This window comes from Haemorhous mexicanus, chromosome Z (assembly GCF_027477595.1).
Source record: "Haemorhous mexicanus isolate bHaeMex1 chromosome Z, bHaeMex1.pri, whole genome shotgun sequence".
NCBI classification, from domain to species: Eukaryota; Metazoa; Chordata; class Aves; order Passeriformes; family Fringillidae; genus Haemorhous; species Haemorhous mexicanus.
The window spans coordinates 44,419,813-44,536,491 of record NC_082381.1 but is presented as its reverse complement, the minus strand read 5'-3'; the positions used below and the strand labels follow the sequence as shown (position 1 = coordinate 44,536,491).

At 41.7% G+C, this 116,679-nt stretch overlaps 5 protein-coding genes across 7 annotated transcripts; 2 read left to right on the top strand and 3 right to left on the bottom strand.

Moving 5' to 3' along the window:
- The first annotated feature begins 8,861 nt into the window (after positions 1-8,861).
- On the top strand, positions 8,862-22,140 carry CHRNB3 (cholinergic receptor nicotinic beta 3 subunit). The gene is made up of 6 exons (XM_059836563.1): positions 8,862-9,259; positions 12,346-12,497; positions 13,548-13,592; positions 18,016-18,125; positions 18,350-19,232; positions 20,527-22,140. The coding sequence occupies exons 1-6, from the start codon at positions 9,217-9,219 to the stop codon at positions 20,659-20,661; spliced, it is 1,368 nt and encodes a 455-aa protein (XP_059692546.1). The 5' UTR covers positions 8,862-9,216; the 3' UTR covers positions 20,662-22,140.
- A 1,995-nt stretch (positions 22,141-24,135) lies between these two features.
- CHRNA6 (cholinergic receptor nicotinic alpha 6 subunit) lies at positions 24,136-34,702 on the bottom strand. Its single transcript, XM_059836644.1, has 6 exons — positions 34,425-34,702; positions 31,980-32,119; positions 30,810-30,854; positions 29,653-29,762; positions 28,524-29,508; positions 24,136-25,611 (listed from the first exon to the last, which is right to left on the bottom strand). The coding sequence occupies exons 1-6, from the start codon at positions 34,501-34,503 to the stop codon at positions 25,489-25,491; spliced, it is 1,482 nt and encodes a 493-aa protein (XP_059692627.1). The 5' UTR covers positions 34,504-34,702; the 3' UTR covers positions 24,136-25,488.
- A 22,585-nt stretch (positions 34,703-57,287) lies between these two features.
- On the top strand, positions 57,288-103,409 carry IDUA (alpha-L-iduronidase). Of its 3 annotated transcripts, none has more exons than XM_059836588.1 (14): positions 57,288-57,454; positions 60,635-60,757; positions 89,733-89,815; positions 90,401-90,508; positions 91,159-91,254; positions 91,809-92,011; positions 92,441-92,620; positions 94,292-94,508; positions 95,106-95,321; positions 95,923-96,044; positions 97,291-97,416; positions 98,014-98,090; positions 98,858-98,958; positions 100,474-103,409. In XM_059836588.1, the coding sequence occupies exons 1-14, from the start codon at positions 57,330-57,332 to the stop codon at positions 100,572-100,574; spliced, it is 1,878 nt and encodes a 625-aa protein (XP_059692571.1). In that variant the 5' UTR covers positions 57,288-57,329; the 3' UTR covers positions 100,575-103,409. The 3 variants fall into 3 exon arrangements, with proteins under 3 accessions (XP_059692571.1, XP_059692570.1, XP_059692572.1); XM_059836587.1 differs by having other exon boundaries at positions 60,617-60,757; XM_059836589.1 differs by lacking the exon at positions 60,635-60,757.
- On the bottom strand, positions 66,247-69,868 carry SLC26A1 (solute carrier family 26 member 1). The gene is made up of 2 exons (XM_059836592.1): positions 69,220-69,868; positions 66,247-67,887 (listed from the first exon to the last, which is right to left on the bottom strand). The coding sequence occupies exons 1-2, from the start codon at positions 69,838-69,840 to the stop codon at positions 66,367-66,369; spliced, it is 2,142 nt and encodes a 713-aa protein (XP_059692575.1). The 5' UTR covers positions 69,841-69,868; the 3' UTR covers positions 66,247-66,366.
- Positions 103,410-105,900: 2,491 nt separating the features above from the next.
- Positions 105,901-112,733, bottom strand: LOC132322239 (purpurin). The gene is made up of 6 exons (XM_059836590.1): positions 112,668-112,733; positions 111,626-111,743; positions 110,061-110,197; positions 108,587-108,699; positions 107,326-107,538; positions 105,901-106,153 (listed from the first exon to the last, which is right to left on the bottom strand). The coding sequence occupies exons 2-6, from the start codon at positions 111,740-111,742 to the stop codon at positions 106,143-106,145; spliced, it is 591 nt and encodes a 196-aa protein (XP_059692573.1). The 5' UTR covers position 111,743; positions 112,668-112,733; the 3' UTR covers positions 105,901-106,142.
- Between the last annotated feature and the right edge of the window lie 3,946 nt (positions 112,734-116,679).

The following is a 116,679-nucleotide window of genomic DNA, read 5'->3' as shown; positions in this document are numbered from 1 at the left end:
AAATATCTATTCACCCAAGTGAATGCTTATGTAGCTGTTTCAGCTTAAAGAACTCAGCTTATTTGGAAATTACCTATGTCAAATATAGGGATCCATAAACCACAAGTTATAGGATCAGTGGAGTTACCTTTCTTTGATACTGTCATCAGCTGATGAACTCAAGAATTCCTCATGGTAAATCTTCATACAACTGAAAAAAATTGTAAATACATATGTAATAAATTTTACACTCAAATGTCCAAGCAAGCTTAACCTAATAGTATCACTTTGGTGATAACCATCTTTCCATCAATATTGATATTTACCTCTTGACCTGTCTACTGAGGTTGCTAGAACTTGGACTTTTTGATTCATATAATAGCCATCAGGTAATTGACATGTATATGACTTCAGTGATAAGATGTAATGAAATTAAATAAATATCTGCAAATGATGCTTTCTTGTGTTGTTTACAGTGCTGCCTGGATTCCTACAGGAAATAAAAGCCCAGCATCCTTCAACACCTTTTACTCCTTCACTCAGAAGAAATCAAAAGTTTATATATACAGGAGATGGCGTTGTCCTTGCTTGTTTCTCACAGTAGGATTGCCAAAAAATCTTGCTGCCTGGTAAATCCATCATCTCTGTGATGAGATATGAGTGTAGAAGTAAGACTATTCTCCCTGCTAGAAATCTTTTAGAAAGAGTAGAAATATCGAATAGTATATAATTTTCTCTGACTGTTCCTTGTGTGTCTCACCTTGCTCATCTACAGCATCACTCTTCTCTCTCAACAAAAATTCATCTATTTTTTTCTACTATTACTATCAGAATTTAAACATCTGTGTTTTTCCAACACATTTTCTGATCTTTTGTGCATGATGAGACACTGACCTACTCAGTTAAAGTTACTTGTCAGCAATTGAAGAGGGAATTGAATTCAGAAGGTGAGGCAGTAACCTTTTCTTATGGACTGGCAACTTTTTGCTGATTCATACTATAAAATTACCACAGAGATGAAAATGGAAAAGGCTGTTGGAAACAGCATTGGAATGAAAAGCATGTCTCTGAAGACTGCTTTGGGTTAATGGATGAGTTTGGCCTGAGGAAAGAGGATGCTTGCTTAATATTTCAATGGATTTCACTCTGTGCTTTCATGCTGAGTTTTGCTTTTATTCTGCTTGCCTCTTGATTCCTATACATAAGAGATATAAAGTGAGCTTAGCAAATCCCAAGGTATGGGAGGGCTTTCTGAGCAATGTCCTCACCACTGATGTAGCTGTCCCCTCCAGCCCTCAAAAAAAATCAACTGTAAAAGATCTGCTAGTGCTGAAATGTTAAAAGCCTAACAGAACATTTTGGGCAAAGCTTTGCTGAATCCCATGAAACCATAATTTCTTCTTTGAATTTCTGAAAATGGTACTGTATCATTAGGAAGTCCACCATGGACTTTTCTCAGCTTTGTGTAGAAGAGAGATTCTGTGACAGCCTCATTGTCTCAGACAAGACTAAGCAGCATTGTTCTTTAAGTCATGAAGTCATATGTTGCTTCAGCTGCCAAGTGCTTGCTCATGATGTCACAACAGGAGATGAGCTCACAGCAGTGTGGCAGTCTCCTGTGCTGCTGTCAGATCATGGTAAGGTAAAATCCAGCTGCAATGTTAAATGGTTATTTACCTGACTGAGTAAGGTGCCTGACAGCATTCCTATGCAAACAGTCATCCTCATTACCCATAGAGGAATTAAACTCTGAATTAAACTCTGTAATCTTTTTATTGCTCCTTTTGATTTCACTGATTATCACGTTGTTTGCACCTGTTGTTAATGCATCAAGCTCTCTGGGCTTCCTGAAAGCCTCAAAACATTACAAACCATATGAAACCAGGTCTGTTGGCTGACTTGCATTCAAAGTGAATGTGAAGAGTTTCCCCAGTGCAGAGATACAAGGATGATAATGTGAAGAAGGAGGACAGCAGCCCAGTTTGGTCTGAGGCAGTTAAAAGGTGGTTTTGAGCCTTTGTGAAACTTAGTGGACATGGCACTTGTTCTGTAAGCTCTAACAGGACCATGCCAAGTTGTCTCCTGGCACTCTGCCCCATCATCTTGCCAGGGACTGGCCCTACACTTACCAGCCTTCTGTTGGAGAACTGGACATCTTCCCAGCCCATTTTTTCTACACCATGGGAGTAGTCTGCAGAGCATTTTGGCTGTTATCCCCTATTTTCCTCTTCCTCCTAATATATACAAATTGTCAGACTCTGCTCCCAGTTCAGGGAGTTATTCCAACCCAGCATCAGTTTACTAATAGGTGAAGTTTCCTAAATACCTTTAGGTTAATTCTTCTGACACAGGCAGGCCATTAAAAGTTAGAGGAAATAGGATATTCTGACATGATATAAAAGAAAAAACTAGATTTTTCATGTTTTATAGGTAATATAAATTATGCATTCTAGTGAGATGAAGATTTAAATGTTTGGTTTTGTATTCAGCTTCTCTGGCTTATAAGAAGCAGGACAAATGACAGATACCAAAGATGTCATCCAGTAGAGACAGCTGTTTAGGTATCAAAACCTTCCAGTTTGTTGTTTCATAACTTTAAACTATTTGATGAACTTACACTGTTTCAAGAAATATGCATGGGTTATACCAAAAAATTACAAAAATACATCAAATAATTACAAAACCATTATTAGCAAATAATTACAGGACATTCTACTATCTAACATTACTTCCACATCACTTTTATTATGATTATCTATTGCCCAAAGGTTAATTTTTGCAAATTATATGAAAAGCATAGTCTGACTTCATTCAGAAACTGTGAAAGCATTTGGTACGCTATGCTATGTTTACAGTCTTGTTTAACATCAATTGTTACCATAGTTCCAGGCTAGTGATGTTACTCAGAACTGTTCTATTGGGGATATAGGCTATCATGCATGCATGCCAAATGCCTTTATTTCTTCTACACTCAGTACTCTCAGGCATGAAGTCTGACAGGGTTTTGTTTGTACATATTCATGAGCATGACATAGCAAGCAAATACCTAGAGGTAGACAACATGGAATTTTAAGCATATAGGTATAGACATTCAAGAAGAATATAATGCTTCATATTAGTCATTCTAGATAGAATATTCTGGAAGTTATGTGAATGCTGGTTTCTAGGTCTACCTTTAAATGTACTATTTTGGTTTATGAATCAGGGAAAATAGAAGCCCAAAATGTCACTGATGATCAAAATTATGGTGCTGCATATACTATCTTTGGTTCCTACCTGTAAACATGTCTATCTAATCTTAAGAAACCTCTAGAATGAATAAATATTTTTCTTTATGAAGTATTTGGCAATAATCCCAACAATATAAGACTCAGCATGGCAAGCAGGCATCTCTGGATAGAAGGCTCACATCCCAATTCAAACTCGCAGGCAGGAGTCTTCAGAACAGCAGAGGGCTGACTTGAGCCCTGCTGCGACAGAGAGAAGGACATGTAGGAGTTGGCAGGTGGTGTTACATGAATAACCCCTTGCAAAATCTCTCACCACTGTTTTCCTATGGAGAAGGTGGTTTTTTGATACTTTGACAAGAGGTGAGGTCTGGTCTGTTGACTGGTCTGCTGCCAGAGCAGTTTCTACTTTTTAGCTAGGGATGATCTGAAGTAAAATGCATGCACATCATAGGACTCTGAGTTTTGTGAGGCTGAATATGGCTGAGACAATTAGTACGGCTGCATTTTCTGTAAAAATAGTAGCTTCCAACAGCACCACAACAGCTTACAGTAATATAATGAAGAAAGACACAAGGAAGTATTAGCTTCCAAACATTTCTAATGAAACCTGATAATTGCTTTAATCTTTTAGACAGTCCAGAATTATTGCCTCCGTCAAGATATGTTTCTAGAGCTAAAAAAATCCCCCTTATTTGGATTGCATGGACTCTGTGGACCCACAGGACAACCATCTCAGTTGACTCAGAAAATGATCATAAAGAGCAAATGCCCTCAAATGCAGGCAGGAACAGAGCTTGTAAAGTTCATCCAATTTCTGACAAAGCATTTAATTTTGCTATATCTTCAAGGGAGCCCCTCATCCTCCCATACCAGATGGAGCAGCTCCAAAAAGAAAATTTGTCAGCTACCACCATTCTGGCTGTGTGTTGGAGCTGTCACATCCAAAGAGAAGTGTATGAAATGGACAAAGCTGTGCAAGGAGTCATGCAGCTTACTGAGGCCATGGGACGTGGCAGGAATTGCCCTTTAAATTTTGTGATTGCCTTGGGGATAAAAAGCCTGTACTCCATCAGAATGCAAAAGCAGAACCTCTTGTCATAGAGCATTGCGTGTTTTGGGAAAAAGGCTTCTAGACAGCAGGTGTAACCACTGAAAATGAGGGGCTGAGAGGCATGCAGTTAGGCATGAACCAAGTTCCTCTGTCATTCCTGAAGCAGTTGTCATTAAAGCAGATTTTTCTCTGACATCTTGCAAAGTCTTGATCCTTGCTAGTTGTTTGCTTACCCCTGAAATCTTCCAAGCCTTGATATCTGAACTGCAAGTCCATGATGCTGCAGATAAAATTTGAGCTGAGGTGAAAGCAGAGGTGAGCTTGATGAAATGGAAAGAAAAACTGAGAAAATGGCAGAGCTGAGCCACGCCTTTACTTACAATCATTAACTCAGAACAAATGGGCTTGAAAATTATCATATTCAAAGCTAGGTAGTGTCACCAAAATGCAGGAAGTGATCGCAGCGTTGCAAGACACTCCTAAGTGAGACCTCACTGTAAAGTTAGAACTGAAAAAGGAAAACAACGATTCTAATGCAGAAGGCGATGCACCACCTATTAGAAAGATTAATGTGCATCCAGTGATGAAGAGCCTCTGCACCTCCCAGAGACCCGTGTCCCACTCCGGGTGAAGCTCTGGGAGGTTTCTAGAGAGCAATGTGCATGCAGGCAGTTGCGCGGACTCTGCACTGTCAGAGGGCACAGGGACTCCGATTTGAACTTCGCCTCAAGCCTGCATTCACACGGATGTGGTAGAAACGGGAAGGAGCGCAGGGAGGGTTTTCCTCATGGTAGGAAGGTGCCATGGAAACCAAGGACTGAAACGACTCGTGTTCTGCAAAACCTGGTTCCTGTACGTGCAGAGCCTGAGCACCGCCGAAACAACCGCGTGGGTGCAGCTTTTCCGAGTTCAGCTCAGACGGCCGCCTCAAGGGCTCCCTCAGCCCTTTCTGAGCCTGCTGTGCGGACTAGTGCTGCTCCTTGGCTGACATAAAGACAGACGCATACGTTTTCATCCGTCAGTTCCCAGCACTTCACGTTACCCTGGTCTCCCAAACAGAGCTCCCGCAGCGTGTAATAGCGGCATTCCTTCGGAAGGGCTGGAGTCCTGGGAGCAGCCGGGCGCTGCGGTGCGGCCTGCGCTGCCTGCGGCCTGCCACGGCGGGGAGCTGGGACAGCGGCCACGGCGCTGCCGAAAGGCTCGGAGCGGGCCAGGGCGCCTTCGCTCGGCGTGAGCCAGGGGGGAAAAGGCGGAGGGGGAGGTGGAGGAGGAAAGTGGCGACTGTGCTGAGGAACTGCGGTAGAGATGAGGGCGGTGGGATGTGGTGCGGCTCCTGTCGGAAAAGGGTGTCTGGAGGAGGAGGGATGGATTAGAGGGGAAAAGGGCAGCAGGGAGAGACTAAGTGGGGTTTGCTTGGTGGGGCCGGTGAGCAAGCCAAGAGAAAGAAGGAGGGTGTTTGAGGGACAGGAAGCTGGAGGAGAGTGGACAGGATGTATGGACAGGTGGACTGTTGGCTCCGAACTGTTCCATCTGGTGCATGGAAATGTTTGTGCTGCAAAAATAAAACCAGCTCTGTTCTTGCCCAGTGAAAACATACATTTTGAGAAGCTGCTAGGTGAGGAGAAATGTCTGCTGCTGGCCAGAGCTGAGATCAGAAAAAACCTGAGAAGTGTCAGGGCAAAGATGAGATTCTTCGAGTTCTACCCTTTCCCACCCCGTTTTTGCTCCAGAAACTGTCCCCCACCTCGTACGGGCAGGTGTTCATGACAAATGGTACAAGATGGATTCAATCCTTCAGCTCCTTGGGAGCTCCAGGGAGCCTGGCTCCATCGCAAGTCCTGGCATTCCAGGTGTGCCTTCCTTGGCTTCTGCCATGTCACCTTACAGGGACCATGGAAGCTGAGATGGGTTTGGGAGGGAGAAGACACGTCTACCTAAAAAGTGTCTCTTGTTCCATAGTGCTGCCTTCTCTCTTTTCTCCTGCCTGGAGCTGACAAACCTAGGGGTGCAGCAGACTCAACTTTGGCTCTTTTTGAAACAAAGCCTCACAGTTCTGGTTCAGAGTATCTCCCATCTATGTCCTTCCTCTTCACCATCCTTCTCACTTAAGTCCAGTTTTCCCACCCTCTGATTGCTAGCCAGCACTGCCACCTTCCCATGGAATCTGTGTTTTCCATGCTTGACTGCGTGGTGCCTTCAGGTAACATGGCTTAGGACTGTCCATCATAACCTTGAGTTTTCAGTTGCTGCTAGTATTAACCATGTGTGCTCAAACAGATGGATGTGTGCCTCTGAGTAGATTTCTCTTTTCCTTTTTCTTGGCATTTTTGCTGCCTAGAATGTGAGGCCCAGCTCCAGTATTGCTTGTGTCTAGGCAGTATCTGGCTCTTTGCAGCCTGGGATTGCAGCCTCCTATTAGCTACAAATCCCATGAAAACTGTGGAAAAGCAAAGAAATTTTCTCAATAAAGAATAGCTACTCAGGTATTTCCACAAGCAGAGTTTTGCCCAAGAGTTAATTTGGTGTCTCAGGGTGATGCCCCTCATGCTTCATGGCCCATCTGGCAAAATGGAGTATTCATGCATAACTTCCTTTCCAAAATGTTGGAGTGCCCAGCTGCATAAAGACTTGTGAAGAGAAAACAACAGGCAAACATAATTTCTGTCTCTAATACTCTCCTCTGGCTGTCTGGTAACTCTGGAAGCCAATGACCAGGCAAACCTGGTCCTTACCTCTTGTCACAGTCTAGGCAGTGGCGGGGGGGCAATGGTAATGCAATCATACTTCATATTTCCCTCCAAGCCACTGTCATGTAGTAGCAAAAAGCCTTCTCCTGTAGGTAGGTAATAAATTAACTCCATTGCCACAAGGCAGCATGTTAAAGCCCTGTGAGAAACTAGTGTCTCTCATGTTGCCTAACAGAGCAATGCCTGAATGCAATCTCAGGCAGTAACTACAATCAGAGGTGTCAATAGGCAAAGGCTAGGGCTTGCAGTCATGAAGCTAAAGGATGGATGATCTGAGGGTGCTGAGTCCTGTACAGAATCACAAACATGATGGAAAGTATGGGGTAATCTGCAGAGAGCATTTTAAAGTGGTAACCTTGTTGCAGAAAAATTTGTATCAGGCAGAATGATTGTGTTTAGTCCAGACTCAACTTTGTGGTAGTCTGTGGTGCTGTCTGTCCCCACCACTCTAGCCAAATGACTGCTGTTCTCTTGAAGACAGCATAAAAAAAGGAGCTTTCCTCTGTACTCAAGAAGTTGTGTGCTTGTGCCTGATGTCGATCTAACAGGAAAACTGAGAAGTTACAGCAGCTGGTGTTGAAAGTACGCTTCATTGAAGATGGTCTTTTGATAGCACTCCTGTTTTTGCATAGCTTTCTGCGTCAGAGATGAGGAAAGGTGCAGAAGAAGCCAGCTGCTCCTCTAGTCAGGCTGGGTGACCAGGGGCAGAACTGAGGAGCTAGGAAGGGCTCTTGCAGATTTCTTGTGTGTAGTACAGTAGTGGAGAAAGCAAACTCACTGAGTTCCTGCCGGTGGCCTGCCTGAGAGCTGGGGATGTGGTGGGCTGCAAGGCCACAGAAGCATGAATAAGTTGATAGGACACTACAAGAGTGTTACTTGCAGCAGCAATATGACTTTGAACCACACTTACATGGCAATTTTTTCATTACAGCAAGATGAACCGTCTGGTAAGATTACAGCTGCCAGTTATCAGTCCTCTGTGAGGACCTTAGATAAGGCAAATCTGAATCACAAAACCTGTGACTGTACCAAAATCTGGGCCACTGCAAGAAGTGAACCCCTGTTGCTGAAAAAACCCCAGGCTTCCCATATAAAAGGCAGCAAGCGATTTAATAGCCAGTAATAAATAATCAAAGCACAAGGAGTTTTGGGTTTGGGGAGAAGAATTTTGCATGCCTCTTCCTTAAACTCGAAAAGTCCTCTTTCGAGAGATAGGCCAAAGTAACTCTCATTTGAGAATAAAACAGAGAAGACCCTGATAATCCTTCAGCAGAGGAGTGTCAGGGGGATGGGAAAAGAGGAACCTGCATCTCTTTTGATTATCAGCAATTTCTGGTGATTACTACCAATTTTTGGTGGTTTCTGAAAGGAGCCTTATGTGAGGTGTCTCTGGGGGGGACTGACAGAGGTCTGACTACAGAGAAACTGGCTAAATAATCCTCACTTCCATTGCTAAGCACAAGACCCCAGGGCAACATTCTCTGTTAAGCTGTGTAAGTGGATAGTACAGTGCAAGGACTTCCGTGCTGCTGCCTGTGATGTTTTGTGTATGAGATATAAATTTAGAAATCAGCATTGTTTTTCCCACTTACTTCTTACCGGATGTTTTTGGCCCCCAAATCCATTTTATAGCTCCAGAACAGCAAGTGTAGCATGGAATAAGCTAAATTAGGTCTGTAGGGAGTCTGCCTCCACAACCATTACAGCTGGAACAAACAGATAATCTTTAAGGCATCTGAGTTATCTTTGGGTCTGAACTGCAGTCTGTTTTTTTTTTTTTGTGTGTGTGTGGTTTTTTTGTTTGTTTTGTTTTTTGTTTGTTTTGTTTTTTGTTTTTTTTTTCCCCAGCTGTAATCAGCAGTAGCATAAAAGATATTTTTCCTCCTTAAAAGATTTTCCTTTTGCATACTCCTAGACCGCAGTGCTTATGGCCATGTAAATACTGCCACAAAGAGATCAGTCAGAGTTTAGGACCCAGAGCCCTGTTTAAGGCTTACGGGATGTGACAGCTGACTGAAAATCAATGAAGTGTGATTTGCCAAGCGTCATAATGAGGGCAAGATAAGGCTAGAAAGGTCCTGCCTTGCCTTGCCGACTCAACTGTCTGCTTTGACTTTTAGCTAGATTGTTTAAGTCCCCTGCAAAGATGAGACCGATTTGCTAATGAAAACAGAAGATCAGATTTAAAGGAAAAGCCACGGTGGTGCCCATGCTTTGCCTAGTGCTCATTGCGCTGTGTCTGAGTCGCTCAGGTAGGTGTGATTTCTTTTTCTTCTTCCAAGCTGAGCTGCAGGTGTTTTAGGGATTTTTTTTCTGTCGGCTGGTTAGCTGCTGCTTTCTGGGATACGGTGAGTGCTGGCTTCCTTTGGTCATCCTTTAAACACCGTGTGAATAGCAGAAGAGGGTGGTATCAGTTGTTGCCTTTGTGTTGCAACCATGGTCAGTTTGACAACTAGGTTTTAATAACTGGTGGTGGGGCAGTTGCTGGCTAGAAATTAACAAAAAAGTCCTAAGCTCGGCTTCTGGCTGCTAAAGGGAATTAAGGGAGAATTTCTGTCACCAAGAGAAAAACTGAAACAATTTACTTCAGGCAAACTGATAAAAGTCTAAGTGTCTTGTCTGTACTTATTGGGGTGTTTTGCACATTTGTTTAGCAGACTTTCTGCCCCAGAACTCCTGTCCTGCATCCATGGGGAGCTGCTACTTGGACAGATCACAGAGAGAGACAGGAAACTGGGGGAGGGGGGAGATGGCAGACAGTGCTTGAGTACTTGAACGCATGTTAACCTGCCGGGGAGCTCCCCAGTTTTTGCCTCTCAGTGCATCATATGGTAGATTCAGGGACGTATCTGCTTCTCTTTTTTTTTTTTTTTTTTTTTTTTTCCAAAGGCAGTGCTACTTTGTTCAATATTTTCTCCATGGGTTTATCTTGCTTAACCATAAAGTGGAGCTTGGCCAAAGGAACTCTTAGGCTATTTTTCCACATGGTATTTCTTATTTTTCATTAATAACTTCTGCTTTTAAGCTGCCTTTGTGCAAGTACTGAGGCTGTCTTACAGAGGCAGCAATCTTCTTCCTTCTGACTTTCTTCCTTGTGAGACTCCTCATGTATTTTTCACTTTTTATGGCTTCCTCAGCAGATGAGATTTAACATATCCAGCCCCAAACCCAGCTTTACCACCTGTCTTCTATACCCACTTGGAGCATTAGGTATATGAACTTTATGTGAGATGTGGGCTGTGAAATGGCACCCTTTTCTTTTGAGGGGGGGTCATACACACTTACGAACATAGAAGGTGTGTGGGTGCGTATGTGTGTGCAGGATGTCATACTCAAATGAAAACAGAGCAATGTATTCTGGCAGTAAGACAGAGTTGTGGATTTTTTGGAGTTGTGGATTTTTCTATTTAAGGGTTTTTCTGTTAAATTTCTTGTTTTTAACAGGCATAGACCCCTATGAATCTGCTAAAGGGAAAGAGCGTAATGTCTAGGAGATGGAGTCTCTGCAAAGACCCTTATAGTCAAGGGGTTGGACTTCTGAGGTGGTGGGTAGTGAGGAGGGAGAAATGTGTTCTTTCTCTTCCTTTGGTTGCAGATGCAATACCTGTCTGCCATGTTCGGATGACCAATCTAGTTTCTAGGACAGACTGCAGGCTCTGTCCTTTGTTTGCAGTGGAGGAGCTAGGGTCAGCGCTGGCATGAGAATAAACCCTGGAACAATCAGAGGGAGCATTTCTGGAAATAGCAGACCTCAAGGACTTGGGACAAAGTGACAAGACAGAGTGTGGCCCTATAGAGGACTGCTATAAACTGTGCTGACAGCTTCATGAGCCATGCCTGGCTCTGGGATGGAGCAGGTAGAAATGGGTGTGAAAGGTCCCTTTGATCAGCCAGCCTCTGCCTGCCCAGGGCATGGTAACCCCACCACACCTGTGTTGCAGATACAGAGGAGAAACACAGCTTGTGCTAGAGCATCTGACAGTAGTTGTTATTCTGTGAGTACAAGCACTAGGTTTCAGAGCTTATAGCTCCTCAGAGAGGAATGGTATCTTGCTGTGTGTGGACGTGGGGATGACGGTGTTGCTTGGACCTTGTGCTATCCTAAGAGGATCCAGAGAGCATTGAAGAATGATTTTGTCCCATGGAAAACTCTGTTGTGAGATCAGGTTTTTGCTTTGGGCAGTTCTTCAGCTGTGTTGCTTGCTGTGAGGTGTAGCCCTGTCTGCAGCTTCAGACAGACCCTGACCGAGGTGGAGAAGGCTGCCTGTTGTGCTCAGGAGATGGGCAGCAGCTGCTGGGGAAGGAGACATGGGCAGAGATAGTGGTCCATGGTCACATCCTTGCTTCCGTGTAGAGGCAGAGCAAGACCCTCTGCCTCCAGTTTTCTCTCTGGAAGAGCTCCTGTGTTTGAATGCCCTTTCTTTCCATGTGGCACAGGGACCCTGCTAGGGGCTGCCTTAACTTTGATGGTTGATGCACTCGGTGTGTGAGCATATTGACTGTGCCCTCCAGGGCTCTCCCACTGTCAGTTCCTGGCACTGCAGATCCATGGGCCTGCAGACCCCTCCTGCGCCTAATGTTTGGCAATCCAGTCACAGATGTTCTGCCCATCCTGGGGCTGGCAAGGCACAAGCTGGGCCCTGGACAGTGTCCTGTGAGGTCCCTTTTGACTGCTGATACAGCAATATTGGCTGTGGTCCCTGTTGTGTGGCGCCAGTCTTTTTTCCTCCGTGGTGGCTTTGAAGAGAGATAAAATCCTTCTCACCCTTGGTTGCTGTATGTGTGCGCAAGGGAAGAGATGGAGGTCATGTCAGAACCTCAACACCACAGGGAGTGGGCTGAAGTCTGGGAAAGGATGGAGGGTCTGCCCTTCCCCCTTCATGGTGGCAATGGGAAGGGGGAGCATGTGTCAGTGATTGTGGGAGTCACAAGTCATGCATGTACAGGCCACGATGTCTCTATGCTTGCCTGGTAGACCTAGCACGGACTGCATCATCCAGCTCCTACTGCTGCCTGATGGGCTCTTTTTGCTTTGGCAAAAAGTCCATAGAAAACATAAGCCTGGTACAAAGTCATCACTGCTCTGGTCTGATGATTTATTTTTTTTTAACGTGAGTTGGGCTTGGGCTATCTTGCCTTTCCATTCATTTGCCCTTGCCTTTCCATTCACCTGCTGAGAGTCTGTGCATCCGAATTCCTGCAGAATTTGCTGTACAAGACAAGACCTGCTCAGAGGTGAATTTTCCTCATGTCATTGCTCTGTTTCACTTTTTCAGGTCTTGGCATTCTCCATGTCTACTTTCTGGCAATGCCTCCACTCTGTGTTGCTCTCTTCCAGATGTGAATGCCTTCAGTTCAGTTGCTGAAAATGAGGATGCGCTCCTGAAGCATTTATTTGAAGGCTATCAGAAATGGGTCCGCCCTGTGGAAAACTCCAACGACACCATCAAAGTCCTTTTTGGGTTAAAGATATCACAGCTTGTGGATGTGGTAAGTGTTGTGTTAGTAAAACAGCACTTGTATAGATAGTAATGCCTCCACCTGGGAGGACTGGTGATGTAATTAGCTCTTGCCTCCTGACACATGATATGTGCAGCAATGGTTGGGCAGCAAAACACTGAGCGTGAAATGCTGCTGGTGATACAACCTTCTTCCCCACCCTGCTCCATCCACCCACAGCATGGACTGTAGGACTCATTTGTTTTGAAGGAAACCTGAAGGTCCTTTTTTCCCTACTGTTCTTAGGGAATATGGCCTAATTTCCATAAGGTTTTGATCAAACTACCCATGCCAGACAGTCCTTGACATCTATGTTGCAATTTAATGACAAGACAGCTATAGGAGAGGACTGAGGAAGAGTAAGAGCTGGTTGGATATTATTCACTCCAAGCAAGCTTGCATTGATGCCAAAGATAGTTCAAGTCTTAACCCATCTGTTCACTAAGATAAAACTCTAGAGGCAGCATAGCTAATCCTGTGTTTCTGCCCTTCTGGAAATTTTCCCTTCTCTTTCTGCTGCAATGCATGGTGGAATTTGCACAATGCCCAGAGGTACCCACACAACAATGTGCTCCTTACAGCCCCCATCCCCTGGTAATGTCCCCTTGTGCTGTGGAAGGCACACTCTAATTTTGTGCTTTATTTACATATTTAGGGCAATGTTTCAGCTTGTATCTTCCCAAACTCCCTCCGAGCTGAGCAGTGTGGGGAGGTGAGCCGTCCTATGAGGCTACAAGCATGTGTGACCTGATACCACTTGCTGGCTGAGCCCTGGCTGCATCCTGGGTTGTTGGCATATAATTCCTTTGAGCTCCTGTGAAATGCCGGACCTCAGTTTTCCAGCCTCAGAGGCTTCCACGGATTGCAGGGATAGCACTTAGAAAGTCAGTTTCCCTCAGCGGTGACTGACAGGCCCAAGCCCAGGGAAACAGGATCACAAGGATCTCCTCATCTTGGCACAGGGTTGGACTCAGCAGGCACAGGGTCTGTTCCTAATGGCTGCTTTGGTATTACAATCCTCTCTCCCTTGTGTCACTCTAGGATGAGAAGAATCAGCTGATGACAACCAACGTATGGCTGAAACAGGTAAATTAGACCACATTAGACCTCCCTTTTCCCCATGGGAACTGCTGAGCTGAGTAGCCATCTCAGTTTCCTACCCACTGTGCCAACCATCCCATTTCATGATGCTGAGTGGCCAGCACCAAGATATCTAACGTGAAGTTTTTCTTCACTCTTCTATGCCTATGTATAGAGACAGAAAGGCAGGCAAGTAGGCCTTTAGGACAAAGGGTACCCTCTTCTCCTGACCTGCACCCCAGCTGTGTGCTCAAGCCGGTATTTATTTCAGGGAAGCAACACAGCTGGTACTGCAGTGGCTATCTCTGGGATGTTGTATGTGCCCTGAGGGACTATCCTGTCTCATACTTAGAGGTCACACAAGTACTGTCTCCCTTGCCTGAGACAAAAGTGGTGCCTCGGATAGATTTCTTCATTCCTCAGCATGTGTAAAGAGGAAGAAGAGGCCAGTATGTTACACACACATACATACACACCCACCCCACAGACCTTTTCCCATTAAAAGCTGTAGCAAATTAATCAGATCTCTCTATCATAATTGCCTGTGGAACTGACAGTGATTTATACAAATGAGGGAAAGGTGCAAGTTGAATTGTTAGGTCTCCTTTCTTCTTCACTCCTGAAGAACACTGTTTTTGGTTTGGGTTACATTGCACCAGTTTGTTGACCTTGTGACAATTATTTTAAGTCTCTCAGCCTTGTGAGTATCTGTAAAGATGTCAGCTGATCCTGGGCAGAGGACATAGAAAACAAACCGTACTTGAAATCATGCCATGAGGAAAAGTTCTTGGGGGTTGCTGGGTTGGTGGACGAGAAAAGTGACTCAATTTTTGTCTCAGTCTGGGTACTGTACTGCTGCAGTGAGTGTGAGATTCTGGCTGGAGCAAGACCCCTAAAACCAATATGGCTATTGCATGTAAAGATGATCTCTCCCTTGAAGAGGGAGAAGCTCAGCCTTCCCCTTACTGTGGGGAAGACAGGATTTTCCCCTTTCGCTGGAGAAATTTCTCTCTGGTCCAACAGCAGTATTACATTTTCCCCACCTTTAGCTGCAATTGTAGAGCCTCTTTTGTGCACAAGGCCACATCTTGGCTCCCTTACTTTGAGTATCCATTTGGGCAGATGGCAGGACCCTTCTGTAAAGGGCCTTCATCTGCCCTCATCTGTCCTCTCCCCTTTCCAACCCACTCTCCTTGCAGGCTATAGCACCTACCTTCATCTGCAGGTCCAAGCCCTGTGCGCTGTAGACAGACTGATTTCTCTGGAAGCCTTTGGAATCCTCAGATTTTAGTCAGGAGAGCTCAGGGAAACTCAGGACTGCGATTTCCCAGACTGGGCTCTCTGGAGTTGCTACCATTTCTAATACCACTTCTCCATCTAATGAGCTGAGAACATCAAAACCCAAGGTAATGCAAAGGGAGTGGAAAATAAGCCACAGGCTGTGGTTTTCACACATATAAGTGCTCTCAGGAGCTCAGGCTGAGCACTAAATACCTGTGCCTGACCCAGGTGTCATGCTGTGGAAATTGTGTGTTCATTTAGGCCCAGCTCCCTCCGTTTTTCCTTGTAAGAGAGATGATCCAGTACTCTCATAATCTTTGTTACCCTCTGCTGGACTTGCTTGGTCCATGTTTTTTCTGTCCTGAGGAGCCCAGAACTGAACACAGAACTCCAGATGTGCCTCACCAGATGTACAGAGTAGAACTCCAGATGTGCCTCCAGATGTGCTGAGCAGAGGGACAGGATCACTTCTCTCAACCTGCTGGCAATGCTCTTCCTAATGCACTCCAGGATCCCATTGGCCTTCTTGGCCCCCAGAACACACTGCTGGCTCATGGATAGCTTGTTGTCCACCAGGATCTCCAGGTCCTTCTCCACAGAGCTGCTTCCCAGCAGGTCACCCCCAGCCTGGGTACTGCCTGGGGTTGTTCCTCCCCAGGTGCAGGACCCTGCATTTGCTGTGTTGAATTTCGCATGTTTCTTCTCTTCCCATCACTCCAGCTTGTCAAGGTCTTTCTGAAGGGCTGCACATCCCTCTGGGTATTGGCCACTCCTCTGAACTTTGTGTCATGCTGAGAAGGCATCTGGCCCTTCATCCAAGTCCTTGGTGAGAAAATGAAACAACACTGGGCCCAGTATGGAACCTTGGGGGATAGGCGTCCAACCAGACCCTGTGGCACTGGTTACAAGCTCTTTGGGATCTGCCATTCTGCCAGGTCTCAACTCACCTCACTGTTCACTTATCTCGTCCAAATATCCTGAGTTTGCCTACAAGGATGTTCAGAGAGACAGTGTTGAAAGCCTTCCTGTAATCAAGGTAGACAATATTCAGTGCTCTCTCCTTGTCCATCCAGGGAGTTTCTTCATCATAGAAGACAATGAGGTTGGTCAAGCATGATTTACTTTTAGTGAATCCATGCTGATTGCTCCTGATCACCGTCTTAATTTCTCAGCAAGAGTCATTTCTTGGATAAGCAAACCTAAAACACAAGTATTTTCTTTTCCTTTTTTTGTTAACCTCAAACATCCTGGAGCTCAAGATGGTGGGACTTGATACACAAGCAGGCTGACACACAAGGTTCAAAGGAGCCTTTAGTGGTTGCTGAGAAAGTGTCTGGGTTCAGGCAAGCTATGGATGGGGTCTGCTAGCAAGGGTCAAGAATCTGAGTCTAGTGTTTTTTTTTTCCACTAGTGGTGGGTTAAATTCTTCAATGATAGCACAGAAATAGAAATTTGGTAGAACTGGAGGAAGGAGAGAGTGACTGTAATGTCTGGAGCAGCTTGGAAAAAATGGAGAAGAGAGAAAAGAGCCTTATGCATCTGCTGCTATGATTTGTGTCAGCATAGCCCACAGGGAGATTCCGTTTTAAACTGCTCATCTTCCAAGTCTGCACACAACCTATTTTCTGCTCTAGTAAGAAGAAACAACCATTTGCCTTGCAGACGAAAGACCACTTTAGCTAGGAGAGAAATCAATGCAGGGCAGGGAGTAAGTGAGGAGTATTGCAGATGGAGCAAATCGCCCAAGCCAAGAGGCTGCTCCAGTTCAACTCCAGAGGGATGATTCTATCTCCAGGTGGCTCACAGGGTATTTGCTGCTCTTGTGTTAGGAGGCTGCAAGATGACTGTCTGGTTGCTGCTTGGCCCTGACTGTCCTCCTGCATGATGTATGTTTCCAGTGTAAGCCCTGCTGTACCTATTACAGGAAGTGTCCAGGACATAGGTGAGACTGTAACCATTTAACAGCCTAGGCTTCTGGAGACATCTGTTAGATAACCATCCTCAGAGAAAAGATAATGCTAAAAGTGGTGTACTCTCTCTCTGATTCTGAGGCTATGAGTAGCAGTGACCCCTACTCTCTTTCCACACCTGAACAATAACAAATCTCTCTAGTATAGCTGTGAAAAGCATGTGGAATCAAAAAAATAAGAAGGGAACCATATGGAGAATTAATAGCCAATATTGCTTTTTTGGTTTATCCTTAAGTCATGGAGGAAATTACCCAGTGAAGGCTGAGACCTCTACATCCCTGGAGATCTCTTAGTGCTGCAGCTTAATGGAAACTGGTTCATCTTCCACTTCTTGGTATTGACCGCAGTCTACATCTCTTTCATGACATTGCTGCTATTTCTGTGGGTAAATGAATATGCTCATCAATAATGAACAAGGATCGGAGAGCTGATTTTCCATTGCCTTCCTCTGGAAATCTCCAGGTTGTTGGATCCACTTTTGTTATGACCTCCTTGTCTGAAAATCAAAAAAAGGAGAGCAAAATTATTCTAGAGTTCAACATGATGAAAATGGAGAAACTCTCCCTGCTTTTGTAACCAAATACTTTACAACTTCATATTATTTTTCCTACAATAGTATGCAGGTCTTTCTGATGAAAGACTTTTTTTTTTTTTTTCCCTCAAGGACAGTGTACAGATATTAGTTGTTGTATTCCATTCACCTAAAAAGCCAGGTCTCCACTCAAAAGTGAATTAAGGCCACCTCTACTCTTTTGAGTGCTAGTACCCACACCACCTAGGGTCCATGGGGTCTGTGCCAGCCAAAACCAGCTTGGGCTGTTCTCAGAGGGAAGGAAAGCTGCTGCACTAAAAGGAAGTGGCTCCTTCATTCTAGACTACTCTCAGGTGGGCTGTGCAGGGTGGTGAGTGAAGTGACAGTCAAGTGCTCTCCAGGAGTGCTGGCTTTGAGGTCACTAGCCTAGGGATGGGTTCATGGGTCTCACCTGTGTCTGGAGGAGCAGTGCTTGCGGGGATCAACACCTCCCAGCCATGCCTGTGTCGCACTCTCTCTGCAGCTGAGCAGCCTTATAGCAGGTTCTGCCTGCTGTGCTGTTCATGCAGTCGTTGGGGCACATGTGGGGGTGAGGAAAGAGGCTGCTGCATATGAGTGGGCAGAGAACTCTGCTGTTTTGTTATAGGAATGGATCGACCACAAGCTCTCCTGGAATCCAGATGAATATGGTGGGATCACTGCTATCCGGGTCCCCTCTGAGTCTCTGTGGCTTCCTGACATTGTTTTGTTTGAAAAGTGAGTAGCGTGGCTCCTTGCTCTGGGCTTGGGCCAGAGCTTGGGCAAGGCATGTCAGCTACTGTGAGGCTTGTGTGTGCTGTCAGAAGACTGCTTCATTAGGCAGTGTGAATGTTGTGCACCTTGTGTTCCAGGTGAGGGATAGAAAGCAGAGCTCAAATGGGGTATGACTGGGGCAAACACAGTCCTGAACTTGGTACTGTTTCTTCCTGTCCAACTCCCAGTGCTGATGGACGTTTTGAGGGATCCCTGATGACCAAAGCCATAGTGAAGTACAATGGAGTGGTGACCTGGACACCACCGGCCAGTTATAAGAGCTCCTGCACAATGGATGTGACCTTCTTCCCCTTCGACAGGCAGAACTGCTCCATGAAGTTTGGGTCGTGGACATATGATGGCAATATGGTGGACTTGATTTTAGTGGATGAAAATGTAGACAGGAAAGACTTCTTTGATAATGGGGAGTGGGAGATCTTAAACGCCAAAGGTATGAAAGGCAACAGGAAGGATGGGCTGTACTCTTACCCGTTTGTCACTTACTCCTTTGTATTGAGGCGCCTTCCATTGTTTTACACTCTTTTCTTAATAATCCCTTGTCTGGGATTGTCTTTTCTAACTGTCCTGGTGTTTTACCTACCTTCAGATGAAGGTGAAAAGCTTTCATTGTCAACGTCTGTTCTAGTCTCCCTCACTGTTTTCCTTTTAGTGATTGAGGAAATAATCCCTTCTTCTTCCAAAGTCATCCCTCTGATCGGTGAGTATCTGCTCTTCATCATGATTTTTGTGACCCTCTCTATCATCGTGACTGTGTTTGTTATCAATGTCCACCACCGATCCTCAGCAACTTACCATCCCATGGCACCCTGGGTTAAAAGGCTCTTTCTCCAGAAGTTGCCTCGTCTGCTCTGCATGAGGGCCCATGTAGATCGCTACTTGTTCTCAGAGACTGAAGAAAAGGGAACCACCTCAAAATCAAAGTTTCTGGGGAAGCAGAAATACAAGCAAGCAAAAGATGGAGAAAAAATTGTTATTGCCTTTCTGGAAAAGGCAGCTGACTCCATTCGATACATTTCCAGGCACGTTAAAAAGGAGCATTTCATCAGACAGGTAGGTGGAGGGAGGGCAAGGAGGGAATCACACTTTCCTTGGCATAAATGGCTTCCAAACTCTTTCCTTTTCTGCATGCTTTTCCCTTTGCCTTTTCCTCCTTCTCTTCTCTGAGACATATTCTTCTTCAGACCTTGATAAATATGTTTTTTGAGACAACATATAGCTTCAAGGAGAAGTATATTGTTCTCTGAGAGTCCCTGCTGTTTGCAGATGCAAGAGATTCTAGGAGCCTCTCCTGGAGGAATTCCTGGTTTGGGGTTATTTGAATAACCTTGTCCTGTGTAAGTTTGGGGTACACACAAATCTAGAAACCTCTAAACTCAAATGCTCAAAAATGTAACTTTTATGCTTACAGGCAAGCTCTATGGCATTTGCTAGGTGTCAACCCTGGCCTCCCAGCATATACTATGCACTGCATAGTTGCTCTTTTTTGAGTGAAGATCTTCTAGATTTTCACTAACACCTATTTAGATTAGCTCCCAACTTCTATTTTTCACATCTCAATAAGCCTCTTGGCTTTTAAAATAGCAATTTTCATTCTTGCAAACAATGAATCTCATGCAAGGGTAGGAGCAATGCAGCTGGCAGCATTTGAAAAAACTTCTGTTAGCTTCCTCCTAGCAAGAGCTAGGGCTTTGTTTGAACTGTGCTGAGAGGACTACAGCAGAAAGAAGAGCAGTAAATCAAACATGTAGTATGTGAACACATACTGTCCATGAATAATACCTGTTTGAAGCTAAAATAATTTTAATAAAAAGGTTCCTTGAATCACCTTAATAAATAGAACTTTTCTGTATGCATAGTTGTGCCAGCACTCACTATTCAAAATTCCCCTCCTGAGTGTACCCAATCTGAGTCAACAAATCACTTGAGCAAGCACAAATAAATTGAACTGCTTGTACTGGAATCAATGCCTGTGTCCAAGTGCTGTGCCAGAGCCTCATCCTGGCATTTACTGGGAGATGCAGGTCTGTAAAAAGAAATCCACTTCACTGGAAGGCCATCCTGAAGGCTAAGTCTGTAAATTTTCATATATGCATTTAACTAAAAGCTTTTGTGCAGGCTGAGGAAGTCTCATCACCATGTGCATAGAACCATGGAATTGCTTTTGGGGGTTTATGTGATTTGCAGCTATGGGTGCTGAAAAGGTGATCTCTGTTAGTTTTAGCTACCACATACTACAAACGTCTAATTTTAAAACCAGATTTGGGGAGCTGAAATGTATGTAGCAGTATCAAGACAGTACCAGGTTTGTTCCTATTTATGTTTATCCTCCTTCTGTCCTTCCCAGGTTGTACAAGACTGGAAGTTTGTAGCTCAAGTCCTGGATCGGATTTTCCTGTGGTTGTTTCTGGTGGTGTCAGTGACAGGTTCAGTTCTCATCTTTACCCCTGCATTACGGATGTGGTTGAACAACTCTTTGTAGAAAACACTCCCTCAGTAACATACAACAAGTATGATGCCAAGGGACGGTGGTGCCTTGGAGCTTGGTCTCTGCTGTACAAGTGGGGAAGCAGCAGCAAGAATGAAGGAAAGTGATGGTAACAGTGGGCATTTATTAGTGCTTTCAATCTTAATTATAACTCTACCAGTTACAGATTTTGCTGAAATCAGAGAAGAGCTTGGTGCACAGCCAAGGCCTAAAATTAAGTGGGGTGGCACAACTGGGTTATCATTATTTTATTGTTAGCTTGGTTGTATTACTATAAAAGCCAAGATGATTAGTTAAAATTGGAAATAAAAGGTGTTGCACAATCATTATATTTAAAAGGCAGATCTGCAGTTAAAATGCTACGTTGTAAAAGAAGTTACAGTAGGAACACAGATCTCTACTCAGTTTATATGTGTTTCCAATTAAAAAGCCGTGTAAGTGTCTACAGATTGCTTTATGCATGTGTCAGAACTGGCAATTGCATAGCATGTTAATCAGAAAAAATATAAATTCTTCTTTGATGGGATGCTCAAAACCTTGACTGTCTAGCCTCATCTTGCTGTAGGATCAGCCCGACAGGGGCAGAACCTACCCCTGCCCACCTGCTACCAGACTTTATGGCATGCACACTTTGTCTCTCACCTCAGCCATCAGGAAGCTACAAGTTATTGCCCACTTTTCAGTATTATTTGCAATTTTGCTTGCTGCTCTGTAGCGTACCAGAAGGCTGAAAAAGTGAGGATTTTTCCTCATGCTCCACACATAAAAACTAATATTCCTTCACCTGCTTGTTCACAAGTGGAAGATCACCTAAGTGAGGGTGGCTGTGCTATCCCATAAGGTGACAGTGATATTTCTGAAATGTTCAGCTGGAGGGAAGCTGCAGACATCTCTTTTAGCAGATGAAAGTTTTGGTTGTTGCAGGAGTGGGGTTTCTCTTGAGAGCTATGGGGTGGGCTGGTCACCAGGAAGATAGATTTTTAGATGTTGGCTTGTCCATGTTTCCTACACAATTCAGAATTTCAGTCCTTTGATTAATGTATTGTGGGATCCTTTTGCATTATTAGAAGCAGCTCTTAAGAGTGCTAAATAAGTAAGATGTGACAGAAAACACCCAGGTGAAACTCTTGAACACAAGAATAAAGCTGTCACTACTTTTGCTAGGGTGGTGTTTTCTAACATGGCATGCTTTAGAAAATCCCATTCAGAACTTGCAAATATTTTCAGGGTTAGCGAGAGATTTGGAGATCCAATTTTTGACAATCTAAATATGTGTTAAAGTTTTAGCTAGCCTTGAAACTGTTTCTCTAGAGATGGAAGTTATAAACTGTTAAAAATACATAGAGGTGTTCTTGTGCTTGGATTGTGCATGCACATCAGACCTTCATGAGTTAATGTAATCCCATCATGTTGCGTCAATGAAAACTTCTGTTTAATTGTGTAATTATTATTAATAAAGATGTATTTAGTAAATGATTCTTGGGGTGTCCATACATTGGGGTTTGCCGTTGATTTGTTGTCAACAAAGCTAGACTGTAGCCCATTTAAAAAGTTTTGTCCCAAATGTATTCAGAGGGATTTTCAGGTTCCTGGAAAGTCCTTACTACTTTTTAGCTCTCTCTGTGAGTTTGAGCAAGAAGCATTCAGATGTGGTTATTATATTGATGGAATAAACTCATTTAGTTCAGCATATAGAGAGAGATAGCATATGATACTGCCATAAAACTTGACCATTAAAACTGCAAAACTCATACACATTGACCATTCTATAATTTCTCCTCTCTTCTTGCATAAAGTGCATTTGTTCCCCTAGACAGTATTGTGAAATGTCTGTAGGAAAAGAGCCGGGAAGCTCTTCTTTCCAGTGTTTCCAGATTTTGAGGTCCAGTAGTGATAGGCATTCCCTATGAGCACTGTGGCCAGGAGGCTGCCTGTTAGCCATGACAGATGACAGCCTCCTCTCCTGGGAATCTGCCTCAGGTGTCCATCTGACAGATGGTCCTGTCTCCACCATGCAGTGCTTTGGTTGCCCACCCGCAGGCAACACATGGCTCTGTCTCACACGTCTGTGTCTGATGCCAAGCTGCTTTTTCTGGCTTATGCTGGTGAAGATCAGCAGAGCTCATGTGTTGAAGATGTATGAAAATTGCACAGGTATGGCTTCTGGCCTTGAGTCTTCCTAGCATCTCATCTGCTACTGCTACATCTGTAGTGTCACTACTCATTCTCTTGTGCTGCCTGATCCTGAGCTTCTCTAAATCTCTTTGTTGCTGGCCCACAAAAGTATTCAACATGTTCCCCACAAAGGTCTGGCACTAAAAACACAACTGGGGAGACAGTCCTGCAGTGGGGCCTTCTCTCTGCTCTACCTACTCTGCCTGTGGATGACAATATTGCAAATGACAAGTCTTAACAAAAAAACAGTAACCATTCTGCCTGAATATTGTCTCAACCTGTGCTGCCTCAGTTTCTGGGAATTAGTTTGCTGAGACATTGGCACTGCTTTTGGCACTCATATATATGACCTACTCACCAAAAGATAAATATGAAAAACTCTTCTGGGCCTTTTAGTGGAGGCCAACTGGAAGAATGGTCTCCCTTGGGAAGAGAATGTAAAGAGATGTTGAGCTGTTGAATTGCTTCTGTGCTTTTAAAATTAATAGATGCCATCACTCCCAAGGGGAGGAGAATTCTTGCTGGTACACTCATCACTGAGGCATCTTAATAAGGGATGTTGCTGACATGACTTTGGAGCTGATGCAGTGAGAATAGACCTTTTCTGTGGCTGTGCAAAATGTGTGACCCAAGTCAACATTGGGATGGCACCAGCTCTAGTCATAAAATTTCTTGTTATTTCATTTGGAAGGTCTCCTAACCTTCAACAAGAATTGGGCAAGCAAAACTCTCATTTTTGTGTGGGCTCTTCCATGTCTGCTTGCAGGGCACACCTACTACAGCCTCCTTCATGTTGATACGCTTCTTTCTCCCCTGTCTCCCCTCTCAAGTACTTTCACAAAGCTGGCAGCAGTACATTAAGCTCCCAGTACAGAAGGTGTCAAACACGGCTGAGAATTGCAAAAGATAGCTCCAAAAATTACTGAGTTGGAGAAAGAAAGGGTAAATAGTACACTAAAAAGAGACAGAAGATGACTTTGTAAATCAGGGATTTTGCTTGAGTCAGATTATTCACTGTGTGGTTGTAGTTGTCCTGCTTAAGATACCAATGCAATGCACCTTCAGCCAGAATGTTTTCATGGTTTGAATGGTCATAGAATGTAACAGTGAATGCTGGTAGTCAGATGTCTTTTCTGTAGAAATGAAGTTTTTAGGTTCAGAATTCAGCTCTCCTCTTCAAATTTCCTTTCTTTTCCCTCACCTTCTTTCTGATTAAAGAGCCAGTAGTAGCATCTATAAACACATTTACAACAGGAAATCTAAGAAAAAACCTCAAACCACAAATCCTTCAAGAAGGTGTATCTCAGGAGTGACATTTAATTGACAAATAAATGTCTGACAAAATAAACCATGCTTTTTAATACATCTGTCCGTCAGTTGCTACATAATTGAACAACATTCAGGGGGATTACAGAAAATAATAGTTTTCTTCTACTTGTTCTTCTACAATCATGACTGGGTGAATTAAGACAGTTATGTTCTTGTCATTCTGCCTTTAACATATACACTAATTCATTCCTATTCTCTTTATTATGAAATATCACAAAAGACTAAAAGGCCAGTCAGTGACTTCAGAAACAGGGAGTCTTACTTTCCAAGGATTGGTGATGTTCAGAGTGGAGACTGATGCATGGCAGACGCTGAAAGCACTGCATTGACACTGTGACAGTTAAATTTAGAAGGTCTTGTAAGAGAGAAGGGGTTTTTATTCTTGGAGCCATTTGGTTTAATTGTAGTGGTGCCTTTTAAAGAAGAACCTTTCACCACAAAACTTACAGGAATATAAACAAATGAGGAACTTAAGGGTAAACCACCCACATTTTATAGAAATCACACCAGGAACATATCTACAAAGTGTTTCAGGAGGAAGCACACGAGGACTGAGACCTGGTTACAGAGCAGCAACTTCAGCCCCAAAGGACATGGCCCTAAATTTCAGGTTTGCACACACAGCACAGACCCATGAGGAGTCAGGAAACAGAACAGTGCTGCACAGCTGTTTGAAACAGGGTGCTCAGCTTTGCATAGGATCATGGTATCCATCCTTCTCCTGCTGGGATATGCCATAATTTAGGTTGGTCTTGGGTTTTAAAAACACAAAACCTCAGATCAACCCAGTGCTGTCAAACCAATTCTGTCTGACAACTAGCTAGTCAGGGACAAACCCTTCTCTATTGGGTTTATGTCTGAGCCTGAGAAAGCAACAGTTTTCAGAGCAGAACCTGTGGACTAGGATCACTGTTAACCTGGTGAGATATGTGGCTTGGAAATCCTACTGAAGCTCATCGAGGTCTTGGCACTCACTACCAGAAAGTAAAGGGGACTTTGGTCACATGGAAAAGTAAGTGGCAGATCAAACTAATTTTAATAGATTTTAGAAACACAAAGTTTTCAAATGTGTATGCCTCACATGGTAACTACATTCTAACATTAAGTCTATTTGTCCTCAAATATGATTACATGCTTAAGATTTGTCTGATTTCAAACATAAATGTAAACACATACTTTATTGTTTTGGGAACCTCTGTGGCTGGGTGCTGACGAGATGATGAGCAAAGGCGTTATGTTAGAGGAGAGAAATAGAAGGTAAATTTCTGAACTGAAAATGAAACAAAAGCAAAAGTGGATAAAAAGCAGTGGATTGAGTTATGTTTCTGCTATTAGTGGCTGGATAAAGAGCCCTACAGTCCCAAACACACACAGGATTATAAATACCCAGAGAAATACTCTGTCTATCACCATAGCTACGTATTTCCAATCATCTTCCACCTGCAAGAGAATAAAAAAAGAGAAGGATAAATTACATATAATGTTACATACAATTGTGAGTTGACATTATGCAGTAGAAATGCTGTTTGTGCTTTTGAATGTAAGGAAGAACACACATGCAAGTCAGGGATGTTGCTTGTCATGCTTATAGTTGCTGCAGTTTTCACATCTCTTCAGAGGGGGCTGATTTTCTAATGGTATTTTACCACTTTTGGCTGAGAACATAACACTGCTGAATTGTTCTAAATATTCGAGTCTGAGGGCAGCCATCCATTGTTGTGATGCTGATATTAACAAATAGGACCTGATCATGTGGTGGGTGCAGAGTTGGATGGTTTAACAGCAGGCACAGCCATCACAGCTGCACATCTCTAAACCCTGTTGAAGGATTTATCCTGACAGCCCACACAAGATGCAGTTTGCTATTCTGGTCTGATTTGAAACACTGTCTCGCCAATCAAGCCCCACTGATTTCAGGAAACAGGACACTTGGACTCAGGGACTATGGCAAAGCAAGGGTTCCAGCAAACTGCAGTGTCATGTGCCAAGCAGGACAGTGGATTTTGCATGGCTGAGAGACAGACCTTAGAACCACATACAATGAAGTTGCTGTCCTTTAAACTGTACCTTTAAACTTGTACTGCACAAGAAACGCTCCATCATAACATTCACACATATAAACTAGTGACTAGTTAAGAGCTTTCTGCTGAGGGATCTTCCATGTGTTTTCCCAATTTTATTATATTTGCCTCCAAGAAAATACTGGCTTTAGGATTTTGATCATGTTGAGGGTGAGGAATACAGCAGCAGGTATTTACTTATAAGTAAAATTTAGGTAGGATAAATTTGAAGTTGTAGACTCTGATAATGGCAATTCAGCCCAGGTGAGAAACAGATAATTAAGGTAAGACTTTTCAAGTTTGTATTTTGTTTAATCCTATCCAACCTCCCAGGGCTACTGAGAGGTTAGCTATGATAGCCATTAGTGTTGGGGTGAGTGATAGGGATGTTATGAAAAAGAGAGTGACCATGACAGTAACATGACCATGGATAGAAACAGGCTGGTAGTCAGGGAAGAACCTTGGAGGACTTCTGAAAATCAGACATGGAAGCAGTACTTTGTATGAAAGAGCACTCAGGAAGAACTCCAACAGCTATAAATGTTTCTGCAATTTTTAAAGGGCTTTTATTTATTTAGGACTAGTACATAACAACACCCATATTGCTTTGTATTTCTGGCTGAAGCAGAAACAGCCTCCAGAATAATTTTTGTCAGTGCTTGCCTGAGAACAAATCCTGATTTTTCCCTGAAAAGGGAATTTTTTTTCTAAATGAAAAATTATGCTTCCCATCTCTAGTATGTTCTGAAAGGTAAGATACCTGTTCTGAAAGCTGTTCATGGACACACTGGACTAAGAATAAAATTTCAGGTTGCAGGAGAGATTTGCAAAATGGAAATCAGCAAAACTAGCAAAGGAGAATTTCTCCTGAGCTGTATAATCAAGACTGTAATTTATTTGGATGACTGCATGGAAAACTTCTTTTTGGGAGACCATCAGAGAAAGTAGCTGAATCAGTACATGGATATGTTTTATGCAGCTGCTGTGATAATAAAAGCAGGGCTGAAATGTGTGGGTTAAGCAAAGCACTAAGGCCATAGGTACTAAGCAGGGCTCAGCTCAATCCCCATCCTCCTCTATGGTGAAAGAGGTCTTTTGCTTCAGGCTGGCATGTGCTAAATTCTCACTCTATGAATTCAGTCACCGCCTTTACTCTACTCCTTTATTCAGAAATTAATAGATTTTGCTTTCAGATGAAACTTCTGCAGGGCATAAAGGAAGTGGGGAATAAAGATGATCTTTAGGTTTCACTGAAGTTGTATGAATTTCAACAAAATATTCTGATGGAAATAATGCATAGCAACATTTCCCTTATAAAGTTAAATAAATATAAATATAGCAGTATTTAGCTTTGAAATGGATTTTACCATCATAGAGCATCTAAAAAACTTCAAAACCAAAAGCAAAAATTCCATGACAGATCAAAGATATATGTATCATTAGGTTCTAAACATTTCTATAAATATCTTGAATTGTCAGAGAAATTCTGCTCCTTATGAGTTCTTGGCATCAGAAAATCCTTTTGTAACTTCTTTTAGTTTGTGTTTACACAGGAGGATGTGGCCCCAGAATCCTTTAAATTCCAGTGTACACAATTTTCTATGATAGTAATCCCAAATAAGAAAAATTATGACCTCACACAAACAACCCATTAGATGGTCTTCTTCCCCAGCAACTTGTCCTACTGCTTCTGTACCTTTAGGATTTCCTTTTTAGACCACATCCAGCCTTTGTGGACTCCTTTGACCTTCAGGACTCACTCCAAAGGGACTCTGAAAATCAATTCCCTAAACAGGCCAAAGTCTAGCTGCTGGAGATCCAGTTCTGCTGGCACTCCTCATAACTTAACCCTAGACTGAAAACTATCATTCTGTGGTGCCCATGGCCTCCAGCTGTCACATCTACCACTAGTCCTTCTCTGTTCACAAACAATGAGTCCAGTGGGGCACCTTCCCTGGTTGGCTTGCTTCCTGTGTCAGGAAATTATCTTCCACACACTTCAGGAACCTCCTAGACTGATTCTTCTCTGCTGTGTTACACTTCCAGCAGCTTGCTGGCAAGCTGAAGTCCCTCATGAAAACAAGGTCTGATGATCATGATCCTTCTTCTAGCCTCCTGTAGAATTCGTCATCTGCCTTTTCATCCTGCCTAGGTGGTCTGTAACAGACTTCACCAGGGCATGTGCCCTGCTGACCTAGCCCCTGATCTTTACACACAGGCACTCCACCTTGTCATCACCATTGATTTCAATACAATCAAAACAAGCCCTAAAGGGATGGTTACCTCCCTTACCTCTTTGGTTTTGTTTTGAGATCTCATGTTCTCTGCGATGAACTGGACGTTGCTAATGACATCCTTCACCTCTGGAGAGTACTCCATGTGCTCTGCCATCCACCTCAGGGACTGATGGCTCAGCCGTCTTTGGGTGGTAGGGAGTTCAGTTGCCTGATCACAGTGACTGCACCGCTGCTCCTTGTGCAATTTGGTATCTTTGTGTTTGCTGTGCTTCGACTTGCCCAACTTACTGTCTGATACCTTCTTGGTTTTTCTGGAGGTGTTTTTCTTCTGCTGTTCTAGTGGCCTCTGCATCAACAGGACTTTGGGGAGCAGGCTAAGAAAGATGGTTTTTACCCATTTGGGCATTGTGTGTGTCATTGGAGTCCTGTAATGTATATTGAGGACAAACACTGTGATGACAATTGACAGAGTCACAAATATCATTGTGAACAGTAAATATTCACCAACTAGGGGAATTACTAAGGAGGTGGATGGGATTGTTTCTGTGATCACCAGTAAAAATACAGTCAAAGAAAGAAGCACTGAGATGCAAAGATTAACTTTCTCACCACAGTCAGATGGCAGGTAAAAAACTAACACAGTCAGGAATGAGATGAAAAGACAGGGAATGATCAGATTGACAGTGTAGAACATTGGCAACCGTCGAATATAAAAAGAATATGTTATGTCTGTGTAGATTTCTTCACAGCAGTTATATTTGATATCATGTTTGTAGCCAGAAGCATCAACTATTTCCCATTCACTATTTTCCCAAAAGTCATTCATATCTACTTTGGATCCAATGATCAGAAGATCAATTTTGGCTTTGTCATAGGTCCATGAGCCAAACTTGAGTGAACAGTTCTGATGATCAAATGGGAAAAAAGTAATATCCATAGGACAAGAGCTTTTAAAAATAGCTGGTGGGGTCCAGGTGATCATTCCGTCATAGCGAAGGAGGGCTTTGGTTTTGCCTTCAACTTGAAAATCTCCCACAGCACTGGAAAGACAAATGAGGCAAAACAAAAAAAAAAATTACCAAGAAAGTAAAATGTAATGGGTGTTTTTATAGGAGCTGCAAGGGGATATTTTTGAGAGAAAGATTCAAATGAATCAATAAAATGGGTAAAATGAATCATCATACTTATTATACAAGACAATATCTGGTTTCCAAATTTTATCTGCTGGTACCCGAACAAATTCAATGCCATCATATTGTCTGGGATCCCATCGCAGTTTGTAGTCATTCCAAATCTGAAAGAAGAACGGACAAGGATTATAAAACTTTACATTATCAACAAATATCTGTTTCTCAGATCTTCCTGTAAAATGACACACTATAATAAAGTGTAGCATGTGGAGAAGGGGACAGTGGTCCAAAAGACAGGAAGGCCATGACCTGGAGAAACACTGGACATGTGTGAATACTTCTCCCATTGATTGTGACTCTCTTCTCTGTGAGGAGATGGGGTGCCAATTGCTATGAACTGCTGGCATGTTGAGATCTCTGCTCTGTTGTGCGACATCAGTAGAGAGCTTTGTCTGTGAAAGGTTACCTCCCCGCTGCAAGAGAAAACAGGGACCTTGCAGCAGCACCCCACAGGTGAGAGGAGGACAGCACCAGAGGAGACCAGCACCCCTATGTTTGGCCCTCCTGCACACAAAGAGGCAGCTGCTGCCAGAAGACAGCACTGGTTCCACAGGAGTACTGACATACCAGGTCAGGGCAGCAAGGGATGCACAGCAGCTCTCTTGCATCGCTGTCCATTGCCCTGTCATGTGGCCATGCTCCATGGTCTCTTACCTATCTTAACTATGGTATCTTTCACAAAAAACTTTCCGTGGACCACAATCAGTGCCTGAACACAATGTTGCAAGTTAGCTATATTTCCTCAGCAGTTTAGGTTCCCTAAGGATTCTTATCTATGTAAAAATACTCAAAACTATCAGGAACAATGGAGGCTTGTTTCTTTTTCTAATAAATATTTTGGTGGGGATGACCTAGGACTGCAGAGTGGCATTTTTAGTCACTCTTTAAGGAGTACATCCAGATCGATTTTCCAGTAGAAAACCAATCATCATGAAGTTGGAGAAGAATATATCCCACAGGAAAGAAAGAAGATGTAACTTCTAGGTAAAAAGAATGAAGAAATTACTTTTTCAATTGTGGAGCTTCTCCTTATTAATTTTTTAAAATCCTTGTTACAAAACAAAAACTTATTCTGTAGATGTGATTTACAAGTAACACACATTTCACCATTTTGATGCAAAATGCATGAGAAATGCAACACAGTCACTTACATGTCTTAGCCACAAATTTGTTTCCATAATCTGATTGACTTCATCCTATAAAGAAACAGAGGCATAAACAGTTTTAGTATCCTGAGGTGGCCAAAAACATAGCCCATAAAACTGGAAAATAGAATTTCACATTAACTGATTGCAAATTTTTTCTAGGTTTATACATTGTACATTGCTGTGTGCAACCCAACTGAAAAATGAATAAAACTTTGCTGAAAAATCATGCTCCATAAATATCAGATATACAGAAAGCTGCACTGTTTTGCCAGACATTTGAGTATCTGGGGAGAACACACCTAGAATTGCTCTGATCTGTACCAAAATAATAAGGTTCTTTTTGTGGCTGTGTATTTTGTTGGATTCAGTGTTTAAAGAACTCCGATTACACAGTACAGAACTGGTTGAGATTCAAGGAAAATGACATCTCTATCACAGTGTTTTGAATTTTTATGAAAACCTCTAGAGCAGATGCACTTGACCAGCACTAAATTAGGTAACTGTCATACAGAGACCTTCTTTTTACAGTCACTTATTGCAATTGCCAATCAGTCATGAATCAGAAAGGTGATGCTTTGCTTCTTCCACATTGCCTCTGTCCTGCCCAGCATGTTTGCCCCACACCCAATTGCATTCCAAAACATGCACCATTCTACCCTTCCATGCTTTAAAACACCACTCTTCCACTGGCCACACTTTTCCCTTACATCATTTTGAAACAAATAGTTTGCAAAAAAGGAGAAGATTTTCCCCCTCAGGACTACAGGGAAATGACAGTAGCCCCAAAGGAGAACTGATCACATGCTACACCCAATGTGGACACACTAGATGTCTTTGGAGTGGGCTAGCCCTGTGAAGAGGGCTAGCCTGGGCTTGAGTATTTAGTACTTCTGCCCTGGGATCTGGAGGCTGCTACATGAAGCAGAGGGGTTTGATGCTACGGAGTCAGGAAATGAATCTGTGTCATTGAAACCACTTCTTCAAGCAACTGGAACAACTCATCTGACTGAAAGAACAGCAAAGGTTTCAGCATGTGCACGTAGATGCACATGAAATGAAAGCTAGGAGAGTTGTGGGTGTGTGCAGTCATAACAATTACAGCTCCTGCTTCAGTTATTTGCATGTGTTTACAACCATCCCCAAAGCTCAGCAGTATTGTGTAGTGAGCCTTACCACATTTGTAAGCTGGGTAATGGCCAGTTCAAAATACACCGTGACAGGATCAGACACATTTTCCACCGGCCTAATGAACTGGTTGTACTGGGAGAAGAGTTTCTGAAATAACCGTTCCTCTGATTCACAGGCTGTGGTATCTGTATTGATAAAGATAAAGAACAGCTAAGCCAGAGAGAAGAAAAAGGGGGAAGAAAGTGCTGGATAATATACCAGTATGTGCTTTATTTCTGGACCTTGTGCTTGTGACCATGTTTAAAACCACCAGAGCACAGAGAGGAGAGGTTGCCAGTATGGTGTCATTTGAAAGCATCCTCCTGCAGAATGTTGACTACTACTTGTTTCCTCAAATAGTAAGATAATGGCTTCAGTGGTTTTGTCTCCTAAGCTGGATTTAGTCTATGAGCCTCCATTTGGCCCACCCTGGTATCACACCAAAGTAAGGCGGTGTGAAATTTAAGAAGTAGAAATGTGACAGATTTAATCTTTGTGAGTCTCCCTGGTAAAACAGGGTGTTTGTGAAAAGCATAGCTACGTAGAAATTAAAAACTTGAGGCTTCAACTACTGTATCAAAATCTCTATCAGGTGATTAGGCGACTACAGTGGTGCCTCCTAATCATAAACATTATGACCGCATTTTGTCCTCACAATTGAAATTACCACTCTTTAGATAGTACAATTTTTTTTTCTGAGAGTTCATTTATTAAGTTCTATGAACAAGAAAAAAGTGGAAATATTAATATTTCTTATAGAATAGCATGCTTCTATGTAATAAAGAACTGTTCTCTGGGAACAAGCAGATCACAGCTGTAACCCCTCATTAATGAAGAGCAGACCAGATGGCTTAGAAGAAACAAGGTATGTGACAGGAACTGAGCTGACTCACTGCAGAGTTAAGAAGAATGCTCCTAACCTGTTACACATAGTCCAAACTTGAAACAGTTATTTTCACAGTGTTAAAGGCTTTACACTTTGATTTCAAAAGGAAAATACTAAATTTTATTGGCTCTGGCAACAACAGAAGAACGATTTTCTTGAATAACTTTGCTATTACAATACATTACTGTAATTCAGCACCTAAAATAAAAACACTTTATAAGCTCAAGATTAGAATTTCTGTCTCATGCTGTGCACAGATGCGTTATCAAAGCTATATGATTATCCCAAAGATATTACTGATACAACTGAGGAAAAATTTGTTTTCAGACTCATTGTCATAAGTTTTTTGCATTAGTCCCAGATTCCACTAGAACACATCAGACAAGTAACCATGATAAGCCTTTTTGATTGCAAATATTAAATATAGAAGGGGTTTGTGCCAGGCAGCATGGTCTCTGGCACATAAATTTGCAATTTACATATCCTTCAGTGAACACAAGGGCCTGTGGATGTGCAGATGTCCTGCCGGGAGACACTTGGTCTCAGTATGCTGCACTTTCATGATTAGACTGTCCTTCCCCTGTTCTTGAAAAAGAGATTTCACCTCTAAGGTAATACAAAGCATCCTGCAATTGCAAGGCATTATCGTGACTGCAAGATGAAATGCTGGCTACTGGTCACTTACACGTATGGAAAGAAAATTCTTGTAAAAATTCAAAACCTTGATGTTTTATTTCATCTTTTCTGCATCATTCAGAGAAGACACATGAATGTGTCATGAAGTTTGGATTCTTTTATATCATGTATTGTTTCATTCAAAAAAGAACTAAAATTTTTTGTTTTCAGATTTCATCATCACCACCCATAGCACTGTGATTAGAAGTACACTACTGTGGGAACATGAAGTCTCTTGATTAAAGTAAATGTATCTAAAATCATGTCTCATTTGAAATTTTCCCACTGGCTTCTTAATAGACACATGCTTTAAAATAAAATTATGAAACCAGACAAGTATTTAGGTTTTATCCCATGGTGCTGCTTTAAATCAGTTTCTTATGCCTTGCTAAGACAAGCAGCATATTTAATACACATAATGGTCACCTGCAGAAGCAAAACTTCCTAATGGGTCTTAAAAGCAAAATATCTTGCTAAACTCTGTGAGAGTTGTGATCAGAAATGACTGCAGCATATTTAAAACACAGATCACAAACAATAGTGAACAACAATAAAGTTCTCACTTTTTAAAGTGTGACTACTGACCATGCACATCCATAGCCTGCATTATTTAAGCACTTGCAAATTCAAGCACCAAATGAAACTACTAGAAACTCTAATCCATTTCCATTGTTTTCTAGAAACAGTTGTTCCATTAGTTATCAAACAAAAATGAAGAGTTTTACATTGGAAAACTAGTATTGCTTTAGCTCTTTTCAATAATGTTGAAATGTTACAGATTTCAGGTTAGAAATAGCTGGCGGAAGCTATGCATTGAATTTAATCAAGAAAACAGGAGCAGAGACAGTACCTAGAAAATATTCTAGAAACTGGTATCAAAGAGAGCCTACCTTTAATCAAGGATGTGAGCACGAATGCCCACACACAGAAAGCAGGGCAACACCAACATAGCCGCGTCTCAGGATGCATTGCTAGCAGCAGAACAGAGTTTCCTTTTGAGAACAGAGGTCTGGGGGAAGGAACAAGAGGCAAGAAGACATATAACCCTCCTGATGGTAAGTAGGCAGTAGAAGGATGGATTTCTGTTTTGCATCTGCAGCAAACTCTGCAGCCTGCTAAGCAGTGCAAAGCCTTGCAGAGTTGCTTTCACTACCACTAGGCAAGGAGAGCTTATGCCGTGCAGAGCAAAGGGAGTCAGGCAGCATCCTATCAGGTGACTTCACATTTCCAGTCACTCGCACCCCTGCCTCGGGGAATGTGTAAGAGTGCAGGAGAGAGAGGGAAGACAGACACAGGACAGCCATCATGGAGCAGGGGGAGCATTCACTCAGCCCCTCACCCAAGGGTTAAGAATTCTCATAATGCTGAAGCAGCTGCTTCAGCTATTGCCCGATGATCACCTGAGTGAGTCTGTCACAATACAAAGCGGTGAAAGAGCTTCAGTTTCTTAGCTGAGGACTGATTATCCAGGTGATAGAGATGGATGTTACATGATTTTAACATGTCTACCAGAAGCCATATGAATCTTGAAATAAGCACAGCATCAAGTGATAGAATTGCTTGACAGTATTCTCAGTGAATAATTCCAAGGCAAGTGGACTTATTTTATTATTGCCATCTGACAGGAGCAACTAAGCATGCTAAGTTCTTTCCTGACAGTCCAGTTGGCTTACAATATCAATTCTTCTAACTTTTTTTTTCCTCATGTGTGCAGTCTCCTGTGCCAGCATGCTAGTGTGAAAATGGAGGAGCAGAATAAAGAAAAAAACCCACCAGGTGCTGTTACAGGCCAAGTTCTCTGCAACAGAGTGTTACTCTTAATCACAGAAGTTAAAAAAACTGATCTCACAATCCTTTAGAAGTTGATGCATGTTCCCTCCTCAGGTGTTCAGTACATATGTCCTTGCACAGGAATGCCTGAAAAGAATCTGTAGGAAAAGGATCTGAGAAACTGAGGGTCCTGTTTCTCAGGAAGGGTGAAAGGCACCACAGGTTACTTGGTGCCATCCAGCCTCCCAGAAAGCAGCTCAGACAAGGAATCTTCTTTATGTGTGCTCAATCCAGCATGAACAAGTACAAGTGACTGGATGAATGATTTGATCAAAACAGAAATGCTGCTGTGTTTTCAGGCATATACATTGTTGTGCAAGTGTAGAGAGAAGGAAAAAAAAAAAAGCCAGAAAATGAAAAAAGGATGCCCGTCATACTACAAAATAGAGAAGCCAAATAAGAAAGTAGTTCGTCATTTATACAAATTGTTGAGGTATGGATAGAAAGGAAGAGGACTGTCCGGAAGAAAAAGACTTAGGAATGAGTGGACTGCATAAAGAAGATCCCTGAAGTGGACCCATGTGGATCCCTGAAGTGGCTGCCCATGACAAGGTTTGAGGGATGAAAAGTAAATTTTTAAAGATTACAGGCACCAGCTTACTCCAGAGCTCATTAGAGAAAGGGAGTCTTCTGCAGAGAGATGAAAAGCAAAAGAAACAAAAAGATGAGTGTTTAGAAGTCTGGGAGTAATTTTGCCCTCTCAAAAGCAACAGTGTAAGTGTAGATCACAAGGCATGGCTATGAGGCATCTCCAAGCTGAAGGTAGATATAAATTCCCCTTGCAAATAATTTTAAGATGAAAAAGTGGGTTTCAGCATGATGATTTGTCTTTCCATTTTGTTTCCATTTTGCAAACATTTTCCTAGGAAAAAAGTAAAAACCACAAAAAATTTTTGCTTTATGCCAAATTTTCCCAAGTTGCAATGTTTATTAGAATGGTGTTAACAGTCCAGGTCCATAAACTTGCAGTTTCCTCACCTTACCAAATGAAGTTTTCTTGAATTGATGTGCCTGTGGTGCACTATGGCTAACAGAATTACACAGTCATGTGGCATCGCAGGATGCCTGTGGCTGGCTGTAGTCATGGCATATGCACTCCTGTTAAGTCCAGTGCTTCTAGAAGGATGACATATGGTAAGATAGATAAAATTTGAAAATAAATTCCCCCCAACTTAAAATGTTTTGAGATTTTCAGACATTTTGCTCATTCTGAAAATGTAACAGACCAGGGAATCAGGTGGGAGAAGTTAACAGATCAGCACATGCATGTCTGGAGACTGAAAGGTCTTCAGAGGCAAGGGTAATGAGTGTGCTTCCCCTCCAGAGAGAAGGAGAGCTGTGCAAGGCCAGCTGGCAAGGATGATCCTTGCTGCCACACTTGAGCGAAAGAACTGCTTTGTTAGGGGGAGCAAGGGACTGGGGAAGCAGGCTGAATTTGCAGGCAATACCAGTCATTCAGGGAGCAGATGCCAGGAGGGATTGTGCTGCTGAGACCCTGCTGGAGTGGGTGCTGCCTTTGGGGAAGGCTGAAGAGGAAGGCAAAATTCAAACCGAGCCATGACCAGCGGCCGATGAGGTGTCCAGATGGAGAATGCAGAGAGACCAGCTGACATACTGCCTCAGCACAAGGATGCCAGCTGGAAGCAGAGCAAAAAGTTGGGAATCATTGCTGCTTGGGAAGGTACCTAATTTAATCTAACATGAACTGGCCAAAGGAGGCGTCAAAATGCCCGGCTCATACAGAAAGCATATATTGACAAGCTTTCATTTTTCTTTTGCCCTCTAGGTGTAGAAGAAGAGGCTGATGTAGTCCTTTCACATGTAGTTTTACCTCCAAGCATGTATTCACTCAGAAAAAAAACCTCTGGTTTCTTTTCTTCAGGTATGGTGGCTCAGGAAAATGAGGGCAAGCAGCTTGCAGGGATGTACCATATCTACACACCAAAAAGGTTTCTAGGACATAGATGTGCTTCTTAACTGGAACTTGATGTTGTAAAAGCTGCATGGTATTGACAGTGAAAAAAAAACAACAATGAGAGGACCCCTTTGGAGGGTGCCTATGCACCCAGGAGCTGAAGGCATGCTCCCTGGTGCTATTTGCAATCCTAATGACAGATCCATTTGGAATCAGGCTCAGGTCTGAATGGCTGATTTCCTCCTCTAGAGGCAAGCAGTCCTTTGTTGGAGAGCTGTATGTGAGTTGTTTGTAAGGATTTGACAATGCAATGGATTAACCTGCAATGGGACAGTTACAAACAGCTCTGTGCCAAACACCTTTTCCATCATGAGATACTCATGTCCTGATCATCTGCTGAGAAGCCCCTGCATCCAGTGGAGAAGTTCACAGTCTGTCAACTCTTTGCTAACTACCACCAGCAAAGTGAGTTTGCAGTAGGGATGCTTTTCACCCTTTGCTGCTCTGGAAGCACTGTGGGGATCTGAGCCACTTCTCACTGGCTTCTTGCTCATTACCTATATATTTGCTTGTGATACCTGCCCTGAAACAACTGAGTGGGATCTCAGCAGCATTGAATTTTATGTGTTGTCTGCTACTTATGGCTTTCACAAGCAGACAGCTATTAGGGACTAAACCAGCTCATCTAGAGCTTGGTCCTCTTTGCATAATCCACACACAGTGCTTCCTCCGGCATGGGACACCTACTGCTAGTAAAAAGGGAAGCCAGCAGAAGGAAACTGTAATGGAATAGTGGAAGAATCAGCCAAGTCCTGCCATCTGACTGACATTCTGTAATCAGCCTTGGATATCTTGTGCATTAGCTAAATTAAGGTAAACAGGAAGCTCAGTAAAGCTCACAGAGGGGAGATTTCTGAGAAAGTGAGGTACTTAAATTGAGCAGGCAATTGAAGGACAATCTCTAAAGGCTGGAACATGAAGCTTCTTAGGTTCTGAGTGATGAAGGAATTGTTTAGCTTGAAAAGTTTATATGGACTAGTGCTTTTTCCATGTCTGTGCTGCATGGGCAATTCATCAGCATGTGAACACTGATATTTTACCTTAAAATGCTGTGTTCTGATTCGTGGCATTTGGATACCATCACTTTCCAGATTTTTCAAGACAGTTGACTGTAGAAATAGAGCAGACTTTTCAACCATTCAAGGCTTTGCAGACATTAGGCAGGGAGGCAGAGGCCACCTTTGACAACCCTCTGAGGGAAGTATTTGATCTCAGCAAGCACTGGGCTCAAAGTAGGACTCCCCATGAGACATTTCTCAGACAAGTACTTGGGAAAAAGGGGTCACAAATATTTACACCTGCTGGAGGAAAAACCAGAATTCTATTATTTTGTGTTGTCAAAGTTATCCTTCACTAACAAGGATCTATTACTAAGGCAGAGAAAATGATTGCTCTCTATGTTCTTCTCCCTTCTGACATCACCCAGATGCTTTCTGAGCAGTTTTTCTTGGTTACTCCTGCTCTGTTTCTGAAATGCATTCTCCCAGCCCTATCCCTTCTCCCCCACTTCAATGGATGATTGTCTGATGGGCTCTTGGTCTGTGTCTGACCTCTCACCTCCCTCACACAGTATAATTTCCTACAGCTTCACAGAAGCAATACTGACAGCAGTCGTACCTGCCTTATATGTGACAACTCTAGTCTCATAGAGCTAAAAGATTACTATTAATCTGTGTAAGCCCTGAGTGCTGTTGAGATCCACTGTTTTGTTTCAACTTCTGGTATTACTACAATAAATCAGACTAATAAAGCATTTATCAGAAGAATATTAGGAATACAACTTTTACTGCCTTGTTGGAAGTCGTTCAACTGTCACAGAAGCCGTTCCAGAAGACCAACCTCTGCTAAAGTGTTAGTACAGTCCAGTTTGCCAAGTGTCACACCCTGAGCAACGTGTTCACACCTCCTGCAGCAAAGCCTGCATCTCACCCATGTGTAAGTCTTGGCCTTTGGCCTCTCTCATGCTCTGGAACCTCATATGCCAACAATGTTTGCTCTCTGATCCAGCAGACACTGACCAGTGGCTTCCAGTGTGGAGATGTGAAGCATGAGTGAAGATGATGGAGCTTCAATGACTACTGTATGCACAATAATGTGCTCATGCTTCAAGCAGGATCTTTTATACTAGTGTCTTTTTTTTTTTTTTTTGGTTAGTCAAATTTTAAATGATGTGTGGGAAGAGGCCTTGAAGCTTGTGTTGATTAGGGCATTTCCACAAACTGAGCGCAGGATTTCTTCAGTTCAGTAAATTGCTTTGTGATAAAGTCCTTTCTTAATTTTTCTTTTGTATCGAAGAGATTGAACCACAGCACCTCTATGAGTCTGCCCCTGCTGCCCCAGCTATGAACTGGGCACTCAGTAAGTCAGGCAGTCAATATGCACTGAGTAGCCAAGGACAAGAATGGAGATGCCTATTCCCATGATCCTGTCCTGTCCGCTAAGAAGATGCAGTAGCCAGAGTACAGCACAAAGATCCAAGCTAAAATATCACTGATGGCAACATCCCCAAAGCACCTTCCATTGCACTAACAGCATCACTTTGTTTTTACCTTCACTGACCTTCAACTTGGACCAACTCTTCTGGTGACTTGATGGAGATTATATATATAGGCTGATCAGATTTTACCTATATATATATATATAGGTAAAATCCTATATATATATATATAGGATTTTACCTATATATATATATATAGGTAAAATCTGATCCATTTCAAGGAACTGAACTTCAAACCAATCACCTCTCTTCAGCTTTTTAAGAATTCTCTACTAAAGCAACAGTTCATGAGAGTAGGTTTTGAACATGTAATATATATGTTTCTACATCTCTGTAATGTAAATACCTTTCTTTGCTGCAAGCATACTTTGACACTTATAGGGAGGGTGCATTGGATATTTCTGTACCCTCTTTTAAACTCTGCACCATGGATGCCATTTCTCCTCCAATCCCAAAATAGAAATCACAAAATGTTCTGAAGCAACTCTAAAGAGCTATAACAGAGAGAGGCCAGCAGAAATCTCTAGCTTTATGCGCACAGTTACGATAGTTATTGAAATAACATGAAGACCGCACAAATTTGAATAGGCTCTTGCAGAAGCAACCAGATTCTATACTGACATATGCATTGCCTCCAGGGATGCTAGTATAGCCAACATTTTATTTCTAAGAAATTTAGCATTTCTTAAGTAGGAAAAAAACCAAATCAAGCAGAAGTGTAAATGGGAATGCTCAAAGCGATGCTATGATGTAACATCATGACAATGTTGGATTCAGTGACTGTGGGTGGGGGGGGGTCTCCTCATGTCTTTTCCCTGTAGCAAGGATAATGGATATAGTAGCAATATTGTTAGGCAAAATACAATAGCAATGAATGTGGTGAGTGGAAAGGGTAGGGGTCTTTAACAAAAGGGCCAGATTGAGCTAGCGAATGATGGGAATATGACTGCAATAAAGAGTTCCAGACTGAATGTCTGAAATCACCTAGCCTAAAAGGGATTAAGATGCAAATGCACAGTTTTAGCCCTCACAAATTCATTAAATAATAGACCATTCGAAAGAGCGAGTAACTCAAGCACCATGTGAACAGAGCACACCGAACAGTGCTCTTGTTAATCCAACAATTCATGGTTGTGGTCATACGCTGGCTGAATAACTACTCTGAGGCTGTGGTATAGTGGATTTCACCCACTGAGGTTTGTGAGTGTGTACCAAAGAAATAGTAAAATTCATGGAGAACTTGGTGGTTGGGGAAGGAAAAAAAAAGGGGAGGTGGGGTGGAAAGAGTCTTTAAACTAATCAGTGTGGGGAAAAAAAATCCCATAACAATTGAACAAGAAAAATCAAGTTGTCATTATGGAAATGGGCTAGTCAATGAGCTGGAGGAGTGATAGAATCTTATTTTTTGTGTATGCATATTTTCCCTTCAAACTTCCAGTATCTAACAGCCATGACCACTCCTCTTGCTTACTTTTACATTCCTAAGGGGAACAAAGGAGCATGTGTAGAAGCTAGATAGGAGCTATGTGTATGAATGGTGATTAGTGAACTAACATATATGTGTTGACTAACTATGTGACTTCTTCCAAATGAGATATATAGTCTGTCTGTTGTTTCTTCAGATGGGAAAAGTCTCATTTGTGTTGTTCCCTTAATGCAGTTTTTGATTCACAACTAATTTACAGAAACTTAATTTTCTTTAAAAATCATTAAAAATTGAGTTTTGGTAGGGTCAGTGAGTAGACAGAAAAATGTGTGTTGAAAAAATATTGTTTGAGCAGGAATCAGGGGTGAAATAAAGAACAGTTTTTTTCTTGCTTCAACTATTAGCAACATATATAGAAACCAAAACCATCAGATGGGAAATAAATTAAGTATCTGTCCTATTTTTCATCGAAAATCTGGAGTAGAAAGAACACCAGCTTGAAGATGAAGGATAAATCTTCTCATATAAGGTTTATCTTGTGGAACATTTGGGCACCAACATATCCAAGTGAAGCAGAAATAACAGATGTTTTACTGCATGGTGATGAACACTGCATCCATTTATATAACTAAATGCCAGATTCTACCTGGGATAAAAACCTCAGAAACACACCATGTCTAGACCAGGCAACTTAACATTCATCTGGCACTAATCTTTTGTCAGAGGACAGAACTTAGGAAAAGCTAGGTAAGGGGAAATGTTTTGTCAGGTTGGATAATAAAGCAAACCTCTTTACCTTGGTAATGTTGGAGGAAAGCCTTAGCAAGGTTCTGGTAATTTGAAAGTTGAGCTCAGAGCAGGCACCTCATCCAATCAAAAAAAAAAAAAAAAAAAAAAAAAAAAAAAAAAAAAAAAAAAAAAAAAGTGCAATTTGAGAGGACTTGTAAATAAATGAGGTAAATAATCCATGTCTGTAGGAACTCTGCCATTCACTTCTCAGATTTCCCTTGTAAAGAAACTAATCAATGTCCCTTTGAAAATATCTATGGTACCTTGGCCTGAAATCTGAAACACTTTCCCAGGTGATGAAAAAGTTGAAGGACACAGCTTCTACACATATCAAAAATAGGTTGGAAAGCTTTGTTTGAAAGTTCTCACAACTTCAGTCCTTACTTCTTATTTTGGAACATTGAAATGGTCTATTAATGTTTCTCTTAAAAATTCTTCATGTCCAACTCTCCAACATTTCCCAGGATACTACAACATTTAATGGACACTTCAAGGATGTTTGCACATGGCAAAAAGGGCTCAATATGTTCAAGACATACTCAAAATCTTGTGTGGGAACTTGCCTCACTAACTGCAAATGAATGGAAAAAATTCTGAACTGGGCCTGGAAGTTTAAGTAATCCTGGTCATTTCAGAGTCTGTGAGATGCTTTTATCTTTAGTGTCCTGTAGACTTTGAAGAAACAGTCTTGTCTGGGACAATCTGTGCTTGGTTTTGTGAGTAATGTCCATCCCTTGCAACAGGTGAGAATGTTACTCTTACTAACTTAGCTTATTCCGTTTTTGCTCCTAAAGACCATATCACCACTCTGGAACAACAAAAGTAGTAGTAAAAATGCTTCTGTCTGAGACAATGCAGTATTTCCCTCTCTGCCTGTTTTCCCAACCCATCACTAAAGGTTTCTGGAGTTCATTAATGCCAGTGAGAAATGAGGATGCAGTCATGTAACGCATGGGCAGCCAAATTTCAGCACCGTAAAGATTCCAGTGTCAAAAAGATTTAATTTGCAGGAGCTCTGCACAAACGCACTGACAGGCAGACAATCTTCAGGGGTGTCAATTTCTAAACTGGCATGGGAGGCAAGGCAAGGAGGAAAAGGAGGAGCTCAGTGGTCACATGAACAACCGGAACAGCCAAAGCACTGAGCAATCAAGGGAGTCCACAAAAAATGAACATGAAAATGTGGGTTTCAATGCACTAACCACTAAGAGATACTTTCTGAAAAATAAGACATATTCACAATCATAATTTCATCTTAAAATAAGCCTCTTTTTCTCTTTTTCATCAGACTTCACTGGAAATCTGTCAGGAGGAGCCCTTCTGGCAAAAATTATAGATACAAGTTCTTGAAAAATTTTAGAGGAAAATCAACAACAGAAACAGGCAGGAACTTAGTCAGACCTCAATAGTCCTGTAAAGATTCCATGCAGAACTGAGAAACTGTGTAAATGCTTTACTATAGACTCCATGAAAACCAGTCAAAACACAAAGATTTAGAGCAGCACTGATGTCATTAACATGCAATAAAGCACATTAATTGTGCTTGGAGTTCTCACTAGGTTAGACTTTTGTCAGTATTCTTCACAGAGGACATTCTTTCCCTCTGGAAGGAACTAGTGCAAGTGTCTGAAGAATTTTGATCTCTTTGAAAGAGAAGCTTTTTATCCCAGTGCTAAAACTAAGTCGGCACTGTGCCATAGAACTTGCACTCAGATTGTGCTGACATGCCTTAGTAGTGTTGCTTTAAATAGCCCAAAGCTATTAACCTGAGCCTTTCCTACAGTTTATCAGAAAATCATTCAGATTCTCACATAAAATTTTAATTTCCTTTTAGGCAAATTGCAAAAAATGAACTAAAGGAGTACTTGGCCAAACCTAAACTTCCCTACCAGAGATCCTGGTGAGGGGAAGCATTCTATGGCTGCAGTGACATACAACATTCTCAGAAGAGCAAGCAGCCAAGTGACATCTCCCACGAAATCTCATCATGACATATCTCCCCTGCAAAATATTTCAACAGCCAATTGATTTATATGAGGGACAGGGAAAAGACTCTTTTATCCTTAGAAAATGCTGCCATCCTTCTATAAGCAGAACCACTCAGACAAAAATCAATTTTCTTAGCAGATAATATTTTTAATCCTTTAAAAAACTAATTTCTGAACTCTTTAATTCTTTACTTAATTGATGGCTCTCAAATGAAGTGTGCTGTGGGACTGCCAGGATTTAAATCAGCAGCAGCATAAAGAACGAAGACATTGCAGTGTAGGTGACCGCAGCTACAGAGCTCCTTAGAGGTTTTAACCTTTTTGGTGCTGGCTTAAGTTTGCATCTGGAAGGAGAACACTTCAAGTCTGCCAAAGGAGACTATCAGCCCATTCCAGTTAAATGCATAATGAAGTAAGATCTAAATCTTCTGGTAATTCAGAAAGAAAAAAGTAACACCTATCTATCCTCTGTTATGTGAAGAGCAATCCTGCTAAGAAAACAGTCATTTTGTAACTGAAGGCACAAATGGAAGCATTTAGGTGAACAAGAACTAAGTGGCAAGATCCTGTTTTTGGTAGGCCAGTGGACTTGTCCATCTCTCCCTATGGATAACTTTGTATTAGTCAAGGAGGCAGGAGGCCATCAGGAAAGTTGGCTGACTCTTCTTTATATAGCAAAGTTTTATTTTTGTTAAATTAATGTCTGACAGCTACAGAGTCCTGTACACTTCATTTAATGCATGGCTTCGAGAACCTCATGCGTTCTGACATTTCTAGGACAGGCTGAGCCATCAATACCTCTTGTGCCTCTGGGCAAAAAGTCTAAGAGAAAGCCTGATGTCATTATGGTCAGAAACCATCTTTTCTTTTGTGCTCTGTTTGAAAAAGCTTTTGGAAGGAATATCAGCAACCTCATAATGGGCATTGTGACTGAGAGAGGGAGGAGGTAGAAAAATTAATTTAAAACATCATCTGCTTTAGTTAAAAAAGTATTGCCACTGGCTATTATCCCAAAAGGCCGTGTCTAAAGGGGAAAGGCTTCAAATTTTGTACACAGCCTTAGGATTAGACCAGGAGTGTTCGGTGATCTGTTGCCAGTGCCACAGTCTTTGTGATGAAATTTTAGGTTTAGGCAGTGCTGAAATATTCCTGTTTTTGCTTCAGGCAGAAGTAGATAATCTGATTAATGGGGATTCATTCCATCTAGCTCTAGCTACACAGAAATGAGGCATCCCTTTCAAGGCTTTCTCTGCTATCAGTAGATTTGCTACTGCAGAGACTTTAGACAGAGACATCTCAGAGCCTGTTCTGCAGGGACTACCTAACTCTGCCTTCAGGGTGGTTTAGTTTGGGCTAGCTAGATCCCATCCTTTTACCTCCCATTGTTTCATCTGGCAAATAAGGATAACAAAGTTTTGCATCTCAGATCTTCTCTAGGCTCTGAGACTGGCACAGAATCCATTCGCTGTATGCTTGTACCACCGAACATCCTCTAAAATTTGAAACATAGGCAGTAACAAGACATTCAGATGGATAATAATCAGTGTAGATTTACATGAATAAAGAGAATAATTTGATTGTTTTTATGGACAAAATTGGGTGACAGAAGTGAGGAAAAAATGACAATTCCTTTGCAGGCTTCCAGAGGCTGTGCAGTAAGTCCTATGTCAACTTTATATGACAGACACCTTAAGCCATTGTACAAGTAATACTGTACATCTATGGTATTTAAGGTCATGACTCATCTATACTAGTATCTAATGAAGTAAAAATTGGTGCAAAACATATGAAAACAATTACCAATAGAGTTGGGCAACTGAGTGCTGTAACTAAGTATTGTGTTTTCTTTTTTGTCAGAGCATCCAGTAACACATTATTAAAAGCATCTTAAATCATCCTGTATTACCTGCTTAAGGAGGGATGTAAATATGAAGATATAATCAAAGTCAGAGCATGTGTTGAGAAGGAATGTGCATAAAAGGGCAAATTTCAACTATCATTCATTTATACTACAGAAGATGCAGCAGTTTTGAATTAAAGGTGAAGAAGGTAGATATAAATTGACAGAATACCCCCTGGATTCACGGTGCAAATTCAGTTAAAATGTTCCAGGGCCACAGATGCAAGCAATAGGGGGCAGACATGGTGAAGAGGAAAAACTGAGACACAGTGTCAGCTGGGCATCACAGTGTGTTGGTGCCATGTCAGACATCAGCACCAAGACAAGCAAGAATGTGTCAGTGAATGTCTGACGTATTTTACGTTGTCAGTGAACTGCAGCTTGGCAAGGAAGAGCAAATGGTGAAATTCCCTGAGCAGACCCATGAGAAGTGAGCAGCAATGACAGCTAACATCTGCCTGAACTAAAGTTTTGCTGGCTTGTTTAGAGATGGCTAGCAGCCTTGTAATTCAGAAAAGGTTAAAGTTTGCAAGAAGGAAAAAAAATTAAATGAAACACATTTTTTGCAAAGCGCACCTCCTTTTTTTGGTCACCTCTGTTGCCAGCAGAAATTTTTCAGGTAAAATAATTGATGTTTAAATTCTAATTTGTGGTGTTTGTGAAGATAGATCTCTTGAAAAGAAAATGGTTAGTTTTAGGAAGGGTAAACTATTAAAATTCAAAGTCAGTTTCATAAACACCTCCACATTTTACTGCCTTACTACCCTGTACCCACAGAATACTTTGTTACTTCTTACATAAGTAGCTATCAAAGATATTTGTCCATTCCATTTTGTTTCTCTTGTTACTACAGTTTGTTTCATCCTTCCATCTTCAACCAAAAAAGTCCAACAACTGTGAAGAAATTTTTGTCAGTATGGTTGAAGTTTGCAAAGTACAAGCCAAAGAAGAGGATCTGGTTTAAAAATACAAGGTTTAGTCAGATGGAAACCTGGGAGCAGCAAAATATGACCCATGAAGAAAAATGAAGCCACCATGTAGAAAAAGGATAATTTTGGATGTCATCACCCTAAGGAGACCCATTTGCAGACAGTAGTCATTGACTGACAAGAAATTGAGAGTTGACTCTCTTGGTAAGAGGAGTATCTATCTGTGTGTTTGTGTCTGTTCATGCATATACATTTTTACTAATCATGTTGATAGATAGGGAAGGATGAATGCAAGGACTACTTGAAATGGATGCACTGTGTTAATCTCATCCCTCCAACAGTCCTGTTCTGCCCAGATTAGGCTGCACCTCAGAATGCAATGGTACAGATCCACATATCCATAAAATCCCAAATGAGTGTGCAATGCTCATATCTGCCGAGCTGCTAAATGTGCTTTGGGCTCTAGAGGAAAGCAGTTATGCTCCAGTTCAATAAGTTTACTAGTCCATTTTCAGAAGGAGGTAAAACTGGGAATTCTATCTTGTGTAGAAGTATTCACATGTTCTGTGTGGGAAGCAGCTGCACACCCCTGAAGCTGAATGACCTTGTGCTCTCTTTTAATATGTTGTGTGATCTTCAAAACCAGCCCATTTTAACATGCATTACTTTAAGTGTTCTTTTCTCTGAAAATGAGTACTCAGTTAACTTGAGCATACCCACTCCTCCACTGTGAAAATGAGAAAAGCATATATCAGAAGATTTCCCATTCATTTCTACCCACAATTGTTATCTACACCTTCTCTTTGAATGGAAACCCATGGGCAACCACAGCAACAGTCTTTCAAGCCATACAACAAGTCCACCTTACTTTAGCTTAGATACTACTGTGCCCACATAATTTCAGGATTTCTTGTTTTCTCACTGTGCATTAGGCTAAGCATGGCCATAAGCCTGAGGCGCAAACCCTGGTGTTTTCACATGATTGTGCTGTGTGTTTTAGCAGACTCCTGCCATTACAAAAAGCCTGTAGAGAACACTGTATAAAATGGTGAAGCACCTGGCAAGAGGCTGTTGCCCTGAGACTGGTCATTGCTCCTGTAGAAGAATGGGCTTCACAGAGAAGCTGAATGAAATGCTTTCCATGAATATTCTGCACTATCCTTTGGAATTGCAATGAAATAGGAATGTTATGACAAACTATCACTATTTATTAATGGCTGGTGTACAACTGTGACCACAGGTAAGTCTATCGAGATACAAGGTCTGTTATGAGTCTAAGACAGGTAGTGCAGGGGAGGATATATGCCAAAGACTTACATGCAAGTACTTAAAGGAGATGCACAGCCATATCACAGACAGGTTGAGACTGCCCAGCTCTGGAGGGCTTAGGGCACAGATTTGTTCTGGTCCTGCAAGGCAATGCACCTGCAGAGCTGCCCAATAGCTGAAGCTGTTGACATCTCCTCCTTCCTCCCTTCTGGTGCCTTATCAGATGACACGCTGGGAGAGCACAGAAAGGCTTTTGCCAGCCTTTCACAGTGCACTGCCAAGGCCATGCTAAGACAGCAGAGGTATCTGTCATCCCCTCTACATCTTCAGAGAACTGACAGGTAATGTTCAGTGACTTCTTGATGGAGAGAACTGTGTAAACCCATGAAACAAAAATATTGCAAGTCCTGCACTACTGAGAAGATATCTCTGAAGCACAGCTCCTCTTCTAATGTACCAGCATTAAACCTTGCAAAACAATTAAAACAACTTAATAAATTATTAGGCAAAGTATTTCCAGTGGCTTTTCTGAACTTTATTCCTTCAGTTTCTAAGTATCACTTAGTGGCCTGTTACTCTGCTCTGTTCTGCAGTTCATTACTAAAATAGAAAGGCTGCAAAGCTACAGGGAAGATACTGATGGACAGCTCTGCAAATTGTTCCAGCTGAACCATAAAACTGTCAAACAAATGATACATGTTAGCTGAGATGGCCCCGTGTCTCCCAGAAATAAAGTGAATCCTTAATGGAAGACTTCAGTAAGGAATTAAACATTAATTAGGACTTATATGAGATAGACATAAAAGGGAATAGAGAAAAACCACAGGTTTGCTATAGCAACTGTAGAATGCAAGAGCATTTCCTTTTGAACAGTGGTTGACTGGTTAAAAGCAATAAAGCTGAGAAGGCAGAGGAAAACATTTTTTTTCTTTGTTTTGAAAGGGGTAGTGGCCCAATGCCTTTAGTTTTCTTTACTTGCTTCACAAGCACAGTGCTGTGAGAGTACTTATGTTCTCAGTTATTGACATGGTTAATGACTGGAAAAGCTTCTAATGGGTTAACTCACAAGCTCATGTGATAGCCACAGGAAGTCTAGCACAGAAATTATGGCTACATTTGGGGTTGAAGCAGCAAATAGCTTTGTAAAGGAGATATATTTTTAACTGAGTACATCTGGGTTGACTTGTTTAGACAAAAGTGCCAATGTAAGCTTTCCAGAGGACTCACAGTGTGACTATTCTGATTTTTCTAGAGGACTCTTTGATTTGTTATTATTTTTGCCTTTGCCTCTCCACAGCCCACACAAAACATCAGTTACAATCCATGTCCTTGGAACAAACAAGTGAGGATGTGTACTTCCTTGCCTTTCCATTTTGGGGGTAGACTTCCAAACATTTATTTATTAATTGTTGACTGGCATCTAACATGAACCTAAAGTTCCATCCATAGGTCATCCTTTGTACTAGAACAATGAGCATTACAGATTTCCAAAGCTTGCTTTCAGACCAAACACAGAGGATTTTAATTCTAATTCACCAAGGGGAAAAAAAAAAAAAAAAAGAAGTCTCTTGGATTCTGTTTAGAGAGCATTATTGCAAATGGTAAGTTAATTGATCAATTAAAACCAGATATATAAATAATAAATATTCCCATCTGGATCAGCTGCAAAATAAAAGCTGCATGGCTTGCATGACTTGTAGCATTTGGGAGTACCTGGAAACTGTAAGCATAGATGCTGTGCTACCGCTTGTTTAGTACTGTGAAGTGTAACCCAGTACTGAGAAAGGTCCACTTGTCAGTGTTCTTTGCATGGTAACACACAGCACTGCTGCTACTAAACTACAGAATTTGAAACCTCCCAATCTGGTCTTCAGCTATCCCAAATCATGCAGAAGAAAGGTGCTGACAGCAGATAAAATAGATCTACCACCCCTTCTCATCCAGACCCAGTGCATAAGGTAACAGAGAGTTGCAGTGTGATCTTCTCCTACAACTATACCCAATATCTTTGAGAAGCCACAGTGGTCAGGAGAGGTGCCTGAGGACTAGAAGAGAGAAAATCTCATTGCAGTCTTCAAAAAGAGGAAGAATAAGGACCCAGGGAACTACTAGCCAGTAAACCTTACCTCAGTCCCTGGAAAGGTGATGGAGCACCTCATTCTGAAATGAGGCCATCCATATGGATGACAAGAAGGTGGTCAGGAGTAGTCAGCCTGGATTCACTAAAGGGAAACCATGCTTGACCAACCTGACTGCCTTCAACAGTGAAACAAAGACCTGGATGAACAAGGGAAGAGCAGTTGATGTTGTCTACCCTGATTTCTTTTCAAATGAGCTAGGCAGAGCAAGCTGTGGAAATCAACTCCCCGTGCTCTGACCCCCCTGTGTACTGATGCCAGTTCTCGGAGCAAAGACAGTACCAAAAACTGTTGGGGTTTGAGGGATAAATCTGTTCTTTCCTCCACACTCAGCCTCCCTTCCTCAAAGCAAATGGTGGAACATGCTCTGACCATAGGTAAATAAATATATGCAAATCGTCATTCCACCAAGGGATCTAAAGGAGTTTTAAGAGAAATGACTATGTGGGGTGCTACAAAAATACATGGTAATTTTTACCTTGAGGAGCTGATGCAGACAAAGAGGGAACTGAGGAGAAAAGGAGGCTTGTTAGAAGGATGCAAAGCAGTGTATCATCCTCAGCTAACCAACATAGTGTGGCCTCTCTTCTACCTGACTCCAGTCATAACAGATGTGACTGCCATAAACATCAATATCATTCTCTCTGGTAGCTCTACAACACTCTTCCTACATTCTAAAATAAATTTTGCTATGGGCAAAAGGGAATACAGATTATATGTGGAGCTCAGAATTTATTTTGTCTAATTAGGGTCTCCACAGTCTAACTAAAATAGAGGAGGTCACTATCTTCAGTTCAGTTATGATAAAATCAACACTCTGAAAATAAGAATGAGACTGATACATATTAAAATCCTACTATCTATCCCTCTTCTCTGTCCTTAAGTTTAGCCTGCCATCGTCCTTCTGAGTATTAGGGCTCAGGGAAGACACAAGCTCTCCCCAGACAGGAAGTGGGTATCACACTGAGTTCTTGGCATGTCAATTTCTTCATCAAATGTAGGCTCTTGGTCATTGTAGTGTGGTTGCCTGAGCCTCATTTGGGGCTATTTTGCATGTTTTGTTAATAAAATCTGTTTTGCTTTCAGTAGTTCCATCTAAACTTTCACACTCAGCCATAGTGTTCCTCTTTCCTCAGGGACAGTGGAGCAAATACAGAATTTTATAACTGGCAGTAAAATATTTCAGATTTATTTCCCCACCAAGTTAAGTGCAGATGGAATACATACTAACCTCAGGCCCAACACCCCAATCTTCCTGAAGTGGAGGTACTGGTACTTAACCCAGCTTAGGAAGAACACTGCATCTTTACAGTAGTCCCTTCCCTCTATCTATGCGAACTAAATATTGTCATTGTTTGCAACACAACTTTCCCCTTTCAGCCCAGCCCATTTCAGAGGGGCTTCAACTTATCCAAGCTATCTTGCATGAATGTTGATCTCAGCACTGCTTATATCTGGCCACAGACCTTTGATCTAGACCCTGATTCATAGATTGACTTCCCAGTTTGGCCCCAGAGTTGTCCTGTCACGATACTTGCCTGGTACAATTTAATGGCCTGGACCCTGGGCTAACCATATTTGTCACTCAGCACCTGCCTTGCTCCTCAGTTCAGAAGCAGTGAACAGGGCTGGTGATGAGGATGCAAGTTTCCTTGGGAATAAGCTGGCCCTTGCTGAGGCCTGTCACATTTTACCCTGGATGGTATTCACAGAGCTAAGCTGAAAAAATTTAGGAAGTCACACAAAATTTAGCAGTCACACAACTATCAAACAGCCTCTACCATAGCTAAAACAATCTTAGGCCAAGACAACACACTGTCAGGCTGATGTAAAGCCCTTGGCCTAACAGTCATAATGACAGAATTAGATGTACCAGGTTACATTTGATGACAAAAATAGTTGTACAGTAGTGAACTGCAGCAAAACAATCCCCTTGAGTCATATTCAATCATGGTGGAATAGAAGGCAACATCTGAGTGATAAGGTCCATGACCCTGGAAAAATGAGAGAGCATTTAAGAAATAACCCTAGGCTACATGCACTGGATGAAATATACCGAGGTATTGCAAAGGTAGGGAGATGTCAAATTCTGGCCTTGAATGTAGCCAGCTTTGGGATGTTAGAGATATGCACATGGATGGTGTCCAGAATTTCAAGCATTCACATAATACGTGTTAAATTTGTTGAACTGAGCAGAGGTGATATGAAGACTTCCTACTCACCTCTTAGGTAAACTAAGTAATGATAAGGAAAGGACTTGTAAAGGGCTGAGAAATATTTTCATCTCTCTGAGTCTGTTTGTATCAACCCAGACTATGTTGTATACTGGCAGTTCGTCTCCTCAGGGCACAGAACATCTCCACCTTATCTATGAAGTCCAGAAAGTCCACTGGAAAAGCCATGAAATACTTCTGAACTTGTCAGAATTGTATCTAGACCAAAAGTGGGAGATGCAAAAAAAAGTATGGCATCACACCAGGAAAGAAGCAGAAACTAAAAATCTGAAGCCCTTGGGAAGAAACAGCACATCCCATGCTACAGCAGAGTAACGCACCCTGTTCTCTCCTATACAAATCACCAACCTTCAAAATCCCATACAACTCTAGCAGGATATGTCCCAGGCACCTTCAAGCTTTAAGTCCCTTCAGGAGTGCACCCATGTTCCTGCATCATGTGCAGCTTCTGTCTGGGGCAGATCACTGCAAGAAAAGCTAGTCCAGCATGGGCAATCACCAAGAGGGACCAGGTATTATGTCCGTCTGCAACCGGCACAGCCTGTGGCAGAAACTTAGTGCTAGAGGTACTGCATGTCTGGAGGTAGCATAGCATTGTCCCACTGAGGGGAAAGGCAACAGATAGGTGCAGGCTACATGTAGTTCAACTACTCATCCCAAAGGCTGGAAATAAATTGAGGAAGCAGGAAATCTTGGGGCTCACAAAGCCCACCAGATCATGGGTAAAAGCTGCAACATTGTCAAAGCTGAGCTTTGTAAACAAGCCATGCATAAGAAAAGCAGAACTAAGATCCATGCTGGGCTGCTGATAAGACTCCTGATGTGAGATATGGATGTCTGATACCTTTAGGATGTTGCAGAGACACTATGAGTGCAGTGGCAGTTTGGTGATTGACATGGCTGTACAGAACTGCCAGACTCCTGCAAGAAAGAGCATCAGTTCAGAGTTAGATTTTACAAGGCTGACCATGGTATGGAAGCCATGAAGATGCATGAGTTGGAGCACAATTTGCTACTATGTCTTCTCTAGCCTACCAGCAGGCAGTTCAGTCAGGGCCGGTCTCATTCTCTCCTACCTCTGTCCCTGTGCTTCTTCTGTTGTGTACTACCAGGCTTCACAGTGTCATGTCTCTGCAGCTTACCTGTGCACAAGAAAACAAACTGAATCAAAAAAGGAGATGCTTCCCAGGCAGTCAGCTGGATGAATTATCCTCCTTTCACGTTCCTTGGTATTGGACCTGACACATGGGAAACAGCAGCAACAGGCAAACTGTGGCAGGGAAGAAGAGCAGAACAGAAGTCCTGGTTAGACTGGATTAGATATAACATGAAACTTGAGACTATTCAGCCAAGTCTATCTGTCCAAAGACCAGCTGCCACCATGTGGGAATGTGAAGTCATCCAAGAAGCAAAAGCTGTCATAAACCCTGGAAGGCCCCACCAAAAATTAGTTAATTACAACAGTAGTTAGTTATTACAAAAATATCCAAATAACTCCAGATGATTTTCTAGGCTTCGAGTTCCATATGCTGCAGCAAAAGGCGTTTTCCTGCCATGTGGCATGAGATGGCTGTGTGACAAAGCCATCTTGACATTTCCAGGGATGCTCTTTGAAGCCAAGTTTATAATTCAATTAAGTACTAAATTAGCTGGAGGCATCTGAACAGAAAAGCACACACACACATTCACAACTCACAGAGACACACACCCCCCCCCCCCCCTCAACACATACAACCAAATTTCCTGTGCATTCTGCAGGTACCTCTTCACAAAGAAAGAAAATGCAGCAGGAAGTTACCAGCTCCCTCATGTGTCTGAAGGAGCCCGGAATGTCTATGGTCTCAGAACATCTGCAGGGATGCTGCCAGGAGAGCTGTTGCGGCTAAATGCCTTAAGCACTCTTTCTCAGAGGAATGATTCAGTTTAGGAGTAAGAGGTTTTACATCTCTCATCTCCCCAGTCTGAGACACTGGAGGATTTTAAGCTGGCCAGACAGCTGGGAAGCATCAGCCTCAATATACTGGAAAGGGCCAGTGAACAGTGCTGCTCTCAATTCCCCATGCCTTTGTGCCTCCTGAGGAATGCCTCAGTACAGGAAGAACTCTCACTCAGTCTTTGCGGGGAGATGGGAGAAGGCTGTGGTAAAATCCCCAGTGTACTTTGGATGGGAGCACCAACTGTGGGAAATCTCACTGGTAAAATACTACATAGAAAAACTGCTGCTGGGCACTTCCCAGCCCTTGGAGGAGCAGAAAATCAAAGCAAAAAGGGGAAACCCTTTTCACTTGGTCACCTTGACCAAGGTTTTTATCATGGCTCTGCCTGATCATCTCTAGAACCATGCTCATAGAAACCTAAGCATATGGGTCTACCTATGAATCAGATTTTTAAACCTGGCAAACTGTGTGTTGGAGGTAATCTGAGGTAGTCTTGGCATTTGCGCTGCCCCTGGAAGAAGAGGACTGGGAGGATTGTAGAGCAGACAAGGGAGTTTCGCCAGTGTAGCCTGGCATCTGACCTGCAAATGCTGCCAGAACATGTTGATTCAGTGATTGGGAAAACACAAGCCATATGCTCCCAGCTGCTCTCCCTGCAGCAGCCCTCAGATGTTTTCCGAACAGAGGTGTATTGGGCTCCTTCACAGGGTGCAGATAATTCTGATGGATCTTCTTTCTCTGGCAGGAGGCACCAGAGCAGCTGTGGTAAGCAGGAAAGATTTTCTGCAGGCAACTGCAGTTCTTCAAAAGTACCTTAAAAAAATCTTGTTAGCTGCTTTGTTAGTCATGGAAGAGAAACATGTGGGTGATGGAGCATTTAGCAGGGGTTTTACTTTGCTTCTGTCACCCGAGTTCAGGCCTGGTGTGGCTGGGGTGCTACATGTAGCACTTGCCCATGTCTTGGTATAATTTGTAGAAAACAAGGGAGACATTCTCTTTTGCCCCTACCCCAATCTCTGAGAAGGATCTTCCTGGAAATGCTCTGGAGGTCATATTCTTGTCAGACTCCCAGGGAAGAGACTTCCCTGGAGCTCTGAGAGAGACTTTAAAAATGTCAACACAGCACCATTTTACATCCATGCCTTTGTGATGTTTCAATACTTTCTACAACACGCCTGAGGACAGCCAAAGTTTCTGGGCCAAAAACAGCATAGCATTGGTTTGACACCTTGTCTTCCAGATTAGACTTTGAAATCAGCCAATCTGAATGCAACAATTCCGTTTTAGCAGCCTCTGACTCTTCCTGATGTCAAAAGGAATGGTCTGTGGTAGAACCCATGGGCTTCATGGGATTTCTCCCTTGATAACAACTTTTAGCTAAAATTTTTGTCCAAGTCCTTAACTGAGGATGGAGCTGTTGGTTCCTCTGCAAGTGATCACTTCCATGTCCATCACAGCTAGGTTCTCAAACTGCTGGCATCTTGTCCTGGCCCCACAATGAACTTTTCCCACTTACAGACAGAGAGGTGCAGGGTTGGTGTTAATAAGCAAAAAATCACAGTATGGCATTTTGTTGTCAGGTGTTAATCTCCTCCAATCTATTCCTCTGAAGGAAAGGCTAACAAAAGAGCCAGCTTAACGGGTCCAAGGCCCTCCTCTCATGGATCACCCTTTCCTACTGGCAAAATGCCATCAGCCCTCACTGAAGCCCAGACAGCAGCACTCACACAAAGGCAGCTGTTGTCCCAGCTCAGGCTGCAGCTAGCGGCACAGAACTGGATTCCCTGCCTGGAAGGCTTGACAAGATTCCTGAAGGTACAATAGGTAAATGAGAATGATCCTTTAGACAATAGTCACACCTCATGGAAAATTAACTCCTCGGGTATACATGGTAACAAACAAGCAGTTAGAGAATCAAGCTGCAGGTGGTGCGTGATAAAGCACACTTAAAGCTCTTCACAGAATCATGGAATCATAGAATTTTAAGGTTTGGAAGGGACCTTCAGGATCATCTAGTCCAAACATCCCCCAGCCATGGGCAGGGACACTAGACTGGGTTGCTCAAGACCTTGTCCAGCCTGGCTTTGAACAGGGCCAAGGGGCATCCACAACCTCCCTGGGCAACCTGTTCCAGCATCTCACCACCTCCACATTAAAGAATTTCTTCCTAACCAAGCTACACTTCTCCTCTTTCAATTTGTATCTTTTATTCTCTACGACTAAATAGCCACGACTTTCTTAGCCTGTCTTTGTAGGGGAAGTTCTTCAGTCTCCTTGTAAACTTCACGGCCCTTTTCTGGACTTGTTCCAACAAGTCCACGTCCTTCCTGTGGTGGATCCCAGAGCCGGATGCAGGGCTCCAGATGGGGTCCCACCCGAGGGGAGCAAAGGGGCAGAATCCTCCCTCTCGCTCTGCTGCCCACGCTGCTTTGGAGGCAGCCCAGGATGCGGCTGGCTTCCTGGGCTGACAACGCACACTGCTCTTTGACATACCGAGATCAATAAATCGGTTTACACGTAGCCAGCGGACACAGCTCCCACCCTGCCCCTACGCTTTTCCGGGGAAGGAGGGCGGTTCCGCTCCCGTCACCGCGGCCTTCCCGGGCTGGCACAGGGAGCGCGGGCGTGGCGGTGCGCACCGCCCCCGTGTGGGGCGCGGGTGAGCCGCAGCCGCCGCCGGCCGCCCCGCGGCACCGCCGGCGGGAGGGTCCCGGGAACCGGCGGCCACAGCGCTGCGACTCGGGAGCAGCGCGGCGGGCAGGAGGCCTCCCGGCCGCGGGGCTCCGGGGAGCGGGGGCCTCGGGGCCCCTGGGCGTGCCCGGGCGCGTCGGCGGCGGGCGGCGGTGGGGCCCCGCTCCCCGGCCCCGCGGCCCTCGCGGCGCCATGGGGCCGCTGCTGTGGCTGCTGCTGGTGCCGCTGGGCGCGGGCTCCGCGGCGTACGAGGTGTACGTGGATGCCCGGCGAGCCGAGCGGCCCCTGCAGCACTTTTGGAGGAGCACTGGCTTCTGGTAAGCGCGCGCCGCCCGGCTCCGGGCCCCGAGCCGCTGGGCAGAGGCTCTTCGGCCCTCGCCTCGGCCGCATCCCGCCCTCTCGATCCCCAGGGCGTGCGGACGCTGCCTTCCAGGAGGAAACGAGGCTCTCCCGGGCTTGCTGCTGTGGGATCAGAGGGCCCTTTTTGCCCCTTTTTGCTTGGCCTGGTGCTGGACCAGGTCCGCAGTGTAGGGCGGGATGTGGGATGCGGCCAGTTAATGTAAACTGGCCAAAAAATAGGCCTCGTCTCCCCTTCTCTGACTTGCTTCCTTGCCCCCTCGAACATGTAAAGTCCATCTTCTTCCCCAGCACAGTACATATGTTGATACTCAGAACTCGTTTGCCTTTACTTCTCAGTGTTTCCATTGCCAAGGCCCCTAAAGGGCCCCAGGAAAAACTTCGGAGAGTTCTAGTACTGCCAAACAAAAGACTGATAGTTCTAGGAGTTTGTTCTTCTTGACAGACTTTTTCCAGATGCACCACCAGATGCAGCCCGTGGGTCAGATTGACCCAAGTTAGGGGGAAGGCGGTGACCATGCAGAAATTCCTCTATTCTGTTCGTGCTTTGCTTCTCAGAGAAAGCCTGGTCTTGCTCAGCTAACTTGGATTGGAACTTCTTTAAGTAGTATTGGAACGGCCTTTAAGTTTTGTGAGACTACTAAAAGCTTCTGGCCGTCATGAAAGCAGGAGATGGTATATTCCACTGCTTTGCTTGTATTTTACTCTAAAGTGATTATGATCTACTTCATTTAGGCATATAGTGGGTTAAATAACACTTGTGTGGAAAAGAGTTGCAATAACGGTGGAATGAGCATGTGCTTTGGAAAAAGGACTTTGTGCACTTTTTTTGTATAATGCATAAAGGTCCCCTAAGAAAAAAACTTAGATTTTTCTTTAGGTTCCCAAGGGGGGAGGAACAGAAAAGGACCTAAAATACATTCTGATGAAGAGAAACGTTTGGGCTTTCAGGATTTTTTTTTCTTTTGTTGTTTCTCTTATTTTCTTTTTTTTTGTTTTGTTTTGTTTTAAATTTTTCTTGCAATATTAGGAAACATTAATGAAAATCTGCCTAAAAATATTGTGTTTAGCCCATTTAAACTGCAGCCTATGAAAAGCTTATGGTTTTAATTATGTGAAAAACTTTGGAAAGCTGCAAACATGAAAGACGTGTGAAGGAAAGACAGAGTAGCAGTAGCAGAGGCAGAGGCTATCCATGGGTCAGCAGTTAGTCTTTTATAATATCTGGCCAACACTAGTATTCTGAAAATCCCTTGAAAGCTCATGCAGTGGCACAAGTGAGTTCCAGCTGCTAAAGCTTCTTTTCTGGGCAAGTGCCCAACTGTGGATCAGCTGCTGAGAAAACCTGGGAACAAGGCTTGAAGTTCTTTTGGATGGGCACTTTGCACTCAGAACAGGAAAGGACAGATACTGATAGCACCACTAACAAAACCCACTGTTCTGTCAGCTTTCTTTATATCCCATCACGGTTTCTGCAAGATTTCTCTCTAAAAGGGTGTGAATTTCAGAATCTATATTCAAGATGGACTAAACAAAAATAATTGTCTTTGCCACTATTGAATGAAAGCCAGTTTGAATTTCAGAGTAGTAGTAAAGCACTCCATCAGAATCTGATCGTCAACATTGTCCTTATTTATTGGAACAATTAAAAAGACCCAAATGGCTGATACATTTTTAGTAAGAATAAGAACTGGTAATTTCTCAGTTATCACTTGTGTCACTTTAAGCTATCTTATGGAGATGGTTTTTAAGTGCCTTGTATGCTGGTGAAACTGCAAAGAGGGTCTCCCATATACTGGCTGATTTGTAATAAGCATTATAAATGGATGTGGTTTGTGTAAAGACTTGAAGTTTCAGGTAAGGATGCAGGAGATGGGGTAATAGATCGGCAGTATCTCTGTTATGTCAAGTTCTTGTCCAGGTGGGGTCAGGCGTTTCTTCCTTTGTACACAGATGGTTAGACAGTAGGAGATTGATTCAGTAGTGTCCTTGGTGGCGGGATGATTATATGGAGAGGTACAGAGTAGGCAAGGATGACTTAAATGGCTCTTCCCAGTAGAATTACCGTCAATACAAGTCTGGTCAATATCATAAGAGACAGACTACAACAGGCATACAGTGCAACAGTTTTTGACTTAAACAGTTTGTATATAGCATGTGGTTAGAGCACAGGTCCTCTCTTGCTGCAGTGTGAAGACACATGGATGTAGTTTATCAAGCCTGAGGGACAGTGTTGTTTTATCCTTCTTGTCATAAAAATGCTTTATTATTCAGAGTGTGCACAATATGAGGAGGCTTAATGAAAGTCCCTGAGGATGCCCAGACCCAGTGAACCATGCAGCATTCTGAGTTGCTGACTTGTGAAGGGTGGGGTTGAGATCTCCATCTTACAGTATTTAGCTGTGGAGATTGGAATAACAGAAATTTGCCACAGTGTAATGTTAATTTCGGTGGAATAAGTAGGTATCAAAGTCAAGTTGATGTGATTATTGCTGTATAGCCCTGAGCCTGTTAAACTGCTTGCAGAATCAAGCACAGAAACCTCAAATTGCACACTCCTGTGCTTTCTAATGCTTAAGGTTCACTGAACATGGCTGAAGAATATGAAGGCTCTGAGAATCTAGTTCTGCTTCAGAAAAGTGTAGTAGCATCCACAGCAGAGAAAGAATTGATGTCATTGCATGAGCTTCATCAAGAAGGTCAAACCCATATTTTTCTTACATCAGACATCAGCATGTCTTGACTTCCACTGTAAAGCCGTAAAGACAGTGAGCTCCTTTATGATTAGTTACTCAGAGACAAGGCAACTGTCACTGTATGGTTTCCTCTGGCCATTGTTACCTGAGATCGCTGTCTGTGCAGCAGTGACTGCTGCAAGGTTTTCCTTTAAGCATGGTGCTGAGATGCACCCAGGTTGTATTCTTTGCCAAACAATGTGTATAGCCAGTTGACCCCAAATAACCTGAAACTCTGTTTTGCTTTTGTCTCATGTTAAGCAGTGCTCCTCCTGCCATGTAGGAACATGCAGGTGGTAGGGATGTAGCATAGGAATCTTTGCATGCCCAGTGGAGCTGTTATTTAATATTTCAGTGTGTTTCTTTTCTGTCCATCTTTTCCTGAAGCCCTCCTTTACCTCACAGCCGTGCTGACCTGTTTGACCTGAGCAAAGACCAAGAGCTGAACCTTGCCTACATTTCTTCTGTTCCACATGGCGGCATTGAACAAGTTCGGATTCACTGGTTACTGGAATTAGTTGCTCTTAGGTAAGCAAACACCTCAAGTTGAAGTCTAGGAAAATGTGACACATTAAAAGGCCCAAGAGGTGCTCACTTTGATGTTTATCTTAGCTGAATTGCAAGCTGGGCATATATTTGCTTCTGTGGAAGTCAGCTAAGTTCCAACAAATGGGAATAATTCTGGAATTTTAGGAGATGAAGAAAGACACAGTTTCTACTGAGAAGCTGAGGGATTAGAAAGATGGCTTACTTTTTAGTCCTTTAATGTAGGAGATGTGATACAGCAAAAAAGTCCAACCAAGGCTGATACAAGCCTAACTTACTGAGAGGTCCAAATGAAAGCTGCCACTAATCCTTCTGGCTATTTTAGAAGTTACTTTTTGCCTGCTGAAGCCACCTGTGCACTACATTAACGGACAGGTAGTGAGAATTAAAACAGGTTGGATTTGGGTAATACCAATTAATACCCTGTTCCAAAAGGTTTTATATGCAAAACGGCATTTTTAGTTTTAGAGAAATATATGTCAGACTTTCGGAGAACACTTAGAATTCATTGCCTTTCAAGTCCCTTTTAACTCAGCTTGAACAGACTCATATCAAGATGCCTAGTGGGAACAGCCAAAAAGCCAGATGCTTATAGCAGTAGCAATTGGTCTATGAAGAAAGACAAACCATAAAAACCCCACAAAAAACTATAGTAGCTCTTAAAAGTTCTGCCTTGCTCAGACTCTTGCTGAGCTGAGCACATTTACAGTCCACATCATTGTTGCATCTACTGTCCCAGACACAGAAGAACGGGAATCTACCACTATAGGGAAGCAACAGGAAAGGAGAGCTCAGACTCTGAAAATGTCATGTGAGCAGAGGAGTAGGGAGTTTCAGAGTGTGCATTAGGAGCAGAATTTTTCTTCCTCGTTATTAAGGTGTGCTTGTGTATATCAGTTTTGGGAAGGTGGTCATAAGTCCTGCGCACAGGTAAGTATTGCATCAGTACCCAGGGTGGCCTCTGTTTGTTAATTCCTGTGTGAGCATAGCAGGTAACAGGGCTCCTCTCTCTCTCTTATTTCCCTCTTGAAGTTTCCACTAAACACCCTTTCCTGTGTGTGTCTCCCTCTCTCACTGGGCTGTGGAATATGTACTCTTGAAGCGAACCAGTGAAAAGGACAATCATCACTGCTCACCACTTCTGGAGGCCCTGTCTTTGAGATTTCTCCTAGGAGGTAGTTTGGGTCTTTCAGGTTTCTGTAACCAATTCACTTAGGAAAAATCAATGAATACCTTTGGAAAGAAAGTGTAACATCTACACTTGGAGCCCAGAATCCCTTCTGGCAGCCTCTCTTAGCTGTGCCATTGTGTTGAATTGGGCTTTCCACATGACTGAGGGAGAGGAATGCATCTGTCATGGATTCTGCTCAGCCTTTGTGGGGACTTAGCCACTGATCCTTTTTAAAAAATCAGGATACAGTCCTTGGCACAATTAAAATTCTAGGACTGTGGAAACATAGCAATCAATCAAGAGTCCCCAAAAAAGCTGTAGTGTCTCAAATGTAGGATTCTACACTACCAGCCTCAATCTTTAGCTCACCTTTGACATGTAGAAATTAGAAACTGCTACTGTTTAGAACCAAGCTAAAACTTCTAATTTTGCAAAAAAATGTGCATTTGTCAGGGACAAGAAGACATGTAAGTTGTGGGAGGACAACCAGTGGACTAACTTTGGAAAGGGAAGGAGAATGGAGCCTGCATACGAACACTGGGACTGAAAAAAACAACAGGAGCAGGAATGCAATTCTGAGCAGAGAAGTTCAGTCCTGATGCTTAATTTTGTGCATGTGTAAATCTCTTCCTGAACCAGTGATTTCCAGAAAGATGTAAAGAGGCTTTGAGTGCAACCATCTGAGTGCAGAACTGTATTATGTCATGGGGTTGATGAGTAGGGAACGCTCCTTGGAATGTAGAGATGGGTACTTGACTGAAGAGCACTTAAAAAAAACAGAGGACCTCTGTGGAAGTCTAGCAGGTAGAGGCTTTGCTTTTCTTCACAGCTGCCACCTTCTGTAAAAAAGGTGCCATAAAAGCTTTTGCCAAGAAATAGATGTGCTTAAATAAAAGATTGCTACCTTCCCCTTCTCACTTCTATAATGGTCTTTCTTGTTATGTTTTTTACTCCTCCAATTCCAAGTGCATCCCTTTATTTTAATTTTTTCTAGTACAGCAAGCCCCTCTCTTCATCTTTGTCTTTATTTGGAGTCAGCCCATTATTTTGCCACCTGTGAAAGGATACCACAAGACAAACTGTTTTAAAAGAACTCCTAGTTTTATTTTCCAACCAGTAGCACACATTTGTCTCTTGGTCTTGTGATACAGGCATATTCATGATTGTGGGGAAATCCAGGATGTCTTTCATGGACTGGACAGTTCCCAGGTTGTTGGTTACCAGTGGCAGTAAATGGAGCTATTTTGACACCTAGACGGCACATTCTGGCCATGCTTCACTAGTCAACACGACAGGACACTTTGAACTGAAGACTCCGGCTCGTTCCCCAGTTCCAAGGGACACACAAGTCCACAATAAGAATCCTTTTCCATTTTTATGTAGCAGTACTACAATCTGTTGAATACATGTTACATAGTAAATCACAAGGCATCACAGTGAACAAAAATATAGTTAACCTACATGAAGCATATAACATTTCTTAAAAGGCATATAATGGTTTTTATTTCAATATTAGTATTAACCTAGTTGGAATTACCAGCCTATGCCCAGCTCCTCTCCAAGACATGACAGCTAATTTCTGGTAAATTAGGAGAGAGAGAATCAGTAGTTTTTGTTAATATTCAATCTTCATATCTTTAGTCTTAGTATAATTCAGTATAGCAAACATAGAAAAACAAAGGCTTGCTTTTTTAATTACCTTTTACATACTCCTTAGAAATAATTGTCAGCCTGCCAGCATGCCTACATCATAGCACTGAAGCTGTTTCCATGCTGTGTTTGACAATGTCCAACACAGTTGATTGTGATCCAGCTCTGCCAGTAAAGCCAAAGCAGGAAACTGTTCTTACAGTTTCTTCTGACCAATAGTTTCCTTCTTCATATATAAATTCTAAAGTTTACCTTTTTTCTTATGTGTAGTCAAGTTTCTTTACTTAGGTATCCTTTGGTACCAACTTAAGTATGGTGAAAAAGAGACTTCCCACTCTTACTTTCTTATCCTCTTCATTATTCTCCAGAGACTCTTGCAAGGATACACCTTCCACTGGAATTTATCTTTCTTTTTTTTTTTTTTTTTTCCTTTTAAAATGAGGTTAATCTAGAGTTAAGGGTATCTTTGCTTTTTTTTTTTTTCTTTGTGTTCTATGTTGGTAGCTGGATCCATAAAACTAAAAAAAAAGTGTAGGTTGGTAGGATGTTTTTTTTTGACTTCCAATGACAGCTGGTTTTAGCACAGTGTCCTAAGAATGTCTGTATTAATACTGTCTGGTAGTAACTCTTACTTTCCTTGTTAGGCCCAAACAGGACCTTAAAAGAGATATTTCCCTGATCAAAGAATGGTTACAAACAAAAACAGGTACTAAGCAGTTTTTGTCCTTGGGCCCTGCTCACTTCCTTTTAGAACAGAAAGAAGCTAATCATACCAAGTCAGCAATTTAAATAATAATGTAGATTGTTTTATGACAGGAAAATACTGCTAATGGTCAATCCTTTAATCTCGTGTCAGATGTTTCTGTCAGGCTGTGCACAGCTTTAGCAGTACTAACAGCGTGCAGCTGATAGGCTTCCTTCGCAATGAGTGCATGAAAACACCAGCATTTAATAACTTGATACTGTGCTAGTCATAGTCTCTGTGAAGATATTTTTTGTCTTTTGGAAGTGCACTGCTTTTTCTCTAAGAAAATACTTGTTTCTGAGAGCCATATAGGCTCTGGAGTGCCCAGAGAACCTCAGTTTGACTATTCTTTTATTCAGTGACCTAAAAAGTTGAAATGAGTAAGTCATACAATGTGTTGACTATTTTTTTTAAATGGGATGGCCAAGAAATGGCTTCTGTATATATGGAACCTATTTCTAGAGTCAGTTTTGAGAGGCACAGCAGTGATAGAATTTCCTTCCATGCTTGGTGGTGTGTGAACCTGACATGAAAAAGGAGAGAAAGTGAGCGCAGCTGTCTTACCTTTTGTGCAGGTAATTATGAACTTGAGTATGAAATATTGAGAATATTGAGAATATTTTCTGGCCCACGCCATGGGCCAGAACACTGCATACTGTGTTACAATCATAATCCAAGTCTATTCTTATTTGTGAAGAGGGAACATACGTATACAACAATACAACTGATGACTAAAGCTTAATGAACAGCAGTTAATACAAATTAATATAGAAAGTAACCAGCCCCAGAAAACATAGTTTAGTAGACCTCAAGTCAAAGATTAATATGATAGGAAAAAAACACCAAGCAAACAAAACCCCCACAACATCTGTAGTGTGTACAAACAGTGGTGAAAGTTTTCAACATAGAGGGATACACAGGTTACAAAGCATTGCTTCGTTTACTTGACCCATGTATGTTACTTGTAATACTTCATTAGCATTGCATCAGAGAAGACCAGCCAGGCAGTTCTGACTGATCCATCAATCCCCTTCAAGAAAATTTGCAGATTTACCTTCCCACCCTACCCTTATTTTCTCCTGTTTTTCTTTGAACCAAGGCAGGCATTTGTAGGAAGATAGTGATGTGCTGCATCACAGCTCTGAGGTTTTATGTTTGATGGTCCTTATGTATCCCTGAATTATAGTTGCATCTGCCCACCAGAGGCAACTAATTTTACGGGATGGTACAACTAGCTGGGTAGCTGCCAGTTAAAGCCATTCATTTTTCTTAATCCTGTTTATCCTTGTTACAAATTTGTGCACCAGAGTCATATTTCTTCCAGCATGATTAGCGGTATCACAGCCTTCAGTAACTAATTATTACAGATTTAATCCAGTAGAACAAATGACTCTTGTAACTCCAGAGCCAGCAATTTTTCAAAATGGTCATTTTGAGAGGAACCTGTGATGGATCGTAGTTTCTTCTCCTGTGGCAGATTATGCTGTTAAACTTGTGTGATCAAGGAGGAGAGATACTCTACATTCCACAATATTTTATACATTTTATTTTTATGCAAACAGTGGTGACTTGTCTAGGAGTACACCTTGAATGACTGGAAGGAGTAGGGCCTTGCAAGCCATTGTTTAAACAATTATGTATTCAGAATACCATATCGATTGCATTTTCATGGAAGTGGCTTAGCCTTCTAAACACAAACCAGCCATTAAATCACTGGGAGAGCAACACTGGGCAGGCCTTCCACCACAGCAGTCCCCTGACATCCATGTTGGGTCACAAATGATCATGGTATGATGGAAAAATCAATCTCAAATGGCCATCACCTGCATTTTAAGTGAAAGTGGTGGTCTAACCTTTCCATGCTTGTCCTGGACTGCCTCCCCAGTGGCTGCCCTATGTAGCATATGACATAAAGTGGAACTCTTTAGGGGGAATGGCTTTATACAGCCAACAGCGTGTCTGATAGTTGCAAACTACCCCTTTCTATCTGTCACTTTGTGGCTAATCATCAAGGAAGACACAGGGTTAAACTGAGCAGTCTGCTGGAAGCTTTTGGTCTTTTGCAAACAGCACAGCATTATGTATACTGTAGAATAGCATTTCCTGCATACATCCAAAATCATTTCCAAAGTAACCACCTCTTTTCAGAGAGTCTATCACTGAGGGATTGCAGCAAGCCAGGAGAACAGAAATGTTTAAATTCTTGTAGTCTTTCAGGATTTCCTTCAAAGTATTAACTCCAGTGGTGTCCAAAAATGAGATCGAAGAGCAATCGACAACAAGGGCTTGGAAATCAATTTGCTTAGGAACTAGTTGCAAAGTGGTTTCTGCGATGCCCAGTCCATTAGCAGTTCTGTGATTTCCCTTTTTCAGATGCTGCTTTTCCTTCTTCTCATATTTCTTCCTCCGAGCAGCTTCTAGGTTAGGATCTAAATTGGTCAATCTGTACAGAGACTTTAGGAAGTAGTTTCTATTTGCATAGTAAAGTGGAGCCTCAAAGCGAAATATTTTGACCTTTGGAACAGTAGAGAGATTTTCATATTCTGAGTCATCCTCATAAAAGCTTGTGGCTTGAATCTGACCAAGCAGGGCTGTCCGTGGCCGCTGGGTCCGAACAATGATGCATAACATGGAGAAAACAATGCCAACCAACAGCCCTATTTCTGTGCTGACCAAGGCAGAGGCAGACGTGGTAACTACCCAAACAAGTGTGTCCACCTTATTCACACAGTACCGTGCTGGCACATCTCGGAACTTCCTCAGGGCTCCCCGAAGGCTCACAATGATAATACAAGCCAGGACACACTTCTGCAAGGAGTAGAAGAGAGGTGCCAGGAAGAGCAGCACCAGCAAAACCACCATTGCACTAATTACTCCAGAGATTTGAGTCTGGCAGCCTGTAGATGTTTTGACGAGTGTTTTTGCCAAAGCTGCACTGGTTGCAAAAGAGTGGAAGAAGGAAGGAATGATGTTGCAGAACCCTACAGCAAACATTTCCTGATTGGCTCGGATGGTGTAAGCATATTTCTTTGCAAACATTTCGGAAAGGGATATAGTGAAGACAAAACTGACTATGGCGAGAGGCAAAGCATCTAGAGCAACTCGGAGCATTAAGTTGAACTCTGGTACCTTTGGAGGGATAAATCCTGTTGGAATAGCTCCAGAAACACTGGATGCATACACTTCATTTAACTTACCATAGTGTGACACCAGTGTTGCCACAACAATAACTACCAGCTCTGTGGGAAGAGGAAATTTCAGTTTATGCTTATACCGATCTCCAAGTTCCTTAGCAGTGACCAGCACCACGATACAAATGGCACTTGTGATGACATCACAAAGGTTAGCCTGAGAAATGTTCCGGAAAATGTTAATCCAGGTAATAACCAGCATCCCATGCCCTTGGCTACGTGGAATTTTTATTCCAATAAGGTACTTCACTTGAGCCGTTAAAATGGTTAAGGAAGCACCAGTTGCAAAGCCATCTAGTACAGACTCAGATAGGTAGATAGATACGAAACCTAGACGGAAGATCCCCATTAGAACCTGAGGAAACAGAAGAAGGAAAAAAAAAGCATGAGCTGTAACCATTGCTGCAAATAATTAGGTACAGATGGGGGAGAGCTGGCTGGAGGCCAGTAGTATTTGGCTATTTAGTTCTTGAAACAGGAATTATCCTTTTTTGTTTCCAGTCTGCTTTTAAAATGTGATTCCTTTTACTGTTGTGGAATGCTGCAAACCCAAGAGGTGAATGAGGAGTTTGAGACAGGGTGCTCAATCAAGCACTTGTCTGAAGTGACTCCACTGAAGTGGCTTGCCTGATTTTTATTCCCCATGCAAAAGAACAGTGGGTCCAAAATACTTATGTTATACCAAAGATAATTTTCCTTTTTTCTGTCTTTAAGCAAATAAAGTTAAAATGTATGTCCTTTTCCTTGTAAGCAAAACTTGAATGACAACAAATAAGATCCCTACTTAAGCTTTTGCTTGAAACAGCTTTTAATTTCTGCCCTGTGGACAGAAGGAAAAATGGAGCACAGATGGCCTTTGTGGCATGCCTAAGATCAGAAGTGTCAGAGCAGCTCACAAACTCCACGATTCTGTCCTTAACTAGTTGATTCTCCTTAGAATGTTTTGGAAAGTACAACTTCACAAGGGCAATTTTTTGCTCATATATGTGACCTGAAATTTCTTACTACAACAGGAAGATAGCTAGCTCTTTCTGCTTTCATGTATACGCACAGATACATACACACACACACAGAGTTAATAGTGAAGTATGTTCATGGTGCTTCCTTCTGTGCTCTCTTGATACCCTTGTTGACAAGTGTCATGGAGTCCAGCACAGCCATTGTCTGAAAAGTGGGTTAGTCAGTGTATTTCCCCTCTTGTTCTTTCTTTGAATTATCTTTTGGACAGCAATTTGGTAGAACACAGCACCCCCTACCAAAACACTGAGCTACTCATTCTGACCCTGTAGAAATCATTGAGTAGGTATACACCTCTATTAAAATATCTAGGGAAAAAGTTACTTCTTCATTTTTAAGTACATAGCTACCTGGGAATTTTCTATATCTGTACTGGGCCTCACTGTCCCGTGAAAGCAACAAGGCCAAGAAGCAGAAGAGTATCAAAATAATGTTGATGGTCTTTCAGAAGACTCTTGTTTTATCTGTGTTTGCTAGCAACTAAGAAAACTGCGTGTCTCATGCTGTCTCTGAGTTGCCTACCATTAGGCTTCCTGGAGAAAACAGCCCAAGGTACATTCAAATGAACTGATGATGTATCTCATTGAAAGACAGTCAGGCCAAAGCTTAGGTCATGCAAAAAAACTTAAGGAACTTCGTACCTTGCCTCTGGATGTCAGCAACCACTTACCTGATACACTCCAGCCATGAATGTCAAGGCTGTAGCAATGCCAATAGCGTAGCACTCTTTCCCACACTCTGCATTTATCCCCGCAATGGTAAGGTTGAAGGCAGTTGTGTTGGACAGATTGTCATTCTGCAGAGAGCCGTCACCTGAGGCCGGTGGGGCATCATCATTCAAGTCAAACCCAGCCAAGAGAAGTTCTCGGTCCACAACTTGTCCCACCATTAAGCTTATCAAGCTGAAAATGCCAACTGAGACATGACGGGATGTGCCCATCAAGAAATAGATGATGTTGGCAAAGAAGGATGTGTAAAGGCTATAAATGGGCTTCAGACCTGCCAGCAGTGAGTATGCAATTGCTTGAGGTACCAAAATGATCCCAATCACTAACCCAGACATAATATCCCCCCAAATGTACTCTTTGCATCGGTACTTGGGAAGCCATTGCAAAACGGGGAAGAAGTCCATAAGAAAGTTCTTCAGCTTCTGTGGTGTGCAGGAACAGCTCTTTCTCAGCTTAGCTAGCATGATTTCTTTCCTGTTAGTCTTGACATGAGTCTTTCTTTCCATGAGAAAGCAGGATGAGGTGTTGTTTTCCATTCTGGTAGCCTCAAGTGGTCTTTCCATTTTCCCAGTGTTTATTTCATTTAATGTGCTCCTGCAAACTGAAGAAAACCTCTGTCAGGTGGCAATTCGTGAAGGTTTTTTTAACACAGTCACTTAACACTAAAAGTTTCTCCCCTGATTTTGCTTTTAAGGAAGCATCATCCCAACAAGGACACTCTCAAAGGGCTCCAGTGACGCATAAGGCTAAGAAATAAATCTGCCCTTTCTTGCACACATTAAGGAGTACTTTCAATTGAGTCCAGTTTGTTCTAATAAAGGAAAATGGGGTTAAATTAGCCATTTTTTGTTATGACAGAAGTTTCCATTATCTGTTCAAAATGTTCAATCATTAAGGTCTTTGTGACCAGAAGTAGGACTTGATGGTATGAAATAAACATGCTCTAGTGAGGTAGGTTGTAGTGTTTCTGTATAGTGAGTACATCTTGTAATCATTGATTAGTAACTCTCATGGGGTATAATGATCTGTCACTGCAGTTGTCATCAGTGCAGAGGAGAAAAATGTTGCTGGTAGGACCTGTAAAGCAAAGTTTTCTGGAGAGCAGCAGTTTAGTCTTGCACAAAAGGTATCTACATAAACAATTGATAGACTCTTCATAGCTGCTACATAACATTAACTTGTTGAATTGTAGATTGTTTCGATGTGCAGCTACTGGTAATAAATGCCTCCTCACAAATATCACCAAGTTGTATTGGCAACATACAGACCAAGCACCATGACCTTATCCCTTTAGAAGAGTGCTACATATTATTATTTTCAGGTTTAAACCCATAGTTACCCAACTCTGTTCTGCCAGTAATGAGATACAACAAATAATTATGTGTACAGCAGAACAAACACAGCAGTGTTTCTTTCCTATGGTTCTCCTGATTGTTTTCTAGTATGTGATGGCTGGGATGATTTCTATTCTGATGGGGGGCTTTTGATGTCTCTTGCCTCAATGGACACAACTGTTTTCACCAAACTTGACTAATGCAGTTTTACTCAATTGTCAAATTAAATTGAATTTAGCTTAGTGCATTCATAAGTAATTTTGGGGTAGGTGGGAACATGACTAAGAGGCAAAGCATGCAAGTGTCCTAACGTACATAGCTAAAAAAATGAAATAGGAACACACAGGTGGAAAATGTTAAACAGGCTATGCCAAGTGGCAAATCTTTTCTGGTTAGCAGTAGAGAGAAAGAGGAGACTTCCGTGTGAGGATGCCCATATAAGAGTAGTGGGAGATAAGGAGTGACTTGTACTGATCTAAATGAAAATATATCCTAATACAACAGTATGCAGAACTTTTAGGAAAGCAGACCTTCTCCAGGCTCAGCCTCTCCCAGTGTCATTAAGAGCCAGGATCTCTGCATCAGAGCTCTTTGGTGCCAGGAGTGACGTTGCCATAGTGTCAAAGCTTGTCTTCACTTACAAGTGAAAGCTGTTTCTTTCCTCTTTCAGTGTTTAGAGACAGACTCTGTACCCATCACTTTCATAAAACTTGAAGTAAACTTACCTGCACAGTATACTCTTGGTAAATTTTTTGTGGTTTAAACAATTCATACATAGTTTAGATGCTACTGACAGAATTCTGTGTAAATTTCTATGTAAAATGGGGTTTTTTTTGTTGTTAAGAAGATAATTTTGATTTGTTGATATTAGGTAACAGCCTGTTAAGGTGTAGAATTTTGAATTTAGAAAAAGCATTAAAGTGTCCAACTCGAAACATAATAGAAAAGCAAAAGAACAGATTAGCAATAGCCTGTAAGCTTTTGTCCTGGAGCAGTCCAAATTGAGAGTGGCTTATTAGAAAGTCTTTTGTCTATCCTGCTTAGAAATAGATTTCAAGATTTTACTAATTATGTTTTGCCCCCAGATTTAAAATAATAAGAAGATTATTATATATCTGTAACTAGAGCAGAAATTTTAAACAGGTTCCCAGGTATTATGATACAGCATACGGATAAGTGATGCAGCATGATTTCTAAGGCTATGCAAGGTTTAACCACAGTTCAAGGCAGGATGTTCAGCTGTTACAGGTTATTTATAACTTGGTAAAAGGCAGAGTAGAGATTCTTGCTAGAAGGTGTGGACTGATTGTCCAAGTTGAAAAGAACCTACATAGTAGTCTAAACATATGTTTAAAAATCAGTAGAGTTTTATCCATCCCAATTACATAAACTCATTTTAGCTCCCATTGTATAAATTTCTTTGTGTTTGTAAGTAAAGTTTATTTCCATCATAAGGGAACACTAATTAAAATTTAATATAATTATTTATAAGGATCCATATCCATTCTTTATCAATGCTAAGTTTACTTTAGACCCTAATTTAATGCACAGTTTTGCTAGCCAAGGTCTGTTTGGACAGGAAAATAGGTTGGATCTAGTCTTTGTTAGAACGCAAAGGTGACAGAAAAGATAAATGAAGTTGCAACACCAGGTGAAGCACTTAAGAGCATATGAGTAAAGTTTACCAAATACAGAAATGCTAGCAAGTGTAATAAAGACACTCATTTTTAAAAGGCAGATTCCCAATACTTCCTGTCTTACCTAAATTAGTTTGGAGAATGATACGCTCATGCACCAGGACAGCAAGTCCTTATTTAAATGCCACTCACTCCTTACAGCCAAGTGAATTCAGCCAGCCAGGAAAATAAGTATTGTGCCCTTGCTCGACATTCTTAAAAGCTAGTGGGCAGTTCAATATCCAATGAGTGCTTTTTATAGGCTACATAAAAAAAGATTGCATCAGCTTCTGTTCACTAGACTCATATATTTAATTGCATAGTTGCTGTCTGCCTCTCTCTAATCTCATACAATTTACCTGGAAGTAATTTGGTATTTATAAAAAAACCCCATTACAATTCAGATGTGTGTATTATTTGAGCAGCTCCCTGAGGGATAATAGTGATTTTTATTACATAAGATGATTTGAACATAATTTCTTTGGAAATCTATTAAGAGATCTTGTGTTTGAATGATAGTTTACTAATATATATATTAATTATACTGCCATACCGGATAATCAGAATAATAGCTTTTTGTAAAAAACAACCAAGCCTCCCCCACACACAAAAAAAAAAAAAAAAAAGGAGTAGTACAGTAAATTTTGAATCTTCTGTGTTCAAGCTGACAGTAAGTAATTTTCTTCAATTTTCTTTTTTCTGAAAATAAAGGTTTCCTTCCTGTAAGTAACTGTTTATTCTGCTGTGTATGCTTTCAGATTCCATGTCAAATGAATGTGGTAGCTGTTAAGCAGTCAGCTCTCAACCTAGATTGGTATCCAGAAACTGTTAATGTTTAAAGTTTCCTTGTTGCTTTTAGAATGCAGTAAAGCCACACCAAATAAGGGCAGGGGCGTTGTTATCAGCAACCCATTTTTCAGCTGTGTAATCCAATAATTGTAAGGCTGTGATGCCTGTAACTCATTGCTTCACCTGAAGGAAGTGGGATATCACTACAAGACATGTGCTATATCCTGTACACTTATGCAGCCTAGCAGAGCTTGCAGCTTCCAATGTTCTTGCCATCTCCAAAGACAGAATGGAGGTGAGGAGATCTGCCTGCTGTTATGCACATGAGCAGACTCCAGCCTTCTGATTCTGGCACTGAGATCCAACACCATTCTTCCAAAGTGGTAGTACTTGAGCAGTATGCAGGAGCCCTATGGGGGTCAGTAAGTGGATTCCTTTACTGCATCACCAAATGACCCATTTTCAGCTTAGGCCACACTAAGAAATGGAAACCCAGTATTCCTCCATTTCTTCCTCCAGAGGTCCACAGAACATAATGTTTGCATTTTATTCAAGTCATCATTTGCTGAAAGAGCTGTTCTTAACAGGGCTGCACAGATGAAGCAGCATGTAGCATAAAACATGTTAGTTCCTTGCACTTGACTTCGGTATTGGAACAACTGAACAAGTGAAAGTTGACTTGTGCACATGTTCATGTATATGTGTAACGTTCATATGCTTACAACAGAAAGTAGTCTTGGTTATTTTTAATTGTACTTTTATGTTTGGAATCTTCACAGTGAAGTTTTTTCAAGTTTCCCTTGAGCATATCAGCAAAAGCAATTGAGCACAGCCTTCTCTGAACCACTCATTCTTTCAGGTTAAATGCATTGACTCAATTTATTTTGTGAAAAAGAGAAACGAGGCAAAGAACCATTTAAGCCAAACAAACTGCTGACTTTCCAACTGGCCTTAGTCCCACCTTTCTTCCTGTCTTTTCATCATGCCTGTGACCTGACAAAATCTCTCTGCAGGGGAAGAAACATTTGTCACAGTATTTTCATGTGGGATTTCTCTTTGCAGCTTCTTTGGCAGACAGTTTTTCCTGCTACATGTATAACCATTCTGAAAGTTGTTCTCTGTGAAGCAGCACAACCCCTAAAAACTTCATTCTTTTGCATCTTTTTGCCTCCCCATCCTGGATTGTCCACCAAAAAATCTGAAGCTGTATCTCTGTAAAGGCCAGGAGGCAGTAGCGAGGGTGAGCCTGTCTCCCTATGCTGAGATACTTTAAATGTTTTATTTAGAACAGAAGTCAGATGGTATCACATCTCTGTAGTGTAATTGCTAACTTGCTGAAATAGTGATTTCAAGTGTCAGTTTGGATAGAGCCATTTAAAGAGTTTAAGCCAAGTGATGTTTGCTGTTTTCTCCATGTTTGAACTATGAAAAAAACACTAAAAACTAAGTGGCTAGGGTGGGTTTTGTATTTATTTGTTGCATAACTCACTGAAAAACATGAGAGACATCAGCCTAGTTAAACATTTGATTGGAAACACAAATGTTAAGTTGTTCATTTTGCTCATCTTTCATACCAGAAACCTTTTCTGTCTCATAGAAACCTTTCTTGGCTCTAATGGCTATGATTACATTACTGTTCTGGTTTTGAGCAATGACATGATTTTGAAAAAGCTCCTTGGTTAGGCTCATTTATGGTGCATAGATTAAATGTACAGGGTGTGTTATTCTTGCAAACTGGATTTTTTTTTCAGAGGACAGCACCTAGAAACTATGCCCCAGTGCACTTTGACCCTTTATAGTGGCATAAAAACCTAAGCCAGCAATTGGTGCTTTGGACATACTTGAACAGATGTGAGGAATACATTTAGTTTGTGAGAGCTGACTAGTCTGAAATACAGTCCCCTGAGCTGCATATAATATAAGACAATACTGCTTTAGCACCTGTTGCTTTGATTTATTAATCTTTTGTTCTGCAGGTTTGCTTAGATATGCCAACATCACCTAAAAGTTTTAGAATTCATCAGATACTAAATCAGAACAAGTGAGAGGAATGTTTGTCTCTGTCTCACGTTAGTCGTTGTGTTTTCATCTTTAGAACTGACTTGGAAGCAGACTTGAGCAAGGTGCCAGCAACCAAAACCATTTATTTATACACTGACCCAGCAAGCTATCAGACTACAGACACAGTACATGGTAATGCCTTGTAGGAAAATCATATGAAACTTGTTAGGTTTGGTTAGTTTTTTCACTATATAGGAGTAAAATATTACTGCTTCAAAGCATTTTTATGTTGAATTTCAGTGTTACACTGATTCAAATGTGAAAGAGATAATAGCATTCCAGCTTAGTGGTCTCTACAAGTCAGGAAAGCCAAAACATGTCCTCTATGAATAAAACTGCTATACTAAGGAGAGATTAATTCTGAGTCTTTCAGATCTGTGTATTTCTAATTAAAATCTTCAAGTCACAATTTTTATTTTCAACTGTAAATTGGTTTAGGATTTTGCAGGCAAGTTAGGCTCATTTAAATGCCTGCATTCACCAACAGCTATGATTCAAGTCTTGTTTTCCCAAGAATTCTCAGTTCCGTAGCCCAGTGAGTAAGGTGACAGCCACTGACAGATAACAATCCCAGAGCTGATGACAAGGCTATAGTGGAACTCATGCACTTGGCCAGCACCTGTTGTTAAGGCTCGTCATCAAGATCATGTCTGGGAATGATCATACATGCAGATACATGGTCAAGTAGTTTCACTTGTTCTGCAGAGACAATTTTTGTACAAGGATTCCAGAAAATGCTGATCTAACTATTGACATGCTCTTGAAGGCAAGACAGCCTTATTCTTCTGGAGTGACCACTGAAAAGGCATTTCCTGTGGAATCAAAAAACATTCCTAAAAATCAGACTTCTTGCTTTTGGGAAAGTAGCTGATTCAAAAAGAAAGTCTGTTAATTTAAAAAAAAAAAAAAAAAAAAAAAAAAGGAAGTCTTTCAAGATAGCTTTTCAAGACCCTGGTGATCATTCATGAAGTTAAATACTAAGCTCTCTGTTCTGCCCTGTGGTTTTGCTGGATATTGTTTAGCCATAGTAAGCTGTCACAGAGAAAACCAAATTGATAGTCTGTTCTCATGGTTTTTCCTGTTGTTTTCTGTGGCATCTTGTGTTTACTACATGCAATAAGGACAGTATTTTGGAACACTTTTTTGTACTTAGGCACTAAGAAAATGCTCTCTGTTTCAATATCAATATAGTACTTTGGGAAACAAAGATTAGCCTAGTATATGCCATTTTCTTAAATAGAAATGAAAACTAGCCATGTGGTTGAACTCTTGGATGAGGGTTGCAGGAAAGGTAAAGGCTGTACCATTTACAGCTGACTGTTTGTTTTATAAACTTTTGCCCAGTGTCTACCTTATAAGCAATATTTATGAACAACATAATAATAAACAAAAAAACCAACAGTGCAAGAAAAGTAAGTGAAAAGAGGCAGTTTTGCACCTTTGAAAACAGGCAAAGAGCAAATTACCCTGAATTCAGAGGCACTGGAAAGGAGACAAATCTCTTACCTGGATAGCTTTTTGACAGGAATGTACCAGCTCTGTTTTTGCACGTTGGAATGAATAGAAGTCTTCAGCCAGACATCACTCTATTTGCATAAAGGATAATTATTAGCTGAATATTCCTCAGGGTGAGAATGGGTATTTATGGAATCTTGAGCTTGGTGTTTGGTAGTGTGTTGTCACTTGTATCACTTTGTAAAGCTGTATATATATGTATCTCTAGCTGAGGATTTGAGTTTAAATAATGCATAAGATTATTAATTAACTAGCACTGATCCAAAAATTGTGCTGAGTTCAGGCTAGCACATCTCTGACCTTTGAAGCTACTTCTTCTCTGAGATTTCATCTCATTTATGCATCCTCATGTAGCATTAGCTTTTGATTTTACACGATCAATGTGTATGAATAGAACTTCCGTCTTGCTTGAGATTTATGTCCTTTGCAGGCTGGAGTAAGTCCTGTTCTGCTCAGTGCATAGGATGGGAGAACTGGAGGTCAGAGTTCTTTTTTACATGTCAGCACATTCAGATCACAATATTTTTTGCTTCTGTGTAAACCAAAGACTTCATAATGTAGGCAGATCAGAAGGACAAAGATAGACTTCTGTTGAAAGTCTACTTCATTCTTGTGAAGTATATAGATGACCAAGTTCCCTCTCAGTTATCTTAAATCTTTGTATAAGTGCAGACCTATCCAAGTGATAAATAAACATCCATCTCCTCCCCTTGACAAAGGTGATAGGTAATGTTTAATGGTTACTAAGCAGTGCGGATTAACAGGTTGGGCACAAGGCCACAATCTGTAGGGGCTGTATTCAGCTGGCGTACAAGCTAAGGGATGAGCAGATGTGTCTATTTCTCAGCCAAAAAAGAACATGAGTTGGCATGCAGTAAGTATGAGATGGGAGCTGAAAGGTCACAAAAAGACCTTGCTTGTTGGCACACAAGCATGACTAGAGAGGGGCAGGTTTCAACATTGTCTTTTATCCCTGTGCAAAAAGTTGTTTGCTGCTCTTTAGAAGTAAGAAGGAAACATAAAAATTATGTAAATAAAAAGTCAAAACTTAGGTGAGGAAGGAGTAGAAATAGAATTTCTGTGGTGTTAAACTGGTCATGGATTCTTAAAACTTCTGGCTACTGCCAGGAGCTTAGACTTGGTAGTAGTAGTTGTGACGTTCTAAATCCAAAATTGAAAGGAGATAATTTCACTCTTACCAAAATCCTGTTGGTTGCTTCTTTGTTATGGAAGGTCTTGTCAACCACTCCTATCACTTTCCCCTTTGCTAAATTACCTCCCAGAAAAAAGGGGATGCAGTTGTACACCTTATCTGCATAATAAATTTTGCACACTGGTCACAAAGATAGTGTGTTTCTTTGGTTTTATGCTCTACAGAATAGAAGATTTCACTGCTTCTGTTAATTTAATTTTAGCCTTGAGGTATTTCTTCATTATAAATACAGTGACTTAAGTCTCTAAAATTCGTCCTTTCATCCATTTTAGTATCTAATTCTTAGAACCAAGAGTTTTCTTGTCTAGTGACCTCCTAAAATGCATGTGCCATCTGCTTCAGTACCTAAGTAAAGTTTTTCTCTACTTCAACTCCTGTCCAATATTTGGAAACTCTGTTACTTCTGGTATTTGCAGTCTTGGAATTTGCAGAATAATTGGGATTTGCCCATTTCACAATTTTTTTGACAGAGACCCCTCTGCATTTCTCTCCAACAGCACTTTTCCCCATAGAGAAAGGAGGTCCCAAGAGAAAGAAGGATATTATTGTATCATTATCACTTGACCCCTTCCATATAAAGTTGGTTACCACTTTGTTTTGCCTCAAGCTAGCCTAAAAATAGCACTTTTTGAAATCTAAAAGAAAGAAACTTCAAATAATAATTCTGAACATTTTTTCGGTACAGCACAGTGCCACTGAGGCTAAATATCTCTGGACAGTTCCACATGGAAAAAAACGGACAAAATGAATCAATCTCTCATTCTGTCTGTAGAAATTTTGAAAATGATATCATTTTGACAGAACTATGTTTTATGATGAACAGTTTTACTTAACATACAAAAATACTGACAGCAGAGGATTCATTAATGGATTATGGAGATGAGAGTTCATACTCCATTGCATGAAATCATTCATCAAGGCTTCAGTCCAGCAATAATTCTGAGTGGACTGCTCCTGGTATTCTGGTTGAATTCTACTGACAGTAACACTCAGTTCTAAAAGTGCTGTCTTTCCTTGTCAGCTTCTGAGTAGTGAAACAGTGGTAACTGGCCAAAACAGCCAAAAGAGGTACTACAGTGAAACACCTATCTCTAAAAATAGAAACTACAGTAGAAAAGAATGATGATCATTGACCATTAATTTTGAGTTTATAGGTGATTTTTGTTTGTATGACTTACTATTTATCTTTATGAACAGATGCAGTTTCAATTGGTCTAAAAACTGTTAAGGGTTAAAAGCAGAATTGAACAAAAGTGTTTATGAAATAAATGATGTAAAGACATAAAATATATTTGACATTGTTGACACATTTACTTGAGGATTTTCAGATGATCTCAGAAAAATTCATGGCATTGCTACGCACAATTCATATCTAGTAACCTAACCGTTAAAAAAATTAATGCTAAATTAGTCATGGACAGTTAATAATAAGTACAGTTAATCTCAGAATCATAGTTAAAAGTGTTTGTTTACTGCGTCACAGTCAATAATATCAAATCTTCAAAAGTACATAGTCCAAATGTAATAGCCATGTTATTCCTTCTGTGCAAGTGTTGGAAGTTCATAAATTCAGTGAATTAAAAAAACTCTTAAGCCTAATGCCTGCATTGTTTAAAATGCTCTCCAGCCTCAATTACTCTATAATTTATGTTTATATCATAGCAAGCAGGTGATGTGCCTAAAATGCACACATTTGGTTGTATTTTAATAGGAAAGATGGGCACACTGAAAGTAAGCATCTACTCCCTTCCAATCCACTATGCACTGCACTCCACATTCCTTCTCTAGCTGTGACAAGTGGCTGGTGTAGCTGAAAATAGTGTGTCTATGCGGAAAGTCATGTTATTGAATTTTTTTTTTAATGAAAAAATCTGTAGTTCCTGTTGTTCACTTTCCAGGAGAAACTGAGATCTGCAAGATTCAATGCAGATTTGTATACTCAAAATTGAGGAAGGCTGACATTTCAGCTTGCAAGCCCCTTTCTATTTCCCACTACAAACATAGAACCAATGGATTAGCACTTACCAAAGGCACCAAATAGCTGCAGTAGTTCCACAATTGTTCTTGTATCAGCACCCAGTAGCACAGTACCTCAGAATTACAGAAGCTCTCTGTAAGAATAGATTAGAAATTGTATCATGATATAGTGCAGGCCTTTCCAATTGGGTATTGCTCTCATAATGTTTGCAGTGAGATAATATAAATAAGCACCAGCACTTGAAAAATCTTTGTCCTGTAGAGTTTAATCACCAATAAAAGATAAACTTTTAATCATTACATTACAGTAGCTGGTAACCTCTGACTTCTTACTCATCTCTGCTGTAATACAGCTGGCTACACTGTGTAGAGCTCAATTAGAATTGCAGTCCTGATAGAGCTTTTCACAGTCTTTTTAACTGGGGTTTTCAGGGGTTTTACATACTAACTTCAGATAGATGAAAAAATACTCTTAATGTGTTAAATGAGATTAGGGCAGGAAATATGTGGAACTGTCCTTACACTTAGTGCTTAGTTGTCAATGGTCACTAATCGAGATTTGTCCTTTGAAAAAGCATTTTTATTGAACTAAATCATGAAGGGGGTCTAGCTGGTAAATCTTATATATAGGAGCTATTTACATACATCAGCTGATATATTGAGTGTAAAACATCTGAGCTTTTCTGCCTTCTAAGAAAAACTCCTGTTGTTTCATCCCCAAACAGTCAGAACTGTAGCGCCAGAGCCTGCTTATTGATGAAGATGAATATTACTACTGATACTTGTATATCACAGAGGCAAATTTAATGTAGCAAGGATAGTTCTCTGGACTTCTAAAGCTTGTTCACGCATTTCTTGAAATTGTATGTAATCTTAACTCGGTATTAAAAAGCAGTTTCTGGGTGCAAAGAAAACAGATTATTTCTTACGGCATTGGGAGGTAATTTTCATGTTTCATAAACACAGAATGTAATACATCTTTATATTGAAAGGGGAAATAATTTTTGTATTAGTGGTCGTTTTTCAGGATAGGGGAGGAATGGAGGAAAAAACGGTAATACATGAGCATGAAGATCATAGAATGTAAGACCTATCCATACTGTATTTAACAATACACCACTAGTCTAAATTGTAATGTCAAATCCAGGTTCAAAATAGAATTATCAGACCTGAATTTGTAGAGACTTTTAGGTTTGTATCTCATATAAAACTATCTATAAATGCAACTGGCTAGTTTTACCTCCTTAATTATAAGGAGTTAATATCTTTTATATTCAAGAGTAAAGAACAGACACTGGCATGTCATTTAAAAAGCTGCACTCTCCGGATTGTCCTATAGTGGTCGTTTGTCAGTTCTGAAGTACTCAAAAACCACTCATCATAAAAAATCTTCAGGATTAAGAACAAGACGTGGAAGGCATATGCGTTGTGCCTTTTCACCATCAGAAGTTATTAAACACTAGCAAGTTAGAAAATAAACTTGGTATCATTTTGCAAACAAGTGACATATTCAAGTTAGATATAATGTGGCCCATGGGGAATCAAGGATTGATAGAGAAAGACACACCTGAAACTACATCTGACATGCAAAATAGATCCAGCAGCTGCGGGACTTCATCAGACACCATGTGCTATCTGTATTTTAGATGTAAAAGAAGTGCATCAGTTGAGATATCTAGCTGCAAATCTTCACACCTTCAGTATTTACCTCCATGTTTTTCTTTTCTTACACTGTTGGCTTGTCCATTTACGTGCTCCTTAGTAAACATCTTGACAAATGGAAAAAAGTTTTGAGAATGGAAAAAGTTAAAATACCTGGTAAAAGCAGTACATTGTGCATTAGTGCAAAATTGCAGGTCCAATTACAGTATGTGCACGAGCAAGCAAAGTCCTTGCGAGAGCACACGAAGTAAATTACTCCTGAATTTGGTTCTTGTTGCATATTTGGCAGCAGGGAGGGCAATAATTCCCTCTTGGTGTTATGATTTACACAACAGTAAATAAGCTATTTTCCGTAGTATAGTTGAAGTTACATACTTTTGGACTTCCTTGTACAGCTAGCAGGCAAATAATAGATGGAGCATAAACAGCAAATAAAGATGTGAATGTGAAGAGGTGATAATAACATAACTGTGAAAAGAAAACAGTAAGTCGAATATGTACCATGGAGGCTCAGTTCAGAAGGTGCAGTATTGTGTATACTTGAATTAGAATGCTGCATGCATGCAGAGAACTGTTCTGTCACTGCTTGGGAAGAAAGTTCAGTGACAACTTTCCCAGGCAGTGCCAAAAGGAGTTATGTGCTTAAAGTAAGCTTGGTCATGTTTTCTTTTCCTCAAGCATCTTTAATCTTCACTATTGATTTAGTCTCCCTGTCACCTCATTTCAAAACTTTTGCTTATAGGTGACTTTATTTGGAGTTTGATCATCAATGGCAGCATCAAACCACAGTGGACATTTTACTTGTAGCCAAGTGTTATGCAGAAGGAAATCAATCAGTTTCATACATCAAATCAGAAAGGTATCCTCTAGCGGTCAGCTCACATACAGTGACTGAACCTTTCAGTCACTTGCAAAGCCTTTAAATTTGTAGTGAAGAATCAGCTGAAAAGCATTTTCTGCTATTTCACCTTATTATTTAATAGTTCCCTTTACAAATGCATGTGAACATAGCAAACCTGAGCCAGGCATCACAACATCTCACGATACTGAATTGTCCATGCCTAAGTGATCTGATTGGCTATGTTCATATGTCTAGAGAGGTCAGATACTAAAATAGCATATACCTTTGCCTAAATTACTTCTGCAGCCTCTTTCCCCATTTACATCTGGAATTTGTTTTAAAGGGGAAGAGGGGTGGGGAGGGGGGAGAAGAGACGCAACAGTCTTAGCAATATTTTCCGAGGCTAACTCACCTCGGCACAGGAAGCTGTTGGTGCTTTGTCTGCCTCTCTCTTCCCCCCACACACAGCACGCTCACTGCTGAAAGAAGGACTGAGACTATGCTCACAAAAGCAGGCTGTGTAAGAAATGGAAAATCATAGGCCGTGATTAGCATCAGCTTGAAAACATCCATTGTTTGCTTGCAATTCTGTGCCTGTGAATTTCAGCGAGATCACAGCAAGGATTTTGTGAGTTGCTTTGCAAGATGAAGCTCAAACACTGCTGATTTCAAAGAGCAGAGATGCTTCTTAAGATGCTGTATAAATCAAAGTCAATTCTATTTTTATGTTTTTAAAAAAATAGAAAGATTCAGCTGAATGCGCAGCCTCTTGGCTGGCTTGTAGAAGAGGCAGTGATTTCCAGTAAATAACAGCTGATGTATTCTCCATTTTTGAAACGGTTTATTCCTAAGCCACAGGGATTCATACCCATCCTTCTTTTTGCGCATGTACCGCGCTGGTTGGTTGTGTGGATGGATTAACTGTGACAAGCTGTGACATCAGCAAAGGCTGGGTGCTGCCTGGCTCTGTGATTTTGTAATGCATCCTCCCGTTACTGCTGGGCTGACTCATTCCCATTGTAGGGTGACTGAATTGTGCAAAGTGTGGGCCAGCACCGACTGAAGTATAGGGCATTGTGCTTCTGTGCGGAGGCTGTGCCATAATTGTAAAGCAAGCAGATTTTCCAGCCCTGCTTACACAAATGATAGAGCTGAGAAGCAAATGCAAAAAAGTATTAATGCTAATAGACACAGAAGTGGTAAATGATATGGGTTATTTAGTGTGGGTGTGGTAGTCTTTGGCCTTTGAAAAAGCCTCTGATTTAGGTTTTTAGTCAGCAAGGCATGTGAAAAGCACAGGCTGTATTTTGATTGGGGACCACCAGGGAGGAAGAATCAGTGTTCATCATCCTGAAAACGATCATGTTATCATGGTTATTTTCTATTATGGGGATTTTGTGAACAGAAGCCAATTTACTTTACCTGTAATGATCATAGGATGTTAGAGCAAGTGGAGCAAGAACAGGGTAGAAGCAGTTCTAGTGTGAATGAGTACCATATTGTTAGCTTCCACTCAATTCAGGAGTGGGAAGTGTTTTTTATTAATAACCCAGGAGTCTACTGATTTCTTAGTTATTAGTGATCTTGTACTAAACCTGAAATACCAGACTAGTCAGGTTTTTGGTTGACACTGATGAGACCTGAAGAGAGCTGCTGAGAATTCAGCCTCTGGAAAGATGAATGTTAATGAGGGCTATTTGGCCCTTTGTATACTCTGAGGTAACATTTCAGTAGTGCTCACAGTCCCTTAGGATCTGCTTTTAAGGTCCAGAGGTTTCTTAAGTACTCAGCAGAACAAGAAGCATATGTAGACAATTGGTGGGTTTGGAGCAAACAAAGTCTTTGTAGAAACCTGACCTTTAAACTGGCTTCATTTCATTCCTCATAGCTGCAAAAGTAATTAGAAAAACTAAGGAGGCAGGATCCTTTTGTGTTGTAAGAGGCACTTTGGAGGGCAACAAGTTTCCCCTCTGAAAAAAAATAAACTTGCTGGCATTTTCTGTCCAGAACATATGACCTTCATCTTGTAGATGCTCTCCTCTTAAGCTTACATGCTCCCTTGTCCATTTAACAGCCTGTTCTGGCTAAAAGCAATACAGGTACTTCTGAAGACCATTCCATCTGGAGAACCTTGTAGCAGCAAGAATTTGAAATGGCATAGATTACTGTTGTTCGTTCCCCCAACAGTTACTGTTGTGGGAACCTTTAGAAGTTTATTGTTTGCTTGCAGTGAACAGCTTGTCTTTGGACATTAATGTCCTTTCCAGGGTAGATGGACACTTGTGTGTGTTCTGGAGTTTTACAATCCCTGAAATGACATCGTGGATTCTAGAAAGGTGGTAAGCAATTGCTTGCAACACTGTATCTACAGACACTCCTTATAGTAGTCGCTTAATTCAAGAGTTGGCTTTACTTCATTTAGTCTTGAGAGGGGGAATTTAATTATCATGAATATTTACACTCATCAAGAACAATGGTGATGGTGTTACCATTGGTCCGCATCCTGGACCTGGACACTGTGGACAAGAGTGTATGATTGCAGGAGCCCCTTTACAGAGGTTGGCAAAGATGGTCTGGCACACAGCTAAGGATCTTTATCAGATGAATATGTGGTATGTAATATGATCATTATCTCAGCAGAAGTACTAGATACTGCCATAGCAGAGTGGTCTCTTAGACTGCACTGTTGCTTTTCTAAGATTGTAACACAGAAAACTTTCAATGGAGAAAGGGTTTTTTTAGGTGACTCCTTCATGGAGCCCACCTTCCAAGTGTGAGGTTGGCCAATAGCCTGTAGAAAAATTTTACGGGTGTGAGTTGCATCTCTCCTCTGCTAACACCTTGTGCCAGTTTTCTGTCCCTGCTTCTTGACTACATTTGCAACTAGATGAGCAGTCTTTCCAAGCAGAAGCTCCCAGTGAGGATGTCAGCAGGCTGTGCTGCTGTGGGAGTGATGTTAGCCAGCCACTATGGCTAATCTGCCCAAAGAGAGGTTGTTCTCAGATACTGATGAAAGCAAGCCAGATTATGTCAGTTTTTGGTGTGTGTGGTAGCTGAGTTTAGCAGAGACATAAAAGGGAGACCACACTTAGCTGAATTAGAATGTCAGGATAAGGATGAGTGCTATTCGAGTATATTGGTATTTTCCAGCCATCCTTAATCCTAGGCTCTCTTCAACAGAGTATCTCTATTGATAGTTACCCTACATGGTACATTTTTATTCCTAAACGGGCTATGACCTACTGACAGGGGTCAGCCGCAAGGCTTCCTATCCCAGGAGATTTAATTCAGCACATTACAATAAAGTCTGATAAAGTTAGCTTCACATATTATCAGAGATTCAGTACTTGACTGAAGATCACCTTGAATGGAGACACTCCCTGCCTGTGGTTTTTGTTCTCTCTTTTCTGTAGATAAGATATTTGGTCCAATGTCTGTGTGTGCACATATTTTCCAGGGCATGCAGCTATATTCCTGGACAGGATCAATGCAGGGCAGAAGAGAAGCAACAGATGCTGGGCACAGGAGGGAAGCAATAGCTGTAGGCTAAGGAGTAGTATCTATAACTGTGCTAGCTGGAGCAGATCTCGCTGTGATGGAAGGTGTCAGCTAAAGCTATCTTACCTCTGCCTTCCCAAGAGATTAAGTTTGTGAATGAGAGTAGGCTGAAAGTGGCATGGATAAGAAGCACAACGTGAGTATCTTACAACACTTTGGCAAGCTGTCTAGTGCTACCTATGCATCTGAAAAGAATTTCCCTCCATGCTTGAAAAAACTTCACTAATAAGACATAGTGGAAAGCTGTTAAGATGGACCTGTAGACTTTGATTCAGCAAAGGATTGCCCATGAAGCAAACCTTTCCAAGGAAGGGAGCAACCAGATTTTGTGACAACCAGCATACACCTCTCTTTACTCATCACTGCTCTTCATATTCACAGCATGATTGTTACTTCCAAGAGGCAGCCCATGGGTCTGAAACTGAGACCATGATACAGACTGGAAAGGTTCCTCACCAGCAGGCAACAGTCTCTGGAATATAGCAGCCTCAGGCCTGGTACTTCTATGGGCATCGGTGCCAGGATGCCAGTAAATGTGCTTTAGTGTAGTTGTTTATAAAGACTGAAGATGAAGAAGGTCTATCTGGCAAGCTTCCTGGAAAAATCCCATCTGAGGAACAGTTGAAAGCCAGGCACAGACAGGACAGTGACTGCTGCTTGACATTCAAAATACCTGACAGCAATCAATGAACAATCATATCAGTCAGATGAAGTGATGAGTACATAACCTTCTGAGTGCTTGTAAATGAGGGCAGTGGTGTCTAGAAGCCATGACAGAAAGACTGGAAGAGGTGCAGGCAAGAAATAGATTGTGAAATTCTGTGAGCTTGCAACCAAGTGCCCAATCATAGGTCCGTGATGTTCCACCAACAGTTTAGAAGTAGAAAGATGCTTTGAACAGCTTTGGCCATGGATTTATCGTCTGCCATGGATTTACCTTGTCATGTGCCTGTAACAGTTTTGATCTGGTCTTCAGTGTCCTAAAATTGTCTTCAGTGCACTCCTGGCAAGGGCCTGACAGCTGAGCCAGTCTTTTCCATGCAGAACATTTGTAAATGGTGCCAGTTTTCTGTGCCTCAAGTGCAACAGTCAGCATGGCTTCCAGCCACTAATGGCAGGCAACCACACAGCCCAGATTCTAGAGATACTGTATATGCTGTAAAAAAATGCATCTATCTCACATCAGGAATGTAGTATAGGTAAGGATAAGGTCAAAATCTGAGCAAGTGTCAATCCTGTCAGTCAAGTAATTATTTTATTAATGGGAACATATTGTCTGGTTCACTTGGTAGGAAGAAGAGATTCTTATAAAGTGACAGGTCAGCCAAAGATCATAAGAGGTGCCTCTACACCTACATGCATAACAAAAGATCTTGTGTACCAAGTTCTCTTATTTATTCACTGAGTCATGGTTGGCAATGGCATTCTGTTTTAAATGTGTTACTAAATTGGTGCAGTCAAAAAAATGTAAATGTCCTGGGATCTTAAGTGTACAGGCATCAAATAGAAGGTTTTAATTATGGTTATATTTTATATGCTTATTTATGGTTATATTTTCAAATAATGCTGTGTAGACCTTTGACTGAAGCCAGGAAGACCCTAGTTTCTTTGCTTTTATCTGTATGGCATTATTAACCTTTTACAAGAGAGTGTAGTTAATAATTCTTATGCACACTGACTGTGTGCATGTAAGCAAATTATTCAATAGAACACAGGGTACAACTGGAAATAGTTAATGTATCTGAGGGAGCAGAGCTAGTTTTAGCAAAAAAAAAAATTGTCTTTGAACTTTGGAATAGGACTTTTTTTAAAACCTCTGTCTAAGCAAAAAAAAAAAAAAAAAAAAACCCAAACCCACAACAGGTTCCAAATGGCTGTTCTTTAGTTCAAGAGTGACTTTAAAATACTTTTAAGTATACCTAAGCAAATAAATTTCTCTCTGCTGTTTGCTGCACCATTTGACTTGGGCAGGAACCCTAAGCCCATCAGTGACTGCATACATGACAGTTTCTATCATGGTGGTGGGACATACTTTAAAAAGAAAAAACCTACTTCAGATCTTCTGTAAAAGAATGGGACCAGACTGGGGCTAAGATTGTGTGCTTTGTTACATAACATGTGGAGCTGGCATAGTGGATATGGCCTATGTTACACTTACTTTGTCTGCCTTGTCTTCCTCTTCTAGATCATGGTCAGAGATTTGTCTTCATATTGCATAGTTCCCTTATTTATTCACTAGGCAATTCTGTCAGCCCTTTTTAATTCTCTGAGAATTTGGAACTGCTATTACAGATTATTCACTAAAACCTTTCCTTGACAAGAAAGCACAGAGAAAGAATCTCCATCAGAGAGGCTCAGAAATGCCTAGAGAAGTACAGAAAGAAGCAAGTTGTCACTCTGAGCACAGAGCCCAGCATTGATTTAAGAGCTCTGCTGATGGCCCCCTTCTCATGCCTAATCCTGTTTGGTTGTTATCCTATGCTAGCACTGATCAGTTGTAAGAACTGTGATTGTCTCTCCCCCTTCCATCATACCGGCAGCATTGCATCTCTAGTTCGCTTATATAGTTTTCCACCCAAGCAAAGGCAAAGTGCCTAGTAAAGGGCAGGCAAGACTTCAGGAGAAGTGGACAGGCTGCACTGTACCAGAAAAATTAGTTGTAGTGCCCTGGCATGGTTGGAGAAATCAGCTTTGAGAGGGGTTGCCAAGGCTTCACTCAGTGCCGCTGTGTGACCGGGGCTGGACTTAGGTCAAGGGTGCTTAAAAAGCCTTTTGCTCAGGATATACTGAGGCCAGAACTTGGCGACCAGGCCAAGACTGTTTCTTGGGCCAAGCAGCAGTAAGTCACACTAACAGAATGTTCTCAACAGAAGTTCATTGTTAATTCTTATTTGGCACTTAATACTGGCAAAAATTCTCCATCCCTTTCAGATTGCAGTTAAATCAGGCCATAAGTTAAGAAGTTGTGGGAAATTGACCTGCATAGTACCTTGTATTTGTTTCTACTGGATGCCAGGCAAGAAAAGCCTTTCAGGAATTTAAAGCAAATCTTCTAGTGTATCACATATAAATTGCAAATGCAATTTTTCATCCCTTGGCTAAAAGAATTCCAGTGTTCCTGTCCATTTGCATGTCCACATTTTGGTACCTGTGTTCCTGCAAGATTCCTTGACACAGAGGAATGCATCATAGGTTGCTAAGTCGTTGTATGCATTTATTCAAAGTTGGATGAAAGATTTGCAGCCCAAGATCCTGGGAGTACAGGAGAAATATTAAGCAAATGCTTACAATGAGGTAAAAATTACAGATATTTTGTGCATAAATTCAGCATTCTTTGAAAGATACAAAGTTATTTTTCATCTGAACCTAAATCCCTAATGAGTGCTACTAAGTAATCTATATTATATACTCCAGATTAGGAGTACTTTAAAAAAGACTGCATATAAGGCAGTGTGAAAAGAGCTGGCGTAGCAGTGGGTAATCCAATGTAAGCTGAATAAACCGCCTAAACAAAAAAAGAAAATCTATAAATTTTACATAGAGTTAAAAATCTAATATTCTGTGAAAAAACAGAATTCACCAAGCAGACCTGTATATTATATTGCTCTCTTGCTGCTGCAGTAGGTAAAGGGCATGGATTAGTCAAGAGATATGACTTGCTTATGGTGAATACCTGTTACTTTAGAGGAAGGAAGTTTGTGTACAATTCCAAGAACCCAAGTCTTACGCAAAATTGACAAGAAGGCCATCTGACTCATTATCTACTAATCTAAGTCCTATCTTTGCTATAATATTTACACTTGTGGTTTTTATTGCCTTTTTTCTTCAGGGCGGTGAATGGCAAAATTAACTACGATTTTACTGCCTTGGATAACCTTATGGATCGGCTGTGGGAAAATAAGCTGATTCCAGGTAAGGCTCCCTGCCTGCACAGCTTGGTATGTCTGTTCATCCATATTGTACAATCATTAGAATATTCTTAGAAAGCTTTTCCAAAGCTGGTTTTGATAAACGATTCATCATCTACCTGCTTGCCTTTACATCATGTCCCAGTGTGAGCAAAATGATATTATAGCAATTAAGACAGCACAATTGGTTTTACATTGCCTTTGAAGGCATTTCAGATGGTTGTACTTGTAAATGAGATCTCTTGAAGAGAATATTATACCCATTGACATATATCTGAAACGGCCAGAGAAGCAGATACTCCAGGTATAACTTCCCATAAATTTATGCAAACATCCACTGATTTAAGTTTCCTCTGAGCCCTGCTTTTATGTTGACAACTATTAGCTTGGACTACTATAGTCACTGACAAGTAACAAGTAAACAACCTCAAATCTGAAATATTTCTGGTGGGAACACGAGGCAAAAGAAGAGAACCCATTGAATGATGCTTCTTCATTAACAAGTTTCAGATGATATGATAATCCTTCATTAATAAAAATGAGATAGCATTCACAAAAAAAGGAGACCAATTTCTTACGTCTTTTTTAGGATTTGAATTGATGGGAAATCCATCAGGATATTTTTTAGATTTTGAAGATAAAGAACATGTAGTACAGTGGAGAAACTTAATTACTGTTCTGGCAAGGAGATACATAGGTAAGTTAAAGAAAGAAAAGCCTTGTTATTTGTTCTGTTGTAATTCTTTCTAGCTACTTCAAAAAGTTCTGTGTATTGTGATCAATTTTGAGACCCTGGATTTTGACACAAAACCGGAAAACAAACATGCCAGAACAGACCATGGAGACCATGGGATAATAGTCCCTCTTTTTACTGATCTGTGGCCAACATCCAGAATTAATAGAGTGTTCGGGGTAGCATATTTGGCCTGCCTCGAAGGACTGACTTTTAACCCTGTTATATTGTTGTGGTTGTAAACTACCAGTTTTCACTGGAGCATGATAACCTGAACACTTCTCATATGCCAGCTTCAGATATTTCTAACAAGGCAGAAGGCTCACCTGAATTAAGGGTAGGTGAGTGCCCTAATAACAAAGCTGTAAGTTGTCTCCCTCTCACCTCTCATCTTTTTCAAATATTGCTGCATTTCATCAAAAATGAGAGATCATTTTGAAACTCAAAAATTACATTTCCCTCATTATTTTTAATAATGAGGGAAATGATTTAGTTATAGTTCTGGGTTCTGAGCCTCACCTGCAGCCTGAACTGATAGTATTGACAGTATAAGTCATTTATTGATAGTATTGTCTGAATATGCAGCTCACTGATAAATGAGGCCTCTCCCACAGATAGGTATGGATTGGAGCATGTTGCTAAATGGAATTTTGAGACGTGGAATGAACCAGACCACCATGACTTTGACAATGTGTCTATGACAGTAAAAGGTGAGCATATTTTGGAGCACTTCTGAGTGTGTTGAAGTGAGACAGGTGTATGGGGTGAGCAGAGGGATGACAGTGACATATAAGTTGTACTGACAAAGAAGTAACGTAGACAGCAGTGATAAGGAATGTGACTGGTACATCAAATCTGTTTTGCCAAGGTCATGTTACTGGTTACATTTTATTCCCTTCTTGGGTATTAGAGGTTGTGGCACAAAAAAACAAAACAGGAGTTGCGCTAAGAAGATGCAGTTCATAAATTGTATATAAAGTACAGTTAGTAGCAGAAAGGCGGAGAAGGGTGGAATAAAGGAGAGCTCCTCACTGAAGCTGCATGCTTTGGGAGCATGTTCATACAAGACCTTTAGAAGAACCTTGCAAAGGCAGGTGAGGTTTTGATGTCTTCTTGTGTTGTCAATGCATAGGAAAGGGTAGTCCCAATTTGTGAGGCCTTGCAAATAAATCAGATAACAGGGTTATAACATCTCCTGGTAGTTTTAGATCCAGTTTCTGTTTTGAGTTATCATCTTTGATATATTCATCTTCTTGGCCTTCAGGGTTTCTCAACTATTATGATGCTTGTTCAGAAGGATTAAGAGCAGCCAGTCCTTTTCTAAAATTTGGAGGGCCTGGGGATTCGTTCCATCCCTTACCCAAGTCACCCATGTGCTGGAGTCTTCTGGGTCATTGCTACAATGGGACCAACTTTTTCACAGGGGAGACTGGTGTAAGGCTGGATTACATCTCTCTCCATAAGAAGGTTAGTCCAAGATTTCAGTTTAAAGCCATTTTTTTCAATCAGTTCAATCAAAGTTATGTTTTATTCTGATTTACAAAATTGATGGTGAGTGTCCAGCCTATAGCAGGAAGCCCGGCTACCTATTCTTGCAAAACTTTGAAGACGTTCAGTTACAAGACTTTATAACTCAAAGCAAATTTGTCTTTTCCTACTTTCCAAAGGGAAACAACTCGTCTATTTCTTTTCCATCTTATATTCTAGGAGGAGCTTCTGCAAGTAGCACATGCTGTAGTAGATGAGGTAACAATACTAATTTTGTTGGTCCACAGCAGCTTGGTGACCAAGGAATATGTTTTCAGAATATGTTTTATGTTTATGACTTGAGGTTGTGTCTGTATGTTTACCACTTTTTTCTCATTATCACTAAGCAGATACAAAATATTGTTGCAGGGTGATGGGAATTCTCTCTACATCTTGCAACAAGAAGTAGAAGCAGTTCAACAAATTCAGAAGCTGTTTCCAAGTTTTTCTTCTGTTGCCATATATAACGATGAAGCAGATCCAATGGTTGGATGGTCCATTCCACAGCTTTGGCGAGCTGATGTGACCTATGCAGCTATGGTTGTAAAGGTAACAGTACATTGGTAGTTTTGGCACAGTAGTGTCCCCTGATATGTCTTGCAGTTGAAAAAGTAGACTTAACAGTTAATTTTTAAGCAGCTACTCAGACTAATAGATCCTAAAAAAGGAGATCTCCCTGCTGTTACAGTGGGGGTTTCCCTGAATAGTCTAGTTTTAGTAGCTTGATATAATTTGTAAATTTAATTTAATTTTAGTTTTCTTCATCTTTCCTTAAAGAAAAAAAGAAGTCCAGCCCAGAACCAAACTGAGAACTTGACAGAGAAGTGCTAGAGAACTGAGAATGTTATCAGTCCCCCAGTTAGATCCATCTGATAAGATTACTTCCACACATGCCCTCTCCATTTAATACTACTGCTGGGGTGTTAGTACTGCTGGCTGTCACCTCATATATGTGAGAATTATTTCCCAGCTCCTTCAGAATTTTATGTCATCAAGAGACATCAGATATAATAAAGAAGAGCCTTGAGCTCTCAGCATAGTCTCTATTCTTTGGTTTGGGATACTGGCTATACACATGATCTTATTAATTACTGCTAGTAATTACTGATGTTGACCAGAATAGCAGAAGGAGAAGAGAGTGCTCAACGTCCCCGCCTCTGCAGTAATTGTACCCTGGCCCCAGAGCAAGCTCAGCTCTTCCCCTGCAAAGCAATAAATTCCACTACAGGCCTGGTGCTTTGTGAGCTGCTACCTTAAACAGCACATAGAGTCCAAATGCTCCTATGCAAAGGAATAATTCCCAAACACAGGAGCATGTATGTCACCAAGAAAAAAGATGCATCTTGTCAGCTGCTCCTGAGGAGAAAAAGGCTCCCAGTTCCTTGAGACTGCATATATACAAGCCATCTTTGCTAAGGCAACAAGTCATTGACTGCATCGCAGAGAGTTTGCAAGACAAAGTTGCTGTGTTTATAATGATGTGGTGATATGAAGGGCGAAGGAAAGACACATTCAGTGGAAAATTAACCTGGTTATATAGAAGCTGAAGCACTGTGTTCCTTCAGAGACACAGTTGTGAGACTGTTCAGTTGTCAGCCTTCTGAAGTTCTGCTTAATTCTGATACTCAGGCACAATCTAATAAGTAGAGAACTTGGGAACTTGGATGTTTTTTGGGAGAGCAGCACAGTAACCAGTGAAACACCAGGAGAATTAATTCCAAGTTAGCACCAAGTGAGAAAAATGACTAGTTGAGAAACAGAATACAGGACCAGCTCATAGACACTGATGTGGTAGGTACCAGCTCACTGATGTGGTGGGTACAAAGTAACCCAGGTTTGGAGAACCATTTAGATTTAATTCAGATGGTAAATCCTGATTACTAATTAAGTATTCAAGACAGAGAGGCATCATTTTTAGTGCAGTAGACAAGGAGTTGTGTTCATTACCTGTGAAGAGTTCTAGTATTAATTATTTCAGAGACTTACTACTGGCAAAACTATGCAGGTACTTCAGATTTTACAGTCATTAATATATTACCTAAAGTACAGTTTTTCCAAGACTTATGATAAACAGTTATTTTCTTCAGTCTTTTCTAAAAGTCAGAGGGATAGTTCTTTACAGAATGCTGTAAAAATTTAAAAAAAAAAAGATACAGGGACTACTGCATGTTTGTTGGTTTTTCTCCAAGGTGAAGGTTCATTTTCTTTATGACTTTGCAGGTAATCATCCAGCACCAAAACCTGCTCATCTCCAAAGCAAACAACACCATCAACTACTCATTGCTGAGTAATGACAATGCCTTCTTGAGCTACTACCCCTATTACTTCACCCAGCGGACTCTGACAGCACGTTTTCAGATGAACAACACAAAGCCACCTCACGTCCAGATGGTGCGGAAACCAGTGCTGACTGCCATGGGCTTGCTAGCACTGCTAGGTATAGTAAAGAGCACATCAATAACCCCTCCTGCCTAGAAGCTTCCAGCCTAAAAAAGATAGTTCCAGCGATCTTGCTATTCATAAAAGTACGAGTTCCCCTACTCACTGTTTACTAGCTGTGTTAAGAAAATGAAACTTCACTTCCTCAGACAGATTGATAGCTCAGAAGAAATTCCTGTGAGTCTGTTACCTGTATGATTTAACTTACTGTTTTGTGTACCAACCTTCTGAGTACCAGCTACTCATTTTTTGTTGACTGGTACTTCCCTCTTGTGATGCAAGGGGTACATCCCAGCAGGCTGCAACTATCTTTAAGAAATCACTGTAGCTGGAAGATTCATGCAGCATATTACAGGGAGAACTTCATTCACTGTCACCTGTTTGCATGTCATTAGCTGAACTGCTAAGCATAAGAACTGTTGTAGTATGTACATACTCTGCTGTTGTGGAGTAAATCTGACTGAAGGCTGTAACTGGTAAAATAAGGTAGAATATAGCTCACCTAGGCTCAGTCTATTTGCATGCTTTGACCCTGCAGCTTCTGACACAGGACTGACTAACAGTGATGCTTACAGCTGTCACATTTTTTTTAAAGGAGAAAAGCAGATTTTTGCTGAAGTGAAGATCAGTGGAGATGAAAGTGATCAAAATAGCACATTTGGTGTGCTGGCATCTGTGCACACCCCAAGTGAGACACAGCCCTCAGACAGCTGGCAAGCTACGGTACTAATGTATTCAAGTGATGATAACAGGACTTCATCCAACATCAGCACTGTCATAGTGAATGCCACCCACTTCCCTAAACAAAGAGGTAAACAAATATCATGTAGACAGCTCATATTAAGTGATCATTAAGACAGAATATCAGCTGGAAAACTTCTACTGGGTTGCCTTTCATTGCAAGAGTGAATTTAATTTTCTAGCTTTCTGTGTCGTCTTTTGTGTACTCCTGGATTTTCTGAGATACAATGCTGTCTTTCTTTAGAAGGTTCATTCCTAATGCCTACACTTTGACGCTGCCTTTAATGGCAACTGCCAAGTGCTACCTTTTTGGAAAACTACTGATCTCACTGTACTTGGCTGGATATTGCCAGGCAGCAATTTCCTTAATGAGATGACTCCAAGACAGCCAACACGAACACACAATTGCACAGCTGATGCAGTTACCCAACAAATGCATGCAAAAAGAGGATTTTGGTTCTGGTTGTGGAAGTAATAGTTTGAAAGGTAAACTTGGCAAATTGTACAGCCTCATGAGAGTGCTAGCCATGGGACTTCCCAGTGGAAGTTAGGCTCCAAAGTGCTGAAATCACTTTTGAAAAGGTATGCTTACACACCTGCTAAATTTATTCTTGTTAATCTTTAAATCCAAGTGGAGAATTTACTTCTTTTGTTTGTCTCATCTCCTACAGAGATGGTGTATGTGACATATTACATGGATAACAACCAAACCAATCCCTATCTGAAGTGGAAGAACCTAGGAAGCCCTGACTTTCCTTGTCCAGAACAGTTCCAGCAAATAAGGGATGCCGAGGTATAATTATCTGTTTGCTTGAAAGTGCTTGTGAAAAAGACAACAAATCAGGCCTCTAACAAAAATTTTCATAGCCCACAGTCATTCACTTTTCATATACACACAAAAATTCACTTGCAGTCCTGCAGAAAAGTGTAGCTCATGCACAACTTATGCCTTTGTCTTTGTTATACAATCCCTTCACTCTGGGCCTACCCATAAAATAAGGAGGCACAGTTGCTCTTGGGGAAGTTCTGCCTTCTCTCTGAATCCTCAGTGGGCTTTGAGACTCTTTCTGTTCCATCTTTCCAAGTAAGTCACATGGCCCTGTGTATATTACAGAATGGCCAAATTGCTGCATTAGAAAGTTGAAATTTGCCCCCTTAATAATAGAAAACAAACACCTCCCTGAGGTGAAAACTGCCCAGTGCAAGTTCAGAAAACTGAGGGGCTCACAGGGAGACTGACAGTTTTCCCTTGTCCTCACTAGTGTTGAATGCACCGTAGAGATAATTAAGGAGTCGGTCTTCTCTAAGAAGTCCTCTCCTCCTTATGGATGAAAGCCATGCGGAGATTACTTACTATCTGTGAGCATATGAGAGCAGCCTGTCACTTCAGCTCCCCCTCCCGTAGTTTCCTCAAGGCATTCAGACTCCCAGGTTAAAAACGAAGCTCATCTTCAGCCCCTTCATGGCCCGCAGACAGTGTTTGCTTTCTGACTTTGGTGTACAGTACTGTGTCTTTTCTTCCCAGTCACCACAACTGACTATTGCTAAAGCCTGTGGGATATTGTAGGAGACATCGTCTCTTCCTTAAAAAGGGCAGCAGCAAGATTTTAGATGCTCTTTGCTATCTGGTACAGCCTCATCCCCAGAGACCAGCTGTGTAGCTGTTGTAGCTAGCAGTAGCTTGCTCTGCATGCTGGGAGGAGATGGGGCCGTCTCTTGTAAAGACAGGTTTGTAAAGACCTCTAGCCTGAAAGGCGTCCATTGGAGGTTACAGAAGTGACAGGTTGTGCCTAAGCGCATTTGTGATCAACCCAATTTGTGAGATGGACAAACCCTCAGCTTCCCGAAGAGCTGGAAAACAGGTGAGTATAGAGTCTCCCAGTGTGGAGAACTTTGATGCCTGTAAGCATTAGCAGTACCAACTGTACTGGAAATTTAGAGTCCTAAATAAATACACAGGCACTTTACACTAGTTTAACAGTTGGTCTTTAGGTGCTGTAATGAAAGATTTTTCACAACACTACTCTTTGGCTCTGCAGGACCCACTGGTAACAGGTCCATTCCCATTTCCTGAAGCTGGCATCCTGACCCTGAAGCAAGACTTTCCTGTTCCCTCAGTCTTTCTTATCCACATCTGTGCAAGACCCAGATCAGCTCCTGATCAAGTATGTGTTGTATTCTACCATTAGATACATCAAAACTGAAACTGCTTCCTGCCTTAAATCTTAGAAGAAGACAATTTGAGTTAATTTATTGTTAAAAGTGTAAGAATTAGTAAATAAACAATTCTTTCTTTTGATGTGAAGGCTCTCAAAGATATAATTCAAGATAAAGTATTACATAGTGAGTGATAGGAGCCATCAGTAAGATGAATGGAAGTTCCCATGGTGGGAAATTAGTAAAACAGTACTGAAAAGTGCAGTATCTCTTTAAAAATCACATGGTATGTTACAAGGATTGACAAGTTAATTGACAGCTAAAGCTAAAATGGAATCATGGCTGCCATATTAGACATCTCTATCTGCTCATTCTTTCTCACCCATGTTCATAGTGGTCCCCAGAGCCTCTGAAGGTCCTCTGCAGGGTTGACGAGTGGGAGACATGGGCTGCAAATACCTACAGAGCCAAGAATTTTGCTTTTACACCTGATCTCAATGGAAAAAAATCAAAGGAAATAATTAGTAAGGAAGGATGAACGCAGAAATTTGATCTGGTTGATTGATTTGTACAGTTTTTTTACATGGGCTTGTTTCTTTGGACAGGTGACTGGTGTTCGTTTGATCCCTCTCACAAAGGGGCAGGTTATTGTGCTGTGGGATGACAACTGTGTTAAGTCAAAGTAAGTAGCTTTAGAATAAAATCGATACAAATGAGTTACCAACGTACTACTCCCAAAGTTTCCACAAGCCCTACAGAGTAAAACAAGTTCAAAAATTAATGAATTGTTGCTTCTTGATAGATGATACAGTGCATTTGTCTGAAAAAATGAACTGTAGGACCTGTGTGCACAAACTGTGAAGAGCAACCCTGCCTAATTTGCTGCCTGATCAAAGGAATCTGCCTGTTGGTCACCAGCATTCAGTGGCATTTCTGAGGGGATTCTATTCAGCATAGCAGACAGGAAAAGTCATGGTAAAAGTTACATTATCAGCAGATGCCTAAGTGGGATCTTAGACATCTCTTTAAGGGATGTGAACTGGAAGAGGAAACCTCCAGTTGCTTTCTTCAGCAAGCTGGACTCAACTGGGAACCCTCTGTAGTACAAACAGATTGCCTCAGGAAGCAGTGACTTAGGTTCTTTTCAAGCCAGTCTCCCTAGATTCTTCATTCTTGATAACCCTGGTGTCGGAGTGAAAGATGCATGACATTTTGTGATGCTGCGTATACCCAAAGCAGTAAGTCAGTCTAGGTGTTTTTCTGAGGCTGTTGGAGCCCTGGTTCTTCCTAATAATGCCAATTCATTCCATCGTACATTTGGTAGGAATGAATCAACTGAATATTTCTTATTTTTGTCCTTCTTGTTGAAATAGCCCTGATTTTTCATAGTCTTTGATAGTTCACACGTTATCAGTTGTAATTACAAACCTCTCTGGTTCTCTTTTCTAGGTGTATAAAGACATTTGAAGTGGAATTCTCATCAGATGGAAAAGTGTACCAGCGGATTAATGCCAAAGACACAATATTCACTCTCTGGGTTTACAGTCCAGGTATGACAAGAATACTTACATTAGGTAATCTGTCATGTGATATTGCCACTCATGAGTGTGTGAACCATTGCTTGGTAACTACTGAAGTTAGATAACTTCCTGGTAACACACAGTCCCTCACAAATAAGAGCGCATCCCCCTCCTTTAGGTTCGTATTCTCAGTAATAGACTTATTCTCAAGGACAAGCAGACATCAACAAGTAGTCATGAGGACATTATTAGTAGTATGGGTAATTCCTTGTCACAAAAATCAGTCACTGAGCTGCAGGCCTGGCAAGATCCCCAAGAAGTCAAGGAGCACTTTTGTAGCTGGTGTAAAAATATGCAAAAATGATAACAAAAAACCATGACCAGACCTTGCAATAGAAGCTTACTCAGATGAAACATCCAAGTGAAGGAAGATACTGATGTTTTATTTGGGTATTTTTTTGTTTATCTGCAGGTGGAGGGTGGTGGTTGTTGGTTTTTTTGTTTGTTAGTTTTGGTTTTTTTCTTTTTTAAGCAAATGCTGTCTAGTCTGCAACCTGACCTTCCAACCAGTGCTGATGATAAGCACTGATGAGAGCTGAGTGAAACCTTGCCTTGTAGTGATACTATTAAAAAGCTGTTGAGAGATGTTTTTACCAGAAAGAAGGGCTTATCTTACCCTGAGAAAGCCTTAACATCAGCAGTGGTGGCATAATAAAAGTTCAGAGCTATTATTGCAATGTTAGGGTGGCACAGGCAAGCCAAGACTGTAAATCTTGGCCATGACAAATCTCAGAGATTATTATTCATTATTTATTATAATAATATATACCAATTTTAATAGTTTGTTTCAAAACCAACAGCAACAAAAAAGACTGCCTGAAAAAATATCATGTCTCACATTCTTTTTTGTTTCTAGAATAAAAACACTGAAACACATATAAAAATCAATTAATTAGATAAAATACCCCCAAGTTTATATTGCTTGTGTGTTCAAAGATTCTGCTAGGGAAAACTGTGTTCTTTGAACTGGATCAAGGATAAAAAGCAGCAAAACCACAGATCAGTTCACCTACCTTTTAAGTAAGTGGTGCTGCTTCCTGGGTAGAGCAGAGGGTTTTCAATCAGCCCGTGTGCTTCTTGTTCTGCTTCTTTGTTGAAACTGTCCCCACATAACCTGTTCCAAAGGCAAAATTCAGGCAGAAAAGTAAGCTGGAAAAAAAGGAAATTACTAATTTTGTGTTGCAGATGTCACAGCCTTCTTCCAAAGGAACTGCTGGGAAAGCAGTCCTGTAGCTGTACTTGCTACTCCTAGTAAGTAGAGAGGACATCCTTGGTGAAACAAGATAAAAAAGTCAGTACTTGGCCACGAGGAATTTATCATTTTTAATCAGACGGGCACAGACACACTTACGTAGGGTGCAGAACTGATTTCTCCAACCTGTTCCATGAACCTACATTTTACAGGAGTAGTGCCTGCTTCACATCCTCCTAGTACCACAGGTGTCAGCATTTCACAGTGACCATTTCTAACCTTTTCATTTGCAGGAAGCTCAGTCTCCGGCTTTTACAGAGTGCGTGCCATTGACTACTGGGGGAAGGCAGGCCTGTCCTCTCTTCCCGTGGGGTACATTGAAGCTTTCAAGTGACGCTGAAGAGTGGTGCCTGGCTTGGTGTCAGAGTGGTGTATGTTCCTTGCAAATGACAACTCCCCGGAAAAATAAACTCCTCCCAGGCTGAGGAGGGCGTATGGAAACCTGATGAAGTTAGGAACACAAGTTAGAAGCAACTACCCCTGTTAACTCTTCACAGCACAAAAGACAGCATTATCAAACAACCACAGCTGCCAACACAACTGGTAAGAGGGTGCCGCAGGACAGGGATTCAGCCTGGTAACTAGGAATTATGGGAATACATATTTATTATTCCCCTTTTTTCACTGAGCTAATGGCCAGGGCAAGCTAAGATTTATAGAGGTCACAAACTGTAGCAGGAACAGAACCATGGCTTCCCTGTGTGGGTAAGGATGGTAGCAAAGGCATGTGGAGGACCTGTCTGAGAGTGAGCTGGTTGCCTTAGCTGCCAGCCTGTCTTGACCTAACAGTTGGATGAAAAAGTGCACAGCAACAAGACACATTCAGAGCATGAAGTAAAGGATCTGTTAGTTCCTTTGGCTGGTTAGTCACAGAGGGTTATTTCAGAACACTTGCCATGTCTTCAGGTGTATGAGGTTTTTCACTCTCTCACAGAGGGGTTTCCACCCAGCTCTTTCAGTATTTGTGACCATTACATGGATGCCAGAGCTGTTTCCCATAGGCAGAGGCAGGAATATCAGCTCATTCTCAGAGGGGAGAAGGCACAGAAAGCCCTAGACTCCAGACTTCCCTGCCTTTTTTCTTTTGTGCTTTTGCCCAGGTCACCTGTTTGCACTTTGGCCATCAGCTGCTGCCTGTTTGTGGTAGAAGCTCTTTCTCACCTAGCCTGGTGTCCTTCAGCTCTTACAGCTAACACCTCCTCTCACAGACTGTAAGTGGTCACTCAGCTCTGCATGGCCAGGAGAAAAATGAAACACTAGTTATAGCCTTTTGTGTCTTCATATGACAGGACAGCACACTCTTGAATGTAGCAGCAGGGCTACTACTTAGGACACTTAAGTAATTAACAAAGAACAGTTTGAGCTCCTGGGCTTTGCAAAGCATGTGCACAAGCGTGTGATAGCCCTAGATCACGGGCTACAGATCACCACTGGCTGTGCGTGCAGGTGCCAAACACTTAATGTAAACAGCAAAATTCCCTGAAATTGCAGGGGTGCTGCTTTATTCTTCTCTTTTCACAACTGGCACAGTTTGAGCTGTGCCTTTAACAGGCTTGCAGAGAGAAGGATAATGCCAGTGAAAACAGCTGGAGTGTTTTCCGTAAGAGGAGTGACTTTGTCACACAAACAAATCCCCTACTGCTCTCTTTGCTGACATCAGCCACCTCACCAACATAACAACAAAAACTGCATATTTGGTGAAACATTCAGGTCTCAGAAAAAAAGAAGTGCCCAAGTTTGCACAGTAGGAGAGAGCTGAACTACCTCAAATACCCTCAACTCTTACAGCACAGAAAAGAAACATATGCAAAAACTCAGTGAAATGTGAAATGTGGCCTTATATCTCCTTACTTGCTGATTACTTGTTCAAGTGCTTTTACTGAAAATTAGCCTTAAAAGATTTATTCTGTCACAGAATTCAGATGAAATATTTCTTGCCTCATTAGAGTTTTAATAAGGGGCACTTGTCACATCCTGGTCCTCCCAATTCCTTGTCCATACAGGCAGAACAGAAAAGGTTCATGGGTTCTACTGAATTGAAAACCCTCTCAATTTAAAAAAAGTTACTGAGACATTCTATTGCATGGAAATAGTAAAAATACGTTTTAAACTTGTGATAATTGCCCCTGACTTAAGAACCAGTGTACAGAGTTAAGTAAAATCTAGCAGTTAACACATGTTGTTTTGCTAGTATGAGGTGGAAATACAAATAAAATGATTTAGAGAAATACTAAGTATAGGGTCTTGAGAGATTTTAGTGTGTCTGGAGCAGGGGAGGATGTAGGAGCTTGAGCGGACAGTTTAGTGTGTTAAGATGTCCTACCTGAGTAGCCCTTCTGCTTTAAAATTTTCCCACCCTGGCAATCAGAATATAGCAGTCTTTATCAAACCAAGGACTATGTACTAGTTATAGGTGTATTAAAAAAAAAAAAAAAAAGGAAAAAAAAACCTAGAAGAAACATAGCTGTAGTGAATAGTATTGATTTTGTTATGCAGGGATGAAAATATAGATGTGCAAACCATGAAAAATAGAAGATTTCTTCTTAAAATCTTCTTTGCTGCTATGATATAAACTCATTCCTTTAAGAAATGAGCATGTATTAACAAGTACAGAGAGAAGAGAAGTTGGTATTTCCAGGTATGAGTTTATTTCTAACAAGTTATAAAAGTTTTTGAAATGGCGTTTTCTTTTTTTATCATTTAATGTCTACAGAAAAACGCTATTTAGTACTTGAAACTTAAGAATTCTGTAACCATCTGTTGCTGGCTCTGATAGTGTTTCCAGAATTGCATGTTTAACTAATCTTCTCTGTTACATGTAGTGATCAGCCATTACAGTTTGAATTTTCAGAAGTGCCAAGTATCCATAGCACCAGATGTGAATAGCAGGTGCTTAGTAGTTCTGTAGTATCATAACCAAAGCAAGGCTGCAGAGCGCTCATGTATGTCTTTTGCTATTCATTAATCCAAATAAGAATATGTAACTGCAACTGCAACATGGGATTATTTGCCTGCGCTTCAAACAAAAGCTTGTGAGGCTATATAACCATTTTGCAACTGAAAGAACCTTTCAACTGAGTATTTTACATTGTCTAATCGTGTATATTGCTACATTTGTTACCATCTTTTGTGAGAGCAAATAAAACTGGTTATTAATCTTTCACATGAACCCTGTAAAAACAAGATCTGATCACTGTGTAGAAACTGCTTACAACTCAACTTAATCTTGTAAAGACTATTCTCCAAGGACTGTCATGTTTTAACTCCAGCCAGCCACCAAGTACCATGCTGCTGCTCACTATAGCTACCAGCACAAGGGGTAAAATAGCTCGACTTGTGGAAATTCCAGCATTTCATATAACTGAAGCATAAAAAATGTCAAGGCTGAAGTAGAAACTTAAATGCATAGATTGCCTCAGTTACCACAGCCCAGGGAAAACTGGTCAAACTCAAGGTGGTATCATAGTGTCTGATCTGAGGACTTGCAGTGTCCTTGCTGGAGGAGGTTCACTGGTGTGTGAAGGACAATATCCTTGCAGGGTCCCTCCTGCTGTTGCGCAGTCATCGTCTTTCTGCCAGCATTAAAGGACCTTCTGAGGACAAAACAACAGTCCTTTTAATGAATAAACAATTTTTTTATTTTGTCTTGTTAGTGGAAAGTTTGTGCAGGACAGAGATTATGACTTGGGACCTATACACACACTTAAAACCCAGGAAAAATAGACTGTTTTTCATCAACCAGCTCAAACAGCAGACAGAAGTTGTCTGCCTCTAGATATACTCGAGGTGTTTAATGTTGAACTCAACAGAATTTCAAGAGAAGTGTAAGTCTCCATCAGCATAATACACTCATGACTGCCTGCCCTATCCTGCCTTGTCTTTCACATTTCCTGCAGTCCTTACAGACAAATGGATATGATGTAACTCCCATCTGTTCATTAACTTACCACATCATACAATGAGGACTTGCTTGTGGTCCTGATGGAGACATGCTTCCTCCAAGTACAATTCCTGGGGGGGGCGTGAACTCAACCATGGTGTATTCAACCAGAATCACCTCTACATTTCTATGATCCTGCAGGCTTTGCCTCATGTGGCTAAAGAGGAATTTCACTGCCTGTCTTGTCTAGACAGACTACACCAAGCACAATAAAGATGCGCTGGGTCCTGCATATTGATTGTATCTTCTTGCTACAACTCTCGTCTGCTCTGGTCATACAATTAGTGTAGCCATAGACATTAAAAATCCCACTTCTCTAAGTGGGTAGTATTAGTCTGACAGTTTTGGCCAAAGGCCATGCTACTTCAGCTAAGGGTTAGTGCTGTCTAATCAGTTGTTATACAAGTCCTAAGGTCACAGATTCCACCCCAATACTTCCTGCTGGGAGAAGGGTGGAAGTGGAGAGCATTCAATCAGTGCACTGACCTTGCACTTAGTCCAGCAGAAAAGGCTGATATTTTTTCAACACTGAATAGTTCTCTGTTTGTGTGGGGTTTTGTTAGCAGTGCCTGCTAGTGCTCCTCTGTTTGTGTCCTTAGCTTTAGGTGGTAGCGCCCAATCTTGTTCTCTGTCTGGGTAGCTTTCCCTAGACCTGAAGAAGAAGGACACATTTGTTCAAGCAGGTTGAGAGCCTTATGAGTATTGCTAGGTAATCCTGGGAAATACAAGTTTGAGAGACTTCACTGCATCCCTGGGATAATGTGTCTGGTCCTGGAGAGTGTCTCTGGTTTCTATACTCTTTCTGGTTACTGTGGGTAAGATTGTACAAGCATATTGAAGAAGCTGTTTAATAGTGTCTCTGAAGGTCTTCAGTCAACATCAGCCTTGTTCCACACACATTTTGGAAGCCTCAGGAGTAGGGGCTGTTCAGCTTGGTCTTACCTCTGAGCTTGGTAATTATAACTTGTAAAAATTTGTGTAGTTGATAAACTGCAGGGTTCAGCAGGATACTGGGATGTTCTAGACTGGTATTTTTATTATTAGGAAACACAAGGTGAGTGTGATTTTACTAAAAGCAGTGGGAAATACATGTCAATAATGCTGACTCAGGTTACTCTTTTTCTACATGGAGATTTCCAGGTACTCTTCTTTTGGTTTTCTCTGTCTGTGAAATTCTTTGCCATAAACCCAGTCTATTCTGTATCTTTCAGTTCTATACCTTTCAGATACCAAAAACTACATAATGAAGGCAGAGAGGAACAAATTACTGTTAATGCCATTATAAATGCAAGCACCCATTCATTTCAAGCATTTTCCAGTGTTATTGAAAGTAGCATCTGTTTTATTGCATTTGTGGTTCTCCACTTAGGAACTTTGCTGCAGGTAGCTCTGCCTCAAATGTGCTCTTGAGTCCTGTTTTTGGCTGGAGCCATCTCACTGATGTCCCTGCATACTGTCCTGTGCCTTGCTGTCCTCGCTGGCTGGACTTTCTAGGGGAATCCCAGACTTAACCCTGTCACCATGCTGCTTTCTGACAATCAGCCCTGTCAGGGGATGTGCCTCTCTCATCATCCTTGCCCTGCCCCCTCGTTCAGTGCTGGGGAGTGACACTGCCCTACCTGTGCTGGGAACACCCTTGGCTGCTGTCTCACTGCTCCTTGGTGAGCATTCTCATTGCTTCTGCTCCCCAACAGACAGGACAACAGGCAACAAAAGCCAGTTTCAGAGGTGCATTTTTTTCCAAAACTTTTATTGACAAATGCCACATTAAGTATTACCTTGAAAATTCAAATATCACTATTATATTGCACACTGTTTAAAGATCCCCCAATATTTTCATGTGTTTTTCAGGAAAAACACACTATTTCATACTATGATTTTTTTAAAATTATTAGTTGAGTGGCAACTTCAAGACCGAGAGGTCTGGTTTCTGTGCTTAAGGATAGGATCAGAAGTGTACTTTTAGCAGGCTCCTGAAAAGAAAGAAAAATAAACTTTAGTCTGTGTAAGTAAATTTGCAAAGTGCTTTAACAGCCATTAAGTCTCCACTGAAGCTATAACTACAACCTTCCTAGGGTACTTCTGAATCACACTACAAGGCTAGGATGCAGGGTGCAAAATTTGCTGTTTGCATTTCTCTCTGTCTGTTGGCACAGACACAGGCAGCCTTTCCTAGGTAGCCACGGGCTTTTGGCTTTCCTGAGGACCCAGGCATGACCCTGCAAACCAGCTGCCTTCCCTGTGTGACAGAGAGGGCTATGGGGCAGGGAATGCCCATGGCATGGCCTTGGGTGATGCCAGTACCTGCTCTCTCATGGAGGACTGGCTGACACAACAATGTGCTGTTAGGAGGTTTTAGCTGCCATTCCTTGTCCCACAGTGCAGAACACATGTGTTATGTGGCTTAGTAAAGGGTCAACTTCCAGGCCAGGTAGTGAGGTTGTGAAGAGTGTGAGTGCTCAACTGCCAACAAAGAAGAATTTCTGCCTTCTGCAGAGCCCTAAAAATGTGACCTCCTATTTAATGGGCAGCATCTGAACTAGAAGATCAATTCCTTTACCTCTAGAAAAATGTTCCCAAAATGGGCTTTAGATGTGGTCTGTTTGCATGTATGTGGAGCAACTGCTGACTCCCACTGCCAGCTGATGCAGTCAGAAATGCTGCTCAGAGCCATTCATCCCTGCTACTCAGACCATACAGGACACAAGTCACGATGGAACTGAGTGTGAGAGTGGTCCTTCCTGGAGGCATCTTTTCATCTTTTCCTGGAGGCCACTGCACAGACCCAAGGTAAGATGCTATTATGCAAGTGGCCAAGACAAGCATTTCCAAGTGCAGAATCACTGGCTTGTTGCGTCCATCCCTGTACTGTCTACTGCAGTAACAGGCTGTTCTTCATCTGGTAGTGTACCAGTTTCAACACACAGGATTCCGGTAAGTAGCAGTCTTAAGGCTGCAGAACCAGCCTGTAGCAGGCTCTTGTTCCTTTATGGATTTCCCTTTGTAGCTCTTTTCCTATCAGATCTAACATGAGGAAAAGGTTGCTAAAAAAGAACAACTGTGTTTACTGTAGTTCTGTCACATTAACAGCAAATGCAGTCACCTACTGTGCAACTCAGTGAGTTTACTAATTAGCCCGAAGTACCTGACTGGAGCACAGGCTGGAACTGGCCAGACATGCAGATTTCCTCCTGCTTTTGGCGCACAATGCGCTGGATGGCTGGGGGGAGGCCACGGGGATTGCGCGAGAAGATCAGGGAGTAGCCATCATCACAGGAGCCGTCCTCCTTCAGGCTGCGGCAGGCGTAGGTGATGGCATAGTTATCATAGTCAGTGTCAATCACCCAGTAGTTGTCCCCTGAAATAACAGAACACACAGGTTTGTCACAGTGGGCACAACAGAGGAGAGGTGGATCCTTCAGCAGGGAGGTGGCAAACTCATGGCAGGGATAGCTTTCCAGAGGATCTATAATCACATCACACATCCAGCTTATCTCCACACCATGAGGAGAACTGGGACAAGCACAGGACATCCTGAGACATTGATTTTCCCCATGATGCTCAGTGCATTTTCACCTTTTGTTTCTTAGACTAGAGGTGTTAGGAGGACTAGGATTTTCTAGGTTTTCAATGACAAAATACCTCTTTGCGTTGCTTGCTCAAGCATGGTGGAAGGAAGGACATACAGTACAGATTACATTTCCTATACAGGAAGCCTCAGTGAAACACTCCTCCTGTTTCCTAGCCTTGCTCTACTTAGCTCTTTTTGGTGTGGCTTATCTGCCAGTACTAAGAGAATGTACTTTCTTACACCTTAGAAGTCCTCCCCAACTTCCACAGCTGAGAAACTGCAGCTATGGGAGGCTTGGGCACAAAGGATGGGCTTTGAAGGGCGTGTAAGGTTCAGCATGAGCAGTTTCTGAAAGGTGCACTTAACAGCCTCATTTCTTTGAGTCCAGCTGTGTCTATCTGGGGAGAAATGAGTCTTGTTCCTGGGGTGCAGCAGTGGGTGGTCTACATGTCTCTGTTTGGCTATGAGGAATATAGGGGTGACTGACCTCAGCACTTCCTTAATGCCCACAGTGGGGCCCAGGAAGTATGGCTCCCCTAGGCTGAACACCACAATTGGCTGTACAGAACCCATTGTGTGCGGCCCAATGCCTGTAAGCCTCCTTGTTAACATACATAGTGTATCAGAAGGATCTGTGGGGAATCTCTGGATGCTGCCCGTTCTGTGGAGATAAAATGCACTGCTTGGATAAAGCATGCCCCCCACAAAAGGATATTTCAGGGGGAGCTTGGAACAATCTTAGCTGAACTGTTTGTCCTGTTTATATGTGGAAAGGCACATCTGGACAGCTGTAAGCAATTGACAAGAGTCAAGGGGCTGGAGAATTTTAACTCACCACCACTGGAGAGGTAGCTGGCCAGTCCCTGGTAGGTCATATACATTTTTGCTGGAGTGGTTGGGTCAGGTACTGTGTACTGAGCAGCCATGTCAGCACAGATCACCCAGAAACTGCAACGAGATACATAAGATTCAAGGTAAGACCTGGCAGCATGAGAACTTCAAATGGGTGTCCTTCACTCAGGGCTTGGGCACAACTGCCTCAGTCAAGCATGGGCATGGCCTTTCTTAATGCAAAATCACTAAGTACAAACACACATCAATCACAGCCAGTGACTGCTGTGGCTCTCTGGCCCCCAACTCTGCTGTATGGTTATGCTGTGGCTGGGGCAGTGCCCTGACCCTCCTTCAGTTCAGTAAGATTTTTGCCATCTATTTCTGTACAAGCAGACAGCCACCAAGCACAATAATGAGTGTTGTTTCTTGGCTCCCTGCTAGCAGTCTGCAGGGTGAGCTCACCTGCATTTGGGCTCTTTTGAGGTCAGTAGCTGTGGCCTAGGAAGAGGCAGGGACTTGGCTCTCCCCTGTCTCTCCCTTCCTGGCAATATGGGCACAGGAATGTCAGTTACAAGCACAGTAATAGTTACAGCTTCTCTGCCAAGCTGGTGAAAAGCTGTCACAGAGCCTTTGAGAACCCTGTGGGTGTCCATTTGTTACAATGCCCTTCTCTGTTTGGTATTTGTTTCCTTTGAACGCCATTCACATTTCAACACTGTTTGTCTAGCATTACCTGGATTAGTGAAACAGTGGAAGGGTCTTCATTCCCTTCCTTGCTCAGGCTGGGCTTCCCCTTATCCTGCCTTTGCAGAAATAAAATTTGCAGCAGCCTTGAGACCTCACTTATTTTCTGAAGAGTTCTTTCAGGCATCTTCTCCCTTGCACAGTGTGGCATACCTGCAAAACCTCATTTGCCCATTCCCAAAATATCTTGGAGTGCTGCACTGTTCAAGGTTCATAGCCACCTGCTAGTGCTAGCATATTGGAAGCTGCAGATTTTCTCTTTTGCACTCAGAAATCTATTTAATCTCTTTACATGCTGTAATTCCTTGCAGTAATTGTGACCAACAGGCAAAACTCTAAGCTTCCTGCCATCTGTCCATTCAGGCATTGCAATTACATCTAAGAGTTAACCACAGGTTTTCCTCAGAAATCTTGCATCTTGACAGCCTTCATTAGCTCCTTTACTTGATTGCAATTAATTTATCTAACCATTCCATCAATCAAGGTTTGACTTAATTATTAACTTTATGCAGTAGTTTTGTGGTGGATGCAAAGCTGAGCCAGGCTGTGAAGAATCTCAGGGCTCAAAAGTGTCTAACCTCTAGCTTCTAATCTAATGCTTTGGCTAAGCTTTCCTTTTTGATGAAGGCTTTTCCCCAGCCATGTTGTGTGTTCAGGGTAGATCGTCATCCCTGTCCCCTTCATCCAGTGCCTCATGACAGCAGCTAGAGCTGAAAGTCAAGAGAGCTCACCCAAAAAGCTTCACTCGGCCTTTGGAGGATGCAGTCATCGTGCCGTCTTCCTCCACAGTGTATTCAGCAGAGATGTTGTCCTGAAGGAAAAGGCCTTCTGGATCCTTCTTGGCCAGGGCATACCATTTCCCTGCATACTGTCATGAAAGTGTATTAATATCTGCATTAGCCACCATGGCAAGATTAGCACAAACACAATTCTGTGATCAAAGTGCCTTTCTAACTCCCCATTGCCTGCTAAATGCCAGTCTGAGTTTGGGAGGGAATGTAGCACACAGATGCTGCAGTGCTGCCTGATGAACCCTTGTCTCTGTGCCAGAAGAAGTGGGTCTAGCAGCTCTGCACTGCTCTGTGTGCGTAGTCCTTGTGAAGTGAGAGATTCCTGTCACAATGACCCCCCACCAAAAGCATCTCCCATCCTAACACATCTTCTGAGAGTCAGTCTGGTTCTTTCCTGTTCCTGTCCAAGCCTCTTCTCTTCCAAGTTCAACAATATCAAATTGTAGGTACAAGGACTGTAGCAAACTGGCTGGAGACAATCTTTGTGGCTGCCACAGGACACATTTGATCTCTGATGGGGAAAAGGGTTTACCCAGCAAAGCAGAAAATGATGACTACATGCTCAAAACATGGAGAGGGTGTTTTGGGGATAGTAATAGCAGAGAGAAATGGAGATTAAGGGAAAGAATATGTCCATGCAAAAAATGGGCCCCTGAAAATGTACAAGAAGTATCTAGTAATATGAAAATAAGATCTTAACAAGTGACTGACAGAGAGGAAGACCTTTAAAGTTAACATTATCAGTAGAAATGCTGAGAAGAACAGAAGCTGACTGTGTTAAAATTAATTCTGCAGTGAAGCTAATGACATCTGTCAGGCAAGTTGTGCTTAAGCCTGCAAGGCTGATTCCTAAATACAGGAGCCCGAGCGAAAACTTTGACTTTTTAAACTGGGATATTCCCAAAGCTCTCCCCACACATGATTTGTTTCCAGCAAAGCCAATCTTGTATAGACAAAGTGCTCACCACATCCCAGCTGCCCCTAGAGTTGTGGTGTTTGCTGACCATTAGTCAACATAGGTACTGACACGTGTCTGGACCTTTCCAACAGCAGGTTAGCCCTCATTTTCTCCTCGGAAGCACAAATGATGTGTTTAAACAGGAGACAGTGTTCAGTGTACCTGACTAGGTAAGATTTCCGTTTGCTATTACTTCCAGTAATGACTAGTGATGGGTGCAAGTACCCTAGGGCTTGAGCTTGAGCTTCCTCTCTGATGTGGATCTAAATTGTTCCTTTCATGGAATGCTCGAAGCTCAAAGTTGTGCCAAAACAGAATACGAGCTCCAGTAACATCCCTGGCTTTCAAGGCCAGTTTTACTGTAATGTTCAGAAGGTTAAACAGTACTGAGGAAAAAAAAAACTACAGAAACAGCATCAGCAAGACAGAACACAAAAGAAGTTCGCTTTTTCGTGAAGAACCCTTTAGATGATCAAAATCCATAACATGGAAAAACAGTTTACATGTAAATTTTCTTCATGTTTACTATTGAAGTAACCATAATTACCCTTTTTGGATCAAAATTGTCTTTCACAGAGAAAGACTCCACTGCACAGGTCTGAGCTAGGCTATATTCAACAGTGTAGAAGACCGAGGCCAGGAAAACGTACTGTGCGTACTTCATTCTGCAAGACAAAAGCAAACATGAGGGTTTATTTCATGCAGAAGATGGAGGTAGCTAGTGCTACAGATGCCTTTCCGTCATTTTAAGACTAGTTTCTTTCCATACTAGCTCTTCCATTGGTACTAACAACCAGCTCTTCCATTGATACTGAGTCATTGTGGTGCCTAAATTCAGCCAAAACTGAACATCAATGGGAATTACTTTGGAGGAGTATTTTGCTTGCCAGAAGTGGTAATGCAATTCATTGTATTCTTGTATTATAAATCAAGCCAGACTATGGATAAGGTCAGTAAGAATTGGTAAAAAAAATGTGAAATGTTTTGAATTTTGTTTTCACAGGAAGAAAAATGTTCTGATGAGCTCTGGTAAAGCACTGTACATTGTAAAGATGTTGTTTCTAATTATTTCACAGTGAGTGTCCGCTTTGCTTTCAAGCCAGCAAAGCCGTGTTCTTTATCTCCAGCTCTGCCCACCAAAACAGGCCTTTCCCAGGAGCCTACTCTAATGGCATAATACACCTTGGTAATGGCTGCCCTCTGACCATTCCTTCAATAAACATTACAAATAATATTAATTTTCTAGAGGCTTGATCTGTCATTGCAGCACCACAACTAGGTGTCCATGGCTGTTTTTCTCCTTGGGTATCCCACCTTATCCATATCCCAGTACATTTGTTTCTGACACTTCAGGAAGAGAGAACCTTTGTTATACATTCTTGCAGAGTATTCGACACTGAGTACCTATTCTGATGCTAAGATAAAACAGTTATCTAACATTTGTCAGCACCATCCTAGATGAGCTACCACCCCAGAGCCCAAACACCCATGCAGCTACACTAGGCGGTTCCTAGCTGCTGCCATGCAAGCTGCTTTTCCCTGCTGCAAGATATGCCTGTCTCACCCACCTCTGCTGAAGGGAGACCTACCTGCTGAGTAGAGATGCTGGAGATCCTTGAGACTACTCTGCTTCAGTCTTTGGACTGCAGGTAGCAGGAGGGTTTTGTGTCAATTGCCCTCCAGCTCCCCTTAAATAAGGAATCTGCAAAGTCACTAATTGGTTATTTTTGCTTGTGTGCCTGAATAAAACACTTAATCTTGGATAATCCATTATGTAAAAACCAACTGTAATCCTCACACTGGTGGGTCTGACTGCTATACTAATACAAACACAGCTTTTACATAATGGAAAAAGCTGCCCAGAAAGCTAATAAATCTGATGATTTGATTGTACCACTGCTTTGTCTCATTGAAGTCTTTCTGCCCCTAACACATGTTAGGAGAATAAGCACAGAGCATTAATTAGAGAAACACTTGGTCTATACACACGCATCTGCATAGTCACGTGTTTTGACAACTTGCATGGAGCAGGTACATAATTAGCTTTTCTCATACCTGCATCATCAAATTAAGGTGATCCTTTCAAGAGTAGGAAGACATTATGCATTACCTACATGGGGGATGGGACAAAAAAGTGTAAAAATGTAGTTTAGCCTTCATGTTAATATCAGAATCTTGAGAGTCCTCAGTTCTCCTGTGCAGTGAAACATTTTAATGTAAATTCTTCCTGGCTAATTTTGTCAACATTTCCAGTTACATAAATACTATAGCTCTCTCCTTCCCAAAATGTTCCTTTTAGTAGCCTCTCATGGGAATACAATACATCAGAAAAAGACAAGAAGGCAGAGATCACTAGAAGAGTACTTTTGACAGCAAACCATGCCTGCCATTCTCAAGTGCCCAAATAATTTCTTTAACTGCAAAGGTTGCTCCTGAACTCTTTCTCCCAGGCTCACCTGGGAGATCTAAGACTTGAGACATTCGAGTGGGAGTTGATGGTACTAGCAGTTATTCCTCACACCGGGTGCTGAGTGCTGGGGAGCCTTGGACATAACCACTAGGGACAACCCAATAACTCCTATGGAATCAGCCTAGGAAGTCCTGAAGCTTTTGATTCTGACCCAGCAGTCTGGACTTCCACAGTGAGGCTAAAGCCTTCTGCATGTTTTGGGCTTGCTCCAGTGATCACTTACTGCCTCTTGCCCAGGACTTCTTGAACAGAAGCACACAACTTTGCCCTGTAGCTGGTGCGAGCTCTGTTGCTTTCCAGGCAGCTTGCCTAGGGCTGCCCATCTCCTGGAAAAAGCTGTCCTTACTTGCTGCTGGAGGCAACTTTGATTTGGCCTCTGTGCAGCTTCCATTTACACTTTAGAAGGAGGAGGTGGTGCTTGGCATGCAGCGTAGTGACTGAACCTATCCTGTTCATGCCATCTGCATGTCTTCAGAGGCAACCTGGGCAAGCCCACACAGGAATGAGCTCATGGTAACTGGGGCTGCTCAGCCACTTAAAGAGTGGCATAAAAAGTAACTTCTTAAACTGCTCTTCAGGGCTAGATGGCTTTTAGGTTTTAAAGGGACTGACACCAAATACAAAATACTCTCTATCACCCATGAAAGACATGGGGATTTGACAGAGAACAAACTGCAGTGTTTTCGGTAAATCAGAAGGCTTCCAAACACTTATCACTTCATCTGTTTCCAACAAAAGAGATTAGTTTATGTCCATGTGAGACATAGGTGACACTTGAAGCCATGCTTAGATGAACCACTTAATCCCCCGGGGATTAGACACATGCTAATAATAGCTAATCACAGCACAAGATTTTGGTTGGTGAGCATAACATCTGTCACTACATTATTTGCTGTTTGGAGCAAGAAGAAAACAAAATCAAATCTACCTTCATTTTTGCAGTATTATGGCCATTTGTACTGGGCATAGGGGAAAAAAAGGAGGAATCAAAGCATTGAATCATATTCACGGGTTTGTTGAATTTGATGTAACATGAAACAGATTTTATAAAACAAAGATGCCCAAAGATATGTTTGGTTGTCAAAGAAGATACTCAAGAGACTGTTCCAGACTTGCTCACCAAAACTGGCTGGTTTTTAGTATAAGAGATGGCCTGACTGGTCAGTGTACTGAACTCAGCACAAGGGTAACTAACTGTTAATGGTAGTTTTAATGACATGCAGCAAAACAGGTATGCAGATGAGATGATTAATCTCATCTTCTTCCCTATCCTGTGAAATACATCACCAGCAGTTTCAGATTTCCTGCACCTAGCAGATCCTTCTTTTGCCTTATTATTGGAATAAGCACTGGGTAAACTACTCTGGGAACTGCTGTAATTGCACTGCCATCTCAGATTTAGTGACTTGTGCTGCTAGCTCAGCAGCCAATGCCAGAGGATGAGAGCTCCAAATATGCTCCTACATCAAGCACAAAGTTCCCTGCTGCCCAGAAGCTGATTATATTGTGGGTTTGTTTGCCAGGGCACTGGAGAACAGCTACAGGCAGGTGCATTCTGAGTTGCCCCTGACAGCTTCTGCAGTGGTTATTGCACCATGACCTGCAGGCACTTGATCCTCCCACTTCCCATCTAATTCGTGCTGCTGACGCCGGGCTATTTTTCAGGGAGGTCACAAGGCAGTGCCTGCATTGCTGGAGAACACACATCCCAGTTCCAGGTTTGCCAAGGGCTGAGAGGGCAGTGATAGTCTGCTCCACTCCTTCACTGGGGCAGGACACAGGAGAAATAAGTCTTCCCCACAGTGGAACATCACATTTAGGCTGCAGACATATAGGTTTTCAGTTTCTGTGACTTCTGCTCAGAAATGTGGATCTTTTCAAAGGAAGTGAGTGATGCAATACAGATGAAGAGGAAATTGTTTGAAGTTTGTACTTCTGGAGTTCAAGGGTAAGATTCTTGGGTGTGTCATATAATTAGGTTAAAAAGGCATCATAAATCACCGCCTTAGAATTTTCAAGGCAATATTCAAATACCTCACAGTTTTAAATGACAGGAACTGAGATACACCTTTCCCTTCCGAAAAATGATAGCGTAATTCTTGCTGAATGTATTGACTGACAACTGGCAGAGCAGGACCTCACATGCTCCTGTGCACACGACGCCTCTCAGAAAAAGGCACACACTTTTCACCCTGTTTTTAAGTGAAACAGGGGGGCTGCTCAAAGCAAGAGAAGTCAAGAAGCCTCAGCTTCTCTGTCATGATGGGCAGTCAGCCTGGAGAGAACGGTTTTCTCAGTGCCTTGGCAAAAGCCTGCCAGAAAAATTAAGCTCTAGCCTCTCTTCCAAACCCTTCCATATCTTGCTGCCTTGGTAGAACAGGGTAAATGCAGAGCGGGCTAAAATCTCTCCTTCAGAGGGCTTTTACCACACAATGATCTGCCGGCCAAAGAAGCAATTTAAGGTTTAGTGCCATCTGCTGGTTTCTGCACAACTGTGCAGATGGTGGTTGCAGCTTGATCAGTGAGCTGCTGGATTTCCTCCCCAGCCGTGGCAGTTTCCCAAATGGCCTGCTGCTAATCTCTACCAAAAGACAATTCAGGCCTAAGGCAACCTCATGAAAAAGAGAGTATTTGGGGCCCTCAGAAAAAATATGAACTTTTTGTTTGTAATTTTCTAGTACTTACTATGAGGCATACTGTTGACATATCTCTATACCTAGCTAATATTTACTACTGCTGAACTGATCCATTTCCAGACGTTGGCAGGTTTATTCGTTTAATTGCAACATTTGTTTAAAGATACAAGGTTTGCCTATTTCATGACAAGCTGCCAGGTCCAGGAGGGCAAAGACCAGTCCTTTCAGCCTGAGAAGACTGGAGAGCCTGCCATTTCATCATGGACAAGGAGGGAGGCATCTTCAGAGAGGAAAGGAGCTCAGTTCTCTGGAGATAAGGTCTTTGCATTTGAAAATATCTCTGATATAACTCTATGGCCTGATCCTATTCTTTTCTTGGGGGAATGTCGCTATTGAACACGAAAGAACCAGACGCACAACGCTGCTCCAAGGTGAAGAACAAAAAGGGAAGTTTATTTTCTGTCTCCAATATTTATAGTTATCCAAAAGTGACAG

Bases quoted from the DNA above. Each gene is read 5' to 3' on its own strand.
- CHRNB3 (XM_059836563.1), top strand. From the start codon at position 9,217: ATGCTTTGCCTAGTGCTCATTGCGCTGTGTCTGAGTCGCTCAG. The intron at 9,260-12,345 runs GTAGGTGTGATT...GCTCTCTTCCAG, and splicing joins GCTGTGTCTGAGTCGCTCAG to ATGTGAATGCCTTCAGTTCA. The intron at 18,126-18,349 runs GTGAGTAGCGTG...TCCAACTCCCAG, and splicing joins GACATTGTTTTGTTTGAAAA to TGCTGATGGACGTTTTGAGG.
- CHRNA6 (XM_059836644.1), bottom strand. From the start codon at position 34,503: ATGCATCCTGAGACGCGGCTATGTTGGTGTTGCCCTGCTTTCTGTGTG. The intron at 29,763-30,809 runs GTAAGTGACTGT...TTCTTCTTTCAG, and splicing joins CAAATTTGTGGCTAAGACAT to ATTTGGAATGACTACAAACT. The intron at 25,612-28,523 runs GTAAGGGAGGTA...ATTCTCTTGCAG, and splicing joins CTCAAAACAAAACCAAAGAG to GTGGAAGATGATTGGAAATA.
- IDUA (XM_059836587.1), top strand. From the start codon at position 57,330: ATGGGGCCGCTGCTGTGGCTGCTGCTGGTGCCGCTGGGCGCGGGCTCC. The intron at 92,621-94,291 runs GTAACAGTACAT...ATGACTTTGCAG, and splicing joins ATGCAGCTATGGTTGTAAAG to GTAATCATCCAGCACCAAAA. The intron at 95,322-95,922 runs GTAAACAAATAT...CATCTCCTACAG, and splicing joins CCACTTCCCTAAACAAAGAG to AGATGGTGTATGTGACATAT.
- SLC26A1 (XM_059836592.1), bottom strand. From the start codon at position 69,840: ATGGAAAGACCACTTGAGGCTACCAGAATGGAAAACAACACCTCATCC. The intron at 67,888-69,219 runs GTAAGTGGTTGC...CTGTTTCCTCAG, and splicing joins TCATGGCTGGAGTGTATCAG to GTTCTAATGGGGATCTTCCG.
- LOC132322239 (XM_059836590.1), bottom strand. From the start codon at position 111,742: ATGAAGTACGCACAGTACGTTTTCCTGGCCTCGGTCTTCTACACTGTT. The intron at 108,700-110,060 runs GTGAGCTCTCTT...ATCTCGTTGCAG, and splicing joins GGCCGAGTGAAGCTTTTTGG to TTTCTGGGTGATCTGTGCTG. The intron at 107,539-108,586 runs GTGAGTTAAAAT...CTGTTATTTCAG, and splicing joins CAGCTACCTCTCCAGTGGTG to GGGACAACTACTGGGTGATT.